Source organism: Blennius ocellaris (genome assembly GCF_963422515.1).
Source record: "Blennius ocellaris genome assembly, chromosome: 20".
In the NCBI taxonomy this organism is placed as follows: domain Eukaryota; kingdom Metazoa; phylum Chordata; class Actinopteri; order Blenniiformes; family Blenniidae; genus Blennius; species Blennius ocellaris.
In genome coordinates this window covers 11514786-11636681 of record NC_137669.1, presented here as the reverse complement: position 1 = coordinate 11636681, position 121896 = coordinate 11514786, and the positions used below count along the sequence as shown (strand labels likewise).

General features: G+C 41.0%; 2 protein-coding genes across 3 annotated transcripts; both read left to right on the top strand.

Moving 5' to 3' along the window:
- Positions 1–236: 236 nt before the first annotated feature.
- Positions 237–10682, top strand: hepacam2 (HEPACAM family member 2; the record flags this gene model as incomplete). Its single annotated transcript, XM_080516105.1, has 9 exons — positions 237–294; positions 4862–5221; positions 5331–5618; positions 7282–7575; positions 8512–8631; positions 9073–9094; positions 9187–9221; positions 9700–9773; positions 9880–10682. The coding sequence occupies 9 exons, from the start codon at positions 237–239 to the stop codon at positions 9988–9990; spliced, it is 1362 nt and encodes a 453-aa protein (XP_080372231.1). The 3' UTR covers positions 9991–10682.
- Positions 10683–13087: 2405 nt separating this feature from the next.
- vps50 (VPS50 subunit of EARP/GARPII complex) lies at positions 13088–100774 on the top strand. Of its 2 annotated transcripts, XM_080515475.1 has the most exons (29): positions 13088–13225; positions 13681–13749; positions 20057–20179; positions 21032–21103; positions 28776–28829; positions 34018–34088; positions 34788–34905; positions 35626–35661; positions 36077–36159; positions 42268–42310; positions 43382–43480; positions 46048–46188; positions 51997–52129; positions 60579–60670; positions 60809–60903; positions 62839–62937; positions 64153–64243; positions 65894–66079; positions 67475–67593; positions 69175–69281; positions 70492–70613; positions 74030–74107; positions 74544–74624; positions 90365–90513; positions 92157–92253; positions 93494–93652; positions 96803–96924; positions 100384–100573; positions 100649–100774. In XM_080515475.1, the coding sequence occupies exons 1-29, from the start codon at positions 13193–13195 to the stop codon at positions 100766–100768; spliced, it is 2982 nt and encodes a 993-aa protein (XP_080371601.1). In that variant the 5' UTR covers positions 13088–13192; the 3' UTR covers positions 100769–100774. The 2 variants fall into 2 exon arrangements, with proteins under 2 accessions (XP_080371601.1, XP_080371602.1); XM_080515476.1 differs by lacking the exon at positions 74030–74107.
- Positions 100775–121896: the final 21122 nt, after the last annotated feature.

The window sequence follows — 121896 nt, the reverse complement described above, 5'->3', positions numbered from 1 at the left end:
CCGGTGTCACAAGGGAGGAGTCTGTAACTGCGTGCAGCAAAGCAAGCGCCTCTCATTTCCCTGGCAAATGTTGTCGCCACAACCAGTCACATTTCTCTCCTCCTCCTCCTCACTGTCCTCCTCCTCCTTCTTCACCACCACCTCTTTCTCTTCCAGTCCTCTCCTCCGTCTTACAGCCTTGCACTCACCGTTTGCCTGTCAGAAGTCCCACAGATCCCCCAAGAGGGTAAGATGCCATGGAGGCCACAGGAAGAACAGCGCTGTACGTCTGCTCTGTTCTCTTCACCCTGACAGGTGAGTGACGCTGCGCTGGAGTTGACAGTGTTGTTTTGATGCAGCGAGGCGGCTGTCTTCGCTTGGCTGTGAGGTAAAACTGAGGGGTGAGTCAAGGAAGTTTGATGGCGGTGGGCAGCGCAAGAATGTTTATGTAAATCTCTCATCTCTAATGGATTTGATTTTGAGAAAAACTTCACAAAAATTGGAATGGCAGAGAAATCGGTTATTGCTGGCACAAAAAAGTCTTTCCAAGGCTTTTTATAGAATAAAATCCTCTCACTTGAAACTATAATTGTTCCAGACGCACTTTGTCTCCTCTCCCGTCTCTTTTCGGTCGAGTCTTGTGCTTCTTCTGCAGACTCTCCGTGCTTGTTTTGCATGTTCTTTCCATAGTCACCACTGCGTGACTTTACAAAATTAGCTCTTCTCCTGTTTGCTGGAAGTAAAGGCACACAGACGGGGTCAGTGGAAAGGAGAAGTGACCTCAACCACATCTCTGTGACTCAGAGATAACACGTACGTGCGCTCAAGCCGGAAGATAAATCCAACAGAAAAGTGTCTTAAAAGTCGACTATCCCCTGCTTTGATGTTTCTATCATTACCCCTCCTTGAGGAGCTCAATTGGTCTTATCTGACAATGAAAAAGGACATGTTGGCATTGGGACACGCACCCGCTGACTTTATTTAGTATCCAAACAGCTTGGATACGTGTGAGGGTGATAAGAAGCAGGTGCTTGTGGGTCTCCACATGTAGCTGTTTGAATCTAGGTGTGTGGGCACAGCTACTGAATGAAAGATGGCCCATTGTCATAGTAATCTCCTCTCTATCACCACAACAATATCCATAGTGTTTGGGGACAACAGTGAAGGAGCGGGCTTCTCCCTCTGCCTCTTCCACCGGCTCTCAGCTGGTGTAAACACAGGCACACGCCTGCTACTGACACACACACACACACACACACACACACACACACACACACACACACACACACACACACACACACACACACACACACACACACACACACACACACACACACACACACACACACACACTCACACACACACACACACACACACACACGCTCACAGACAAAGAGCCCGGCCGGAGGGCCAGTTCGCCTGGAACTTGCTGTAAGAACGTCCGCAATGGTTGTATTATTTAGGACATAACAGCAGACACACAGTGGATCTATTGTAATCAACAACATTGGCCACTGGGTCCACAGGGACCTGCCTGACAAGTACACATTTGACGAATGACATAGGCGGAGAAGGAAAACTCAAACTTTACTTTTCTCTGCTTGTTTTGTGTCAGGATCCTGCTTTCTCCCCACACATTTTCTATTAATTAAACAAAAAGAGAAGGAAAACAACCTAACAGTTTGTCATGACTATTATCCTGTCAATCTGTGCATCTGAAAACAGAAAGAGAGAAGTTTCAGAGACAGAAGTGAGAAGGAGATTACTATGAACAGAAAACTGTGAGGTTTTCGTAAGTTTGTTTCACAGTAGCGCTGCCTACTCACATGCTGCTGCTTAACTCAACCTGGCAGCCACACAGACACCAGCGTTTGGCCTCACTTTTTGACTTTAAAATGTCAAACGAGCAGGGGTCACATCTCAGTAGAAAGATGCCTTTCAGACCGGAAGAAATTCAATGAATTAAAAATTACTAACCAACAGATGGTGATATTTTAATTCGGTGTCAAATCCAGTCAAAGCATTTCATTCAAATCTGTAGCCGACACGGCAAAACATCGATAACTTATTATATCTTTTGTTTTTGGTTCCTGTAACCAGCGAACAAACTTCCCTGGCAACCAGGCAGAGAATAAACATACTGCAAGGTGCAACAGATCAACAGTTGTAGTTACCTCAGAGAGCGCGGACGTTTGTTCAGGGACGAGTGTGGATCAGAGAGAAGCCTCATTCTTGTCTGACAACAACTCTGTAGGGAGCTGGGTCAATATTAACTTACTACACTTTCAGGACCTAGACAGTTTGAAGACTAGGATGCAGATTATTTGATTAGACTATCAAAACACAGGTGACTTCATTTGTCAAATGAAGTTGCTTGTTGGCCCGACACTATTGGCTCGTTGGATTGGGGATATTTTTTCCTGTATTAACGTCAGTGTTGAAAATAACTTGTCGTAAAGTAATGTGTAACATTACTACCTCCATTACTTTTGACAATGTTGCACCAGTGTCTGATTTAAAAAAAAAAACCCAACTAATTAAATGAATAACACAGTTCTAACTGAAGTTTCACTGGGCTTATCGCGCCCCCAGTTAGATTACTGTCATAAGACACGTCTGCATGTTGATAGTTAATTATTCATTCCTTCAAGAACAGGTGTTATGTTCAGTACTGCATACCTGAATTACCCCCCTCCTCACTTGAGGGCCTGTCTTTGAAAATTTCAGACACTAACAATGACTGACTCATGCAGACCAAATCAATGTTTGTGTGCCACCATCTGACTTCCTTTTAACCATGTAAACTCCAACTGAGCCTTATGAATGAGTCAGTTCTTCCACTGCCCCACACAGTGCTGACAGCTGATGTGTCACAACAATTTAGCCACGAGCACCTTATTAAGACATCTTCAATATGAAAGACAACTAACAGCAAAGCACAAGAAACTTTTCAAGGTAGTCATTTTTAAGTAGTAAATTAAATAAATTGTAACAGTATTCCTTTTTTTTATGTGTCCACTAATTAACAGTGATTAATATGCAATACAGCCTTAATACAACAGGTGGTGTCTATTGCTGTCTCAGTTGCTGTTTGTTATTTTGGTCATATCCAGAATTATTTAAAGATAAAGTGGCACTCGATGATTTTCTGCTTTTGCAATTTCCTTTTCAATGTGTGGTCCAGAATCCCAGTAAATCATAAGCTGTATCACTGGAAATCTCTATACGTCCTCTTTAAAACACAACAGGGATATGTAGAGTAACAAGGAGTAAAGAGAGACGGCTGTGCTGTGAATAATGTGGCCACCAACCAAGGACTCAGTTCAATAGGCTGTGCCTCAAGATGACAAGACTTCATTGTAAGGATGCAAAATGAGAACAGCAACATTTCATTGTTGTCAAAAACCATTAATGATTGTTTTGAGAAAACCCACACTTTTTTTGTTCGTCCTCTTCGTCATTTCTTTTCTCCGCAGTATTTTCTCCTATTCAGTGCAGAATGATAAAAATCAACATGGGGGCTTGCCCTATTTTTATGATTCACTCAGCGTGGACTAAGATACCAAGCCACCATAAAAAAAGAACGTTTTTGTGTTTCGCTCAAGACATCTCCCCTCCGTAGGCTACATTTCTGAATGGGCCAGATTTGCTCCAGAATATTGATGTTCTAGCTTTGCGTTACATTCATATTGTCAATCAGGTGCTAAGCTGATTGGTACTTTATAAATAGATATTGCAGATATTTGGCCTCTCTTCTACATCGCAGCAATCAATTAGTTTCATGAAACATCTAATGTATGTGAAATACTGTTGATCTATGTTCTTATTTATGCAAGGAGTAATCATTTGAATTGATGCTTTGCCACACAAATGTAGCAACTGTAATGAATAGTGGAACATTTAGCAGCTCAGAATTATTCACCAATGAAGTTGGCAGAGATTGAAAACAGTGAAATGAGACAGCTCCAAATGTCTACCAAATCCACTCCATCAGAGATGTTTATACAATTTATAATACTGCCGCCAAAAAGTCATTCAAGTTTAAAAATCTGATATTATCCTCTCAGGATCATGTAGTCTTTTTATTTGTCCGAGGAGGTAAGCGACGTTGGTCTGGAATTAACATTTTCCTTTCATGTATCCATTTTGTCAAAACATATGAAACGCACACGGATTTCAAGGTATAACATGATAATACCGGTCAGACTGTGGGGAAACTAACCAAAAGTGCAGCAGGTTATCCAGAAATTACAAATGCAGCTTCTGTCAGGACAAGATCAAAGATTAAAAACTAAACAGACAGGACAAAGATAGAACACAGATACTTATTCGTACAGAGGGAATGGAGACTTGACAGTCAAGGTGAGCCAGACAGTAACAGGAAAGAAGTCTGCCACGTACGAAACCAACAGACTGAGAAAAGACCTGAATCAGAATAAAATAAAGACTGTGGTAACATTTACAGTTCTGAATTACAATATTTATCTCTATAATAATGTAACGTTGACTCTTTAGTGTAATGATGAGGAGGAATCTGATGAGGCCTTCAAGTGCAGAATCTTTCTTTGGCTAATTTGATTTTCTCTCATGCTCCAAAAAAAAAAGAAGCATTTTGAGGTTCACTAGTCACTCTATATTGCCTGTAGGTGTAAAAATGAGAGTTAGCCCTGTGATGGGCTGCTGAGCTATTCAGGAATTGGCTGCAGCCCACAGTGATTCTGACTTGGAATACGCACTATAGGAGATGGATGAAGGGATTGTAAAATGGTACGAATGCATGCTGAAACAAGCTTGTTCTGTATGAAATCTGATATTTCAGAGACTTCACAGTAACTATACATTAACTCCTTTTTTTCCCCCCACCCAACTCTTTCCACTTCAGAGATCAGCTCTGAATACATACACATGCCCTCGCTGGTTCATCATGGCATTGAAGGGAATCCACTGTTCCTGTTTGTGGAGACTCTCTTTCCGCTGGAAGACGCTGAGATCCAGGGCACCTGGTCTCACATGAAGCTCAGCGGCACCAGGACCACGCTGGTGACGTTTACCAAAGAAACTGCAATCACTGACATGATATACCGCAACCGCGTCCTCTTCAGAGAACCCAACATCTCTCTGCTGATCCAGAATTTAAGCCAAGGCGATGAAGGGACTTATCATCTGAGCCTCAACATAGAGTTTCACAACAAAACCGGACAGGTCATCAAGGAGGAGAGAAGTGTTAATGTTACAGTGGACGGTGAGTTCTCATGTTTTAATATTTATTTGTTGAAGAGTTTAATGATATTTACTAGACATGGCTCCACATTGACAGTTTTGTCTTGTTTTTTTTTGTTTTTTTTTCTCAGTCCCTGTGTCGACTCCAGTCATAGCAAAGCGCCCAACACATGCGGTTGTTGAGGATAAGGCGAATGTAACGTGGACTTGTTCTGTTGGGAAAGGAACACGGGTTGTGTTCCGGTGGCTCAGGGATAATGTCTCGCTGGTTCCCAGTGAGAGATACCACTTCTCCCGAGACAACTCCACACTGCTGATCAGCCCCGTGAAAAAGGGGGACAAGGGAAGCTATCGATGTGTGGCCAGCAACCCCGTGAGCCGGGGCGGGGACAGCAGAACTCTGGATCTCAATGTCTACTGTGAGGAAACAAATCTGTCCATTTCATGACCGTCGCTCCCCAACGTAGATCACCAGTATAGATCAACATAGTTCAACACATTTGGCATCAGACCAGCAGTGTCGAACTTTTGAGGAAATGTTATTGGTCCATGCTGATTTCTGGTTTAAGTCTTTTCCTAAATATTTTTCCTCCATTAATTCCACCCGTTAAATGTGAAAACATGGTTTTATTAGTGATGTATATGAACGTCTGATAGTTCTCTGCTTTTTCAGTGGACTTTGATGCACCAAAATAATTCTGTGATTTCTGTGTACAGCAGTTTCATTTGACATTTCTATACCTAAAGTCGGATTTTCCATCATGACAAAGTCTATGGCCGGAAATTCTTGTAGTCTGTTAAATATCTTTTTTTTCTCTAACTTGTAAAGAATATCATAATAGCAACGCTCATACTCTAATTTTTCCCATCACACACATGCACTCGGTATATTCACAACTATGTAAATTCATTGAGATCAGCCTTACAGACGGCCGAAGGCACGTGGCTCTTATGCGATGTTATTTGCATAAGAGCTGACTTATCTCATAGTGCTTGTCTGTTCGGTCACGAAGGGCGTAGATGCTCTGATAAACCTCACTGGGCTTTTGTTCGGTGAAACTGAACTCGCTAACCAGCTCATGTAAAATCATAGCGAGGATCTTCTCGAGGATAAGAAATCTGCAGTTAAATATTTCATTCACATTTTCCAGGGTCATGGGGTTTCTGTGTGGAGTTTGCATGTTGTTCCCGTGCAGGTGCTTCGAATACTCCTTCTAATACAAACCAAAGACATGGTTGTTGGCTTAATTGGTTTTCTCAAATTGAGCCGAGTTGTGAATGTGTATTTGTGTCTGCCCTGGCGACCTGCCCGGGGTGTACCCTGCCTCTCGACCATTGTGATGTGGGATTGTCTGAGCCTGAGTTGTCATAGAAACTGGATCGATGGATGGATCTCAGTACGCACACAAAGTAAAATTGCAACGTTTTGTTCCTGCAGCCAGGAAAGAATCAGTCATGTCATTAGCATTTCTTTTCTCTGAAGGCTTTTGTTTCAAGAAAGCCTTCGGTTTATGCCAAATTACGATGTGACATTATGGGTAAAATTGTAGCTCCATAGAAAAAAGAAAAAAAAAAAGATGTATCTTACATGAAGTTACGCAAGAACCTTTCTGTCATTCACTTGTTATTTGGAAGCGCTTGCTTGGATTACTGTAACTGTGTTGGAAAAGACATTTTAAAATGTTTCTTTCTCTTTAATGACGAGTCGCTTGGTGTCTCTGTTGCATGTTGTGTGCCAGCACACATTCGGCGATGCTCTCGTCCACCCGCACAAGTCCCACACACTGACAGCACTGATATGGCCTCGTCGTACACTGGTCTGATTTGGCTGATCTCCGATGGTGCTGACTTTTTAAAATGTGGTGCTCACTGCAACCTCAAATAATACTCATGATGAGAAAACTGGCACCCGGCAAGAACATTGAAACTCCACAGAGGCCCGATAGTTGTTAAGTTTGACACTTTACTACCTGTGGCACTTTTTTGTACGTTTTTCTTGTTTCCTGCCTCTGTCCACTGCCGATTACAATGAGACTTGGGTAGCAGTATCCCCAGAATGAACTGAAATGTTTCCCCACACAGATGGCCCCTACAATCTGGAGGTGAGCTCCGTCCAGGGCCTGCGGACGGGGGAGGTGTTCACCATCAACCCCGGAGAGCGGGTCTTCTTCAAATGCCAGGCCGACTCCAACCCCCCCAACAGCTACGTCTGGATCTCCAAGAACACGACCCAGGTCGTCACCAAGGGCCCGTGGCTGGAAGTGCGCTCCTACAAGCTGGCCCAGGCGGAACAGTACCTGTGCCGCGCGTTCAACAATGTGACGCAGAAGCAAGACGAGGCGCAGTTCACTCTGGTGGTGGCCAGCTTAGGAACAGGTGGGCAGAGGGTGGAACGTGGCCGAAGGGAGCAGAGCGTGGGTAGGGTTTTGGTAGTCTTTTGAGATAAACACTGTGTAAACAGGTCGCCGTGCCAAAAGCAATAGAGTTTGGTGGGCTTTGAGAAATACATGTTGCCAAAAGGACAAACACTGGCTGGCTTTGAGAACAGTCAGGCAGATATGCTACTGTGGCTGGAGCAAAACAGATGAGAGGTAAAAAAAAATTTAAAAAGAGAGAAAAAAAGAATGCAGGTTATAGTTAAAAGATAAAATATGCACGGTTTTATCTTTGTTGCCAGGATCCAACGTCTGCTGCCTGTATTAAAGTTCACTGGCTGGGAAAGTCAACAGTGGATAACAGCTGTTGTGTTTGTTGACTAAGTTTTATAGCATGTGGAGTTCGCCTGTGTGCTGATCTTCAAAATAGATATGTTGCCTTGGAGATACTGAGAATGGCACATTGTAATTTCGACTGACGCTGAACATGATTTAAAATGCTGTTTGTGGAGTCAACACAAGTCTTCTCATTCGTCATAATTTTATGGACGTCCAAATCTATCGAAAGGATCTTCACGCGACTACAATTTTAACCAACATTTTACAATCATGTTCCATACTTAAACTCAACACATGGCTCAGACTTTAGAGGATCTGGAATATACTCACCGGTGTCAATCAGACACTCGCGAAGATGGTTTTATAAGTAAAAACTGGACTTTTGATGAACGTGCAGGAGATAGTGATGAAAATATCCACAGGATCGAGCCTTTGAAGACCCTGCATCTGTACGAAATCTTCTCGTAAATAGTTGTTGACGTTAACTTGCGCACTGCCAATTTAGACACCCAATATATGCAAACCGTATACGGTCATATCTTGATTTATGCACCGCTCATATCAAGCCTTTTCTTCTCTTGTTTACTAACACGGAAAGAGAAGCACATCCAGGCGGGTGAATCTGTGTCTCATCTGGCGGTCATCACTGTCTGCTCTTTGTTTGTCATCGGCTGTATGCTGCTCTTCTTCCTCAGGAGAAACTGCCATCCTAAGAGAGGTCAGACAGCATCTTCCTTTTATTTCTGCTTTGTCATGTTGTTTTTCTGACACATATCAGTGGTGTCAAATCTTTTTCTTTGAGGCCCACCATCCTGAGGGATTTAATTTTTTTCCTTATTTTATATATATATATATATATATATAAAATCTCTGTATAATACTGCTCTGGGTGTTTCATATTTGAAAGCCAGTGGCCCTCCAGGACGAGGATGCAACACCCCTATTCTTAATCCTCCTTTCTTCAGTGCCTCAAATAATGTTAAATGGGAAACCCGGCATTCAAACACCATGGTTTTTAGGTTGATAAAAATATTTTGCTCCAACAAGCCCCTGAATGGTGGAAATAATCTTAAATATAACTAACTTGGAAAAAAATGCCATTCCTGTCTTCATCTGTACATTTGTCAACAATTAATTTTGCCTTTTCTTTTTCCAACAGTGCTCATGTGCATTTACAACAGGTAAGAGACTTAAATATGAAATGAAAACATGTACAAAGCTTCAATCCGCCTTGAAGCTTTGAGTAACTTCTTTCTTTGGCCCTTATTGACAGACCATTTACGGAGCAGAAAAGACCACATCGTTCAGGTAAAATATCATTTTTATGTGCTTATGAACAAGAATATCAAAATCATTGTGAAATATCTCAAAAACTAAATTCTAACACCAACTAAATGAATTAGTAAGTACAGATATTAACTTGGCATGAGTAAATCAACCCATTTGCCATATTTAGGATGGGATGTCCACTTTATATCACACAAACAAATTATAGAATATATTAAAGCATAATCTTCTCAGATGAAGAGAATTTGATGGTAAATTCCCCACTAAAACTCTGTAGGCTGTCCTCACACTTCTGGAATAGGACGATGCAACAATAATATTTGGTTTCTAAAGTAAACAAACTTAAAATTGTTGGAACTTCAAGTAAAAAAAGTAAAAAAATGATTAAAGAAGTTATCATGTTTGCAGTAGCTCTAACCTTCATTGTTCCGTAACATACTCCATACGGTAAAGCTTGATAGGTAGGCGGATAGATAAACACAACATTATGTGCCAACAGGTCACGAGGACGCAACAGAAGACTTTGGAATCTACGAGTTTGTCTCCATACCTGGGAAATCTGAATCTGCACAGGTAGTTCACATTTTGCACACTGATGCATGTATATGTTCATTTATAAAAAAGAAAAAAAGAAAAAAAAGAAAAAAGAAAATCTTAATCTTTGTTTCTTTCCAATCAGGCATCGTGCCGGTCTCTGGCCCGCCTCGAGTCAATTCAGGATATCCACACCACCATTTACGATGTGATCCGACACGTTCCTGAAACCCCAAGTCAAAGTCTGCTGAAGTAACCAGAAGCGTCCGTTTCACCATGGAGCCTCATGTTTAGCTTTATTCTCTTGGATCTGTGTTGCCTGAGTGTGAAGCACTGATTTTGGTGGCCCAGCGTCTTTTTTCTTTTTGCACAACAAGGGATGAAGGAGATTTGTGTGAACACACAGCCCGATCATGCACTGCTGTCATGAAGCTTAAGACAGATCTTCAATGTCTTCTGCTGACATTACTGTGAGATGACAATGTATGTATGTGAGTTTTGATTTCTGATGTGAAAGTTTGAATGAAGATGGAACTATCTTGCTTTTATATATATATATTAAAAAAAAAACTTTTGGTTTAAAAGAAACGAGTCTGTTAAACCATGCAAGTTATGTTGAAGACCAACAAGATGCTCAAAATACTTTGTTTATTATTTAAATGTGTATTATTTTCAATGCTGATTTATCATTAATAATGACTTTCTATTGTAATATTTCCTTCTAAAAATACGTTTTGTGAGAAGTGTTGCAATGAATGTTTTTTTCTTGTATGACATTTATTCAGGTCAATTGTAAATACTGTACACATGGATCATTTTGCTAAATCTTCATATGTTATAGTCTATCGCTTTGTTTTGGTTCTGTCTATTTATTCTTCCTGCTTTCCTTTTTCACCCCCATTTCCCCAAATGTAGCATTTCCCCCCCTGCTCAACAGAAGTCCTTGTGAATTGCTCAACCATGAAAAATCATGAAGAAACAGTAAATATTTGTACAGTTTGCATTCACATGTTTGTTTTGTACTTTATTAAAGATATAACTGTTTACTACTTCCCTCTTTTAAAAATATGCTTTTGTTGCCGACAACCAAACCGAGACAATAATGCCCTTCACTCTTTAGTTCTTTTTTTCCCTCAGTTTTATTACTCTTTCTGTTTGCCTGTCTTCATTGGAAGGTGATAAGAAGCAATGACTGGAAATGAACACTTGTTCATTCACACACCCTCACAAACAACAAGAGAAAGAAAGAAAAGCAAAAGCCAGCAAAGCTGTCAGTTGTTCTGTTGCTTCACAGTCAGTCTTTGTCTGATGTCTTGGCTGCGATCGCTCTTCTGAACTAGTCGAATTCATCATTGCAGAAACTGTTGCAGTGTGCCTATTTCTCCGAGGCCCGTTGTCTTGGTAGGCTGTGTACCTGGCGCGATGAAGACACAGGCAGCGACAGACGGATGGTTCAGCATGTGGCAGCGTGCCCTCCACCGGCTCCTGCTGACATCTTGTCACAGGCGAATAAGAGCATTCAAGCGTCTGTTTTCTCTAAGTGTATATACAGCACATACATCTATCTATCTGTCCGTGAGCACCTTTACATTTTCCATGTTTTCATAGGTGGGTTGTTATTAGACAATATAAGGTCAGTGTCGAGGTTGCTTTGGGATGAATCTCTTTTGTTTCCCTTAACCTTCCGATGTCGTATTTCCAAAGAGGGTTATTGGTTTCTGGGATGATGCAACTCACTACCAACATCCTGCTGCCTCCTGATTATGTTCGCCCCATGCTGAGTGCTTTGGTCAATTTCACAACAAATGAAACAAACACCTAAATTAATTTAAATAAAACACAAAATTATTAATACTTGTTGGATTTCTCCCCCTAATAAAACGCTTTCAAAAGCCTATTAAGAATATTTCCCATTACAGAGAAACCAACGTATCATAAATTTTATATTATTGGCACATTATGATAACTGTACAAATAATTGTTTATGTCATTCTATGACTGTTTAATTGATAAATCATATGTGAAAAGTCAAGATGATCCTCTCCTCTCATCGTGCTTTGCAAAGTGTGGCTGATCATAATGCTGCCCTGCATAACAACAAGTAGTTTATTAAATCCAGGTCTAAATATAGCTTCTGAACTGACCAACTGTGTGTGCCTTGTCTTTGTGGTGGCATCTCCGGGTAGGGGCTGCCATCTGTTCCGCCTCAGTGTATGCTTTAAGGGAGGATCCACACTGTGGATGAGTGCCTAACAAACAACAGTGGAGTAAATTCACCTGAGGAGAGCGACCTCACCTTTCATTTGACTGGGAAATAGCCTGAGGCATCATTAACCAGGAACTAGAGCTCACAGTACCTGCTGTCTGCTGCATGCTGTCTGCTTTTAATCAAGAGCTGCTTGACGTAACGCCTAAAGGGGGCAATTACAGAGCAAGATGAATTAGTCTGGCTGCATCTTTTTTGTAATTATTTGGAACAGTTCGCAGTGCAGCGTTAGGTCTAATTGCTTGTTTGGCAGAGATTGAACTACATGGCACTGCGTCACATCACGGCATGGCTACTCTTGCTTATTGAAGTGAATGTAGTTTACTAAACAGTTGGATTCAGAAGTAGGACCACAATTGAATGAAAGATGAGGACAACAGCAAACATACACAGTGCAAACTTTGTGTGAAGAATCAAACTCTATAAACCTTGGGGCGCTTTATGTACAGACATTTTCTGCCTCTTGTTCTTTTACTGTATTCCATCTGTAAGCTATTCAACACTTCTGTTCTTGTGTATAGCAGATAATAAAGTGTGTATAGATTCAGAGCTGCATTTTATCTTTTGTTAAAATTAAATATGCAATCATTTAACAATTTCATATATGTCCTTATAAATATGCATTTGCTCATACTGGTGTTACTTTGGTATATTCAAATCAAATAATGTTTTTAAGAATGCATATTTGTATGTATGTATGTATGTATGTATGTATGTATGTATGTATGTATGTATGTATCTATCTGTCTATCTATCTGTCTATCCATCTATCAACGTTCTATATTCCCCTTTTGTCTCTATTAATTTACTACCACCCAGTGGTGTGTGGAAGTTATGCACCTATCACATGAACAGTTTACACTGCTTTTGTGGCATTGTTTTTCCAAAGTATGTGTTGTTGTCGTGTTTTTTTTAATTCTCTCACAACTGAACAACAAATCAGTGTCACTCATATATTTTCAGCTTGTGTGTAGTTTGTATGTATTAGTCACAGTTTTACCGTGTTACAGCGGGCACACGCAACCAAACCTACATTTCCCAGAATGCGTTACTGCGTCTCTTCCTGCCTTGCCCGTCACGTGACAGTCAACCATGGCTTCCTTCTCGTAGTGATGGAGCCGCATAGTTGACAGCAACACAAAGCTCAGTCTTCAGCCAGTCTGTTTGCCCGCGGACACGAGTCGGACTTACGATGCAGAAGATTAAGTCTCTGATGACCCGTCAGGTGAGCAAACCAGTCCGAGCTGCTTGTTGATCTGTCTGGCAGGCAGCTAGCATGACAGCTAACGGAGCTAAGGGGCTAACTTGACAGCTCATCGTGTGGCTCATTAAAAGGCTCATTCGGGCGAACTAACATCAGTTTAATCTTGAGCGCATGGATCACATGAACGACCTGCTTATCTCTTGGCCTTGTCCTTGCACTTATACCAAGTTCGCGTGTAAAGATGAGCACAACAACATGGCATCACAGTGGAGACTGACCGATTAAGGGAAGTCTGTAGTTTGCACATGTAGTGATATTTCACAACACATCTCCCACACTCATCTGCTCGTCGCTTCCGCTTTCTGTTGTGTGCAGTATGGGGGGCAATAACAGTATAACTGTGCGACATTGGGATCAGGCTATAAATAAAAAAACACACACTGACTTGATGTATGACTTGGATGTTATTTTGACAGGGCCTGAAAAGCCCCCAGGAGAGCATGGCAGACTTGAGTCCTGTGGAGAACCTGAGGATCCCCAGCAAGGTAAAACTACTGAATTAGGATTAGGCTGGTGTTGCTGTTAAGTAGGGGGGATTAATGCATCTTCACCATTTACTGTATCTCTCTGACATACACTCTGATGTGTTCTCACAGTCATTGTTTTGCTTGCTAAATATTTAGTCAATTGCTTTCCCTGTGCAATAGACATCAAATTGTTATGGTGGAAACATATATTGTAATTCCTGCACCTTTTGCAGGCTTCATGTGGGTCTGAGGTGTCAAAAAGTCCAGATATCTTAAATCTAGTCTTCATAATGTTTTGAACTTGTTTAAACTGGTTGAATCATACAATTAGAGCTACTTTGGCAAAACTGCATCTATACTAATAAGGTATAACTTACTTAATTTACTGGGCTGGTTTGTTCGTTACAAAGCGACTCAACAAAATCTCTCCAATTTTAAATGTACTATTGTGTATGAATTTACACCTTTGTTCAGCTTTTTGCTAATTTTGAAGTACACAAACCCTAGAGAGGTGGTGTTAATGGTACTGATGCAGCAGGCTGGATGAGTCAGACGTGAACCAAACTTTGTTAATGATGTTTGCCTCTGGGCGTCCTCCGCTATGCACAGCGTTATGTGGACATTAATGGTTTTGATTAAATGACACCTACTGTCATACTGTTTTTTTATGGTCTAATGCACAGAGATAGAAGGAAATCATTTCATTTACTTGAATGGATGGATACATCAATCTTCACAGAACTGTGTGAAGCGTGGTCTGCTTGAATTGTCTCCTAATGTTTCGGCATGACTGCCTTTGAAAATGTAATTAGTCATCCTTTGTCACAGGAAGCATTTGTCATTATTCACTTGTACAAATGGAATTTGTCAAGAGTGGGCAGAGCAAAACCGCAGATTGGCTCCATATAATGTATTGTCACTTACTTACACCTCAATGCGCTGCTGGTTCTTCGCTTTGCTGTGACTTTGCGTCGCAGTGATGACCTTCTACTAAAGTAGCGGAGTACCATTTGGAAGGTGACCAACTCCATTTATTTCCGGTGGGAGCTGATATCAGTCAGGTTGATTGAACTCGACATTTCATTTCTGCCTCTCTTAACACTCGGCGATTCCGTTTGACATTATGTTGTTTTGGTACGCACCTCAATCTGGCCTGAATATTATAAGTAGCACTGTGAATTTAAATATTCTTCAAGTTGATAAACACATACAAGACCACATGGAATTAAGTTTAAAAGATAGAATGGAAAACAACAAAATAAGAACGTCGACATGTCTCGTGTACTCACACTGAATATCAGTTACATCCCAGAATTTAAAATGATGCAACGTACTTCTTGAGTTCCACTAATCACATTAATAATGAATGTTCATCAACTATCAACTAAAGGCTAACAGTGGAAAGAGCTTATCTCATCATTGTTACTATGGCAACAATGATGCATTACATATGCATCATTGAACACCACACATATGTTTGGTGTTCATATACTGCTGTTCTGTAATAAGTTCTACAATCCTATGGATACATCATATACAATTTTGAGTACTGATGTCCTGCAGTATGATATGTAATCTGCAAGAAAGAACCCTAAATATAATTGAATACTTGAAAATTGACAGTTTGAAAACAAACAACTGCTCAATTTCTGTAGTTCCAGAGATGGTGAAGACTTAACCATCCCTTTTTGGAATAACTTGCATTTTCAAACAAACTTTTAATTAAAAAAGATTTTATTTTCTCTGTGATATTTGTGGTAATCACCTGGGATTTAGTGTCTTACTCGGCTCCAGTTTCGTTCTCTTGGCATGCTTTGCTGTGGTATCATGGATAATTGCTAACGATAGAGCTGAAAGAGAAATATATATATTTTTGTTGTTCCGTTCATCCATGAGAGTTATGAGAGCTCATAAACACAGGCTGTCTCTTTTGAAAAGCTCTTAACAGATTTGATTTCTTTGTCAAACCAAGGCCTCTGCTCATGGCGCATAATAATGTTCTGAATTATTCTTTTAATAGTTTGAGGATATTTTTTATCACGTCACTGCAGTGATTTTCAGACAGTGCACTGGTGACGGCTGAAAAACATGCAGCGACAGAGATCGGTCTCAGATAAGATAAGCTGTTATTTATTCTCCAGGTGTAATTAGATCTTGAATGAGAGCAGATGGGAGTGTCTGGTGACGAGTGTGTTTATTTTCAGGGGGGGGTGGGTTTCTTCCTCCTGCCTTCAGGATCAGTATCGAGAGAAGTGGTCAAACTGGATATGCTGTTATCTGACACTTTTTTTTTCTCGGTGTAAGGCCCTGAAAAGTTCCAAGAGGGACTTCGGTTCTTGTCACACCTGCCGTGTCGGGACGCAGCGTCGTCATCAGATGGATTAGAACAAAGTGACCACCACTGAGTTCGCCTGGATGTTTTGTGTGCATTACCGCATAAATCCACTCTGCTGCATGTACTGCAAACACCTGCCTATTGTGTGTGCAACGAAAACACAGGCCATCATTGTTTGATGATGTTACGCTTTGCCTCCATTTACTTTGGCGTTGGGGCCTCTCGGCTTACACGAGAATCAAACAGGTCCTCACGCGGGCCTGCTTCTGTAAACCCGCAGTCCTTCTGGTTGATTAAAGTTGAATAATCCTCTCGGCGTGTCATTACGGCCGCTGCAGACGGCATGATTAACATCGCCGCTCTGTGCAGGAGAGTGAGACCAAGGTGCTTGGCTGCCCTGTGTTATTATGATTCAGATACTTACTGATTGAAAGCATGGCTGCGTTTCCGACTATTGTAGCCGTGATTCACACATTCATCATCCTCCAGGAGCTGTCGGCAACATCTGGCTCACTAACGAAGTGGGCGATGCTCGTGGACTAATAATTGACAAATGATGCCGTCACGTCGCAACGCGACGCGATGAGGGTTTGATAGTGATTGACGAACGAGCGGCGGCGACATAAACAAAAACACTGTGGCGTGGATTTTGTCTGGCTTCAAACTGTCTGACAAAACATTTAACTAAACACTGTCATCACAATCTCTGAGTACTGTTTCACCATTTTTATAAAGAAAATACATAAATAGGGGGGAAAAAACTCTACTGATTTTAGGACTTTAGTGTTTGAGAAACCTGATGGTCATTGATTTTTACATTTCTCTTATAATCATCATTGTTAGTATCAAAATAACCGACACATTTATGCAACTTTGTTCCATCCATGTTTCACAAGCTTCATTCAACTTCTCGCCGTGGGCCGCTTGTTTGCAGTAACTATTTCCCACCAGCAGGAGTCACCCTTAATTTGCTCATGGCGTTTCAGACACGCTCACAGAAATACCTCAGTTTGCCGAAGCAGAGTACATCACCTTCATAACACTGTGGGATTCTCATAAATTACAGCTCTGACATAATTATCTGGACACCTCCAATGTGCAGTGTATAATTTCTGAGGGCAATTTAATCCCCTGTCACGGGTTCAAAACAGACATTGCGAGTGGGCTCACGTTGATGGGTCTCGGATCGTGGCTAAAGAACCCAATCAGGGCAGCTATTGTGCGACAATATGTTCAAAAGGCCTGGCTCTGCAGCCATACGATAAACCATTTGCATGGGATCACAGACACGGGAGTACTACTCGTGCGCTGGATTGAAAGATTGAATAGAACGCAACATTCTCGTGCGCTAAACCAGCAGCTGTCAACAGTGTTTCGGGCTTGATTGTGCTGCTAGGCATGATTGTATCCTCATGTCCCAAAAGACAACCGTGTTAAACCCCTTGTTTAACAGCAGGCGAGAGTATACACCCAATTAGACCTGCATTCATAGTCAGTGCTGATTACAACAAGGAGGTTTTGATTTGTTCATCTAATGAATGAATCCATAGTGGAAATGATTGGCTCTGCTCTTGTCTCCTCTCTTTCTCACAGGATTTTCCATGAACCGCCCATTGTTTATTCCCTCTTTGTTTCACCGAGACTGCCGTCCACGTCCCGCGCTTCAGTTTCCACACTCAGTCAGCACTCCAGACGGATATCCTCTTTGATTCTTTGATAAAGCTCGTTAAACGTCCCGCTCTTCGGGATGCAAATAGATTTCGGGATGCAAATAGATTTCTAATTTCTAATTTCCACAACGAGGTTTCATGAAACTGCAGAGCCGGAGAGGGTGACGGGTGGTTTGTTTTTGTCCCTCGTCCCTCAAAGTGAAATTTGATGAAAGCCTCACAGCGCCTTGTATTTTTATTTTTTTTTCTCCACACAGGGCACAGGGGAAGGGAGGGAGGGGGTTGTTTTGAGCCAGCATAGCGGTGGGGACGGCAGGGAATTATTTAACCCGCGGTGGCCCCGCAAAGAGTCATTCACTTTAAGATGTTTGGAGTTTTTCGCGCCATGGCGAGTGGGGAGTCTGTGGAGAAGCGGGGTGGAGAAACGCAGCCTCAGAGTGGAAATGAATTGTGCCGGCAGAGCTTCGCAGGACACACACCATTGGGGTGTTGTGATGCTCACTCTTCCGTCTTTCTCTTTTTGCTGTAACTTTCCCTACCAATGAGTCATCCAGCGCACCCCCTCCCCTCCTCTTCCTCTCTTCTTTTCCTTTTTTTTTTTCACTTTCTCTCTCATTTGAGCTGATTTCCCACCCACCTTTTTGATAGTGGAGCGTGATCTCCTACCTCCAGCCCTCCTTTTCAATCTCACGCGCCCTCCCACACATTTCCCCTGGGGTGGGGGTGCTGCTGCTGCTGCTGCTGCTCCTCCATCTCCTCCATCTCCTTCTCCTTACTCCTTTACCTGACTCCAACACGGCAATATGCACACTTGCCTGAAAACCTCTGGCTTGTGGGCGCAAGCGCTTGCAATAAGCACATTTTAATGCTTCATTTCAGCTTTCCCAATTGCCTTGTCCAGTCATTACATGTGGCATTAAGGAGATTGTGCGTATGCAATTGAATTAGATGGAGCTATATTTTACTGTGTCAACGTAGTAGTCACTCACAGCAGCATAGCCTTGTGTAAACGTCACTCAGCAATATATATATATGCTACTATAGTAGCAGATTTAGTTACTTGGATGGCACACTTCATTGCCTTGATGCTCGCCCCTCTCTGATGGTAGCCGGGAGAATATTTGTGGTTAGGCAGGTGTGTAACAAGGTTTCCTTAATCAGTGTCTGCTATCTGGTGACGGGTGTTTATTTCATGCAGCGTGAATGCATATGGAGCCTTCAAGACTCCATTTATCCCATCATTCCTCATCTCCCCCCTGGTTACTTCCTTCTTAAGCTCATGCCCTATTTTGAGTGCCGGTATGTTTTAATGTGCTGATGCCTCAATGTACACGCAGGCTGAAAGGTTGAGTCAGCATTAAAGCTTGAAATGTTTAGTGTTTTTACTCTGACCCAGGGTGACCTGTTGGAATATTTAGAAGTCAAAACATCTCTGTACCTACAAGATGTTTAAATAAAACAAACAAACAAACGATAGGGCAGTAGTCTCAAATTTCTTTAATACTTTCACTTACTTCTTTCACAACTTTTCCCCACATGATGCAAAAGTACACCCCCCCCCCCCCCCCCCCACCCCCTCCCCACACACACACTATTGTATTGACATGTGATTCGAGCTCAGCTCATTAAGGCAGACATGAGGGAGTGTGGGCTTAAAACCCTTCAACTAAAAGACTCACTGCAGCAATAAGCCTCGACGGATGCACAGCATGTTAATCAATGATGCTCTGATGTTGCACAGAGATTCTCAGAAGAGAAATACCCCCCCCCCCCCTCCCCCCTTTTTATTTTTGTTCATTCACATCATCATCTCTTTCCTCTCATGGCTGCCTGCCATCCCCCCCCTGACAGCTGCCCAACGAAACAAGCTGCAATCTTCTCCCAAACTCAGTGGCGAGCGTTTCCTTGCTCTTGTTTCCCCAGCCTACACCCACACCTCTCTTCCTTACCTTGTGCCTTGGTCCGCATTTTTTATTTTCCTGGCCTGCTCTCAATTTGTCCTTCATACTCTACTTTTGTCCTCCCCCCCCCCGCCACAACTGTTGTTTATCTATCCCCCATCTCTTTTCCTTTTATTGGGATTTCCTGCGGGACCTTTGCCAATTTTATTTCTCTATGATTCTCTCAATGATTATATTTTTAGATTTTTGCTTGTGTTTGGATGTGATGTGAATCTCTAGTTTGACCTCATTTCTCTCAATGGCCCACTGTGTCTGGGACTTTCCAGTACTTGCGTCAAAGGACACGTTTTAATCGTCTTTTTTTTTTTTTCTTTTTTTTCTTTCTTTCTGTCGCTGTCCGTCTTCGCTGGCCCCGTCAGGAGGAGTTGCGGGAGCTGAGGGAGCAGCCCATCGACCCCCAGGCGGAGCAGGAAATCATTGACGGCATTGAGGAGGTCTACTTCTCAAACGACTCCTTCGACATGGTGCAGCACGAACTGGAGGTCAGACACTGTGCCCGAGTTTCACCGCTTGTGCGACCGACTGAATTGAGCGCCACTCACTTGCAAAACGATAAGGGACTCACTCCCGACTTGCCACGCCCAGTCGCTCCTTTAAATGATAATCCCATCAAAACTCGCCACATCTCAGTAACTTTGATAACGGCAATATTGCATCGCTAATATGAATAAATATGGTTTATTGCCTTTTGAACCCTCCCTGACTTGTACAAATGAAGCTTTTTCTCACCTGACTTGATGCCTCCTGCGCTTCCGCTGAACCGTATTCATCCCATTGACGACTGGATTGATGGATTGCATCCGCTCAACAGAAGAAGGGTGTGAAATCTCATTAGATTTATCTTGGTATTGCTACACCATCTGAAATGAGACTCTCAGTCAAGGGGAAAGTAATTACCTATCATCCTCTGTGCCGTGGGTTTGTAATATCTTCTTTCCCACGTAAGAGTTTGTTTACTGTTTACTTAATAACATACTCTACTAATCTGACGTATGATCTGGGAAAGTGTATTTATTGAGGAAAGATTTCTTTGTTCTTAGGAGGGGGAAAGAGCATGTGCACAGTCAGGCCAGTCGTAGCTCTTTATATTAATAAAGTTCTAATTAATGGTGATATACTTTTGAAAAATTTGCTCAGAAGAGAATGATTTCTAGATTTGGCACACAGTCATAAATGACTTATATTCTCGAACGTCAGATTTGTTATGGAAGCAGCATGCAGCTACACACAAGTAAAATTGGTCTGCGACGTTGTGCTGAGATGCAGAAGTTCTGGATTTCATCAACTGTGTAGGAGGAGGCACTGTCATTAAATTTCTGTGCGTGTGATTACAGAAACTCCCACCTGAGCTGAATCTGCAGGAGCTGGAGGAGTACAGAGATAAGCTCAAAAGACAACAAGCAGCGGTAAGTATTTTCCCGTCCTGTCACTCATGAGACGCATGAATGCAGGCTTACTGTGTAAACACACTGCTGTCGTAGGATCCTGTCGTCAGGACTTAAAATTTGTTTCTGTCTTTATCATTCTAGACATTATTTTTGTAGTTTAAAAAAATTAATAAAAAATTGTCTTGTTTATTTATTAGCAGTCTTGTTTGTCATTCATGCTATTTTTTTTAATCCGGATTTGGTTTTGGTTATACTTGTTGCCATAGAAATACAATATTTCTATTATGTACCACCATGGAATAACGCATGGAATCATGATGAATATAGTTTGGCTTTATAATTTGAATTGGTAAGAAAACCTTTTTTAATATTAAATGAAAGATTCTTACAAAGTAATTTCAATTACTTGCGACTCAGTTCATCGTCCTCCAGTTGCAGGGACGTGATGGATGAAACGCAAAACACAAGTTGCTCCAAAAGGAGACGCCTCGCGTTGCAGCCGTCGCTGCTTGCAGAACCATCCCGGTGTAGATTCTGCTCTGTGCCTGGGCTCATTGTCTTTTTATTAAATAAATATTTTCCCCAACGTGTCGTTCTCTTGCAGACCGTCACGTTACCCTCCGGGATTTGGCAATATCTTTCTGCTTTTATGTTCCCCTTTACCTTTACAAGCCTTCCGTGGCCTGCTGCTGAGAAACATTCACAAAGCATGATGCTGCCTCCGCCATGCTTCATGATGGAGAAGAGGTGTACAGTGTTTTTTGTTCATCAAATATAGCGTCCAGTGTGATGGCGGAAAAAGCTCAAACGTTTGTCCCTGTAAACACCAAAGAATCTTCTTCCAACTGACCCAGGAGACGTTCACATGTTTTTGAACATATTCCAGCTATTAAGTCCTCGAGACTCTCCTCCTTCTTTCATGTCTCCGTAAAGACAACCAGCTGGCAGATTTAATCAACTAACAAAATTCTTCCATTTCTCAATGACAAATTTGACAAAACTCCATTAGTTGTTCAGTGAGTTGAAAGTCTTTTTATAGCCATCTCTGACATATACCTATGATTGATCTGTTCTGTGCGTTTCTATGAGTGGTGTTTTGTCTTTAATAGCAGGAGGAATGAATACCAATGAACCAGAGACGGAAAGTCCCAGACGAAGGTGTTTCAATCACTTCACACTGTAATACTAACACCGCTGGACATTTCTTGAATTATATGAGTCATTTTAAATGGGGTAAATATTTATGCTCGCATATATTTTACATTATAATCACTTGATGAATTGCCATTATTTTGGAGACACACAGTGACACGGTGGGCTGGATTGGATGAGAAGATGACTGGTGTTTGTTTCTGAATGTCTTTTTTTGTGGACATTCTTAAGAAAAAGAAATGTAATTATATTGACTACGATTTCGCGTGTGAAAAAGGAGGAAAGGTGATGTGATTACTTTATATTGGCCGATGAACCAAGTATCTGATGAAGACAACATGGTCTGGATGAAAGATTTCACATAAGCTGGAATTGATCTCGACCCCTTTGGTTGTTTGGTTTGACATCAGTCACAAATTCCTTTTTTCAAAAGTCAAAACAAGTGGGGTCTCCGAGAGAAATAAACAGGCCGGGGGGGTCTTTGGTTGGGAGATGTTTTGACTGTTTTGGTTTATTATGATTATAAAGACAAAATGTAACAATTGTTAACACAAGTTTAAAACAAATCTGAAAGTCTCGCCAAATCATACCGGTAATTCTCTCTCTCCTTTTTTTGGGGGGGGTTTATAGTCCTTGGAAACCTCTGCTGACTTCACTCACTGTTTTACTTGCTTATCCTAAACATTGAATGAAAAATGCTCTAAAGCTCTCCATACAGGTTCACATTGTAGACTTCCAGTTTAAAATGATACATGGAGGGGAAAAAGAAATCGCAGAAAAATTTCAAAGCTTTGAAATTCTGTATTTTTCTGCCAGTCTATTACACATTTTTCCTTTACTTCCCCCCCATAAGTCCTTATCTGGAAAGTTTTTTTGTTTTGTTTTTTGCAGTTGAAACGATGCTCCAGACTTTTTTTTGCCCTGTGGCATGGGAAGACCTGCGTGTTAGTACAGCCACAGAGTACACAGACCCACACTCACAACTTCTGTCCCCCCCCCCCCCTCCTTTTTGGCTGTCGGCCTACAGGCACCGTGTGGGAATAGCCAGAGTAATTGGTCCAGTGTGCTATCAGACAGAAAATGTGCAGCTTACTTTCTCAGCGAGCTTATCAATGCAAACCTGTAGCCCCGTCTCCATATGAGAATCTCCCAACTTGTTTGTAATATCGTCCGTCTGTTTTGTAGAATGTTGACTTTGAAAGTGCTTACACCAAACTCTTTCTATTTTATCTTCCGCTGCCTTGTCTCATCTAAGGTTATGAGTGACGATACCTGTTATTTTTTGAATATTGCTTTCCTTCATCTACAGTTATTTTAAATACAAATACAGTCGCGGTCATCTCTGTGTGGGTATATGGCGTTTTAAACACGCTGCCTTCTGCCCTGCACTCGTCCTGAACCTGCCCCAAAAACAGCCACTTTTCCGTTGATTAGATGAGGTTGGAATAAATGTGTTGTTTTGGTTTGTGCAAAGCAGCACTGCTGCAATCACAGGGAGGCTGTTTGATTGATTCCTGTTTTGGTTTGGTTCTCTGTGGTGTGTTAAAAGACTTGTTTGGCCCCAAAATCAATGTGATTTTTAACCATTGCAAATGAGATGCTGGATAAAGATGGAGATATGCTAATAGATCATGGCTTGAAGAGGCAGTGGCATTTCACGTTTCTTTTTTTATTTATTTGACTGCATACACACTCACACACCCTCACAGCCATGGCCTTTTTAAGAGTCAAGAAATGTGCCTCCAGTGTCCCAGTGTCGGGCCGCCCGTCCCTCTGGTCGATGGCGATATGGACTGTCACCTCACGTCTTCTCTTTAACATCATTTGTCGAGGTGTAAAGCGGCTCTCTGTAGGCGTATGTGCTGGCAGGGGCCTGAGTTCATGAGACGAATGTGAGAAACACACAGGGATGCTCCACGTGTACCGTACCATATGTTCTCGTACCCCTATTTACGTTCATCCCTCACCCCTGCTGTGTGCGGGCGTGTGTTTATCAGCGGGTGGGTTGACTTGCATCGCCATCCGAATCATCTGCAGTCGAATGGAACGGACCTGTGGTTTCAAGGAAGCGGCACCGCCGCCCGGTCGCTCTGCTGCCGCGTCCAAGCTTTAATTGGCATCTTTGACAGAAGAGTGGCTGAGGCTCTTCTCGCGGCTAATTGCCTTTTTCATGCTGGTAGACTTTAGCCCATGCGAAAGATGGTCCAGAGAGGCATGTTGTTTTTGCTGTAATTCTCAGTGTAACACTGAAATGTAAAAAAAAAAGCTTTAATTCATGTGAATCAAATGCATTTAGCATTTTTTTGAGGACTTTTTCCAAATCTGATAAACAAACAAACAAACAAAAACACCATTAACACACCTAGATTAAAAATATTAAAGCAACACAATAGCTCTGACTATATACAGGTTTGAACATTAAAAACCAACAACTTTATATATTTTAGACAGAGACAGCAACACCTCGTAGATCTCGGTCAGCTTAGGAACACGCTACTGCGATCGTGACAAAGACTTGTTAGACGTCCAGATGATGCCGACAGCCTCCGCAGAGAGGTTAAGACCCATAGGATATTTGTTGCTGTTCAGAGTGTTCAGTCAAAGCAGATTCATGGAACATTGAGTGGGATGAGGTGTGGGAGGAGGAGGAACAGGTAAACCCAGCCTGGAGAAGATTGTCAAGAACTTCAGGAGTGGAGTGAGGATGGAGCCAGGGCATCAAGAGCCAACACACACACACACACACACACACACACACACACACACACACACACACACACACACACACACACACACACACACACACACACACACACACACACACACACACACACACACACACACACACACACACACACACAGACACACAGACACACAGACACACACACACACACACACGTACGTGAAAAGTGTTAAATTTACAGCGTCGGAGCACTCCCGAGCCAGACTCGCAAGAGTCTCACCTGGGCTAAGGAGGAGAAGAACTGGATCGTCGTTAATGGCGATCAAAGTCATTTTTCTACTCACTGCCATGAGCAGAATAAATCTGAATAAATCAACCGGCCAATTAAAATCACATTATCTAAAGACTCCTATGTGAATAGATTATTTCCATCTAATTGAAGTCAGAATCTGATTGGAAGAGGTGGTGAAACCCTGTACGTGACCCGATAAGGTCCATACAAACAGCACATGGGATAAACGGCGGTGGCAAAACCCAATAGCCTGATGAAGGAGGCTGATTGGCCGACTCCTCACAGCGAAACCTGATAGAGAGAAGGTCTATTGTCGGGGGGGGGGGGATGAGACTTCAGAGTCATTATACAGATGAGCTGACTGCCGCTATCAAACCAACCCAGGCTTCCATATCACCTCAGCAGTGCCTCAGGTTGAGCGACTCTATGCTTTGCTGCATTTACGTAGAAATGCAGTTTGTTCTTTTAAACCCCCCCCCAAAAAAAGAACAAACCACCTGAAAGCCAGGTACTTTGGAGGAGTTTTACTTTTCTACATTTTTTTTTTGTTAGCATTTTATGAAATGCAGTAATATTCTAAGATTCTTGTTTTTTTTATGAGCTGCGACCAAAAAGACTTGAATTGTTATAGTCGATGATGCATAAAAGGCTGACCTTTATACATTTTTGGAGCTGGCTTGCGAATTACACTCCTCCATTTACCAAAAAGGGATATTCTTTTCAGGAATTTCCGCTCCCGCGTCGGCAGAGGCGATGTTGGTAATATGAATGAACACATTAAATTTTTAATGAAACTTGAAAGCTGGAGAAGAGTCTCCTTCCTGCAGCAGTAATGAATTCGGTCCCTCCGCTCTCTTCTTTATTTTTTTAATGTCAGTGATTCTTGTGCAATTTCTGCCTAAACATTGCCTGGCTTCAGGCTGAGCGAGACTGAAGTGATGCCCTGCTGTGCACGCAGAGCATCTCGTGTGTGTGTGTGTGCGTGCGAATACAAGCATAGCAGGATACAACGCACGCAAACAGAATGGCTCCAAAGCAGGGGTGTAGATGCAGTTATTACCGTGTGCTTAGAGGCAAGAAAGCACAACTTTTTAGAAATGTCTTTCACAAATGAAGACATTAGAGAAACTTGGCATTTGAAGGAAAACCTTCATTTTGTTCACCACAGCACGGTGCAGTGTTTCTTTAAATAAACCGTTCCACTTGAACACCAAGGCTTATCACTGCCTCCACCTCAAGCTGATTGTAGTTTATATCCTGCTGAGCTCGATGTGGACACAGTGTTGTTGTTTGTTCTTCAGTAAAAAATCGGTCAGATCAAGCGCATTATTACTGTTTAATAGATTTCACTATGACTTTTTTCTTCTTTTTGTTTTAATCCATTAGCTATATTGGCACTATTGTATTATTTTATCTTGGTTAATACTTATTATATTGATGCTTATCAATCTTTTTCTTGCTATACTTTGTTGTCAAACAACTATGATTATTCTGAGAACCGCAACATTTTGTGTAAAATTAATTAACTGAAATTAGGATTCAAACAAGCTTACCTCTATTTATTTGTATTTAACCTAAATTAAGTGTTACTTCGATGTAGCCTGGTTCCTCCCATCACCAGTGGAACCAATTTGTTTTTATATTCGGGTCAATTGGCCCGCCCACCTCTAAAACAGTATTTGCTCTCTCAGCAGTCCTCACATTGGTCAGTCTTGTAGTCAAGTCTACATCAGAGGTTTTCCTTTTCTTGACTTCCCTCTTATTCCACTTTTTTTTCCCCATTTCCCTCCTTCATATGCAAGAACAGGTTTTCATGCTATGTGTGGGTCTGTCATTGTTTATTATCCGTCACAAGTCTTGAGCGGTATTTATTCCATCTGTTCGATATGACATGCGCTCTTCTTGCTTCGTCGCCCCGTTCGCACACAGTCAGCCTCCATTTGTGTTGTGTGAAGACGTGCTTCGAATTCTTGGGTAGTCACAGATGTTTTTGGTTTATGTACTTCAAATCTTACTCGTTTGAAAAGCGCTGGATGGTAAAATGAGTGGTGATGCCAATAGGTGGCGTTATGGCATTATTTTGAGCCGGTTTGTAGAAGACTGGGGAAGTCGATGGGGGATCTCATATTGTGAATTCCGGCTTGTTTTTTTCTGTAATGCTCCTCTGTTTTTTCTCACACTTGGTCTGATGACTGATTTTTTTTCTTTTTTTTTTTTCCTATGTGACAATGCTGTTTCTCATACATTTCAACGTTGAAAGAAGAGACACACACACTCACCCCTGTGGAATGAACAGTTCCTCCTCTGTCTGTTCCTCCTGCCCGTTGTCTGCCATGCATACGTAACATATGTAGAAAATCCCCTCCCCTTGTTTCATCCACTGCATATGTACGCCGTCTTACTGCTTTGAATACACTCAATTTTTATGTATTGGTTTTTTTTTTATACAAATGCCATCAAACTCCACCCGGCGTGTGAAGGTATTGGTGTGTATTGTTATTAATTGTGCTGTGGTGACAAAAAGGTAGAACTCACTGTGAGTGGGAGAGAGATGGTTCATTTTATCTTCTCAATAAGGAACCTTGGTTATCATAATGACTTAATTCAGTCTGACTTAATGTTTTTATTTCATCTTGAGTTGTCATTCTCAAATGTTGTCTGTTTTGCTTCTATTTTTTTTTCTTTTTTTTTTTAAATTTACCTTAACCAGCTAAGGCTAGCGTTTTTAAGACGTCCAACCAATGGACCAAATTGGACAAGCTCATTGTCATAAACACACAAAGAATCTAATTTAACAACGTTGAAATGGGCTCTCTACTCAGTTTTAAAGGAATACAATGTTCCCTCATCTGTTACGTCTATCAAATTGACACTGTATGTTAATGGATAAAATCTTCCATATCGTCTCTGAGCTCAGTTTCCAAACACTGTACTGTATGTCGACACAATATTGTAGATTACTAATAATATGATCAGTACAGGTGCACCCAGTTGACTTTGTTCTCGGTGGCCTTGTTTGTATGTACGGTCCTTCGAAGTAGTTGAAACCACAGTTCATTCAATTTCCGCTGACTATCGGTGTTTTCTTTTCCCTCCGGTCTGCTAAAAGCAGCAGTGGACATCCCACACGGCAGAAGGGTCACACTGATCTCATGACCATTGCTACTGCTTTAGTGCTTTATGCCACCGGCAGGGCACAAGCTCTTTAAATAATTACAATTTCACCTTCGCTGTGAATCAAATCAGTAAAGGGGCACAGAATACAAAAGGAACAGAGAGAACAGGGACCTATCTTTTAGAAGTGAGAGTAACACTTTTGGGAAAGACACTGATTGAAATAAAGTCAAGAAAACAAGACACTCCATGAAAAGGCTTTAGCGATCTTGCGCCTCGGATGCAGACTTCACTTAATGCCGTTCTCCTCCCTTCCTCAATAAGCAGGATTCCTCTTGACTAAACTTTCTGTGATCCTGCATTTGGGAAGAAGACCAAAATATCTTTAATCTTTTTTTTGTTCCTGTTTAAAACCATTGCTAACTTCTGTCCATTTTTTCGTCCTCCAGGTCTCTAAAAAGGTTGCAGATCTCATTCTGGAGAAACAGCCTTCTTACGTCAAGGTAAGCCAATCCACTTATTATAAAGCTTTCTTAATAGTTGTGTTGCTAATATTTAATTCCAAGGACACATTTAAAAAAAAAAAAATGTTTAAATGTTTTATGACGCCTGATGACATCAGGCTGTTTTGATGCTATCAGGGTTTCAGTAGACCTGCTTCTGTGTGAACTGCATGACAACATGAGCTTCAAATTCTGCTCACCATGTCGATATGAAATTCATCTCCATCCGTGGGGGATAAAGAAGGGGGCAGTAAGCAGTAACGCAGTTTTTTTTTTTTTATTGGTGTTGTGAATTAGCTGCACGTCCTGTAAAGCCCAACCTTTGATTGCAGTATGATTTCGCAGTTACCTGGAGAGACTGGAGCAGATGCTGGTGTGCAGCGACTGAAGAAATCGTCAGCACACCCACCAGATGGCTCGCTCGCTCTCGTACTTTATAGGGCATACGCAGAAATGCCAAACCCCCGAGGGTTATCTAAGCGTATTGCAATCCTTTATTTTAAACTCATTGTAAATCAGCGTTATTGCTCCAGTGCGGATGTGCCAAGGTTTTTGTGACACAGTCTTCATGCTCCCTTGTTTTCACTTTTCACATGGGCGTTTTGACAGACCACACTGGATTTGTGAGACGGCGTCTCTCTTTAAAATACAAAAGATGGAATATGTTGTAAAACATTACGTTCGCCAAAACCCGACACATTTATCAATCTTCTATCTTAAAAGGGATTTCTGTAACAGAATAGCTCCCTGCTAATGAGCACCACTTTCATTCTTTATAATGTATCATTAATCATCTGGCACCATAAATATGACTTACTAAAAGCAATACAAGTTTTCCTATTTAAAAACTTAGACTAGTTTTATGTGTTCAGTGCTTTCCCCCGGCACAAGTTTTCATCAATGACTTATGATATATTCAGGTTAAATCTGTCAGAGCAAAGGTCCAAACAGTCCATCAACAGCTCCAAGTGATGTTTGGCTATTCAATCATAATTATTCGTGTGACTGTCGTCAAGTATAAAGAAACAGTCAGATGCAGAGAATTTTCACATATGGCCACTGGTCTGATGAAACGTGTCTCGATACTCTGCATGTGGGAGCTACAAGTTTACTTCAAATCAACACAACTTGGCTCAGGATCAAATATTTATGTGTTTGTGTATTCTGGATTTCATTGAAGAAGGTACTGTACTCTTGATTTATTTGAACTGCCAATTAAACTTGAGCTCTGAAGTTTGTTGGACCAGAATAGATTTGAATTTGAAGCTGTGATCTCGGATGGACCCAGCTGATCACTGGCACCTCAAACAACTTCAGTGTGCGATGAAACAGTGAAGTTGATGCCCTGTGTCGGGTGTGCACACCTTTCTCTCAATGTCAGCTGGGATTGGCTTCAGCCCAACTGACCTTGCGCTGGATAATGCAGGTATAGAGGATAGATGGATGAAATGGTCATGTGATTACTTCCATTGTCGAGGGTCAGTCTATGAAGAGTAAAATGGTCATTCTTCCTGCAAACCCCTTTGTGGTTCCTAGGTTGAGAAGACAGTGAGGCTTATTAGCAGACATTGTCGGGCATCTCGGAGAGGCACTTCAGTTTCTACATCCACTCTGCCAATGTCACAATGAGAGAGAAGACGGCAAGATATTCTCTCTGTTCAGTATGAAAGACATCCAAAGACGTTCAGGATATTCACCCGTTGGTGCTTTTATTTCGTAATCTGTACATATCGTTGATATAAATGTTAAAAACGTGGCCACACAAGGCATATCCTTTCCACCCTATGTTCATGAACATCTTTCTTTCGATAGATTTCTTGTCCTCGCTCACACCGAAGCCCCCCGCCACAATGTGTCATGTCACTTCCCCCTCCAGCGCACTTGCAGATCAGTAGACACATAAATTGTACAGACACGTATACCCATGCCTCAGTGCGTGCAATAGTGTGCTACTAAGCGTCCTTTGTCATTCGTGGTTGTACAGTGACTAACCTCTGTGCCCTCTAGCGAAACTTGGACTCTGCTTGCACTCCGTGTGCGATTGGGCTTCCTCGTGCAGGGAGGTGACACAAAGGCCACGGCCAGAATCACAGTCTGTTTGAATGTGCAGCCATATTTTTCAAATGTCTACATGTCAGGTTTTTTTTTCAAGTAGACAGATTGAACTTTATTTTAGTGAAGCAGTGAGGGGATGTCTAACAGCAGGCCTCTCGTCACCTCCTCATTTTTAGCGGAGACAGTTTAAAGTTGAGTGGCCACACTACATTGCCCTGAGACGATGATGAGGAGGACGTGCTAGAAGTCAGGCTGTAATGAATCTGCGCCACAAAGCCCTGACCAGATCATTCGGCACCGCTGAAAAAGAATGGACTTGGACTGGTATTCCATTATTTTCCTCTGCAAAATGCTTCTTCATCCTGGTTCCCGCCGATTCCTTTGTCTGTGATTCCCACTCTCCTCCTTTGAGAGAGATTGGTAATTTGTCAGAGATTGGTGGTCATAGCTGCCAATTACACCGGGGTCTTAAGGTGTTTTCGTTGGGGAGAGCAGAGATTGGCAAATAATGGATGTGGCAGGTTGGTTAATACCTGCAGAGATGCGCAGGTTTGGTCACATGCACTTTAGGTAATTGTGTGTGACTGTAATGACAAACACATTGCATGTCACCTTCAGCTGCAGCAGCCTGAACCTGTGTGTCCTGGAGGTCATTTCACTTTGCTTTTCATTGCAACACAGTGAAGAAGACTTTGTCCAAACAATGGCATTATTAGGATGTTCAGATGGAATGGTAACGGGGAGCCAGTGCATAGTCAATGTGGTTGGTAGGTCACTGCAAGGACCTCCTCTGAATATATGAATAAAGAAGTCTCCCTTGCGACGAACTTGCACACCTCCTTAACCTTCACTTCCCACACCAGAGCCGTATATGTGAACGACGTAGGAGTTGGGTACTGTAGTGGAATCACACGAGATGGCTGGCTTCTCTTGTCTGTCTGAAGTTCATACGAATCTACTAAATGCTTGCTTTTGTGTTTTTTGTGTGTTTTTTTTATCACATCAAAGTGTACAACCTCTCTTCATGATTTGAAACATGCCTCATTATTTGCAAGAGCCCACCGCTGTTCGTGTCTACATCGTTTCTTACGCAACCTAAGCGGATTGAGTCCTCGGTCTGTCAGGTTAAGTGTAGCTTATAGATGGTGTCGACGGCTCAGAGCTGCGGTGTAACAACAAATTGGGGCTCCGGGCTATATAGTGAACGCTCATCTTGTTGAGTACTTGTGTGTGTGTGTGTTTCTGTTTGAACAGGTATGAGCGTCCGTACTGTTCTTGTTCAGGTTAATGTGTTGACATAACAAGAGTGTGCGAGTGTTTCTGTATGTTTTACAAGAATCTCAAGATTTTCCCGACAACCGTGATGCAGTAGTTCACTGATGCATTTTTAACTCCATAAAAAAGCCAAAAACTGGGACTTGGGACTTTTGATTCCTGCACCTTTGGTGTCCTTGTGCCGTTCTCCCGTGAACACGTTGATGGATCTCGCTTCAGTGAATAGTTCTTCATTATAAAGTTTAAACCTAGTAAAGATTTGCAGTTGGCAACAGCCATCCATTAAAACCGCTATAAGCAGGGGAGGAAGGCAGAGTACGTAGTCCGAGTACATCTCAAGGCTAACGCGCATCGACTTACTGCAAATCAGCCACATCCACAACAGCGGCTACTTTAGAGTCACCAGTTAGTCTCATCAATACGTCTTTAGAATGTGGGAAACCCACACAAGCAGTTTCTGGAGTTTGTTGTAAGTTGTTGGCTCGTCAGCTCACTGGCTCTTGTCAAAATCTGCCGTTTGTTCTTTTCTGGTGCTGCTGCAGAGTGAGTCACTCCACCTTATTGTGGTACTAAGTTGTGTTACGAGGCTGACTGAAAGATTTCTCCGTTACATCATGATGAATTCGTTTAACTTGTTTTTTGACTGAAAGAATTCGTACCACCCTGGTTGATTATCGGGGTCAGTCATCTGGTTGCAGCAGGTTTTTGCAGTGTATAAAAATATAAACTGACGGAAAATATTACTTTCTGTACTTTCAAAAGAAAAAAATATTAATCAACTTGAAATAAATTAGACATTGATCAAATCAAAGCTTCTGTCAGACAATTAGTCCAATGGAATTTTATGACTTGTATACTGTTAACCAATGTATGGAGGTAATCTACATTGAATATTTTAGTAACCATTTCTTGATTATTATCGTGTCATGTGGCGGTCGTTTCAAAATTCAAAAGTCCCGTTGAAAGATGATGGACGTGAATAAACCTTTTGCGAGTGTTATTGGAACTTGAGGTCTTTGTCAGGACTAAAGATCTCAAGGTCATGATTGAGTAATTGGGATTATTGATCTCATACTCGCAGCTGAAAGTACAATTAAGATTTTTTTTATGTATTTCAATAAATTTCCATATGTAGTTGAAGTTGGTGTTGCGGATCAACTCCAGACCGAATGTTATTGTAATATTTAAAATCACAATCCAAGCGCTTTATAACTCAAGTGTGACATTTTCTATTCCCGCAAATAATGACGGACAAAAATGCAGTTTGTCCCCCGGAGTTGTGTTGCTGCAGCCGCTCTCAGCAGAGGTCATTGAACTGGCATAATGGCTAAAGTCTCAGAGCAGAGTGCTCATTGATCTCCTCGGTACCGAACGCTTGAATGAAAAAGAAAAAGTTTTCTTAGACATTTTGTCTTTCGAAAGCCTTTTTTTTCCCCCAAGCCGCGCTATTCTTTGGAAGTGATGAAACATGTCTTACCATAACAACATCATCCATAACTTGTATCTGCTCACAGCGGGGCGCCGCTCACGGAGGAGTGTCTGTGAGAATTGCTTTTCATGTCATTGCTGTGCTTAGTGGGAGAAGTGATTTGCTCGATAAATGGCATTATTAGAGGCGCAGCTCACTGACGGTAAAGCAAATGAACTAGCATCACAGCATCTGTGCGTCCTGCAAGTGCTGAGCGGTTTCATGGCGACGGGATATTTTAGGAGATTTGTCGCAGCATCTTAATTGTTTCAAATGGAAAAAAAAAATCTGCTTTAAAGAACCCCCCCCCCCACAAACACACATTATTTAATGTATTGTGCTTTCTGTTGCTCATTAAACATTTCTTCACTTTCTGGTTTTTGTTCACAGGAACTGGAGAGAGTGACTGCGTTACAGAGCAACCTGCAGCTGGCAGCGGTCATTTGCACTAATGCACGAAGGTAATGGTGTTGAGTTCCATACATATAGTCACTAAGTGTAATAGCTCATCAGGATACATGTTTTGATCAAGCTCTTTTTACAAATGATGAAACACTTATTTTATCTCATTGCATTCCTGAAACCTTTGCCAGACCCTGCAGTGCCATATTTACTTCAATAGACTTTAGACTTTCATTAGATAGACCTGATGCGTCGTGAGAGAGCCGCACAAAGACACTGTAAATAATTATTGTAAATTAAAAGCAATGCATTTAATATTTGATGTATTTCCACATTATTCAGATTATTCAGGCTCAGTTACTGCCTATAGTCCTGATTAAGCTGAGAGAAAAAGAAAAGGGTTCCTTGTTACAGTCCATTGTGTTTTGTGACATATTTTACTTTCAAAACATCCAAAATGAAGCAATTTACTTTGCTCAAAGCAGCCCACACACCATCGCCAATTCATAAACCTCGCAGCTTCGAAGCCTGTATTGTCTTGAAACACACCCACATGTATTTGGAAGCCTGGTGGAAAGTACAAAGTTGAAGGCACAAAAGGACAGAATTTATGTGGAAATCTGACTGTGAATATTTAACTGAACACCTCCTGTAACTATTTATCGATATGAATTGGTGTTGTAGAGATATCGGTCCGTTTTTTGTTCTGCTTCTCACTGTATTGTGCTGCGAACGCAATATCGACTTCTTTCACTTAGACAACTGAGTGTGGCAAAGGAGGGATTCACCGGAGCCAGTCTGGGTCTGTTGGCCAATCAAAGAAGACGACAGCTACTGACAGGCCTGCTCAAGTCTCTGCGGACCATCAAGACCCTGGTAACAAACTGCATGTGACAATATTCAGTGTTTGAATTACATTTAGCTGCTGTGCGAATGGCAAGTGCCCCCTTCAAAAATATCATGGACATTATTTCATTGGATTCTTAAACTGGTCTTCAATTCATTATTGTTCTTGTTTGATTGAGCTCCAAAATGAAATTATTTCAGGCAGATTGTTTGAGCTTTCAGTTTGTTGTGTGTTTTATTCAATTGGGAAAAAAAATTCAGGCCCTGATTAAAAAGCTCTTCTTTTCTTGCGGCTAAGTTGAATCTAGCTTTTCAAGGATTTTGAGACGCCTTTAAAACTACGTTTTGCATCATCATTGATTCATATATATTTCTGACCTGCATCATGATTATGTAAAGAAGGGACTTCTGCATGTGGGAATCTGTCATACTTATGACACGGTTACTCTTATGGTAGGAATTGCTGTTAGAAAATGGATAAAGAATTCAGTTGTCATTGCATTGTTGTTGTTTTTTTCTGTCAAAAGTGATTCTAAATTAAGATGAGGGCAATTCACACATACAATGTTTTAATAATTATCTAATTTGCTTTGATCATTTGTTCAAATCGTAATCGTTTCATGTTGCCATCACTGTCACAGCAGGGAAGTGTGGAACTTTTCTTTGCGCTCGTCGTCACTAAATGTTATGTATTCCTTGTTATCTCACGCTGCTTTGATAGCTTGCCTTTTTCATCCTCTCCCCTCGCAGCAAAGAACAGATGTAAGACTCAGCGAGATGCTTGAGGTACGAGGATAATGCTGCACACGCCAACAAACATACAGAGATGCTCATAATTGACTGCAAAGGTCAGACAACAGGAGGAATATGTACTGCACTGAAGGCAAAACCCACACAAACAGTCGATGCTCTGATGATTGCCTGTCTAAAGTGAAGGTCAGCTGTCGTGTTTAAAAAAAAAAAAAGAAAAGAAAAGGATTTCACCGCCACCAAGCAAAAGTGCTGCCTGTCTCGACATCTTTTAGCCGTAAAAGTCTTTTGAAGAAAATAGTTATATGAACCTGGATCATAAAACTGATGTAGCACTGTCAATATCATGCAAACTTTTACTGTGGTAATTTGAAATAGTTACAGGCTACCTTTAAAGCACATATGTTCTTTTCTTTTTAACATGAACCATTAAAATCCATCTCTCATTTAGGAGGAAGACTATCCCGGTGCCATCCAGCTCTGTCTGGAATGCCAGAAGGCCGCCAGCACCTTCAAACACTACAGCTGCATCAGGTACGAGCAGGTTGATGCAGCCACATCCATCTCCATCCAAGTGGTGATGGCATCGCTTTCATTTCCTGGGTTGAATGGAACATTTCTTGATTTATTGCCGCCTAATGTGATCTGACGTGAGAGCGCTGCTTTGCCAGAAAAAGAGTTCAAATTGTCCAGCCCATGAAAATATACGTAATTTTTCAGCGAAATGAAAATGTTATTGTTATTTTATTGATCCTTTGGATTCTTGTTGTTGTCATTGCCGGTAATTTAAAAACAAACCCCAACATTTTCCATTCTGCAGTTTGTTAGTGGGCTTTTAACCTGGAAAAGCAACAGTCTATATCCACAGTCTTCAATGAGAGCTGTCTTGCTGCTTTTTTTGACTGGATTGTTTGGTATCTGTCACCGTAAAGGATTTTCTGTTATTGTGAACCATTTTAGTACTAAAGATGCTTCTGATTCAAACAGGTTTAAATTGATATGATAGATATTGCTCAGACAGGGAAACGCAGCAGCAGACAGACTGATGTAGCCTAAAACAACAGGAAGACGTCTGAGTTTTATGTGAACCCTTTGGGTAGTGCTGGGATGTTTTTCATTACAGTCGTTAAAATTTTACTTTCTGCTCTCCTTACATTCAAAAGTATGACGGGAAAAAGAAACGATGTCGGCCCTGCTGCTGTGACATTGCCATTTGAGCGACAGATCTACTGCTGGTGATCACTGAGTCAATATTATGGGGATTATTGTGGTGCAGAAAAAAAAAAGCTTCACACTGCTCCCTCCCACACTGTTTATTTGTGTTGGTATGACTTTTGTTTTCTCAGACCCTCGTCACTGGGGTAGCGAGACAACGCAACGCTCATTATCTTTGCCGGAGTTCTGGCGTGTAGAACAGACTTCGCACGATTTGCCACCACTGTCAAAACCCACCATAACGGAACTGTCCTTGTAGAAATGTGTGAACATGAAAGAAAGTAATTATCTATTTTATACCTGTCGCTCTCTGGCATTATTTACACACATCTCTGATGTATAAATAATTTTGGTGACGGCAGCTGAATGGAAAGTCTTTAAGCCATCACAACCACGTTGTGTCAACTACAGCTTACTACTGTTTTATTTGTAATAGTTTGGTACATTTTGTTCACCGGTCAGAGATCTGTCATACTCTGCATTTTCACTTTCTACCCAACGTGACTGGAGCATGGTTCTCTGTAAGGCGCTTTCAGCAAGCCTGTTAGAATTGTGCCTAATCCTTTCATGCAGATTTAACTTAAATGATAAAAGAAGGTTTACTTTTCTCCATGTCCTTCCCTTGTCCACGTTCCTTATCTTTTTCAGAATGAACAATGTATTCTCACGTCGACCGTGACTGATTTTACTGACAACGAAACTAAAATTTTAATTCAAATGAGTCAAATAGTTTAAAATGGGAAAATGTTGAGCAAACGGTCAACAAGTCTTAAGTATTTAACAACCATATCAGACTCGCAGCAGGGCTGTGGAATATATTGCAATCTTCTAAAGTAGAGGCAAGACAAAAAGCACGGTTACTCAGATAAAAAAAAAAAAAAGATCTCAAAACCAAAAAACATGAACATCATATGTAGTGTTTTTGTTTATATCAAATCATGTTGTTATATCAAGATTATCCAATGTCCACCTGCTGTTGTAGAGTGTTTAGCATCGCGAGCAGCAGCAGCTGCTGTTTGCAGGTTAATATCGAGATACTTCAGTTGAATGGGCTTGAGCATTGAGCTCTGGTTGGGTGATTATGTCGTTTTTTTACCTGACACAACCGGCATGGTACCTTGTTTTCATATTTAAGATGAAAGTACAGATAAACGTTCCCGGTTTTGCAAGGGCATTGCTCTCCATGTTCCACCGTGAGATTTTTAAACTGCCGTCTAAAGTAGCGGGCTTCTGGCTGATGGGGCTGTAGCACCAACCAGTGGCAAGGGTTTGCGGTGTTTTGTACACGAGTAAAATAACTGACTAATATCGATTGTGGAACCAACTAGCAGCATCATCTTCATCTGTTTCATTCTATCTGCATCAGTTGGTCCAGATGATCAGACCTCAACATGTTAACTCATATTTCATCAAGTCTAAACTTGTCTATGTGAGTGTGTGTTGAGTGTTTAGTTTTTTTTCCTCTTCACAGCATTAGTTAATTCATGCTGAATCATATTGTTTCCTGTATTTAATGAGTTGTTACTTTTAAAATCTCATCTCATAGATAGAAACAATGACCTTGTCTGCCAATAAAGGTGTGACAGAGCTCCTTTTAAGCATATTGTTTTGGGGGGGGATTTGTGAATTGTAGTCATTTCATACTTGTCAGACAAATTGTCTGCGGGGTTTTTCAAGGTGAGCCTCTACTACATCTCCACTTAAGTCCATGACGGGTGTTGAAGTCTATTCAAAGGACTCGGCAGTTGATCTGCATGAAGGACTCCAGAGGGCTTCCTCCTGCATTCGTCTGTGTGTCACTCTTAAAACACTTTTCAAAGTGAGGTGTTGACCTTCACCATCTCACACTGAGTTGATTTCTGTGTCGCAATTGTTAGAAAACGTTAGAAAAAGATCTTTCTCTATTATTGTTGTTGCGTATACACATTGCAGAAACAATGGCCACTCCAAAGGATTGTAAAAGGTCCTGCTTTCTGAACTGGTCTTTAAGTTGAGATGGCATAAAACTAACAATATAATTCTAGTGTAATAATTTCTATACATTTTTCTGCAGACCAAAGGTGGAAGGAAAGCCCCCTTATAAAGCAAACTGCTCAAGTGAATTAGACGTCTAAGGTTTTTTTTGAGCATTAGACAGTCAGTCATTTATGATAAAGATATCTCTAATAAGTAATAATAAGTAATAACCCCAATAATGTCCCACAAATCATTCATGGCAAGACTATAGAAAAGTGCAAAGACATTCAGTTTGTTTATGGTCAACTTTTTCTCCTCCGTCACTGGGTATTTTCCTTCTTGCCTTTTGGCTCCATCCTCACCTCCTCTGCTCCCTTCCTTGAGTAATTGTGGCTGCACTTGTTCCTTCTTGCTGTGTTTCAATACTTGGTTAGTTTCCCTTGACCCCGTATTGCCTCTCATACTTCCTTGTAGTGGTGGCTATTACAACTACTGCAAAATGAGAACATCCGGAAACTATGGAGGGACTTACCTGGAGGCCCCACGGACACCTATTGGCAGCGATAATTGAAAAAGCGCTAGAGAGAGAGAAAAAACAAGCTTCCCTGATTACCGCGTAACTCTATTTCAATCCCCGCATTCCCTACAGGGAGCAGATTGTTAATTAGGTTTTTCTCCTCATCTGTTATTTATGCATTCTGTCTGATGGTGGAAGGATGCCAGCATGTGGGGTGGAGAAGCATCTGTACACACCAGAGTTTGCTCCGTAACTGGACGTTGTAGAAACTCATAGAGTGGGTGGACACGGCAGGTGACCTTTGTCATTGGCCTCTTGTGCTATACTTCAAAAGCTTGATGGTACTTTGTCCTTGTAATGTCAGTCGGGAAGCCATGGGTTGAATATGTGCTGCAGGTTTTCTTGCAGTCCTTCTGGGGTTTGCTAATACACTGTTTAAATTACCCAGTTCAATCTTTTTGGGGATAGGATGTGGACTACTGTGCCAAGTAATGTAAAAGAACTGACTGGCAGCCAAACGGCTGTAGAGCCAATGAGGATGGCAGGTAGTGTGTGTTTATTTGTTCGATTTTTCTTGCCAAAGGAGTAGTTCGACATCTTGAAGAAATACAGATTTTGCTGAAGGTGAAATGTGGCTTTTGGTGCAACTCGTATCTCGTTGCCGAGGTTGAACGCAAAAAGGGAATTATTTCAAGTCTTCAGTCACAGTCGCATCATAGAACACCAATGATGAGTTCCCACTTTGTCAAATCAATGTCGCTTTATGGACAAAGTGATTTAGAAATGACTTTGTGCAGGTGCACCTATTGTAAATCTAATTTACTGGTTATTACCTCCTGATAATGACATTTGGAAAATATTTTAAAGATAATATTACGAGTTTTTCATTAAACCTTTGATGAACAACATGGCAAATATAGGCGCTTCAGTATAATGTTGGCAAATTGCAAATGGTACTTTGTGAGCAAAATCAAACTTTTCTTCCACGTTACTGTGGGATTGTGGCCATCTCTTGTTCAATGCTGAGTCTCAGTATTTCATGTCTGCTCAAGGGGACACGTTAGGACGAGCAGGAAGGACAGACTTCGTCTGCAGGTCTGGAGCATAGTCATGAAAAGGAAATGCATTTAATTTAGTCTGTGTCATAGCTCCAGAACCCTACTTACTGATCAGAAGTAAGAGTGATGAGTTCAGTTTTGTCATCCAAATCTTTCTGAATCTGCACTTTAAAGAGTTTGTTGTGAGCCAGGCTGAGTCCTGGTTCTGCCCAACTTTCCTTGTTTGTTCCCCTCTGTTGGCCGTCCGCCATGCTGTCGTGACCAAGTCCACTTTGCTCCGAAACACAGGTCTTGTGGGATGGTTTTTTTTTCTTCCTCTCCTGCACTCTTTCCAGTACTTTTCATTTTGTTGTTTATCTCCCATTACGCTCGAATGTTTTATTGTGAACAATGCCTCAGCTCGCCTTGGCCTCGGCTCCTCCTGTGGGCTTCCTCTGTAGGTCTGCCAGAAGTATAAAGCTCGGTTTAACTCTCTCCTGACCCGAGCCAGGCTTTGTGGACCCTCGCAAATGTTTCTCCACTTGCCAGGAGCTGTCATTGATCAGCTCGCTGACCTGCTGTTGAACCAGCCTTCCAACTTTGCTGCTTATTTTCTCGCTGTGGTCTCCAGTCGGTTTTCCCTGAGCGATGGTGACAAGGACCTGACTTCTGATTTTGTAGCTGAGAATTCCTTCTGTTGTCCATGCTATGGCACATATCACCTCCTTGGACTCAGATATAGTAGTGGTGACTGCAAATTGACTGCATCCTGTTGCTAAACGTGCTTGTCATGCTTGGATGTTAAACTCAAACACACACTGGTTCAGATTATTCCTGTCACTTGTTTACGCCGACACAGTCAGGGTTACAGTGTGTCAAGCCGTAATATGCGTGCTCCTTTTCTTACACGGTGCCCCGAGTCTGCAGTCTCCTCAAAGTTTCTCTTCATCTTCCCATCCTCACTCTCTATCCCCAACATGCTTAATTAGCAATTTGCTAAGGACACTCTCTCCCTTGAGCGACTGCAGGCTCACAAGGCACAACATAAGAGCAGGCTGACCTGAAAAAGACCCTGAGCAAAGCAGGGACACAAGCGGGGGAAACTGTGGAACTGAGGATGTTTATGAATGGGTGCAGCGCATGATTAGTGGAGTGGGAATTGAGGGAGTCGGGTGTCTGGGGATCAGCAAAGTACTTGTAATTTCCTTTGCTGCTTCTCGGCTTTGGAGTTCAAAGTATTTCCCAAGAGGAGCGAAATCTCGGTGTGCTGAGGAGATGTGTAGGCTGTTTGTGTCTTTGACAGCACTTCGCCCAGACGCGCACGCTCGCACTCAGGCATGCCGTGAATGGACACTTCAAAAACAAAAAAGTAGAACCTTCCTGCCTATTGTTTCAGTTTCATTGGGGTTTGTTTGTTTAGAATGCAAAAGAAGGGTGCATTTTTAGAAATTGTTTCTCAGTAGGTAAATAATACAGAGGGATTATGCTCTGCCTCTGAGTGTGCTGAGCAATCCTGAAGTCAATCAATTCTTTTAAAATGACATCGTTCATTATATTTGTAGTGTTTTGGAACAATTTTACGAGCAGATTTTTCCACTTGCAATATAACCCCCATACCCTTTGTGTTTGCGTTCACGTTCACTGACCAGCCAGGGATACGATGCCCTGCCAGAGGTTGAATTACCAATAGATTAAAATGATTTGACATAAATCTGGCTTTTTAAGTCAAGCTTTTGCGTTCATTGTCTTGCACTATAGGTGTGGTTGCCTCTAATACTGTACTTCCAACTACAAACACATCACTCGATGTTACGAAACACTACATTCTGCTCACCTGGACCAAAGAAACCGAAATCAAAGCTATTGTGAGTTGACTCGACATTTACTGTCAAAAATCTCCTTTTTCTTCTTCCACAGTGAGTTGAATTCCAAACTACAAGACACGCTGGAGCAAATAGAGGTATGCGTTTCCCTTTTCCATCTTTATTTCATTACTGGGGAGTAATATCAGTGAAGAGACTTTTAGTGGAGTATTAGTTTTTTTTCTTTTTTTCTACGCTTGTACTTTTGGAGGAGCCTTCGTCCCAATGAAGCAATTTATACTTCATTTTGACATTTTGATAGTTTGGCTCTCTCATTCTGGGCCTGCCAAATATTGACACTTTCAGAAAGTCATTAATGTGTGTGTGCTGGCGCAGTAAATTATATCTGTTTCATCTCTTGCTGTGTCGTGATGCTTGCATGTGATAAATGGTATGCAAAGCAATTTTCTCCACACCGCTGCCGCTCCGCTTGAGTAGATCAATTACTCACAGTTGTGTCCGTACACAGGAAAGCAGCGTGCATGTGTGCACACATTTATGGACGCTCGCTGAGGTGCTTGTTTGTTTACCAGTCGGCGTGAATGAGTGAATGAGTAATGCAAAATCTGCTAAAATCGTGAAGGTAAACGCGGGCACAAAGCAAAGTCCCACATCTCAGAAATCAGCCTGGGTTAATGGGTTTTCGTACATGCAGTTCATAGTCAGGTGCTTAGCACACAACACTGCTTGGAGGAAGAAAAAAAAAAATATCTGTCTGGATTTGCATATTGTCTACCACCACACATCCACTGCACACCTTGAGGTTGGCTGATTGTGTCAGGGTTGTTACAGATCCCTGTCCTTGCTGGCTTCCTGCTAACTCTTGTTACTTCTCTTTTCATCTCTTTGTCAAAGACTTACACACACACACACACACACACACACACACACACACACACACACACACACACACACACACACACACACACACACACACACACACACACACACACACGCACACGCACACGCACACGCACACACACCCCCACCCACCCACCCACCCACCCACCCACCCAATTACCTGCCCTTGGCCTTGTGTGATAGCTTTACATCTCCACATCTATAACTAAATCCCTGGTCTTAATGTTGATAATCCCTTGCTTTTTTTTTTCACTTTCCCTCACTTTGCCCCTTCTTTCCCTTTGTCGTCTTTCTATTCCTGGCTTCAGGAGCAACTCGACGTCGCCCTGTCGAAGACTTGCAAGCACTTTGATGTTGTGCACTACACCAAGGTCCAGCTGGCCTACTCGCTCCTGGGCAAAACGCAGGTCAGTTCTTTAGCCAGCGTGACTCAAAGTGACAGGAGGTGACGCCCCGCTTCTTCTTTTTCCACACATGTCCTATTGTTGGTCTCTCTGTTGTCTTGTGGGAGTTTTGAAGAGTGTCTCTATGTTTTTAATAGTATTCTCTTCACTTTTCACCACCTCATTCATTCTGCAACTTATGAGTATCGATTTAGTTAACAGGTTTCACAACCTTTGCTGGCTTTTTGAATAATTAATAAATAAATCACTCACAGTCAGACTGAAAGCATGAAAATCTTTTTTTTTTTCCACTTCAGCTCCTTTTTTTCATTAAAAACGTTATGATACCACAGTGGCAGGTTTTGACCCCAGTTGGCTCAGCATTTTTTTGCTTGGACTAAAAAGTACTTGTGAATCTTTCAAACCCGCAGAGCTACTCTTGCTTTCAGGTTGCTTTCTTTATTGTCAGTTAGCTGTCATCCACAAAAATCCCCTGGTGAAAGGAACTATTAATATTAGTGCTGTCAAACCAGTAAGATTTTTAATCGGATCAATCACAGGGTTGCCGGGAGTTAATTTTGATGAATCACGTTTAAATGTTGTTCAATTTTAATCTATATTTCATCACATTTCATTTTGCAGTAAACAGAGTTATGAAAGAAGGGAATATGTACTTGTGCTTTCCACAAGTTAGAATATTTTGAGATTTCTTAGTGTTAACCTGTTAATTCGACACGGAACACAAAAGTGTGCATTTTCCACTCTCACGGTCAAAAACAGATATCCCGCATCACTGTAATTAGCCATTGAAGCCCTTGTTGGAGCTAATAATTGTGCTCTCTTCCACGACATTAAGAGGTTTGATCCTTGAGGAGGTGATGGAGCCATCAAGACAGGTTGTGGATGAGTCATGTTTTTACGGCGACTGTGATAATGAGCACTGTCAGGCACAAGAACAGACTGAGGAGTTGTTGTTGTTGTACGTTCTAATGCTGGCCTCCAGCGCTTATTATTGTTGGTAATATTTGTGTTTATGCCCTCATTCTTTATCTGAGTTTTGCATATGCTTTTGCTGTAGCACACACACACACACAATCTCACAGTACTCCTAATATACTGTAACGTACCAGGTTCGTTTATGTGTCTGTTTTTTTTTTTTTTTTCTTCCTTAAGAACATGGCCTCTCGGCTGTCACAGCCGTTATCTGGCTCTAATGCATTTCTCTTATTTCTCCCAACATAAATAGCCTGACATCCAGCCTGCTGTTCGCCACTAATAAGGCAAAGCAGTTGCTGCACAACGACTGATATCATTATTTCTGTATATAGTGTTTATCACACAGAGGAAGTGAAAGTCTCCCAGATGGAAGGATGGAGGGAGAAGGAATGTTTAAAGGATTCCTGTGGCAGGAGAGAGAGAGGCAGATTAAACAGGGGCAACGCTATGTGGTCGCGAGCTTGTGGTGCGACAATCTAATTGCAGCACGAGTAACCCAGGGCTGTGCTCAGAAGTGCTCCTGCTTCTCCTGCATCTCCGGTGTTCTCATTTCTCAAGGGTTCCAACGCAAGACAGCGAGTGAGAGGATCAACATGGAGAACGGGGCTAAATTTAACCCAGCGTTGAAAGAGAATAGAGAATGACAGACTCAAATTGGAAAGTCACGAGCAGATCTTTTTTCCTCACTGACGAATCTTGAGTACGGGGAGACATTTGGGCTGATAACTACATGCGGGCAGTTTTTTTTCCACAGTATCCCAAACGATACCAACCACTCCAGAGAGAATTTCATCTTTTGCATCGCAGGTTTTTTTTGAATGTGCTTGGAAAGGGGAAGCCGAGTAAAACGAGGACAGCTCCAAGACGTTAAACGCTGGCATCTGCCGCTGATCTTAATGGAAATAATGACTCTGGTTTTCAGTGTGAATTACAATATTTTCATCTACTGATAAAATGAAATCAGTGATTAGTTATGACAAATAAAGTGGCAACTGACTTAATTGATAATATCCTCAGAGCAATAAGCCTAGTAAAAAGAAAAGTGGTTGTAATAAATTCACAGAAAACGTAACGTCTATTTAATTCCCTGTTTTTGCATTTAGAGACAGTAAGTATGAACGCAAGCTGAACCAACTGATTAAAGTTCAAGACAATTTGTTGAAAATTGGAAATCTTACCAAACTTTTCCGATTGCATTTATGTTTTATTATTTACAAGAGGTTGGAATAAATGTTCACTGAATGCATTCAGCTGGAAATAAAGGTATTTTTAGGCATTGTTCAACATCCTGATAGTAATTGAGTAGATTTTTTTTCTTCACAGGCATCTTTCTGTGAATATTTGTGATTTTGACAAAAAAGCTTGAGGTATTACACGTTAGATTCTTATTGCTGAAAGTGAACCAAACTGGAGGATGTTGAAACCATATATGTTACAAATACTATGTAAATGTGTCATCTTTTGCATATTTCTGTTGCATTACTTGTCTGCAAACTATTTTCAGTTTTTGCCCGTTCGCAGGTCCTTCCTGGCAGGTTGGCAGTGACGTCTTGACGTTGCAGTTTTTCTTAAAGTGTTTCTGCTGTTTCCTGCAGACTGCGATGGACCAGCTACACATGCACTTCACCCAGGCTATCCACAACACCGTATTTCAAGTGGTGCTGGGATATGTGGAGCTGTGTGCTGGCAACGCCGATACCAAGTTTCAGAAGATGCAGTATAAAGATTTGTGTACGGTAAGGAGAAGGTTTACGTGCGTATGTGTTTGTTTAACACTGTTAGGAGGTTATGCCGCTGCCACAAGAGAGTTTAATTGGTTACATGCGGATGTGAAGACATAATAAGCCTTAATTTATTTTCAATAACTTTAATAAATTCAACAACAGTAAGACTTAACTACAGGCATTTTCATTCAACCCCAATTATTATATAGCCAAGTAAAAAAAAAAAAAAAGAAATGGAGTGAAATGAAAAGGGAAGAAGTAAGCATAGAGAACGTGATTGAGAGGAATGTAAATTGTTATTACTTCACTAAGAGGTATAGTGTACTGTAGCCTGTCACGATGAGTTAATTAATCTTGCTCACAGTATCGAGCCGGTGCTGTGCAGCAATTTCATACCGGGTCTCAGCTCTGTCTGTCTTTTCCTTACTCGGCAAATAGAAGTAAATCTTATTTACATGGCTAACAAACCACGACTTAACCCATTCATCATACACTTGCTGGAATTGGGCTCTCCTCCTCCAGCGGATACGTTGCGGTTTGACCGACAGCTCAGAGGGGCACTTAGACGTATATGGGAAGGCAAGGTCACGCAAGCTGCATTGGCATTTCAATTTTGTGCTCCTTCCTGAACACTTAGCTTTATGTGTTGTATTGTTGCAGCCTTTGCATTTTTTGTTTCGAATGATGATGTCCTGCTGGGTTGATGTATATGCTATGTTCTTTACTTCTTCCTTACCTTTCTGCTGTTTTCTCCGATAATTGTTTTTTTTTTCTCGCACACCTATCTGTTAACTTTGCTCCAATCAGAGTCATGGATCAGAATTATGGCGTGCATGACACCGCTCACAAGTTATGCATCTCAATTTTACTTGTCTTTTGATTGATTCCCTGTCAGCACGGCGTCTCGTCTGGGTGACCCCTCTACCACACGTATTGTACACATACTGTACACTCACTAAACTTAAGACCAGGGGGTATTTTACTGTTTCAGTCGCAGCTGTGTGAACATGATTGATACAGCAGTGCAGAACTGAAACACAAGCACACTCTCAAATGAAACCACATGCAGTTGCACTGCATCAGTGACAGCATCTTTCGCTTGGCTGCAGTGACTTTCATGGAAAAACCGAGGGCTTTGTTTTACGTCGAAAGAACTGGTATAGAATACATAGTTTTGTGCATGGCGGTGTCCACAGTTTTGCTTTTTCCGTGGGATATGGAGTCTGTGCAAAGTGATGCATGTTTTTAAAGGAGCTGTGTACAATATATTTCCTTATTTATTCATCGATTCAAGTTTGACCTAAATGTGCAAGCACTTAGATGCATCTATAACTTTGTAATTTCCTGTATACAACCTAATAAACGGTCCTTTAGTGCTTTGTGCAGGATGGGTATACACTACACTACAGTACCACAGTATTGACAGTAACTACTAAAGGGAAGGACTAAGAACAGCTGCTCTGATACAAAAAAACTGTTACTGCGTAACGACTCGTATGTCTGCACTGAACGGTATCATCTGCTCTCTGATTCGGAGTCATCCTGTTCCTTATGTTGGAGGATCAGTGCAAAATTATGTTGCTATTTACCACATCTGTAATTTTAATAAACTTCAATAAACTGCCGTACTCTCGCAAACAGCTGGAGGCAATAATGTTTAAAATTGAGCTTCTTATCATTTTTAACACTTGTGTGCAACGCTCCACCGACGTGTCTGATGTGTAGATTATTTTGACATTATGAGTTCGCAGCAGTTTGAAGGCAAATTTGTTTCTCGGACAACTGATGGATAATAAAAAGATGTTATGTGAAAGGTAGGGTTTTGAATCTTGTCCCTAGTTTGACTCCTATTTCACTCCTTTTTTCTAAAGGTACATTCCTTTTCAAGTAAAAAAAACCCCAAAACAAAACAAAATCTAATCAACCATATGGAATAAATGTGTAGCTTATCCACGACTCAGACAAAAGGAATATGTCCTTTCTGAGCATTTGAAATGTCAATGGAACTGCGGTCCAGGATTTTCAGCATTGAGGCACTCGCCGACTTGTTTGCTCTGACAGTATAAAGGATATACCTGTGAGATGCCACGGCTCAAGTCAGCATAGTCACAGAAATGTGCAGTTCTTTCTGCTTCTAAAGCAAATAGTTAATTTACTGAGCGAGACATTGAAGTCTCCTGCAGTCGAGCGATCGCTTGTGCGAAAGCTAAATCCCGGTGTTTGTGGGGAAGAGCAAGCTTCTGAAGTTTTTTCCCCTGATAAATAAAGGTTAAGAAAATGCTACAGGCGCGTGGCACCCTCTGAACTTTCGGCTGACTTATGCGCCTTAAAAATTCAGGGGGAATGGGAGCACTCAGAAAGGTCAGTTCTGATTGTGAAGGGGTCTTATTAATTTTACATCAACATCTCATCATTATTGGATAGCCTCACTCCTCATCAATTCCCTGGCCTGTTGGACTTTCCTCTGGTTTTAAATGGGAAAGTTCGCTCCCTAAAATCTTAGCAGTCTCTTATAGGAGGAAAGGATTATTGCTTAAGCATATTAATATTATTATTATTAATAATTCATTTAATGTGTTGTCTGAATTGTACAGACCTGGGTTTTATAAGCATGGAAGAATAAGCCATGTTTTGCTGACGTCTTCCAGAAGGCGGGGACAAACTTCATTTGGACGTTTTCCCAAAAATTGAGGAAAACTTACAAGACTTGGTTAGATGTTCTTTTTAAAAAAAAATTATTGGACACCATTCATGTAAAGACACATTTCACACTGAAGCATTTCAGTGCTTTCTTCTCTAACTACAGATTCAGATGCTTCTCGATCTGCTCACTTCTTCCCCAAACTTAAATGGACACACTTTATTGTGAGCTGCACTCATTGAGTGATTCTGCTTCCACATCATGCCAGATTACTCCATGAGTTTGGTTTAAATTGTGTTAAACTTTCACACCAAGTTGGGAATGTTGGTTAAAATGAAGAAAGAGAGAGGAAAATCCTTTTGGGTTTTTTTCCTGCTTGTGCAGCAAGTCTACAAATTGCTGACAATGTTCATTGTTTGCAGGTTAATGAGTTTATGTCTTCCTCTATGAAAAAGCGGTGGTGTAATTGTCTCTAAATCATGGAAAGCCGCATTCTCACGCATGCATTTTGTAATCTGCATGGCATTTCTTTTGTCCGCACTTTTCTCCAACACCCACACGTGACTGAATCGACGGGCTCAGCACTTTGTCTTTTCGAAACCTTCGTGACACGGCTTGGCATGTGATGTGCGCGTAATGATCGGTTACCGTTTACAGACAATGAAACGGCTTGTGGAAAACGCACTCCAAAAGTGTGCCTCTTCTCAGTCCTTGTCGTCGTCGTCGTCGTCGTTAAAGAGGTGTTCGGCAACAAAGGTGAAGGTTGGTTCGAACAGCAGCGTTTTCAAGTCCCACCATCCCCTCTGCCCCAGTTGCCTGGCAACTTGGGTTGTACTCCGGTTCCATTTGCTGGTGCCAAACAAGTGACGTGGAAGTTTCATGAGAACTGGTTTATAAGCTTCCTGATCTGACTGCTGCTGCCAGAGTTTCATTGAAATTCCAATTAGGTTTTTGTCTGCAGCTCTTCTTCATCTTCTTTGTCATCTCCCTTGTCTTTTTCTTCTTCTTTTCGATCAAGCACTTCACATCCATGAAAGGCCGCTTTACAAAGTCAAAGTCATCACAGGAGTATCGCCTCTTTTCTTCCACATTCCAAGAACATGCATGCAAGTCATGCAAGACAACAGCAGATTAAAGCCTAGATCAGATTAATACAGAAAAATAATGGCGAAATGAGGAAAGCTAATGAAGACTGAAACAAAACAAAAAAACTATTGCGAATGAAAATGTTTTTCAGGTGCTTTTAAGTTTTTAATGAAGTTTTTATTATTATAATAAGAAACCAGATATTATTCATAACATACAAAGAGAGAAACTACATCTGAAGACTTTCAAAAGTTCTGATATGCTGCTGCACTGACTTTTAAATAGTTCATAATGTTGAATGGTGAAAATGTTTTTCTTGAATATTTTCTGGTGTATTGTAAACCTGTTTAAAAATACATTGTCTTGACAAAACATTTAAATAGTCAAACATGCCATCTGTGGCATATATCAATATGTTTGATTAAGTTGTTTTTTCCTTTGCCCGTGCCCATTAGCTTAGAGAGAATTACCCTATTTAATGCACAGAATAAGCAGTAATTCGTTAATTACAAACGTTTGTTAGCCTCATTCTATAGTCATGGTTATTCCTAGACACTTGTCTGCATCAGATGAAAATGACTAATGGTGTGCAACTTAACTGTTGCTGTTTTATATGCAGTCTATGCTGTTCACAATAGTTTTTCTCTTTGCAGTTATTAATGTGTTAGCAATTCAGTCTGTAATTACAATGTTTTTGTGAAAAGTAGCAGGGGTCTACAAACACGTACTCGTTATCATTTTCAAACAAAGTAAAGTCTGGCGGTTGTTGACAACACAATTCGTTGCGGTTGTAATTAATTTGCTGAATATGTTTAGAGAACTCTGACTGGTTGTATACTGTGTGACTGGCTGCTTCTCTGACAGCTGAACTTTACTCTTCTGGGTACATTGAAGGACCGAAGGTGGTTGTAATATTAAAGCTGATCAGTTTGTGTGGTAAAAAATTATCACTTCATCTTAAAAAAATAAAAGTAACATAAATCAGCATTATAAATGTGCTGCACATTGTTACATAAGCCAAGCTATTGACAAAATATTTATATTCTCATATGATCATTAAGCAGTAATTGACACTGTGATGTGAACTGTAACTGTCAGAGAATGAGCACACACAATAAAGTTGCAATTTTATGAAAGCAATAACTCACTTGAGGCCCGAAGCGCACAATCATTTTATGAAAGCTGATGTGTCATCGCGCAGAGCGATCATCTACCTCTACAGATATATCATGGGTGTACATCACTGTCCTTGTTACCCGGGTTTAGAACCCACACGTGTGGGATGATTCATTTATGAACTTCCCATAACTGCTTTCACCTAAATATTCAATCAGCATGTTGGAGCTCTGCCAATAGGATTGATTCTTCAAGAAATGATGAAAAAAATGTTTGGCGGGTTTAGAAGGGAATTAAAGATGAGATGAAAATGATATTGAAAATCAACAGGAGTTTGTCGGTTTCCAGTCCATTGTTGTTGTGTATATATGGCCGTAAACACTAGGTTTGATATCCATTGTGCTCTTTGGTAGTTTAACATAAAGATTTTAATAGAGACTGCTAAAACGTGCACTGTGTTGTGTACTAACAGAAGGATGAAAGGACCTCATAAATACAGTAATAGAAGTGGATTTTGTTTTATAATGAATACATAGAAACTTGAGCCAATCATCCTTCTTCTTTGAATTTGGCATACCCTTAACTCTAAAATGAATCTGCTCAAAGATGATCAGAGAAACAGACGAACCGAGTTTCAAGTTGACTGTAATTTGTAATTTTCATCTCGTTAAAATGTGTACATCTGTGTGATTTTCCCCTCCGTATCAGTATCACAGCAACATGCCCATTTTAATTGGTCTTCATATTAATTAACACTTTAACGAGATCAAAGTGTTTCGTCTGATGAAAATAAATGTTTTCCCACTGTCCTTGAAGGGTTTTATCTGTATTCTTTAATTAGATATAATGATGCAGAAGCCAATTATTAATCTGCAGTGCAGTTTTTAACTTTGAAATAATAAAAAAAAAAAAAAAAAAAAAAGCAAGTTCTGCATAACGAACTCCAATAATTTTTTTTATTGTGTTTCTTTTGGCAGCATATCACTTTGGACAGCTACATTCCCTGCCTGACAGACCTGTGCAAAGCATTGTGGGAGGTGATGCTGAGCTACCACCGCACCATGCAGTGGCACGAAGAGCAGGACAAGCTGGAGGCAGCGTCCACTCCAGGTAGGAGTTCTCCTTCTTCTAATCCAAGTATATATGCATTCATAACCACAAAAATAACTTGCATTTAATTCTAATAACTCATAACGTTCAGGTTCCATTGAGGGAATAAGCTTCCTGCACAACAATCACTACTACAATTTCACACGAGCTATAAATGAACCCTTTTTTTATTTATTTTGTATTTTATTTTGAGTCTATGTCACGATTGCTCATAAAACGGTAAATCGTTTCAAGCATTTGCGGGAGTGCCAGTCTTTATCTACACTTTGATTTTTTTTAAAGATTGGGTTTACCGAGAGGGCCAATATGGTCTTAGAAAAGAGAGTAAAGTATAAATGTTGTGCACTTGCCTCAGTGTGTTATGACCAATGTTTTGCAACATTTACTCATTTCCCTCTCGGTGTCGGGGTCTTTTGAGACGGCAAGCAGCAAAATAATCACCTTTGAGTACACACTCGAAGTTCTTCCCCGAGCGACAGTACTCAGAGATGATGTCACAGCTCTGTGAGGATGCGCTAATGCTTTGTTTCAATGTTAACATCATCAAATTTAAACAAGATAAATGGTCTGTCCTAAGTGTGGGAATACAAATTATATGTAAACATGATCTATTTATGTAATGGGATTAATCCGACCCATTTCAAGGATAAATATACGCAGGGGTGACGAACCATGAATGATGCATTTTTGTCTTTATGGAAATGTGACTTGTTTGACTTTGAGTTTGCACTATCTTCATGCTAATACAAGCAGGAATTTCCAGTCCTAACTATAGCAGTTAGTCGAGCTGCTTTTCAGGCCTTTCCACTTCCCATTGTCATCCTTTTGGAATAAATTAGTTCTTCATCATTTTACGATAGTTACTTGCAGTACTCTGACTTTCTTTGGGAAAATGTGTCTACCTATGCTTAAGTTACAGCCCATTAATAGCAGCACATCTGTCCAAAGTCAGCCAGATGTGAACACATGAGCCACGGGAAGCTTTGTTGTTGGGGCAACAGATACTTTGCGGTTTAGCCGTAAGCTCCACTTAAAGCCGAATTTCTTCAGAGTATAATAAAAAAAAAAGTACTCTGGATTTGGGTTTGTAGCGCTTCTCTCCTACACACTGTTTATATGATTTGTTTTGGCAAAGATCTCGACAGATATTCAATGCAAACGGAGATCTGTCACATTAGCTTGTGCCTCGGCGCTCCAAGTTGAATGATGGCTAATTTCCATTTCCCACACTGCACACAATTCATTAGGTGATTGGATGAGAGCACAAAGGGTGTCCTGAACGGCTGCTGACGTGCTAACTTGTCACGATCCTTCATTAGAGGCCACCGTCCTCAGAGGGGAAAGGACACACACCGTCTTCCCTTCCACGAGGCACATCTATCATCTCCCTGTTTGATTGGCTGTCACCTCTGTCCCCCGTGCAAAGGTGTCCTCGACCCCGACTTTGTCCTATTCTTCACCTTTCATATGTGTGTGTGTGTGTGTGTGTATGTGAACAATGGGACGAGCGTCTATCAGATTAGAAATTCACCTTTGCCTCATCTGTTGAACATTGTGACGGTGACCTCCCTCTCAAAGCCGAAACCATCAGTCATTCAGCTTCTGTGAAGACTTCCCGCTCGCATTTTGTGACACACACACACACACACACACACACATGTACACACACACGTACACACACACACACGCTTTTATAGTGTGTCTGAGTAAATCACCAGTTTGCGTATTTTGCCGCACATTCGTTTAGAACATGAAGCTGATCTATGCTGAGTGTTGGGATATATTTAGACTATGGGCTCTTTTATGGGTGAAAATTGACTGTCACACTGCATTACTATTCAGAAACATGCCTTAATAACTGAAGTGGATATCCAAGCGGTATCTTATATCCTGGTTTACGAACTTCCGCATGTAATTTAATAAATTTTTATGCATGATTAATTAAGTACTTTCAATTATTGCAAGTGCTTGAATTATTCTCATTAAAAGTGGATTTCAACTGACCCGTAACCAGAAGCTGTACATTAATGCAAACATGCACCTCCAGCTGTTTTGGATTTATATGCTCAGAATGCACCAAATCATACCTGAATAAATTAGTTCTAAGTCTATAGACTGTTGTGGCACAGTGGCAAGTGGTTAGCGCTGTAAAACGGCTCAGGTTTAAATCCAGGATGGATTTTGCATCTTCTCAAAGTGCCTGTGTAGTTCCCCCCCCCCCCCCCCCCCCCCCCCCCATCTCCCGATGCAGAATATAACAGGTCTAGAAGATGGAGAAATGGGCACAGTATAAAGTGTCCTGAATTATAATCCTTTGAAATTAAGCTGGATTTAATAGTCAGGTGGTGCAGGATATTACTGTGTGGGGTTAATTGTGTTTATTTCTCTTTCCTTATTTTTCTGCTGGTTATTTTGCTCTCCTTTTTTGTCAGAAACTATTAGACAATATTTAAATCTGATTTATATTGTCACATGTCACACAAAGCATGCTCTTCATCCGTGTACAATTTCCCATCTTGATGTTTGGGTTGACTCTTCCATGTATGATGAAAAGTAAGAGCCGGCCCATGCTTTGACATTCCTCTTCAACCTTTTCAGGATTATGCCGACGCATAGACTGAAATGAGTCATCGCTGGAAACCTGTAGGGAGCTAAAGCCCCTGTGGGGTGGAGGGTGGAGGGCTGAGCTGTGAGCCGCAAAAAACTTTACAGAAAAAGTCAAATACAAAATGCAAACTGTGAATACCCAAAGGATGGCGTTCCTGTCACTCATCTTGCTTTACTCACTAAATATTAATAAACCTTTAGAAGTGGTTGTGTACTTACTCACTCACTCATCTTAATAGGTACGGTCCGTCTCAGTGTCTCCTTCACGTGTCGTCGACTTCTACTTCTTGCATGTCGATGGTGACGATGGCCAGGGGCATGTCTCTTTGCCCGGTCAAGCTTCCTATGAGCCGGCGTCATTCACAGATTAACTGTTCACGTTGGGATACAAATCTCTGAGGTCTTCTCTATCGGGTGAATAATACTTTATTATTATCTTGAGATGAGAATCTCCTCTCACATGATGTAAGACACTATTGCTTTCGGCCACATTAATGGACCAAACACTATGAAAGTTCACAGGATTTGAGTGAGTTGATTAAGGGAAGCTTATAACTTCATAACACTTCATATAATTCCCTGTGTCTTGTCGTGTCTTGTCTTGTCATGTCCTGGTCAGTTACTGCATTAGATACAGTGTGAAACAGCAGTGTGAGCAGTTTGATACCATCATTGGATCATCCTTGTATTCTCCAATGGTCACCTTTTCCCTCAAGGTTTAAAATGTGTTTTTAAAATGTCTCTAGTACCAAATTGTTGGCTAGAAAACACAGACAACTTGTGCCCGGGACAATATTAATGGCTTACAATTATTAAGTGTCTCATGTCTTCTTGTTGGCCATCGTAATGAAACTTACCCTGTTTCTTTTAGGGAATGTCATTCTCTTCATTCAGTTTTTCCATCGCGTATTTTTTGCAAAAAACTGCGGCAACATGACCATGGAGCAAACGAAGGTCTCACAGTAAAAAAAACATTATGATCAGCTGGTTTTACAGTGTGTGCGCTGTGCACAGGTTGTGAGAGATCCTCCCGCCACAACTATAATGCCATAGTTTTGGCACAGTGCCATACCGACATTGACAGCAGCCCCATCTGTGCACACAGTGGTCAACTTGGTGTTCCACTGTCAAACCTGCATCCTGAAAAAGTCCCCCTGTGATGGGTATGATGCTGTCGGTCCACAGTTCAATCAGACTGTGAAGCTCTGACCTCGACCTCCCCCCCCCCCCCCTTCGTGTGAACAATATGGCCCCACTGTATTTATTATCACCCCTTCATCAGCTGGATATCTTCAGTGTAGGGAGGCCAGGGATGTGCATGTTTACTGGAGCTTTATGAAAGCCCAGCAAGAAGAAAATATAACAATCTTGCCTCTGTTTCTCACTGAGCTTGTTTCAATGCAGCTGGATATTTCTCCTAGGCTCGCTTCTTTATTAGAAGTGGCTTGTGCTCCTTGCTCTTCTTATGTTTCTCAAACACAGGATGAACAATAATACATGAGCCTGTATAAAACACCGATGCTTTGTTAGACACCCGTGGATTTGAGCGGCTTTTCTTGCACTGCAATGCAGCGCGCTTCTCATTAACTCCAAGCCATGGCACATCTTGAAGCCAGTTTTCAAAATCTACTCATGTGCACCTTTTCTGTCTAGACTTCACAAGCATGTCAAGTGTAAACATGCAGTAGTCCATAGTTTTTGTGATTCAGTGGAATATTCTGCCTTCAGTTTATGGTAGTACCAAACAGGATGTGTTGAACATTATTATTTGCTGCTTTAGTTTCTGATTTATAAACATGAGTCAAGGTTTTGACGGTGCTAGCTGGCATCCAGAAGGGGGACATGATCAACAGTGTGGGACGTGGTCTTTTGAAGTAGTTGGAGGCCAGATATGCCGCTTAGTTCTGGACAATTTGCAGAGTTGTAACTGTGGATGCAGGCTGAGCCACGTGTGGGAGATGTCAATGTACGACGTGCCGATGACCATTAGGAGGTGTGAAACATGTTCACACAAGACATGGTCTGATCTCCCCGACGCTGCACACTACAATATGGCGAGAGCAGACAAGCAAGGGCATGTTAACCTTGAAGTTTAGTTGAATGCCAAGCAGGGCTCCCAGGTTCTGTTCAGTACGTCTGGGAATAATTCAGGTTGACCCTCATTGGAGGATGATTTGGCTGTATAATGGACGGGATCAGTAAAGGCACATTCTGTGATTAAAGTAAGTCTGTGCTTCATGCAGAGATACCAGCAAACCATTGAGATTAATACTCGGGTTCTTGACTTATCTGGTGGAAATGAAAGTCTTGTGTCATTAGGGTAGTTAAACTTTAACTATAATAAAATTGCTATAAACTATATTACTATATAAAATTAATAACTAAACTATTAAACTATTATACTGTTTCCATTTACATGATCTAAAGCAAATCATGGTGTTAGTCTTTTCTTGTATTGTGTTAGTGCAGAATAGTGGAATTAGATAATTGAACTTTTTTGCTATAAGACTATAACGTTTGAGTTATTACAAGGGTAATAAATGTTGAATATAAGTTCTGACCCCCCCCCCCACCGAGACCCATGTTTTCAAGTGAACCAGAGTTCACTTGTTTGATCCAGATCAGAGTTCAGGGAAGCTCTCACACACACCCAAGCCAAGTACTCTGGTCCTGAACAAACCTTAACTTTGTCTTCCCCAAGCTCCACATACTCGACTACCATCCAGGTACCCACCAGTTTAAACCCTGGTGTGGGAAGTTGCTGAGTCACGATGTTCCCCACGGCTCACGTCCTTTTTTTTCCCCTTCTTCTATGAATAGCACAGTTCATCAAAACGGCTCTGTCGCCGTGAATAATTTAAGTTTTCACCGGTGATACTGAATTTTAAAAGCATTCCAAACACGTTCCCAGGAGGCAGGAATCAGAGATGAATCAGACCCCATGTTTCATATAAACTCAAAGACCCATAAAAAGCACGAGGTTACAGCAACATCCATATCGGAGTCTGAAGATTTCAATCAGCTGGTGAGAAGGGATTCTAATCGGCCATGGTCGTAAAGTGCAGAAGGATCCTTGTTGGCCCAAATCATATTTGACATTCTGCTATGAAAGTCCGATCCCCATGTCTGCCAAACAATCTTGCTGGTCTGGTGCCCAAGTCAACTATTTCCCATTGTTAGCAACAGGACCTCTCCCAGAGGATGTGACACATTTAATCGACCCCAGACTATCTGTTTACAAATCTGCGATGCAAGAAGGCAAAAGAAATCTTGAGCTATGATACGGTGAATGGTGAATGATGCTGGTACATGGTCGGGTTGGATACTCTAACAAAATGATCACATATCTGAAATCAAGCGGTTTTATATTTTGCATTTGACCAGCTTTGATGGTATACTGGGCCATATCTTGAAATGTTTTCTCACTAGTCTGGATAACATTCAACTACAGATGTAAAACTATTATAAAATATAATATAAAAACAAGATGTAATTAATTTGCAATAGTTATGAACCAACATTATTCCTTCTGGAACTTGAACAACATATCGCATGTTTATAGCAACACACAATGACTTTGTGTAAAATATTAGCTCATTTTGAATATGAAGGCTGAAAAAATTCACACACTTTCCAATCACATTATTGTAATTCCTCTGTCTTTGTTTTCCATATTCTTCCTTTGTTCTCAATACATAATTAACATTTTCTCATCCATTGCTGTAATAACAATTATAGCCTTTAATGGATCAGTTTTTTTATTGCAATGTTTAAGTATGAGAACACACTCATTTGTACAAACCGTTAAATACTGTTTTCATGGTTTCACATTGTTTCATGTCTTTACTGTGCTTGTTGTGAAAACAAGTGAAATTGTGAAGGAGCCTATCCTGTTTATCAGCAGTTAAATTAATTTTATTCGGCAGTCTTCTGCATTTATTTAAAAAAAACCATCAGGGACACTTTGAAGTAAGGCTAAGTCATATGTTTAGGTGTTGAAGGTTTTAAGCCTTTCAGCCTCGTTTGTGCCTTGGCATGAGGAAAATATACTCAGAATTTGTTCCCATCTCACTTGTTTTACCAGTTTTGTGTTGAACTCCTGTCAAGGTTCACATAATGCATCAAACTGAGGATGAATTCTAATTACGCATCGCAAATGGCTATAAGTTGAGTTGCTCTTTTTCCTTTTTTTAATTTACATGTTTGCACATAGAAAAAAAAGCTACAAAGAAACATGATTGCATGAGATTACATGAACATTTTTTTTCCTTTCACGAACTTCTGTATTTAAATGGTCATTTAGCATAATTACTGGAGTACTAAAGATGATGTTCAGACTGTTTACTTGGATTTGATTTAATCACTGTAAACCACAAAACCTTGGAGGTTTTTGGTACTAAATATTGGAATAGGGAAAGGTGCTTCACGATGAGGAAGGGAATTAATCAGCTTGATAAGCAATTAAAAAAAAAAATCCAAATGACAGTTTTGAAAATATGTACTTAAATGAGTAGTTGTCCAATAAAAGGGCCCAGAGCATTGTGTTTGGATTACATGTCATTGATACGATACAGAGTGCAGCTGTTAACACCACTTCATCATCAGCGTACCTCTTCACATAATGTGTCTGAGTGGGAAAGGGCAAAAGGTCCTAGGATTTATTTGTTATCAATAACCCTGAAAGCGCTGACAAAGTATGTGTGTGTCACGGTGACGTCATCACACATCCTAAATCATCGCCAACATTTAAATGATGATGAGCTATTGAATTGTCTAATTCCACAATGTAGTTCCACAGAGTTCAGTCTTTTCACACCATTTAAGCAATCATTTTCCAACATGCATAATGCATTTTGAAACGGCTCCGACTGTGCTTTATAGAGGCTGTAAGGTCAGATGGTATTGCAATAATTGCAGGGTCCTGTGTTGAGAATAACAGGATGACTTTAGTCAACTTTGAAGTTTTGAGCAGAGTTTCCATACTCGATGGGAAAGTAAAGACGTGTAAGGTTAGTCAAACCCTTGATTCAACTGAACCCGTCGGAATTTCATCATGCATATTTTCAGACTGCTAGACTGATGAGTGATATCCTTTTATAAGCTCACACACTTTAAGATGGCCTGTATGTGTTTTCTAATGTCAATGAGGGTGTCAAACCCTGCAACACAAGGAAGCGTTCTTTTGTGAACACACCTTTTATCTTCATTAAAAAAAACCCCGTTCAGACATGACAGCCGACATCGGCTTTATTCCAGCAATTTTCAGGTAAACGACAGCGTGTCTGAAACTTTGGGGATGCTGCCGACATCGTCTGCATCACATTGAGAAGAACAAATACTGAAGGAGAAGATTGTGAGCAGATGACGGGGGAAGAACCACGTCTGACAGTGATCGAGACTCTAACACCTTATTTAACTGTCCTCAAACATCAGGCCGACCTCTCCTGTCGGAATACATGACCTCTGCTCTTGTCAGATGTTGACAGTCAACCACAGCAGCCACGCAGTCTGCAGTCGAGAGTGAAGCACTTTCAACCATCCTGAAGTGGCTCAGATCTGTTGATCAGAGACACATTCTTGTTCATTTCACAATACACCTGAGGAATGTTTTTATTCTGTTCCATCAACAATAACAGGAGTCTTTGCTTGGGTTCAGATGGAGCCCCATCTTGCCTCATTGCGCAAACATTCATTTTCAAAAAATATAATGAATTTCTTTGAATCTGAAAGCAGGTCAGACAATTGGTAAATAAAAATTGCATAACAAAAGGTTGTTTTATTGTTGTTTTTATTAGATTTTGAGTTCATTTGTTTCTCTTTTTTTTGTTTGTTTGTTTTGAAGACGGTGCTGCTGCAGCCGGGCCTGACGAGGTGTTGGTCGACCGCAGTTATGTAAAGAAGAAGCTGGAGCACGGGCTGACTCGAATCTGGCAGGTTCGTAGAGAAGAGACTTGCTTCTGTTACATTTCTAACCTTTATGCCCTCAATTCTTTGAACTTTTACTCCTGTCTGGGTGGCCCAATCATAAGCTGCCCTCCCAGAAATCACAGTTTCTTCCATTTCTCTCCTCAGGACGTGCAGTTAAAAGTGAAGGCTTACATCCTGGGAACAGACATGTCCAACTTCAAGTACGACGATTTCATTGTGGTGCTGGACGTCATCAGCAGGTACACCTCAGGGTCGGAGCAGGCGGCTCATTCTTACATATACAAGAAGTGAACAAATGTGACTCATTCTCTCGCTTTCAGTCCTTTTCCATCTGGCACTTGTTTTTGCTTTTAATAATTGGTCAGTGTTCATTTCCATAGTATGGCCAGTATGCATTTACTTTCTTTCTTATCATGTCAAATCAGGCAAACCCACAGGAAAACAGAATATTCAATACTCACAATAACAGAAACCTGCTATTAGTCTCCATGTCTTTAAGGGAATTGAAACTGCAATGCCATTTTGTTTTTCTTACTGATTGCATGAATTCTTTATTATGAAATCACAGTTCTCTATTCTAATTTAACCCAAGCAAACCTTTACTTTACGTTACAAGTGTAGCCTGTGTGTTACTGCATCGAACAAAGACCGTCTCAAATTGAATTACGGTATTTTGCTTGTAAGTTCCTTTCACCTGGTTCTCCAGACGGAGACGTGTCTTGTTGTTGAGCTCATGAAACTATTGTCTTCTTATGCCTGTCTGTGCAAACTTGACATAAAATCATGTTTGATTACAGCGAAGCAGCAGTTTACCGACCCAGCCGCAGCAAGTTAAACAGCTTGAAATTGTGTCCAAATGCGAGAATACATCATTTGAATTGCATACTTAAGATGCAGAGTGGCATGGCCTCTCCCGTTCTCTCCTAACGGTACATTGTTTAGTTTCCTGATTGGCAAGCTAACTTTAGTGGAGGAAGAATGTTTACTTTATGTGTCTCAGCTCTCAGATTCACACTTCTTCCACAGGATTTCAATCTTTGGAAGATTAATGTCAGTCTCTTGATTAAGCAAATTACAAAATTCATTCAGATAATTATCCCAATAGTAACTTGCAGTAGCGACATCTGTTTTTGCACGTGTGACTGTAAGAATCAATTCGGTTCAACTCAGTTGAACATAAATCGTGCAAATACAACATAGCCATTTCATATCACAGAAGATAAACTCAACAATCCCACCGGACGACGAGGGGGTGGGATTGAAGGAAATCTCAGCAAAATCCAGACGGAGGTAGTTTGTTTCTGGTCTATCTACTCGGGGTTAGGGGATAGTAAGAAAGAAAAGAATAAGACGGAGACAGAAAGAGAAATGGACGTTTTCAGACTTAAAAGTAGAGACGGTCATCCTTCCTAATTAAAACTTGGTTCTTGCCTTACGGCAGTCGGTGTTGGATTATATGGGTCGCTTATCAAGACATTGCAATATTCATTGTAAACTTAGAGAGTTTTCACAACACGTGCTCTTCTCTAAGCCGACTGGGATTTGAACCTAACTACAACCAAAGTTTCAGTTATTTTCATGCACAGTTGCCAACGAATAATTAAAACAATAACAGTAAATTTGCAAAAGACTTGTGCAGCTTCAATAAACTGCTCAAACCTATAAAAAATAAAAGTCAAAATTAAAGTTAACAGAAACTACTGCCAGGGAGGAAAGCGATTTCTTCAGCCAGAGAGAAGTAGGTCTTATATTGAGCTTGGAAGTGAAGACCAACTGCCTCTTGTTTGCTGATGTTTCATCCGCTTCAGCCAATCGGGGACCTGCAACAGCACTGATACTCACATCAGGACCAAACCCAAACTGCCACCCTGCTCCTACCCCGAGGCTATCACGAGCACTAAGAGTGGCTTCAGGAGTTCAATAGGCACTTCACTGACTCCTCCTCACTATGGATAACTGCTCAAGTGACACTGAACCTTTTTTGTCACTGCTGTCCGTGATGATTTGTTTTTGCTTTTAAGGCGTCAGGAGCTCTAAAACACAGTTTGTTTGGGGTTCGAGTCTCTTTCCTAAGAGGTTTAATTTTACAGCAGGTTTAGTCTTACATCTCCTTCATGTTTCCCCACCGTGTTTATATTTGTGATCACACATTCCGCTGAATCGTCTCTTGTCAGGTTAATGCAAGTGGGTGAGGAATTCTGCGGCAGCAAATCTGAAGTCCTGCAGGAGTCCATCAAACGGCAAAGCGTCAACTACTTTAAAAACTATCACAGGTCAGTTGCTTCTCTTGGATCATGCGATACTTTTTTCATACCTGATTCTTGTTCATAAAGTTTTGAGCATGATGCACAGTTGATGAGGCTGATTTTCGCTTGAGAGAACCTTTACACACAATCACGACTGGCTGTCTCCATCACTCTGTTCACAGCGTAACTGTCTCTTGGAGTCGATGTGTAATTACACGGCAACACTCACTGAGCTGGAAATGCATTTACATAACCCCCTGCCAAACTCATAAATATGTATGGTTTTTTTTCTGCACAGACAGTGCCAGATCATCAGGAATGATTTGCATTGATCACTGCTAATGTTGGCTGTCAAGAGTCATTGATAGGATGTTTAAATAGTAGAGGTCAGTGAGCTTTCATAAATGGCAATGATGGAAGACAATGAGACATAAAGCGGTGCAGCTTAGGACCGGTTAGGAGTGGTTAGATGACAGTCGTCCAGAAGTGAAACGAGAGGAAGAGGAGTTGGGCACCAGAAGCATTATAGCGACTCTCAGGCACACACAGTAGTACCTCTCATCTGAGAGGCATTTAACGTGCTTTCAGTTTGATTTATTCCCCAAGAAAATAGCAATCTGTGAACTTAGTGTCGGTCAGAGGTACACTCACTCATCAACCAGGGGGTAACGTTGGCCTGCAGAGCGCAGAATGACCTTGTCGGGGCCAAAATTACATGGATGTCAAAGAGCTTCACCTCTTTTTCTACCTCATTTTCTGCGATTAATTAAAATGCTTTCACAAATTAAATGTGTTTAATTATCACCGCGTTCAGTTTGGGAAACGCCACCGGAGGAAATGAAGCTCACCTCCGCAGGCCGATATTTGACCTTGTGTACTCTATCTCGATGAGTTTTACTGGTGTCGGTTCTTGTTCAGTGAGCTTTCGCTTCTCATTATTCAAACACCAGACAGGAAACAAGGGATTCTCCAGTTTTTTGAAGCTGACATTTCACACAGAAAGACCTTATATTGACACAGCAGGTGCTCTGACCTGTGATCACAGTTCGCTGTGTGTGTGCGTGTGCGTCACACCTTCCTCCTCCTCATTGCATGTCAGTGACCTTTACAGGCTCTATCTTTGTCTGTGTTTTTTTTTTCCCGTATTCTACTTTTGGCATACAGAAGAGCCCAAATATGTGACTTTTAATGCAGAAACATTTTGTCTTTTCTAAATTTTTGTGCTTTTCACAATCCCCTCAGGGCGCGATTGGAAGAGCTCAGGATGTTTCTGGAAAATGAAACTTGGGAACTGTGTCCAGTCAAGTCTAACTTCAACATCGCCCAGCTCCATGTGAGTAAGAAACGCACCACTGAGGCGAGAAGGTGAAGCGACGACGCTGTCGTTTGATCTGCCACTGTCACTTGGTGTGCATCCCACCCATGTGGAATTTGCATAAGGATATGAAACACAAGGCTCGATGACTTGTGGGCGTGTGTTTGAGCATCTGTGCATGCAAGTGTGTAAAGTTCACCGCATATTATATAACACAGAGATAAAAGACTCCTCTCCCTCGTGGGATTCGTGCTGAAGGATTTTATTCCCCATACTCATGAGAACCAGTCCAAAAAAAATTAAACCTCGATTAATGGAGCTTCATGTCGAGCGTATAGTTAAAGTATCTCGCACACTTGTGTTTTGTAAGCAATTCAAAGCAAAGATTTTTCTTGCGCACACAACAAGCTGCGCAGCACACCTTAAACAGAAGCAGAAGTGATGCATAACGAGACGCGTCAAAAAGACAAATGGAGTTAATTCATTTTCATCACTTTCTCATCATCTCTGTTTTGCTTGGGCACACGCTGCAGTAAACAAACATGCCAAAAAATCGTTATAATAAATCAGCTGGCATGGGAATTGTCTTTACGTCTACCTCATTTTGCTGCATTTATTACACAGCCAGTGTATTGTAGGACTTTCACAGCAAAATGTCGAAGAGAAGCTTGCCAACGTGACAGTGTGTCACAAACCTCATCAGGAGACGGTGTTTTTTGACCATTAGAAAGGCTGCTGGCCAGGAGCAGTAAGTTAGTCATCACACATTAGTGTTTCAGTTACTCCCAAGTGAAACAGTCTGAAACCTTTCCTCACATTGAATGTGGTACTCATTGTATTTTTTGTTTTTTTTTATCAAATTGAAAGTTTGCCCCAAACCAATCATAGACAGCTTGCTGGGGGGTAAAAAACTATTCTCAGAAGCAAATTACCTTGCAAGCGTCTCTTTATATTCAAAGCTTAGGAATGCATTTCATTTCATTTTATTTTATACCTACATATGATTGATTTTTTTTCTTTATTTGTCTATCATCTTTCAGACAGTAAAATAACTCCCAGTGCTTAACAGGTCATTGGCAAAAATGCAAAATTAAGTACATCTGAATACACTTGGACATAATATTATGACCACTGTTTACACAACAAACTATGATGGACTGTCTATGAGAACCAGCATTATTTTGAAGCCAGTACAGCTGTAGTATTTCTTCGAGATTTTGTTCCCCACATGCATCCGTGAGCCTTTCCTGTGTTGCTGGTGTAAACAACTCACAAGACCTGTAGTATTGTTTTGTTTTTTTTCTTCAGATGCTCTGACCCCACTCTGCTCAAACTCGTCTACACTGGCCAATTTTGCCTTGCTTTTAACACATCAACTTTTATCTCAAAATGTTACATTTCTGCTTATTATACCCCCCAATAATAGATGCCATGATGATAAGAAGTGAATCAGTTTTAACCTTTTCACCCGTCAGTGGTCCTGATGTTATGATCGATCTGTAAATATGCATACATACGGATCTACACAGACAAAACACACACATACATTATGAACATCATTGACGCGTTTGTGCTTGATAGCAGTGACTAATCTTCTACGTCCCTCTTACATGTGTTCCATGTGTTGACGTCTGTCCCGTGCTTGTCTCTGTGTCTTCTCTGATCCAGGAGTTCAAGTTTATGGGCCAGTGTCGATCTCCGTCCCTCTCCCCGAGCAGACAGACTCTGTCCTCGAGCAGCCCGGCCCAGGAGGATCTGTCACTCTTCCAGCAGTTCGTACAAGAGGGAAACCCTTTTGAGATGCACGCGGAGAACAAAGACGAAGAGACGGAGGATGTGCTGGCATCTAATGGAGTAAGTGTCAATAGATCAGAGTTGGCACACAGAATAGTTGAAAGCTGCTCTGTGAAAATCCTTTGGGTGATCAAAGATTTAAAGGAAAGATAAGGTAAAGTATAAACATATAGTTTTTACAGTTACTAATAGAAAAGTGTTCAGACTGTGTACTGTCCTTGTCTTCCTATCCATATTATTTACTCTGGACCAGTTTACGTGGCCTTGTATGGTACTCCCACTTATGTAAGATTGACTAATAAACAAGTCTATCTGTCGAGATGGAATGCCAAACAGGTTCATAAACAGCCAAGCTGATTTGGGACATAATCACTTTGGGTCATTAAGTGCTTTATTGCTGCACTCAAGCTGTCACCACCAGGGCCATAACAAACTTTCAGAAAGCTGTGAGGCCAACAGTGCAAACCCTGCTGTAATTATTAAAGCTCTTTGACACACTGTCTGACTTGTAATATAAGCTGTTAAAAAGGGAATGACTCACTGGGTAACTCCAGCACAGGGTTCAGGCTGATCTGTAGTGCTGCATAGAATTCATCTATTTTGTCATTCTCCGTGTGTTGATATGTCATGCATCAGCATGTAGTTTAAAAAAAAAGTCCAACTAATAATAAGCACATTGCAATATTTTTGGAGTGAGTTTGGCTTGTAGTTTTCCTGTGGCCACCACTTGGGTTTGATGCATAAGTAAATGAAGAATAAAACCCTCGCTCATCCTTTTGTATGTGTGACTGCATCTTCTCGTGGCCTACAATGCGTCGATATGATCAGGATTTATTGGGATGGCTCAACCACACATAGACAGAGGGACATGATGATATTGACAATATTGCTTTAAAGTCCAAAATCAAGAGACTTAAATCACAAAAAAAAAGGTTCATCATCGAAACCAATTTTCCACTGTCTAACATGTTGGGCTTATAAAAGCCCGAGGTTGGCTGCTCCTTAAGCTTGTAATCCTTCCTATATGATGCTTGTGTACCCTGAACATGTCTTTAACAACACAGAAAATATTGTCTTGTTTCAGAGGGATTTATCTGAACTCTCCTTTGAGAGGTGAACAGTCTCTGCAGCTTTTCCACCTCGATGCGAGTATATATTGATTATTGCACCAGTCTCAAACTCCAAGATGGCAGTGTTTGTTTTCAAATGACTTGTGGATGGTTTGCACTATGTTTATTGCAGTTTTCATCTCGAGTCAGTTTAACTATCATGGTATTGAGTAGATATTGCATTGAAGTATGCTACATGATTGACAGCAGTGATACTGTGGCAACGTCACATTTTATTTCAACACCGTCCCTGTTTTTCTCACTTCTCTTGTGTTTTATCTCTCCTTCGTACCGGCGCTTTTTTCGTTGACTTCTGTCTGACCTTTTCACTCCCCCATTTCTCCAGTATGAGTCAGACGAGCTGGAGAAGAGTGTGTATCAGGATTACGACAGCGACAGTGATGTTCCTGAAGAGCTCAAGCAGGACTACGTTGATGAGCAGACCGGTGATGTTCCTCTGAAGAGGTCAGTTCCAAGTGACGTCGGCACAGATTTTCACGTCTCTCTTAAGACACACTGCTCACGGGATGCCAAGCACAGTTAAGCTTGTTCCGATGTCAATCATTCCTGCCTCACTCAAAGAAACATCAATCCCGACATCTTCTTAAAAGCTTTTTCCAACTTAGAGTTGCAGGGGGGGGGGGGGTTGGACCCAGCCTAGTATAGGAGCTGGGTAGCTGAGTGTAGGCAGAGTAGGCAATAACACACACTCGTATTCATGCTTACAGGACTCCAATCAATCTCAAAGAGGAAACCCACACATGCACAGGTAGAACGTGCATTAAAACCCTGCGAAAGCCGGACTTGTACCGCTGGTGTTTCGTTCTGAGTCCAGAGTGCTAACCAATTCACACCCTCGCAGCCCTCATGCAAACATGACTTCAGAGCAAACCAAGGAGATCACATTTATGATAATCATGGGTACCAAATATAGTAATCTCTCCTTGAATCTCTTATTTTTAAGGGCATTCGAAAAGGATGTGAAGTCATGCGCTACACCAGTTTTCATGCCTCTAGCAATGGTAATTTTAGCTCACCCCTGCCTCACCCTGCTAAGTAGGCAGAAAGCTTTTATAAGACATTTTGTCTACCCATGAAAAATTCTCTTTCTTTTCCACTCCCACCTACGTGATTGGTGAGTATTGAGAGATTAGTCGCTGTTTAAGGGTGAAGGCAATCATGCGCTCACCCGCATGTTGTATTAAAGGATTCATTTTGCTTTGAAAGAAAACCGTGAATGCGGGTTGAGGGCCCTTTTGCATTTTGCTTATTTTATAACCGGCAACCATTGAATTATAACAGATTTACAATTTATGCAAACCGTACCTATCTTGTGTGGTTTCATAAATAACTGCATATATTTAGATGCTTGCTTCGTAGCACCATGAGGCGTTTAAGCTTATCTCCCTTTGATCTGTGCGTTCATGTGAGCTGAGCTCAAAATTTTAAATGACTTTGTACTGGAATCATAACATACAGTATTATTACTCGTGCAGCAGCTCCTAATTACCTGTTATGAGGATCCTACGTTGGCTTTAATAATTTATTAATCCCATCGTGCTGCTGGTCACTGTCTCATTACTTCACTGCTTTGACGACAGCATTTTCAGTTTCACCCCCTCATTTTCCTTCCATCGTCTCCAGATGAACAAAGAGTTAGCCTGGAGTCACCAAAATGCTGATTTCCGATCATTTATGCGGGGAATCACCGATGGTTAATTATTCAATAGCCCACATGGTGACCTCCGAGAATTAGCGAGTCCATACAAAGTTTGGTGCCCATGAAATGAAAATGTATTTGTAATATAGCACAATGATCTTTGTATCAGGGGTCTGGCGATCCAGGGTCACCAGATCAGAAGCGTCACCAGTGGGGTCTTCCTGCATTGTGTAATGGGTGCTAATTGATCTATTATCAGACGGAGACCCATGCGAAAGGTTCCGAACCCGTCCCGTCATCGCTGGGTATTACTCAGGTTAATTACGGAGTCTCTTCTCTCATGTTTCTATCTCTCTCATTCCCCACCACCACCCTGCCTCCGTCAGCGTGTCCCGGGAGACTATAAGAAGCACGAAAAAGTCTGACTATAACCTTAATAAGATGAATGCACCGATTCTCACCAACACGACGCTCAACGTCATCCGGCTTGTTGGTAAGGCGCACACACACACACACACACACACACACACACACACACACACACACACACACACACACACACACACACACACACACACACACACACACACACACACACACACACACACACACACACACACACACACACGACCTACTGTGGCCACGTCAGAACCGCAGTGTGTCTCCTCTATGACCTGCTGAAATTTCCTTTTATGCATCAATTAAACCTGCAAATGACTGCCATCGCCTCGCTCAAAATCTGTGACTGAGACACACTAATAATGGTTAGCCTTCGCCCTGAACTCTGACCTTCTGTTTCCCAAAGAGGCGCTTACATGTCTTTGTGACGTGGTTCTGAGACCTTTTCTCGGCAAAGCGTGTTCTCGGCTGATATGACCCTCATAATGGGACTTTCAGTGTGAATCACAATTATAGGGGCCAGTTGGCTTTTCCCTGTTCTGGCCTTGGTGTCCTGGTACAGTTTGGGATTTCTTTACACAATCTCTGGTTCAGTGGGGAAAGAAAATGTCTGTTTTCACTTGATACTACACAGCAAAGCTTTCCTCCCCACACAGGGTAAAGTGAAGGATTTTTTTTTTTTTTTTCACAAGATAGGTACAATTGATTTATAGTATATTGTGGAGAAACTGGACAAAGCCGAAGTTTTATTCCACACAATCACTTGTAATTCAGTCTCTGTAGCACTTTGATGGAGTTAGATTGGTCTCTGAGTCCTTGGTGCAGAATTCAAGTGTAAAGGCGTGAAAAATGAGAGTGTGTGAGAAATAGTGCTGTCTCAGTGGCAAAGCTGGTAAGATTGGGTTTAGTTTTTTTTTATTTTCTCTCTTTCACTCATCAGTTCTGAGTCAATGGTAACCCTGTTACACCCCTGTACCTCTGTAGTTATTGCTTTTACTACCTTTCGGCCAAATTAAATCCTGGCAATTTGTATGTAAATGCAACACAGTCCTGCTTAAGTTCTTCCCTGAAGGATGTGGTGCCGTTGGAATTAATTTACTGTAGTTTATCTCATTTAATCTGTGCAAATTTACTTAATCGAAGACTCTCTTCAATGGCTGTAAACTAATGCCGGGTTTAAAAATGCCCCTTTTGGAGAAAATCAATATGGCGGATAGTACTTGCTTCTCTTGTTATAATCAGAACCGCACAAATTACACAATATATCCAAATGTTTTATTTGTGTTTATGTCCTTTCTGCACAGGGAAGTACATGCAGATGATGAACATTTTGAAGCCGATTGCCTTCGATGTCATTCACTGCGTTTCTCAGCTCTTTGACTACTACCTGTATGCCGTGTACACCTTCTTTGGACGCAATGACATGGTACAGTATTTTAGTTTTTTCTCAATCACCACACCTTCTCTGGGGTTAGCTTTGAAGACACACTTCAAACTCTCTGATTGAATATCTAAAGCAAATGTGCTTACTTTTGGCAGTTGCATGCAAAAAATTTATCAACCGATATACATTTTTAACTTACATTTTTCAATGATAGTGTTGAAAATGAGAAATCGTGGAGAGCTAAAGCACTCTTTTCTATGGTTTTATTAATTGAACTTGTGTAAATGGAAGGGGGCTGCTATGACTCACCAGTGGGTTTTACAGCAGGCATGTGATCCAAATATTACTGTCCACTTGCTGAAAATTATATTTTTTTATTTAGAAAAGTGGTCTTCTAGCAGTAGGTCCTGATTGAACACTTTGACTCAACTCAGTCTGGCTGCTTTAATCACAGAAAAGTTTTTGTCAAATCTATTATGGGAATTGTTGGCCAGTACTGAGATGAACCAAATGATAAAATCCTACAACTGTGTCCTTTTGCAAACGTATTGATCAGGGACTTTATTGTTTTTAATCTCCAAATTGAACATGTTAACATTTCTTATCGTTTAATCGCTGAACATATATTCAGTTATTTTATTAAGCCCCTGCTTGACAGTTGTTCTGGAAGCAAATATGATTAAAATCTGAGATTATCTTGACAGTCGAAACTCATTGAGGCAGCATTTCGTGGTACAGAGCTTTAAAGCACCAATGATGAAAAGCAGCCTCCTCAGTTTCTGGCATTTTCCATCAGTCTCTGTTTCCTAATATGAATATAAATATGAAATTGGATAAGATGGCAGGCTCCACTGTTTTCTAATATAAATAAAAATATAAAACTGGATAAGACAGCAGGCTCCACTGTTCACATCACATCATATCAGTGAGCGACTGTCCTTTATGGTGCTGCTGAGAATAAAGCTCGTCATTACCTCAATATATTAAATAAATACATGTGTTTTGGGGGTTGCTATGACAATGTTTTGTTGTTGTGATGATATAATTTTAATCTCATTCAGAGGAATACAACTCTTTGCTATAAATTGCATATTATTAGTTCTGTGGAGAGAGGCTCTTGGAATATTGCCGGGAGTTAATGTTATTTATTTTTTTAATGGTTATTTCATGCCGTAGACTAGAATGAGATGTGAAATATCCACTGCTCCCTTATTTTCTCTTTGTCGGTCTCCTCTGAATGATGAGCTCAGCCCCGTTCCTACAGTCAGTCTAAAGGCTATGGTGTCATTTGCACCGTGCCTCACAGAGAGAAGAAAACGTCATTTCTGCCAGAATCACCCTTTGGGGAGTGGTAATGATGGCAACAAAGTGACTTGTGTCCCGCAGGGGTGCAAGAGATAAAGAGGACGATCGCTCTGTGGGGGCTTCTCCAAGTCACATTATTGGCATGTTTGTGTGTGTCGAGGAGGGATGACGGAAGGTGACACTGGTTGGGAGTTGATAACTTGTCAGCGTGCTGCTTTTCCCTTTCTTATGGGTCTCACCATTGAGGTCCCTGTGTAGTATGTAAATGTGCACATTTTTCTCACTTTATTTCAGTATCCGTTTCATTTTAAGCTCTCTCCTCCATCCAGCACACCGGATGTCACTTATGTCAGTCAAGCATGCGTTTCCCTCTGTTAATTTAATGTAGTTTGCTACATCTTTAATTGAATTTGTTCTGCTCTTTTCACTTGGCATCGCTTATTCGTCATCCCTCCTGCTTTTAGCTCTCCTCTTTCCCCAGCCACGTTGCATCTGTAACTTTCACTTCAGCTTTTTATCCGCAGTACTTTGAGTCCTGGAAAGCATCATGCCATGAGCCCGCCTATTGTATTAATAGTCTCATGCAAAGAGACTGAAAGTAAAATGCAAATATCCCCATGAATCTTTAAAACGCTTCTGGAAATTGCTATGCACATATGCTGGTTGTTTTGACCTAGGATCTGATCTCTTTACACTGCTGGAATCAGGATGGAGCTCCTTGACTTCTTTTCTTGAAAAATAATGGCTGGCATTAATATTCAAAAGGGTAAATATGCCCATTATCTATGTGTATTAGTCCAGTAGTTCACAGATTCTCTGCAGCCATGACTAACCAGGCTTTCAAACTACGGGGACCCGCAGAGGAAGATTTACCAGCACAACATTTTGGAGTGATCAATGGTAATAAATTATGGAAACCTGCACCACATAGGAATAACTTGGATGTTTCTATTCAACAAAGAGACAGATGAGACATATGTTCTGGGGAGAGAGAAAAAATTAAAGAGAAAGGATGGCGGGATGATGAAGATGGAAGAATATGTACTCCAGTTTGAAATATGAGAGGAGAGAATCTGCTGACTGAAACAATGAGGCAGGAAAAGGGGGGCTAAGACAGCTGGATGGGAAGAGCACATCAGGAGAGTACCTGACACCAGAATAGATGGCTTCTCTGAAAAATTAACAATGGCACAAGAAAAAGTTATTTTTCTTCCTCAACTTCTGACTCCCACGTCCAGCTCCTCATGCTGCATGCTATTTATCTTTTTTGGACATGTGCAGTTTATATGTGGATCAGAGTTCTCCTGGAAGAGCATCGATAATAAGTTTCTAGTGATCAGGCCGGAAAATGTCTGGCTTTTACATTAAATGGTGCATTTTATCAGACCACAGTCGACGCCTGAGTGATCAACCATCCAGTCTTCTCTTACATTCATTTGAACTTCGGTGGGGTGACACGGGGGGGGGGGGGGGGGGGGGACTGCTGACTGTGGACTGGTAGTGTCCACAATGGACAGTCCATCACAGGATAAACACTCATAATCGCACCTACAGGCAACTTGCAACTCCCACACAGATAAGCTCCCAAGCCAGAAATCAAATAAAGAATATTCTCACTGTGAGGCGAGAGGACGAACCACTGCAGCACCTGCTGTACGGCCCTTTGAAAGACGGCACTATGATCAATATGAACTTCATGGGAGTTGTCTGTAAAACTTTTAACTACACAGGATGTTTTTGCACCAAAGAAATGCCCGTCTGTTGGGCTAGAATTCTCAGAATGCATTCCCTCATGTGACCTATACAGAATATCATTAGTAAATGTGATGTGTGAGCTCTTGAGCAAGATGGATACTGCTTTCCCTTACCTGGGCTGATCAGCAGTTTCTCGTTTGTGAGAGTTTTTCTGCTCTTCAGTCAAAGCCTATTTAAATGCGAGTCAGGAATAGTGTAGAGTGTGCAAGAGTAATGACCCACTCATTACTGCCATTAATCCAATGCTGTTTGTTTGCTTGATTATTTGGTTCTTTTTTTTGTTGGAGGGGAGTTCTGCCATACTCCTCCAGAGCTTTACTTCTTGATTTTGAGATATTTGCTTCTTGTTTTTTTTTTTGTTTTTTTTCCCCTTTCTGCTGTCCATTCATCTTCCATAGCCTGTCCCAAGCCCATCTTTGCCAACTCATGGTGGCAGAGAGATGGGTACAGCCAGGGTTGTGGGCCCTGCTTGCCTGGTAAGAGTACAAACTGAAGTGTTGAGATTCGTAGATTATTCTGTACTGGTTTGTGAGTACAGAATACTAGTCAACATGCATGATGTTTTGATTTTAAAGTGCCTCATCTTTGACTGACATCCAGCTCATCTCAAAGTGATTTTCGAGGCGTTTAGGTTTTGAGCTTGCTGTGTTGTTACCCTCTCCACTCCTCTGTTCTCCCGGCTCCGTTCTGTCATCTACTGTAGACGCTATAATTGTGTCATTTTGATGTCTGCTCTTCCCCGTTACTGGCCCTCGCCTTAGAATTAAAGTCGTCTAGAAGCAGAAAGTAAAGATTCCCTTGTCTCTGACTACGTGAGAGGAGAGCAGATGTGTGCGTTCACACACAAGTGAAGTGTGTGTTCTTAAAAGTGGGAGTGTGGACGCTAAACTCTCTATGCATGTGTGTCTCCAGTATGAGTCATCAGGTCTGGGCCTTATCAGCAGCAGACTGCGAACCACACTGAACCGAATCCAGGAGAGCCTCATTGATATGGTAAGACTGTGACTCTCACTGTCCTCCTTCTTCTTCCCCGCCTTCTTCCTCCTCTTGCTGTCACTTCCTACTGCTTTCTCTCTTGCTTGTTACCCCATCGCCCGTCTCATTTTCTGACACAAACATGCTCTCTGCTCTCCATACTCCCCTGTCCTTTTGCACCTCTTTCCTCTTTATGTCTCTCCCTTCAGATTTTTGTACATCCACTCTCTCCATTCCGAACGTACTGCATGTGTGGCTCGACGCCGGTGTGCCCTCAAAATGCATTACAGGCCATCATTATCTGCCCAGTGGTCACCTAAACGCACACACATGTACACCTCTCTCCGTTTTAAATGGACAGAGCAGGGTGAATGGGGGTGACTCCATTATGGCTCTCAAGCGCTGCTCCCTTCTACATTACATGATGACAATTAGTGTGATGGAGTCTACACTTTCCTCTTTTTGTCAGACAGTATATCTATCTACAGCTTTTTTTTTTTCTGATATGGTGAAACACGTGTCTTTCTACAGCTCAGCCCTGAATTTGTTTCCATAACTTAGAGCCTTCTTGGATAGTTTGTCAAATAAACCACACATGGATTTTAATCTGGGTTCAGTCTGCAGTGGCATGAAGTCCTCACTTGCCTTGAGTGTTCTGGGAGTGCGTCTGATATTTTTCTTTTTTTTAAATTCTTTTATTCACTGAATTGTTTCCTTTGAGTCCAATTGTGGTAGAAGTGTGAGCGAATGGCTCGCTGAGCTCATATATTAGTCCTTTGGATTCAAATTAAAACTCAAACAATAATCTTCAGAGTTGCTGTATTGGACGACAAAGGAGCCGGCATCAGTTCCATTTGTTATTCATATGTCGTAAGTGTGACTCATGATACTGCACCAACTCTGAAAATGAAAATAGGGGATTGCATTCTTCCTCAAAAACATATTTCTTTTCCCATTTTGAGCTTTTACTTAATTTCATTCATTCATTCATTCTTCATTTCTGTACTTTTTTTGATAGAGATTGACACAGTGAGGTTAAAAGACTTAAAAGATAAAACAACTGTGATTGTGACTACCAGTGTACAGCACATATCATTTAACAATATAAAGCAACAAGTGGCGAGTAGACCTAATATACCTGTGACTTTTACTGCCTGCAATACTTTATTGGGTTGATGTTGTCAGTCAGTCTCGCCTCCATAGCACGAATGTGAAGAAAATAAAAGATGGCAAAGGGAGTGAATTGTTTTCCATCTCGCATCACTTTTGCGTGCAGTTTTTCACAGTAGACGGCACACAGCGTCCACAGCACCGTTTCAACAAAAGCATTTATTTGACCGTGAAACATAAAGGTATTGTGCTGTGATATCAGTGTCATCTACTTGTTTGGAACGCTTCAAGCTGAGCAATTCTGTGCTGTTATAAGAAGCCATAAAAAAAAAAAAAAAACCCATAAAGGCAGATGGAGGAAAACAACAATGGCGTTTATTTTCTTCCGTCAGGGGGCACTATAGCAGCTATTTGCACATTAATGATTTTCAGAGGAAGTTTTGAGCTGTCGTTATCTCAGACAGTTTACACACAGAGAAATACCCAAAACAGAAGAGGGGGATACATATATCCATGTTTGAGTTGAAAACAGCATAACCTGTGCAACTTTGTGTCTGACTAAATGCTGCTTCATATTGCCTCAAGCTTTGCAACCACAAACATCATCTCTCTGTAATATATGACCAGGTCTGTTCTTTCTCATATGCAAAACTATTTTAGCTCATCTCAATAAATCATCTCATTTTGGGAAAAATGCCCTGTTTTCCAAACTTCTACACCAGTGCATATTTCTTTTTTTTCAGCTTTGTCTTGCATTTCTTTTGCTCTTCTGCGTTTCACATTATGACCCGCATGCATAAATCTAGCCAACGCACGGGCCAGAGTTGATGTAAATTGTCATCTATTTATTACAATTTATTCCACGTTTCTCTTAGATGTATAAATCCATTTTTATTTTTGAACTACTTAACTTCAGTGTCTGGTAAAGAAAATGTGCTGGCATTTACTAAGAGTACAGGAACGTCTCCAACTGCATACAAATCCACACTCTCACACACTCCAGAGATTGTGAGAGGATAGACCTCATTTGTAAACAGATTATAAAGTTAATTGCACACTGCATGTCAATTGAACTGCCGAACCCTCGTGGTTTTATTCCTCCGCTTTGACGTTGCGACTATTTGATTCCAATGTGCTGGTAATGACTCCCGAGTCCCACGTGAACGCCGGCGAGCTTCTGTCTCATCTGGTCTCGGGTACAGAGCCGCTTCACGTTAAACTGGGAGCTCCGCCGGGGAAAGGAAAAAGATCATCCCCGAGTTTATGTTTTCTGTCTCTGTCTGAGATATTCTTGATTACCTTTCGGAAACGTTGTCTGTTGCCTGAGTTTGACGGTTTTTATTTTGATCGCGCTCACTGTGGATTTTAAATAATTAATTTAGCCTGGTTGGAAAGTTGCAATTTCCAGCAGAAACTTCAGAGAGGCTTCATTGTGATCTCACGCAACTGTTTTTGCATAGTATTTAGTCATATTTGAAGTTCAATTGAATGTGGGGTTTGAACGTGAGAGGAAGGAGGAGGAATTTGTACAACTATTCAGATTTGGCCATAAACTTCTCTTCTTTGAAAAAAGAAAAGTCTGTGATAGTGCTTGGGACGAGTCGAATGGTTTTGCCATATCAAGATGTTGCCCTGAATTCGGTTTACAGCCATATTGATGCTGCCAGGAAAGTTCGGCTGTGACCGCTGTGGAGCGCCCCTGCTTCAAGCAACTTTGTGATGAGAGCTGACAAAGGCCAATAGTCACAGCGACATGAGAGGAAAATCACCTTCGCTTCACTGGCCTTTCCCTCTCAAACTACCAAGATTTGTATCTTTCTATCAGTCTGTTCGTTCCTCAGACTTGGACAGACTTTCTCTTGATTTTTTATTTTTTTTCCTTTCATTCCTCCTCCTTTGGTCCAATCTGTTTGTCCTATCACTTCCTTCTCTTTCAGCAAGCCGTATGAATGATGACACGCCTCTCAGCTCCAGACACAAACAACCGCCATTATTGTATTATTGACATTTCTGATTATACATTGGCTATCCTATATGTCTGTATTTCACTGGCAGCCGAGGCATGAAGAGGAGGTCTTGCGGCTCGATATTAAGCTTGCTTTTTCTTACTTCAAATACACTACTCACAGTTGTTTGTCGAGTTGATTTGACACACAAAGCATGTTTGTTTTGTGTGTCCCTGTGCCTGATCATGGGCCCTTAACTTTGGTGTGTATTCAGGACCACCTGTTCAACAAACAATTATTGAAGAAGCATGTCCACGACAGCTTGTGATCCTCTTATTATAATGATTGATAATCAAAATCTGACCACATGAAATGGACAACGGCGCAGGTGACTGAAAAGAATATTTGGATCCCGAGAAAGCACGATAGAAAAAGTTTAAATGCAGAGGAATATTGAGGCTCACTTAATGGCTCTACTGGTAATGAGGTGGGGGGGGGGGCATAATCTTCTTTTGTGTAGGACCAGTTGGCCAGTGGCTGCCCTGTGTGAAGTAGAAATTAGGATTTTTCAGGCTGCACACAGCAGTCAGGAGGCGGGTAATTTCTGGTTTGGCAACAGTCCTTTGGCAATTATGATCCCTGCAGAAACCGGGCAAAAAACAGACCCTGCGAGTCAACAAAACGCATACCGAGACTTTCGTAAAACCCCACGAACAAACGAGCACATTTCCAATTTGAGGTCCGGCTGCACGTCAACTGACAGTGAACGCTGTCTGTTCACTTTTCACGCTTTCCTCCCGTCGGTCTCCCGGTACCAGAGTGATAATCCACAAGCATGTGTTGTGGTTTGTGGTTCATTACACAGCCTCTGCACACTGGCATGTTGCCTCTCGCTCGGGGAATGAACACATTCACATTTTTTGTCGCATACACTGAATGCACACTGAACCCCATGATTCAATTAAAGTGTCTCACGAATGCACGTCACTGTCGACACCGGTCTCTCCACTGTGGCCTGTGTTTCGCTCGGCTCCATGGTCCCGTCCAGAGGGATCTGCCATTTGACAGGGGTTATAGATCATAATTAATCGCTGTGGTGTGACTGCCTGCTCTGTACATTTCGTCAATTGGCCCAGCTTCAGGTCATGCTTCTCCGCTGTAACGAGGAGACACTTTATCCCTTTCGATACAGGAGCTCAGCTTTTTTGCCTGCAGCAGGTCTTCAGTTTTTTTTTTTTTGCTGGTGACTCATCACATCTCCCTCTGTGACGGACATGGTGATTAACACAATAACACACTTTACTTTTCAACCCGGTATTCATTCTTTTTAGCTTGTACGCCTTGGTCATCTCTGTTTATTAATAGCTGCAGTAGAACTTTCTCCAAATGCGAGAAACCATCACGGAAACATTTCAACTGCGGGATCGAATTTTGTCATCCTGTTATATTTTTAAACCTCAAAAACCTCTTCAATCAGGCAGGAACTTTTGCTATATATTCAGGAGCTTTGAAAGGCTGGGTCTGCAGTGTTGGATATACCTGATTAGCCGACTACATGCTGAATGTATTTCACCAACTCTCCTGCTTTGTGCCAACTGTTTTCAGTCGTTTACAGTCTGAGAAGTTTTTGGGGGGGGAATTTGGATCGACTTGAGGCTGGAGCTCATCTCCTTTTTAGCGTTGCGTCAAAGACCCTGTTGATTTAAAAACATTGTTGTTGAGTGACTTTGGTCTTCATCTTGCTGCCCTGCTGGAATAAAGATGCATTTGGTGTGGTGGAAACAAAGGCGACAGAGGGACAGTGACCTTTTCAATGTCTTCAAGAGCCAAAGGTTCCAGGTACTCTTGGTTGAAATGCAACTCATGTTTAGGTTGATTTATCATCCCCAAACAGCTAAGGGGAAAAGAAATAGCCAAGAATGGGCTCGGAGAGGCCTGGAGGTGTCAGGACGAAATAGATGAAAGTCCTAATTCCATTTGACATTCATCTAATGAGAACCAAATTTCTAGTATCAGAGTGACAAAGAGACGCTGGGATCCACTTGACAGTAATTGCCTGGCAGCCATTAAATCCACTTGGCCGTAAATCTCTGTGGGATCGGTTGGAGAGGAGTCAATCGACATAGATTAAGATACTTTAGCTGAGTGATCACTTTTCAACTTATACTTTCAAGCTGCCTTCATGTTAAGTGTGGTGACAGAATTACAAAAATATGTTGGTTTACTCTACCTCTCAATTTAGCATTCTTGATGTTCATGTCTGTTTTGCTGGTAAGAAGATAAATAAATGAAATGTAATGAATACTAAATGCAATATCAAGTTTGGCATTAAACAGACATAAAACATAATTTGAAAGGCAAATACCAAAAGAAAATTAAATAAACAAAACTTGTTTCAAGTAATAAACAGATCAAATATGCAACAGAACTATAGAAATTAAAAACATGCATGCTTTTGATTTATCTCTGTCTATTGATTGCTTGTTTAACTCCGTGTTGCAGCTCAGTTGTCTCCAATTTCCAATTTCTCTGCTCCAAGGATTTCCTCGCTCTTATTGTCAGCTGTAAGAGAAGTGAGCTTTGCCCCCCCCCCCCCCCCCCCCCCCCACCCCCTCCCCCAAGTTGTGTCCTGCTGCTTGAAGATAGCCCTTCCAGTTACCTCAATACCAGCTCAGACAGCGAACCAAAATTGTGCTGCACAAAAAGAAAAACTCCTGGGAAAATTCACGAATAAAAATCGAGGCTCCAAATCAGTTGAGTCGTGGCTCATCGGCGCCTGAGAAGAACTAAGGATTTTTTGAAGTCAGTTGTGTGGCTACTTAAGTGAAGTGAGTAAGCCAGGTACTTGTCTCTGCGGTGCCCGGTTTCAGTGGGACTGTTTTGGCACTGCGAGAACGAAGCTCCCGGTCGGCTCTTTGTTGTATGCAAGGATGAAAAGAGCAGGAATCTGCCCCTTGAAACTCAAGTCCTCTGTCATAGGAAAAGTATTTGTCTTAATCGATGCGAAGCTTTGATGTTACTCCTCCCTGAGGCGTCATGGAAAGAGAATGACGTGTACCATGTGAATAGCATATGAAAATAGTAGAATTGCGTTGAACAAACACACAGAACAAGTTGAAGAAATTCACACATTTATCTGTTTTGTCTGTGTTCATTAGGAAAAGCTTGAGCTGGGTAAATAGCTCAGGCTTTGAAGTGTTTGAGGAGAAACAGCAGGGATGGATAAACATGAAGTGACTGCTGCGTCTCTGCAGTTCACTCTCATTCAAAGCTTTACTCTTATCTGTTTTAGAATTTCCTCCCTGGATGCTCACTTTTAGAAGTTTTCTCCTCATTCGTTACTCCAGAGCTTAATTTCTAATCACTATACAAGGCAGATAAGCTCCTGGACTTTGATGTACTTGATGTCGTTATACTTAATATTACAGTTGGTCCACACGGGACAAACCATTTGGCATCGACGCCTCCCAGACAGGAGCTTGTTTTCGTTCTTTTTTTTATTTTTTCCCCCCTCCTCGCTGAATATTGAAGTTTTCAAAGACAATCAAGTGGACGTTCAAGCAGCTGGTCTCTCTCATCTACTAGATGTTGAAAACCTCACAGAATCAAGGAAAAGAGACACTTCCTGAAGGCTTTCGGGCGTCGATGCTCGCCAGGATTCGTAATTAAATTATGGTTGCGTTTCAAGTGACTGCGGTCACAGAGAAATGTCCATTGAAGCCAAGCATTCTGAATGTATTTGATATATGATCTAATAAAATCATTTTAGTATCATTGACAGTTTCTACAAGTGAAACAACTGAAGTGCGAGAAATGACTAAACCATTGTTTGTCACAGTTTAGCCCCTGGTTTAAAATTTTTAATAATATTGTTGTGGTTTTATTCCTGCTGTCACTTGAGCAATATGAAATAGTTGAAAGAGTACATAAAAACTTACACTCATTCTCACAAAATGCATATGAAATGAGTAATTTAAAATCACAGAATTATATAATTTAGCCATGCAAACATTTGAATGACTTTAGTTTGCTTTGCCTATTACTTCTGTTCAATCTTATCGAGGAACAGGGTAATTGCAATTAAAAAGTAAAACAACCTGACAAAGTTTGAAAATCTATGTTAAGAGTAGAGTTTTAGTCTTTTTTTTAACTTATCGTTTCGCAAAAAAAATCTTAAAACGGTTCATTGACTTGAGAGTCGGCCCCTGACAGATAATTAAGACGGTGAACTCACAAAGAAAGAAATCGTCTCCCTCCAGTTCTGCTTTTTGGCCCCTTTGTGTTACTAAAGATACACATATATTACAATTTTTTTTTATCGTACCAAGTACAGCATTTTCTGTAGGTAACCTTTAAACGCCTAACTGCAGCTATAAAATAATTAATCTGGCTATTAATACTGACGGGGAAGAAAGGAATGGCTTGACTAGATTAATGCATGAAAATCTCACTGCTGCTACAACGTGCTGGAAAACTTGGAAAAAAAAGCCCCACGGATGCCACTGGGTTACCATTAGCTGCTGTGGCTAACAAAGCAAGGGATGATTGCCCTGTTTTTGTTTTTTGTTGTTGTTTTTTTGTTTGAAATAACAGCAAACAGATTTTGACTCCCCGGCAGCCGCCCATTCATTCACACTGCAGTGGCTGGAACAACAAAAGGAAAGAAAACCGTCGAACTACATAATGGAGATATTTATTTTGTTTGGGCTTGACGGCCAGACCACACAGTGTGACCGCGTGTCGGGTCCACCTCAGTTGTTCTTATTAGTCTACACGTGCAGTTCAAGTTCAATTTGTAAAACAGAGAGCCGGTATGGAAATCTTTAGAGGTGTGAGATTTCTGGAGAACATTTGCAGTTTCCCGAATTAGTCTCACGAGTTGGATTTGAGGTCTGTGCTCCAGACTTGAACCCGTTGACGTCCCGTTGTGAGGCGAGAGCGATAAACCGCTGCTCCACCGTGCGGCTCAGGCTCAGAAACATTCAAAGAGAAACAACGTTGACTGAGGCACGGCGTGTGGCTGAGGATCGTGGCTGGGGAGGTCTGTTAAGCCGTTCATGGTCTGTGGACTTTTTAATCTGCTGTGTTGTTGGTTTGTCGCGTGTCCAAACCAAACAAGTGAAACAAGCGCTGGTTTCTACGAACGTTTCCCACGACAATTGTGCAGATGAAATCATTCATAGAATTGGATAAATTGAGAAATGTATTGCTTCTCTTTCATTAATTGAAAGATAATTTAAATAGAGCATCAGCTGCATTTTTAAAAGTTATTCATGGTTTCATGATGCTTTTTTTATTTTTTATTTTGTATCTGAGGCCTCTGTAGACATCAGTGGACAGCTCACTGTGGCTCTGTGCCAGTGAACAAACTGTTCCCAACCTTTTCTTTCTTTTTTGTTTTTTTTTCCTCGTTGCCTTCAAAAATAAGGATTTTACACTCGACCTCACATGGCCGGTGTGCCTGCTGGTTCATGGAGCGACCAGATATCTGGAAGCCACACAAACCAAAACACAAGTCGTATTCAATCGACTGAAATACCTGACATGTGTTCCCCAACACCCCGTCCTGTTAATCTGCTAATGGGCTGAATAATCTTGTTATACAACATTCCTGCTCGTTTCAGTCCATTGTTTCACCTCACTTTTCTCAAATGTATTTTTGGAACTAACCATATGCTGATAATCAAACACTGAACCATTGCGCTTATATCATTTAACACATAAAGGATTCTGTGATGTACTTTAAAAGAGGTTGAATAAGTAAACGAGTTGAAAAATATTATGCATCTATTCCAATTTCAGTTTATTTTAAGGTACGGTACATTGTTTTGAATTTTCATGACTTGTTAAAAACTAAATCTGAAATATCAAGATATTTAAATAAAAATACGAAAATGTCACTGTTTGATACAAATTCGGCAAAATAAATGAACTTTCCTTTTTTGATATTTACTTTTTTGACTCAGTTTCCCTTCTTTTTTCAGTAATTTCATTATCTGATAAAACATATTTTTGTTGTTTTTTGTACAAACATAATCTCTAGCATGTATTTCTGAATCCCCACACTGAATCACAGCAAGCTGACGCCTGATATTTGTCATGCTCTATAGCGCCACATTATTACATAATGGTGCAATATGTAATAATGTAATACATTTTCAACCGATTATGTCGTAACACCGCATTTTGTAATACAATTCCTAGATGCGTTTTGTAATAATTTGTTTCATAGTACAACAGTTATTACAAAATGTTACATATTGCACCATTATTACACATTGCAGCGCTACATGCTCACATAGCAACCACAGTGCTTCTACCTCACTATCTACATGGCAGCGCTTCTCTTTGCAATAAACTGTGCAAAGTTGACCATGTTGAATAAAGGCACCTGACGTTACAGCGTTATCGTCACACTGGACTGTATTTACACAGCACCTTTAATTTAAAAAATAAAACTTTTTGTTTTTTAAAATTTCTCTGCAGTGATTCATCTCATTTTTTTTTTTTTTTTGCTGTGGCTCAATTCAGCTCTTAATGATGTATCTTTGTGTTCAGATCTCTGCAGAAATCACTCGGCACCATCGCCTCGGGTCAAACACTCAGCTGGATGATCATTTACATTTGCAAACTGAAGTGATCAACGTGTTCACAGTGAGAGATGGAAATTAGGTTTTTATTTTCTTTCTTTTTTTCTGAACACCTGCCACACTGATGTCAGTTATATGGAAAGGAAACTGCCTCCAGCAATTACAAAAAAAAACACACCAAAAAACCCCAAAAACAAATATTTTTTGGGAAATGTTGAGTGAGTGTATTCTGCCTTTGGCTCCGACTCGGTTCTGCAAAATGCATTGAGGGGACGTTTCCCTGCAGAGGATGTTTTTCTTATGAACTCAGTGCAACATCTCCCAACCAAATAAATCTGATTTATATCAATTTCATATTGTATAAAGTCAAAAACTAAATTCTCAGCATGTTTTGTTTTTTGTTGGATTTCTTTTGGTTTAATTTCTCAGGCTCGACATTTCGTGTTGATCTTCAAAAGAGTCAATTGTTTTTGGATTGCAACAATAAATAAGTACAACTTAACTACTACTTTATTTAAAAAGTACTACAAAAATATACTTTTTACTAATTTGTTTTCCAGACTACACGCCATCCTAAGATTAAAAATGTTTTGATTAAAGTTCTAGTGGAGACTGAACATTCTGAGACAAAAGCAGTGAATGGCAGGAAGCTGTGATGAGACACTTGTTGATTTTCTGTCTTTCTTTCTTTCTTTTTTTTTTTTGGTGGAGCTCAATTGAAAATATTCGTTTGGCAGTGAGTCCCCCTGGTGGTGCGTCACCCTTCAGTGTGCTTTGGTGGCCTTGTTGTGTCTGGAGGAGCGTCATCCTGTGTTAAAAAACCCCAAAAAGAAGCTATAAGTGTCAGGTGCAGGCTGCCATAACTTTCCGTGTTGATCCTTATAAAAGGGAGCAATTGAGCCGACTCTTACTCTTCTCAGCGGGATTTTAACAGAAAGGAAATAGTTTTCAGTGAGTGTCGTCCTGCTGGTTTCGAACTTGGGAGCAGCCAAACACTGTCGCTTGTCAGTTACTTGAGAAGTTAGCCGATAACCTGATACTCGTTGCCACTAATCGGTTCGCTGTCGTGTGTATGATCCACGCTTCACGTGGAAAAACACACCTTCGCTCTTCCTCACGGGCACAACAGAAAAAAATGTGTAAACTCTGCTCAGATGTCTTCAGCAGCTGCAGGATATAAATCAGATGAAGTATAATCTCCTCACCGTGAGTCATGCTACACAGACTGGTTCACCCCGTTCCCTACTTTCTTCCTCAGCTCTTTGAATGACGTTTGAGAAATGCTCCTCAGACTCCTTGATTCATCCAATATGACATTCTTCTGCTCGTCTTTGGCCGAGCAGCCGTCACATGGCGCGAGTTTGCTTTTATCTTGCGAACGCCGTCTGTCATTTTGATCGAGCGCCGTCGTTGAAGTGAAAGCATAATTGTCCGAGCCGTTTTATCTGTGCGGATGTCAAATAGCGGCTCCAAGTTAGCGTACGGTTGATTACCACGTGTCCATAATGATGAGTGATGTCTTTATATGGAAAGTATAATCGTCTAAAGATGATCTTTCCACCAGCTGCGGCTTAAGTGAGTAGCATCGCAGTTTATTGAGTTATTTAGATAACTGGAAGGCCAAGCAGGTGGACGTGCTACTAAATTGTTCTATTCAGGATTGAACAAAACTGACTTTCAACAAGACAAATGGGAAGAGAATCGTCTTATTTGTTAAGAATTAATTTACAGGAGCTTGGGGGAGCGGAGCAGCTGCACATTGTACATATTTATTTGCATCCAGTCTCTCACTATGCAGTGTTTTTTCTCAGTATCAGACATAATTTGCATGTTTATTCCCAAAAATCACAAATACGAAGGGCAATAATAATATTTATGTTGACGTTACCGTGTAGGATCAGATTATGCAAACTGTTGTAAGCTTGTAATGAGGGGAGATCAAGTATCTAATATGCTTAAAAACACAAAGTAAGTCCTGCGGGCTGACACTGTATAACATTTAATTTGAGTTTAATTCTAAGATGGAGATAAAACCCCATTGAGGTTTTCAAGCCTGCCTTGCATCTTAAAACTATATTTATTCTCCTCTTCTCGCTCCCCAAAAAGGAAAAATAGACAGAAATTCTCAAATGTCATCATGTTATTTAGTTCCTTCTCTTCGCTCTCACTTATTCTTCTTCTCCTTTTTTTTATTTCTTTTTTTTACACATTTTATTTTCATCCCAGGAGATGCTTTCACCTGAAGCATCCCTGCAGAGTTGTAGCATTTGGAAGAGAAACACAACTTTTTTTTCTTTCCTCAAAAGTCTTTCAGCCTCCTGCAGTTATGGTGAAAGAGTGCAGTCAATGAAAGGTCGAGCTTCATGTGGAGAGATTAAAAATACACTAAACCAGACTTTGCTGTGACGCCGGGGTAAGGTTGAATTGATTTGATTAATTCAAATGACAATTTACCTCCTCTGTTATTGCTTGGATAATGCATGTTAAATATTTTATTTTCATATATATATATATATATATATATATATTTCTTAACGGCTGTGATATCAAAGTGAAACTGAAAATCTTTTGTTTTGTTCCTCTACGACTACCATTCACATCCAAAAATCAAACGCAAACCTCACTCGTTTGTTTTTCGTCAAATACCCACTGCTTCACATGTGTGTGCATGTTACTGTGAGCCTTGGTGCATATGGCTCACAGCCCGGCTGCACAAAAAGTTCTCTTATTGTGATCCAAATTGTAAATCACTGTATTAAGACACAAGTACTAATGGCCTTTCTGGATGAAATCCATCATTACTGCATATTTTTATTGTTGGCTATGGTGTGTGTTTTTTTTCCCTTGAAGACAATATTTTTTTTTAGTTTTAACTCGATACAGCGACCAACAGGAATGATTTTGTCTGTACGATGTTGTTGTTGTTTTTTTTTCGTATTTTTATCAAAACAGGAGAAAACTAATGACCACCAAATTGTTAACATGTTATCACTAGGATCACATGGTTTCTTCAAACCTCAGGACATAATAGATTTTCGGCGGCGGCACTCTGGTGTAGTGTTTCACACTCTTCACTCAAAGTGACAATCTTCCTGATTTGAGTCTTGGGGTTTTCTGTTTTCTTCACACTACTCCAAAACCATACATTTGAGATTAGTCAGTGTCCATTAATATTCATTTGTACTATAAGTTCATTTTTTGAAATGAGTAGAGGATCACCAATGTTAGTGACTATTCATATATTTTATCTTGCTCCGTTTTGTTTTTTTTAACTCCATAGATTCGCATTTAAATGTGAATGTTGGTTTACAAGTTTATCAAAATGTCCTAATTCTTGAAAGCACTACCAGATAAGTAGGACTAAGCTCATCACTTACTTTAAAAAAAAAATTATATATGATGATCTTTACTGAGGATGTCATTTGAATCGAAGTTGAATTTCATTCAAGTTTCCGGCCGGTCGATAGAAACGGTTCATATTCGGCGGAGCTGCTTTTAGGAGAGATACTTCTGGACTGCATCGGGACGCCGTTCGAGTAAAAGTGATATAGTTCAGACGTTAATCTTCCGAATGGATTTCAGACTGGTAGTGCTATCTGGAGGTGTGATTCAATGCAGAGCGATAAGTTAGAAGCTGTGGAAAGGCTGTGGTTATCGCATAGGAGGAGACGGCGTCTTTGTCACGGGTCAGAGTCATAAATTGTCCACCGGGCTGAATACTTTTCATGTTTGCTGCAGTGTGTATGCTGGGCTAACGTTGTTTAAGGAAATGTCTGTCAGAAGCGGGGAGTATGTCCTCTGTTTGAAGCTGCCTCATAGTCAGCACTGATAATTCGTCTTTTCTCACTGAATGGACGTTCGAGACAGTTTTCCGCAGCATGTCGGCCTTTCATCACACTAAGTTTGAGGCTTTATGAATTCTTAGTGGCGGCTTTTCACATGAATGCTAAGTCACCCGGCCATTTTATTTCGTTTGCTTTGATTTGCACCATGATTCTTATTTAGAAAATTGCTCATCCCCACTTTGGCGACTGGAGTCTCAATTATAAAAGCTTTCCACTGCTCACCTGGAGTAATGGTGCTCGTACACAATGTCGGAGCGAGATTGCACTGGACTGCAGTGTGGAAGTGGACGATATGGTACAGCATTAATAGCTCCCATTTGTTCATTAGCTGTGCGATTGCTATTGATCTGCCCGAGGCAGTTTTCATGGAAGCTTTGTAGCATGTAGACTGCGAAGCCAATCTGATGCATTATGCCACCCAAGGCACGTTTCATAGGAATAATATAATCTGCCCTCCTGTGAAGAAGCTCAGTTGCTTCTTATGCAGATCCACATTATTGTGATTGATGGGGCACGAGTTGAAATCTCTCGCTTTCCATTTCAGTTGTTTTTCAAAAGGTGTGTGGGAATAAATCAGGAGGAAAATGAACACTGCTGCAAAAGTAGTGGTGTGGTCAGCAGAATTTCACAGTGTGTAAGCTTCACATGTACATCTTCATTGTGGGCATGTCAAGTTGACTGTTGAAAAACCGGAGACGGCAACTTGCACATCAGCACTACTGAACAAGGAGTTTAGGGTTTTTTTTATGGTTAATTTAGACCAAACATAAATACTTGCATTTGTCTGTGTGTTTTTATTCAAGGCGTATTCTAAACTAAATCTTTAAAGCCAATGTAATTTAATCACAACGTGTCCCTCTGTTGTAGCTTTTGTATCCAAACAGGGAGTTTTTTCTGGACGTGACAATGATCTGTATACGAGTGACAGTTTGGACTCACATGGCCTTTGGAGAAAAATGTTGAATCCATCTATTAAGTGCTGCGAGCCACATTAGGATATACTTTGCTGAAGTGTTCGATTTTTTTTTTTCTCAAAGCAATAACATTAGGTGAGCTACCATCAGATGAGCTTCTATAAATCTCAATGCGGAAACTCATTCTCCCTCAAATACGACAGAGAGCCGAGTTTGAAGTCATGCGAATAAACAACATCGTTGACATTTGTGATCAAAAAGAAAAGGTTATGTGCAGCATTGTCAAATTTCACAGTGAAGTTATCGAACCTCAATGCTTTAAAGAAATAAATCTGACCTTTAGGTTTTTTTTTTAACCATTAAATCAGACAATGAATGACATTACTGTTTGAAACTTGGCTTTGTAGATGATTGTACAAATCTGGGTTTATTTTAATGACGATTCCTCTATATAGAATGAAGTCCTGCCACTTTGAGTCTGACTGTTCGGCCCCTTTAAATGACTATTTTGATGGTGCCTCCTCCCCAAAGAAGAACATAAGAAGACACCTGACAAAGTTACCTGCCAGTAAACATGAAGAAGCTTCTTGTGACTCCAGCTGACTTTGCTTTTCTGGACAGAGTTTCTCAGTTTGAAATGATGTAAAATTAAAAGACAATGCATTTCTCAAGCTTCAACTCTTTCAACTTCAACTCTTCTCTCATTAACGGACTCATTAAAAAGGTTCCGTCATGCCAAGAGAAATATTGGCATGGCTGTGACCACCGTTGTTGTGTGAATTTGAATGAGTGCATGTGATTGAAAGTGGAAATTCCACTGAGACTACTAAAGTGGTGAAAATGTGCAATATGAGTTCATTTACAGAATAGATTCATCTCTCTTTTTTCTCGGCCATTTCTGAGTTAACCTTTTATCAGCCAAATGGTAACTGGTATATATGTCTTTATGTTAGAGAAGGCTGTTATTTTCAAATTATCCCCAGTATAAGCATCAGTGGTCGACTTCTATGTTTTTAGCAAAACATCTCCTTTTCTCAGTTAGTGCACCTTGATGATCCACACCTTGGAATATGAAGCACTGTGCTTGAACATGAATACTGTACATAGAAAACTACTTGTTGATATGCAGCTAATCAATCAGCAACACCTTTTATGAAGTGCCTTACGAAGGGTTACACACACACTGGGTGTTTCGCTGAATACCTGCCTTCGTACACGTTTAATGTGTTCTCTCAGATGAGGGGAAACGCGAGTTCAATTAGAAATGGTAATGGGCAAAATCAAACTATGCATAATGAATGCAGATTTCTGACTCGGCATGCTGACTCCTGCATTAATCTGTGCTCCTTTCAGGAAGCTGTCGGGGAGAGTGCAGGAGTCCACGGACCCACCGAGGACAGAAAGGAGAAGGTGCCCAGCCCCCACCTCAGCCAGCTGGTGGTCCTGACTAACAGTGGGACCCTGTATGGGCTGGCACAGAGGGTGGTGGCCACCGAGTCCCTGTAAGTCGTATCAATCAATTTAACGCTGTGGAGTTTTGTCTGTTCCAGTCCGTCCCTCAATACAACATGCACTCTTGCAGAGCTCGGTCAAGCTGTCGGCTGAGCTGACCACTTTTTGTTCACTTCACAACTGCTTGATAATGATGGCCGGCCCTGGAAAAAATGCTGAATAGGTTTCCGACAAAAACTTCCATGTATCAGTAGCAGGCGGCGAGCTCAGGAGACTAATGAAAGGGAAAGAGCCGAAGAGTAGAGGTGATGATATTTCTTCAGTAAAGAAAAGGAAGGATTCTCCCGAGAGAACGAGATTCATTTCGGGCCGAGCTGCATGAAAGATTTTTTTTTTTTTCCTTCTTCTCTCTTTTCCGTCTTTAAAATTATAATAAAAGGAAGCTCAGCGAAGTGTGCCGCGTGGCCACCTCTGACACCTTCAGCTTTCCTTCAAACACCCCCATTTGAAGTTGTTTAAGATTAAAGTGGACAAATCTATGAAGTGTGAAGCTCATTGGTAAGATCTCGATGAGGCGGCCATCGCGCTGCTGCTCATCCGTCCAGCTGTCGTCCGATTTGCACGAGCGTAATCAGATCACTGCAAACTGCAGGGTTTGCTGTTTCTGCTGCCTTGCTGCTGATGCAAACACGAGCCGTTCCAGATCATCTTAATGTGATTAACGTGGATGGGAAAAAATTAATTAATTAAAAAAACAAAGAGCTGTGAGTTCCTGCACAGGCTTTGTGGCTGGTGTGGACAAACAGTCACACACTCACATTAAGAGTCACCAGTTCACCTCAAACTCATGTTTGTGGGCTATTAAAGGACCGCACACACACAAAGGTCTCCAGCTGTTGTGTCTGGACTTTAAGCCAGGTGCCATGCGCTCGCTCAGTTTTCAGTTAGTTTAACACTTGAGAGCCTTCAGAGCCATCGATCTGCCCGTCTTTATTTAGTCGGTGCTGGATACTCCGTGGAACATGGGTATTAGTTTTGTCTGCATTGATTTTTTTTTTTTCTTTCTTCTTTATTTATTTTCTTCTGTATTTCTCACTTCACTACTTCGCTGGGTCCCAATATTTTGAGGAAAATTGAAATCCATTAATTTTACAAGCTGCTGCTTCTATGACACAAAATAACATTGTGCCTTTGAAGGAGGGACTTTATAAAGGTTTGGAAGTCGGTGTTGGTTTAAGAATAGAGATAACTGAACATAATTAAATGTGTGACAACAGTCAAGTCTGTTTGACTTCATTTAGAGCCACAATGAATTAATTTGCAGGATATCATTGTGTGGCCGTCAATGGAGGTTTTACCATTTTACCAGGTTTTACCAAAACTCAGTCTTTGTAGAACTATAAAGACTGAGCTTTGCCTGTTTTGTAATGATATTTACAGTCCAGTTGTGCTTTGGAAGAAAAAAAGCATCAACCACTATAATAATAATAATAGTCATCCAGTGTGATTGACACGTCCAAGCAAACCTCAATCAATAACAATACAAGACTTTGTGAAGAAGCCTGTCACTGTCAAGTAATACAAAAACATGTCATAATCACTTTTGTTATACCAGTCCATTTTTCAAAACATTTGATAGCACCTCTGCACTGAATTATATACTCATTTTATATACTTTTTTTTTTTCCTTAAGTGTTTTTCTGGCTGAACAGTTTGAGTCCCTTCAGTCGCACTTGGATATGATGATGCCTGCAGCAAAGAAGCCGTTCCTGCAGCAGTTTTACTCTCAGGTATTGTACGCTTTCTGCTCCAAAGGGACAATTCCCCTGAAACGTTGTGATAACTGATTATCATGGGAACATTGTCTGCGGAGGTTACAAGGAAACTTCTCTGTTCAGTGGTACTTAAATGTCTGTTAGAATTTGATTTGATAGCAGTTGTCACTTCAGATTCAATAGAGAGCAATATTATAGAGATGAAACCGGTAATAATCGTATGAGACACATTTCACAGTCTGATGGATGCTTAAATCAGTTAACCAGCTGTAAGATATCATATGTATAAGCTGACTATTTGGCAAGCATCTTCATGCGCATGTTTAAATTCAAAATACAGATGACATAAAGAAAATAGTTGGTTTCATAGTAATTATAGCTCTGGTCACAAATGCAGATTTGTCAGTTAAGAAATTAACAATACCAGTCCATATCAGTTTTTCCATTTTGTAAAATCACAAAACACTTATTCGTGAAGCCTTTAGGAGCTGAAATGGTTAAAAAGAACCTTTGAATAAACTTTTCATGTGTCCATCTAGAAACGTATTATTGTCTACTAGTAGCTTCAAATATTTGTGTTTTGGCTTTTTTTTTTTTTTTTTTTTACTTCAATACAAATTTCTTGTGAATGTGTAGCAGTTTCTTTCTTCTGTTGCAGATTTCAGCTCTGTCCAATGGTTTTCTTTTAGTTTTTCCATTTTGTCCTCCTCCTCCTTGTCGTCCTCCTTTTGTGTCACTGTTTGTGTGCTTCAGGCTTTTACTATTGTCAAAGACCTGAGACTGTCTCCTCAGACCGAGTCTGTGTCACATATGCATTGAGTTTTCATTCTGATGTGTTTCCTATACATTTGCAATCACTGCGGTTTTGCATCGTAATGACTTTTCTTCCTGTTCTCCATCTACAAAATGGTGAGACAGTCATCGTCTTGCAGACGGCTCCTTTATTTTTTTATTTCTTTGTTTTGTCAACTTGACATTTGAAATGTTCAGGTACAGCGGCAGAACTGTTTTCCCCTAAACAGCCGATGAATGTCATGTCCTTGTAATTTCACTCTCAGACATGTTAGTGCAATTTAGTGTTATATAATGCGCCGCATCGTTTTTGTGTACATGTGCGATATATTTATATACAAGGAAAGCATCAACTGGCGGCTTCATTGCTTTTTACTGTACACAACATGTTAAAGAACATGTCATGTCATGAATACGGCACATCTGTAATGCACATCTGTACGTCCTTTCTCTTCGTCTGCAGACTGTGTCCACAGCCAGTGAACTGCGGAAACCAATATACTGGATCGTGGCCGCCAAGGCCATCGACTACGAACAAATGCTCCTGATGATGGCCGGCGTTAAATGGGACATTCGGGAGATAATGTCACAGCACAATATATACGTGGACGTCCTTTTGAAGGTAATGTACTCGTAGAAAGTGTTGGCTTTCAACCATTATTGATCAAAGAACGAGTTGAAAATTGGTGAAAATATTAAACTGCCAACCAGATTCAAACATGACTTTCTGCTTATGGAACAAAACAAAACAAAAAACATTTTTTACCTTTAATTTTACCAGGAAAATGTATTTATTTATTTATTTATTTTACGTGCGCAAGGTAAATATTGAGTAGAATCTTGACGCTGATTTTAGTTCTGACTATTTAGTCTTTAACACTTAAAGGCCTTTTTTCCTGTTTCAGGAAGTGCAGTCTCACAAACTGAAAATACATCATAAACATTTTGTTTACCATTTACTATTATCACAAGGGATATTAATTGATATTATATTATCTTATCCTCCACCCTTTGGTCCCTAAAGTAGTAATATCTGGTCATCCCATCTAATTGAAGCTTGGAGCTGCTGCTTTGTAGAACCTGGAAAACTCTCAAAGTAAATTTGTCGCAGTGCTGCTCGTTTACCATTAATTTCTTTTGCATTCAACTTTTGTTGAAAGGCAGCAGACATTGCTCACATTACAGAGCCATCGCCTTATTGAGGTAGTTCCATCATTTATGCCATTAAAAGATCAATATAAAGAACGAGTCCAAAGCTGCTGGGCTCTTTAAATAAAAGCTTTTTCATCTCGTCCTTCCAGTGCCTGACTCCATGAAGGTTTGTTGCTTTTCCCTAAACAAACACTTAACTCAATGCTTTTTTCAATGCTATACTCGCAGCATGTAAAAATGAGCAGGTATAGATTTTTGCTTTTCCGATCGTGGTGTTTTTATTGCGCTCAGGAAATACAATCGAAGTTCTCCTTCGAACATCTGCCGATTGGATTGCGCAAAGCTGTGAAGTTCACTGTGGCCCCTCTTTAGTTTTGAATCATTCTGAGACCTTTAGCATCAATTATTTGGGATAGGGTGAATAATTCATCTCATGGGTGAGCTGCTAAGTGCCACATGCAGATTTCCCCCGAAGTTTCAGCTTTGTTAAAGACGTATGAGCTCGCCGCTCGCAGAAGTATTTTTGGAAGTAAAAGTTTTCCACTAAATGTGTGTGTGTGTGTGTGTGCGTGTGTGTCTTTATGCGTACTAGCTGTTTCGTCCATTGTAAATTTTGCAAACGCGGGAACGGGGAAAGGAAGCACTGCACTGGCTTCCTCGCTTCTGACATTCGGGGGCCAAACAGTGGTGCGAAGTCGTGACGGGAGCGGCACGGAGCCAAGACAAATCCCCATACATGCATCAGCATGTCTGAGAAAGCTGCTGGCTGAAGCGCAGATGTTGTGGAAACGGAGAAATAAATACGAGCTTCTCCGTCACAGTTTAGTTATTTGTGTACGGGAGAAGAACTCGAACTCTCATTTATGAAACTCCATAATGGCTCATAGAGTTTTGCCTGGCTCACACTAATTTAGATTTTGAGCCAAAGCGCTGGAGAGGAAAGCCTCGTGCTTGAAACACCTCAGTGTGTCAAAGCGGTGCAGCTGATGGACTGACATGGCGCATATCGTAGCTGCTTTCCCCATCAGGTGCTAATAGCCTCCCCTGTCAGCTTGTCAGACACTCCTAATGCATATGGTTTGTATTATGTGTTCGCTGATTGAAACGAGAGTATTATGTTTTCCTGTACTGTCGGATATTTTATTCATGACTCCAGGTTGATCACGGGAATTCAACAATGGCGCTGATTTGCATATAAAGTGGCGGGGAAATGCAGAAGCCCCACAATGCCCGCATTGACAAAACGCTATGGTCAGAAACCGACAAATTATTAGACCCTTTCTGTACAAATAAGATTTCACTTCTGTATGTAAAATTAACAGCACGGCTGGCCCGAAAGTTGCAATTCATAATTTAAGTTGAAATTGCAAACCCCCACGAGAAAACTACTCTGAGATGTGATGAGTACTCCATCTGTACTGCATTTCCTGCAAACAGCGACATGATGACATATCATTGCTTCCATAACGGAGCAGTTCAGAGCTTTGTAACTGGAACTCCGGTCCGCGGTAAATTTTTACAGCTACAAAGAAACAGCGATCAAAACTTGGCCTCCTGTTCAAACACTGTTCTACATCTTAGTACTACATATCTCTACATGTTTTATTTCTAGAGGATTGAACTATGCTACATCAAGTATGATTCATTCATTCATTCATTGTTTGGTCTAACTTATTGACCCAAGACGTTAGAAGATCCTTTAATCCTCCGGTCAGATGCAAAGTGGGGCCTCAATGGGACCACGTACATCAACCATCCATGACTTCCCACGGCTATTTGCTGGTCTGTTGGTTCCATATTTTTCCATCTACCCATCCCCGACTCACTCACAATTCTTCCACTTGCCAATCATTCCCATTTCTGACACATCAGTTTCAAGGACAAAATGTCCACTTGCTGCCTAATGTGTCCCAGTGCCATGATACAGAGATTGTTGGTGTATCATCCGTCAGTGGTCTTAATATTATGGCTGCCTCTCGTATGCAGTTGTTGGTAAAAGGCTGAGTGGATTTGAAGAGTGTTAACAGGCTGTTTGCACTTTAATTCACGGGGCGTGTGCAAAACCAACCGCACTTCTCCTGCGGATTCTGGTCATATTTCTTTCTTTCTTTTATTTCACAAACTGCACTTTGCTCTCCATTATTTCAATATTTTAAGCAGTTCGGACCACAAAATCATTGCGCTGGCCTTGAAACAGTGTTGTTGAAGTTGTACAACCAACACATGCTGTAAGCGGCTCATCGTGGCCTCACTTGATTCATTTTAATATATAGACATTATATTGAATGACCGAAGCTTTTTATTGAAGGAGACCTTGGATGGTTTCTCTTTCATGCAGTTTATAGCAGAAGATGGACTACTACCTTTGAAGCCAAGTGTGAGTCAGACAAACTCCATTCATCTCCAACTCTTTTTATTCAGCTGAAGTGTTCCAGTGAGATGTATCAATGGTGCATTGGCAGTTTTTTCTCCCTCGGATTTTCCCTTTTAAAGCTAAATATGAGCAATTATTCCAATTCTGTAAAATAACTGACTGAATAATCAAGCTCAATTAATAAGGTAGCTATATCTGCAATATTTTTCAAACTCTTAACCTCTGCTTTTCCCTCGACTTCCACAGGAGTTTGAGCAGTTTAACCAGCGGCTGGGCGATGTATCCAGACATGTCCGAATCCCCCTGCCCGTGTCCAACGTCCTGTGGGAGCACTGCATCCGCTTGGCCAACCGGACCCTCGTGGAGGGGTAAGACACAATCCAACACAACGGAGCATCATGCTTTATATTATACCATATAATCTACTTGTCTTACAGGAAAAAATTGAGATTGCAACAGACGCACTAAACCATATGCATCACATTTTTTGTCAGTACTTTGAAAATATCTCCTTAAAGTCATGGATAAAAGCTGTAAAAGAAACCTTCACTTGCATTTGATGGATGAGTGACGGTGGTGTGACAGTGTGAATCGAGGTGAAGCTTTGATTGACAGGTTTTTCCACAAGCAGGAAAAAGCGTAGCTCAACTCTTTTTGCTCGTTTCAAATCAATACTGATGATATTTTCCCATTTTGAAGCCTTGGGAGAGTGAGCCAGCCACATACCAAATATAGACGTTCTGATCCTATTGTTGGTCGTTGGACCTTCCATCTCTTCCTGTCCATGTGTCCAGTGTACTTGAGCAAAGCCTCACTGCTCTAACAATGTGATGTCATATCCTCAAACAAGCCTCATCTTAGAAATCAGGAAAACTTTCAGTCGGTAAAAGTTGGTATTTATGATTTAGTAATAATTTGCATGTTAAATGTTTCCCAGAAACGAATCGGCAAAGCATAAATATATGTGAAAATAAAAAAAACACAGATTGCTTAATCCGCATTTCAGAGCGATGAATTATTCAGTGTGGTGGTGTAAGTAAAGCCGTAGAACAGTGCTTCACTGTTCAGGACTGAGGGGTTTGGAAATTAAAGTCCCCAAGTCTTGTCTGGTTTTGTCAGTCTTCCTCACTCAGACAGATCTTCTTCCTCTCAGGTTGCAGTCTGAAAAAGTGCCGCCAAGCTCGTGTGGAGTCCAGAAACCACACGGAGTTACTGCATCATATTAGCCTTTCTCGCTTCCTTCCTTCGTCTGTTTCCCTCTCCGTGTTCTTCCCGCGGTTTTACCATCTGCTTATCAACACTTCTTTTTTGCTCCCCATGTTGTCGAGCGAATAGAAGAAATAAGCTGTGATGGAGACGAGTTCAGTTCCTTTGTTGGTTTGACTTTTCAGGAAGTAACTCTCAACTCTTCCCACCTCCTTCTGAATAACCCGACACAGGCCACTCACACAGACCGCAAAAATGATCTCGACACATCCCGTGTAATGCGTTTCATGGCTTCCCTCCTTGTGAGGCAGAGATTTGGAGCGTGATCGGTGACAGAATATAGAAGAGCACCTGCAGCCCTGCCGTCTCCTCGCTCCAGGGCTGTGTGGAGAATGGTTTTGAGATGAAGCCGTGATGAATCCAATCGGATAGACGTTGCCGAGTATTTGTTTTGTTTTGTTTTGTTTTTTTTAGTCCCACGCGAAGCAGGGAGTGAACTGCTGGCAGTCGTCACGAGGTTCCACGAGGCTGGTGACGTGGCCAGAGTCATCCTGGGAAACTCATTTAAAACAGGCTGCCCGGAAAAAAGGTTCCGAATCGATGTTTGTCAAGTAGTTTATGAGTAAGAGTGTTTGGTATTAAGCAGACAGCTTGCCCTGATCCGTCGGGGAGAGAGAAACATGTTTACCTCCTCACACTTTGACCGAGCTCTTTTCCTCTCGGTTACGTAAGGGAACTTTTGAACCCCTTCCAGTGAGCAAATGGCCCATTACCACTGTGATGCTCAGCAAATTTAAGCTGCTGTTGCAGACTTCCACTGCCTGCTCGTCCCCACACACACACACACACACACACACACACACACACACACACACACACACACACACACACACACACACACACACACACACACACACACACACACACACACACACACACACACACACACACACACACACACACACACACTGCCATCCCCGCTGGCACATTGAGACGGACTGGTCGTATTTGTTTGTTTGTACTCCAGCTCCCTCCGTCCGTTCTTCAATTTCTCTGTCCAATGCTCGTCTCCCTTCAGAGGCTCGTAGAAAAAAGCAGGGAGCTCAAACGCTCGGCGCCAAAGTCTGGCAGGGCCGACGGGAGGAGACAGAGCGAGGTGATGAAAGAGGGAGAGAGAAGGTGAGGCAGAAAATGGAAACAGAAGAGAGGAAAGTTGAGGTGCGAGACGGGGGGAGTTTACAGAGAGCAGAGCTGCCTGTGTGGCGTGTTAATGTACTGGAGATGCCACAGACGCCGATCTGCCAGTGGACGACGATCCCTGCTGCCAAACACATGAAACACAAGTAGACACACAGACACACACACACACACACACACCAAAATGAATGCGTACTTTGCACACATTCACCGACACGAGGCAGACAGCTGTGTGGAACAGCTCCACTTGTGCTATATTGTGTTGTTCCCTTTTAGAAAAATCTCTGGACGCCTCCAGTTCCTTCACACTTTCCCGCAGGTTTGCTTTGCTTAAATCAAATTTTCAGTCTCGACGTCTGAACCAGAGTTTCCGAGCCGTGGACCTCGGGGATGAACAACCGTGTGTCGCAGCCTCAGCGCACCTGAATGAGATTAATGGCTCACCCCTTTGAGTAGTGGAAGGCTGGAGGCGTGTTCACACCCGTCAGATGAGAAGTTTTTCTTCTTTTATTGAAGTGTTTGCTTATTTAAACGAGTCTCCGTACAACATCGAGACAATCGCTGCCTCAGAAGATGCCGGGCTTCAGAAGCATCCGATTATCGAAGCAGATTGAAGCTGACAGTAGAGGAAGATCTGCTGTTTGGTTCTTTGCTCTAGAAAGTTGACCACAACAGCAAGCTAATAAGCATTGTTGAGCCGAGAATGGAAACGATATTGTGCAATAATATACAACAGTTCAAAATGCAAACTTCTTTTTCGAATCAAATTTGATCTAGACGATCTAGAACATTCCCTAAAACGTGTATGACACGTGTTGAATTGCATTAAAACCATTTCTTTATTAATGCTTTCAATAAAGAGAGCACGTTCACAGTTTTGACACCATTTTTTTTTTTAAATTCATAAAGTGTCAGTTGGCAAAATAGCAGCCATCACAGTTTGAAATGAGTCTCTGTAAAAGAAAAAAGAAAAAAACTATTCCGACCCACTTCTTTTTCCAAACTTGGGTTCATACGAGGGAAACGTATCATCACTGAGTCCACAGCCATGATATATCATTTAATCTTTTTCACTTCTCTGCAGGGCTTTTCTAAGAAGTTTTTATGCTTCTATTTATAACATTTTGACTGTAGATATAACAAGGCGTTCCCATATGAGAAGCTGAGATGCACAGTAGGGAAGATGCAGAGGAAAGAATCACATTCGTGAGCTGGTAATCTGGTAACTTTCTGAAATTCACTGAACACCATCATTTACTTTAGCAGCGCAGTTCATTTGGGAAACTTTTAAATATAGAGATTACTGGACTTTGGCACGTTGCGACGTGTCCTCTTGGTTACGTTGAGTAAATATTGGAAAATCAGTGGAGCGAAATCACATTTCTTTATCACTTATTATCTGAATCTTCCGTTCTCCTCTGTAGCTACGCGAACGTGAAGAAATGCAGCAACGAGGGCCGCGCCCTGATGCAGCTGGACTTCCAGCAGTTCCTGATGAAGCTGGAGAAGCTGACCGACCTGCGGCCCATCCCCGACAAGGAGTTCGTGGAAACCTACATCAAGGCCTACTACCTGACGGAGAACGACATGGAGCAGTTCATCAAGAATCACAGGGTGAGGCGGAGAGGCCGGTTGGCTGGATCGGAGGGGTGTCGCCAGTATTCTGACCCTTTTTGTGTTTCCGTGCAGGAGTACTCCATGAAGCAGCTGGCCAACCTGGTCAACGTCTGCCTGGGTTCACACATCAACAAGAAGGCCCGGCAGAAACTTCTATCAGCTATTGACGACATCGACAGGCCCAAGAGATAAACGGAGATGGGGAAGGGGGGGGGGGGGGGGGGGGTCGGACTGCCAAGCCAGCCCACAGATGAACGCACTCCGTCAGAGGAAGTTCGCGCAGCCGCTATCGAGGCGGAGCTCAGCTCGAATGTCATCATCTTCACTCCAGAGCATTGGGATCGGGCTCAACAAGCCGCAGCGTACCATAATATCTATCCCGACGTTCTGTCCGTTGCTTGTTGAATTCAGCTCATAGATGCGGATTTAAAACCTCAACTTTTCAAGCATGCGACTCTGCACATGCGACACATTGGCTCATGTTTTCCTGCCGCAAACGTGTTGCTTAGAATATCTTTTTTTCTGTAAACTGTAACCACAACATAGTTCTGATATAAAAGCTGTCACACCGGCTTGGTTAAAGTGCTACAAATATCAGACGTACCCGTGTTGATCTCTATATTATTCCGTCTATTTTCTCCAAACGCGCTCCATTTTCAGTCGCACCTTTTTCAGAATGTTAAAAAAAAAAAAAACAAACAAACTGGTGAACATTTGAGAATTTCTGAATTTGATTGATACTGTTGATCTGAATATTTCCGGACTTGTCCTCCGTTGTCTTGAATGTGAAAACTGGGTTATTATTTAGCCTCGATTCCGCCCGGAGCCGTGCAGCATTTGACTTCACTGCACCTGGATTTCTCCTTTTTGCTCCCGTGTTTAGTTTGATTGTCCATGAATATTATAAATCTAATATAATGATGATTGTGAAAGTGATATAAATTGCTTTAGTTAGCACTAAAGTAGCTGGACTATATCTGCACCAGCTGCATTTATTTGCTCCACCATCTGTCATGTCTGACCAATATGTATTGCTCCTGGAGTGTCGTGAAAAAAAACTGAACTAGTCTGTGAACTTTCAACAGACCATTAAGTTGAGCTCTCTTTTTTTCTTTTGGTCAATTGTGTGAGTGTTGTAGTAATCTGGTCCCACACCTCCCATCACATTCTTTAGTTTAACCTGATCCGACTTGTGGAAGAGGTTCTGCCAGATTAACACACTTGTAACAGCAAACAAAAAAAAAGAAAGAAAGAAAATGAAGTTTTGATATGATTTGTGTGCAACTATTCCAAGAAGAAAACTGTAAATGTGAATGTTTTGAACAATGTCTGTATTTATTTCTCGCTTCGTGTCCTCCATTTGAGTTTTTATATGATAATTGCTGGAACGTCTGTTATCACCTGAAGAAATTACAAATATTTAAAGCTTTATGTTAGGGGTAAGTGCACCATAGTGGAAAATCAGTGGTCCGTGTTGGACGTGTAACTTTAAACCAGAATGATTCTAACACAATAAACACACTAACAATTATCACTGCTGTGTCGTCATCTCTACGCTCTCAAATCCGGTAGAATTCATGCATCATTGCCGTCCCCTCAGATCTCCGTCGCCGTGGCTTTTTATCAGAATATATGAGCGTTGCCTTTGAGCGGCGCCGCTGTCCCTCCTAATGATGTTTAACTGAGCCGGGAGCGGGACGCTGTCAGACTAATTAATGTGGTTTCCTGCGTGGTTTCAGGCCCTCGCTCTCTCAAGGCTGCCGATGAGAACTGAACACGGATCTACCGTCGTTTCATTTTGTGCCATTGTTTCACGTTTTTTGTTTTTTCCTGGTTGCTCAACCTTGATGGGTTTGATTTGGAGGACTGCGCCAGTCCTGTTGGACTGAAGTGAAAAGGACGTTTATGCATACGTGATTTAATAGTCAAGTAATCACAGTTTGTGTGTGTAAATGGACGGCTTCGGTCGTGTTTTCACACTGGACATGTTGGCTTGGTCACCACAGCAAATATCATATAGTCCTCTCAGCTTTATGGTCAATTCGGAGTGGACAAGGTGTTTCGTCTGACCACGGTATTAAATTATATGGAACTAATATAGTACTAATATGTAATACATGTAAAATATGACCCCCCAAAAAAAGGCAGATCTGAATGAAATGCGTGGATTACTAATGTCCACCACACCTGTGGCTGCTCCGGGTGTGTGTGGAAGGACGTCTGGTTTAAAATAACCTAAAGACAAGTGAAAAGACCAAAGTCCACCATGTCTTTGCGTGAATTATACACTCTGCACGTACAATGCTGCTTTCTCCTCCAGACTTTCCTCAAACACTCTTGATTCGTGACCCCCCCCCTCTCGTTCCCACTGCCCTTGTGAGATACATTACGGCGCCCAGCTGGACGGTTCGCCTCCTGTGACGCCGTGGCCCAGTTCTGCTCTCGGATAAAAGACGACGCTGCTGTGCGTCTGCCCTTCTGCCAAATTCCACAAATTAAGCCTGCAGAAACTCCACTATCACTGACCTACACGGCCTTTTGTCCTTCACTGTCTCCTCACAGACTTCATTCATGCAGTTTTGTTTTTTTTAATTTTTCCTGCGAACAATTCCTGGCAGGATCCGTCACTATTGGTCACATCGCGTGGCGATTGATTAGACACGATGTGACAGCCGAGGGGAAAACCACGTAAAGTAAATGTGAGTCCTGATTGTGCGCAAAAAGGAAAGTTCTAGCTGTAATGGGAGACGGTCGAATGAAGCGCAGACTGTATTCAAATCAGAGTTACGCTAAAGAAAGTCTCGGGCTCAGATAACGTTTTATCAGCAGACTCCATCTTAGAGAGAGGTGACGTCAGGCATGGAGGAGTCTTTGATAATCAAAGCTCCTTGAGCTGATTAGAAATCTCCTGAACTCGTTCCAGTGAAGCTTTATTTATAGCTAACCATGTTGATTGAGCTATTTTTAAAGTCGCTGGAGCGAACGCAGAATAGACGAATGAGACTGATTTTACACGAAGGCTGAAACCCTTCAAATCATTTCCGAGAAATATCACAGAAATATATCATGACATCTAATGTCTTTTGCCTGTGTGAGCTCAGAGGTCTCCGGAGTTTTATCTGCCCTGTGAAAATGTTCACAGGCAATTATTTGTTAATGAGTCGTTCCTGTTCTTGAAGCTTCGCTGATGAGGCTCATGCAAACACAACCTTCAGGATCGTCTCCTGTGCAGAGCATTTGAGGATTTTATGTAATGTAGATGGAGGCATCTGCAAAGCATTTGTAATCTAATATTCTTTCAAAAAATATTAGATATCGTCCCTCTGCCCGTCTTTACATCTTTAAAGAAGTCTCTAAAATGAACTGTGACAGTGATAGTTAGAATCAGTATTGCTTATTTTTCGGCTGTAATTTGCAAAGTGGCGTTCTAAACTTTAATGGAGCAAACATGTTGAAATGTAATGAACTGGAGTACGTCATACAAATGCAGGGCGATCATGCAAACTGCAGGCAGAAACTCCCACGATCAAAAAGCTGATGAGGTTCTTGTTAAAAGATTATTAAAACTAAAACTAAAACTCAATATAAAACTCCTTCTATTAATTGCAATTTTTCCACTTCACAACTGCAGTAAAATACAATAATGGGACATTTTGGAAAATACATGTGTGTGTAAATTGCTTGTTCTAAACCCAGTCATATTATTCACTGAATAATTGCTGCATGGTGGTGAAGCGTTGAGCGATCTTGCGCATCTTTGCAGTTATGGGCTTTCTCACACCTGCATTTGACGTTAATTGATGATTCTCAAATTACCCACAGCAATGGATGTGAGAATGTGATTGTATATCTTACAATGTCACACCTGAGTGCTGCACTTTTGTGTTTGTTTGTTTTTTTTGTTTCCCTTTTCTTTTAACACTTTGTTATCCCGTTGTCTCAACGTTTGATGGATCGGAGAGTTTTCATGAAATGTGTAACTTTTTAAATATCTGATATGTCGCCACTAAACTGTCGTGAGCACAAACGTTGGGCTTATGAGAGTCAGAAATTTGATGATTGCATGCTGCGCACCGCCCCAACCTGTTTGGAAGTGAGGCCTGCGAAAACAAATCTTCATTGACCCGTCGTGTCTCGGGGGCTAAATGATTTGTCGTCCCTTGTCTCCGGGGCTGTCACTGATCTGACAGGCAGAGGGCGAAGACAGTTAGTCCATCTCGGGTGATATTAGGCTCGAAAACAATCGGGGAGGGAGGGGATCGGGCAAACTAAAAATCTTGGTACTTTTCCATCTCTGCGTCTCACTCTGTAAGAGCAGAAAATCGAAACCTGTACCCGGGGAACTGTGCACAGTTTAGACAAGCCCATTTGCTCTGGCGTAATGACAGCCGAGTGTTCACGGAGCTTTTCATTAAAGCAGCCATATTGATTTCGCCCGATCGCCAAACAAACCTGCGAGTGGAAGTCCGCTGCCCCAGAAACCACTGAGGTGTCCATTACCGACACTTACATTCATGTCAGGAGTTGATGTTTTTGGGATACTTGTTTTTCTGCTGGGATAATTTCCCCACAGATGCCAAAAATTACTCACTCATCTGTATTTTAAGTCGAACACTTTTGTCTCTTACCGTGCAGAAAAAAAAGTCATTTTATGCATTATACAATCTTGTTGTGCTCGGTTTTAAAAACAAGCAATAACTGAAGCTGTGAAATGAACAATAACTAAAAAATTTTAATAAAATACTCCATGCAGGCTACTAATATAGTCCATTGTTTGATCGGGCATAAATGCTTTGCATTGTGCAGTAAAAGGACCATTTGAACTTCCTTCACCTCTCTGTAATAAACCTTCACTTTGCAGTCTTTTAATGACTATAATGGCTATACTTTCTTATTACAAACCTCAACAGCCACATAGACGCTGCAATAACTCCAGAGACTTGCTCCACCAGCCGCTGATAATTTGTTGCTTGACCGGTCGAGCTGAGCAAGGAACAAATGTGTGCGGTCATAAACATGAGCGGAGCTGGCAAAGCTGCCAAGAAACAAGCAAAAACAAGAAAGACTGAAATAAGTGAAGGTGGGAAAAGTCCTGAGAGTTAAGGAATCACTTTACTCATGTACTTAAATACTACTTTTAGTCTTTGTTCCATTCTGACCTTGATCGATTTGATTTACTTGTATAAAATATGTGCCTTCAAACACGTATATCAGGCAAAGAATAAAGTATATAAATGCAAGAATAAACTTAAATTTAGATTAAAAGATTTGATATTATTGTAGGAATAGCAACTTGTGATTTTATGTAAAAGGAGGATAAACTAGTTCCTCCGAAATGCTTAATTTTGTGTTTTAAATGTCATAAAAAGCCTTTTAGTATGTGTTTTTACTTAAAAATACCATCACACGGAATTATAAAATCTCCTCTCCTGTGTCTGAGGACTGGGTGATGATTTCCCTCCGCTGGACAGAAGGGTGGCTGAGCGCGGTGGGTTTTGGGAAAACTCATTTCTAAGTGGCGCCGGTTTATTTCTCCACAGCTGAGATGTCACTCTGATGAAAAAGATGTTTGGGGTCAGTTTGCCTGCAGGAGGAATTACTTTCTGCGCGTATCTTTGATTCATAATCTCAGACTCAGGCAAATGGCCCCCGAATGGGATCCGTGCGGTGCCAGCTAATGACATTTCCATTCAGAGGGCGCTGAAGATTAACATATCTTAATGGGCACTGCAGTGGCGGCGGGCGTTAAACACCGAAAAAAGGAGGACTTTACCTTGCGCGGGATTTATCGCTGGAAATAAGTGAGTCAATCAACACTACGTATAGCTGCGCATCACATTAGTGTTTTTAATTATGTTCACATGCATAATCAGAAGCTATTTAACGTCACATCAGTGGACACTTTTCTCATTTTGCATAACTTCACATAAAAATCACATCCCAAAGACAGTTACATGTTGGAATTATGCCACTTTGATTTGAAAGAATTGTCATTTTGACGTTTTTACTTGTTTTGGACAAACTATCTTAATTTTTTTTCTTTCTTTTGGTCTCTTTTGTTCATAATTGTTGCAGACCTCTGCGTCATCTACAAATATTACAATGTCTTCATACATTGTAGTATATATAATTATTTGGGCTATTTCAGTCTGGCCGACCAACAGACGGCCGATCGAACGCTGACTCACTGCGAATGCAGCTAAAAACTACATTGTCACGCTGACTCTCTTCATGTGGTACCAGGGTCAACATTGCAGGATGCAAACTGCTGCAGGGACGACGGGTCACATTTATGCGGACAAACGTAGAAGTTTACAAATATTATTTATTTTTTGAGAAAGCCGATGGGCTGGTTTTCAGTTACAGTTTCCATCAGTGCCAAAAAACCAGGGTCAACAAAAGTTTATGAATTTTACTCATTAAATTCAGTCAGATAATGTCAAAAGATAAATAAACAAGATATTTAAATGAAATAAATTGGCTTAGCGCACCACTCAAAGGTGCTCGTAAGCAAACCAACATGGAAGCAACGTCTTTTTCTAACTGACCGTCCCGTAAACAGAATGTATAACATGCAACCTGCCTGTTTGTGTGTGACGTTAATCACCTGCAAAATCAATCAATCAATCAATCAATCAATCAATCAATCAATCAATCAATCAATCAATCAATCCATTCTGTTGATATATTATATAATTTGTAAATTTTAATTCATCATGGAAGGAATCGACCAAATTAAAACTGTGCGAATTAAATTACCGGCTCGTTGGTTTATGAGGGATACAGTTTTATGCGATCAACTTTTCACAAGTGTTATTTTTTTCCATATATTTCAAAACCAGAATAATTTATTCCAAAGGTATATTATTTCTCTTTTGTTTAGGTCTGATTAAATTTGGTCGTCCAGGGTTGTCGTTGTCGTTAGTAGAAACAGGCACAAGGGCTCTTCTCATCACTGCCAGCTCCTCCAAAATCCACCTCCTGTTATCGCACTCATATAATATCAAAATTAGAATAAAATCAAAAACCGGCTGGTATTGTTTTCAAGGACTTTAAAAAAAAAAATGTCCTTCACCCTTCTTGGTACAACATCGAAAAACTCTTCAAAGGACACTTTCGCTTGCAGAGTCCACAAAACACTTACTGAACTCCCCATCAGAACACACCCACACACACACGCACCAAGAGTCTGATCATCATCCGATTTCATGGTTTACCGGATTATCTAAGTCATCATGTAAACAGCAATAAAGTGTACGCTTCATCTGATCCCAGCCGCCATCTGAATATGATCAACACAAGATTTCTTCTGGATTACTCAACGTCTTTGTGTGTCTGACGAATTTTGTTCTTTTTATATCTGTGCAAAAAAAAAGGTTTTGAAAATGTGTTTTAGTCTTGCGTCACTACATACGCGTGAAGTTTGTGTTTCGAGATCATTGTGATCATGAAACAAAGCATATAAAGGATGATTTAAATCCAATGAACAAGTCAAGTCTGAGTTATTAGAATTACGTGACGACTCCCAGCTATTAGACTGATTGTGATGGAAATGGAATCAAGTCTTCACATGAATCTTGTGATTTTTTTGGAGTGTTTTGAAGTTTCATCTGTCTGCTCTGATCCTGGACGTCTTAAGTTTGCTGAAAAGTTCTTGATCCCGCAGCTCAGATATGAAGCTTTAGATGTCCGAGCCTGAAAGCCTCAATTTCTCAGAGCAGCTGTCGTCCGTGGAAATTTCTGGGGATGGGACAGGAAGTCCCAAAAAAAAAATCTAATAAATAGTTCTACATAGGTTTTCAGACTCCCTCCTCGAAATTACTTGAAGGTCAGAGGTCAGAGTATGACGATGCTGTGCTTGTGTATCGGTTTTAATTGTTTTCCATACGTTTCACCATGTGTCCTCGCTTCTCATTTCCCTTTATGCGCTTGTTTACTGGAAGTCTTATTCCAGAAGTCACAACAACTCCAGAAACCCAGAGGCCACTTTGTGAAACACAGAATATTTATCGGATCCGAATATTCTTTCACACGATGCTGATGACAAATGATTCATTGCCACGGTGCCCGATAAGTGAGGCGTGAGCGAGGCGCACAGACATACAGTGGGGGAGACTGTGAATCACGCTAATGCGCCGAATATTTATGCCCGTAAACAAGCAAAAATAATTACGAAAGATATTTCATATAATTTCATGGGTCTTGGCCTCTTTCAGAAACGATTACTTCTGTGTCATAACAAATACTAGCCTCATTATGTCATCTGCTACAGTAGCTCGCAAATCTAATTGTGCTTGTGGTTAATTCATAGCCTCATAGCACACTAATATTTGTTAACACAGACTGTGATTTGAGATCAAATCATCATCAGTGTATGCGATTACACATCAGGTGTTGACTCCAGGTTTTAAGCCGTCCTCACAGGTGGATTGCATCAATTCTGTAATAATCCATATATGACATTGTGCGGCTATACCACACCGTCACTAAAGATCACTGATGTTACACCGTAATGTGTTTTCTTCCCGTTCCAAGATAACGGCGTGGGATGAATGCACGGCAACAAACACGTCATCCTCCAGGGTATTGAAGAAGAGGATCAAACATGATGAAACAAAAAAATATAGAAGAAGCAGATGAAATCTTTATGCCAGACGTTCATCCCTCTTTACACAACGGTAAAGAGGCGTGTGAAGCTGACAGGAGAGACCACAAACTGTGACCCGGCGATGATCACGGCATCCTCATTTTTACTGAATGGCAAAATAATGAAAGCAATATATCAAACCAAGAAAAACCGCCCTGCTCACAATCTCTGTCTCCTGTGGAGAATGTTTTTTCATGACCACCATTACCATATAGACCAATATTTCATGTGCCAATTTGTCAGCGTCGTCCCCAGTTATACAATCTGTGTACTGTAGCCACCGCTTCAACGACAAGGCTATCATAAGGCCCCGCATGTTCCTCGTGGCTTTTCCCTGTTTCTCATTACGAGGAGGAGCTCTGTGGCATAGATCAGGGGGGCTTTAAAGGAGTCGGAGAGAAGGAAATGCTAAATGAAGGCTTAACAGGACCTGAGCCAACCTCAAACTGTGACAGCTTTTCTTTAGATCGCAATTACACACGGTCACCACTCTGCACTCGCTCCAACTGTGTACCGAAACAGGTTCAGCAAGAGGCAAGACTGCAGCTCGTGTTGTGCTTTTTTTTTTTTTTTTTTTTTGTAATAAATGTGGAGGACATAATGTAGAAAGTGCTGCCAAGTTCAGGTCTATTTTTATTTCTGAGTTCTTCACTTCACTCGAGGCCATTTTCAGCTTCTTTACTATTTTAAAGCTATATAAATAAACACTCACAGCAAAATCAGGAAATGATTACTTTTACCATTTCCCCACTATTATAAACTCAATTTTACTCATCTTGAATTAATTAGCTTTACATTATTGACTATTGCACTGGATATAATTACAACACTTGCTTTATTTGCTTTACAAAGTCTTTTTTTTATGAAAATGATTCCATCTTTACCTGAGTGAGTTTTCTACAAGAGTTTCAAAGGTGAAGAAAAGAACTCGAGACCTGAGCAACAAAGATTAAAAAAAAACAACAACTTTTAAAACAAAAAACAAAAAACTAAAAGAAAAACCCAAACAAACCTGGAATTATCCTGTGAGACAGGAAGAGGATAAGAAAAGGTTAGAAAACAAGCACTGAACGCACCCTTTTATCAGTCTGGGTGCAGTCTGTTGACATTGCTTTTGGCAAAAACCAACACCTTCCCACAGCTGGACAGATTTGTTGTTTCGTGACCAACTGGGCTCCTATTATCCTCTCCACTCACACTTCCTCTTCCCCTCCAGCACTTTCCAGGAGATGACCATCATCCCACTTGATTGATTCTTTTCTTGAGGTTTTCATGATTTTTTTTATTATTTTTTTTATTTTTTTATTTTCATCTTGATGTTCATAATATGAATTAAGATGCGTTTCCAGGGAAACGTTCCTTCACCGTCATTTGACTGACACATTGTTTTTTACAAGATTTCCCCCCCGGATACATCAACGGTGGCAGAAGCTGTGGAGACGGTGCCGCTTCAGAAATTTGATCCTTTCATTCCGACTTGTTCCTCTGCCAGTGTTATTCACATATTCAAATGATCTGCAGGATTAACTCGAGGTTTGCATTGTGATCTCACTGCGACATTATGCGTCCGTCTCGAGCATGTGCTTGAATCCGCCTCAATTATTAAATTGTCTTATAAGCACTGGAGAGAAAGAAAAACAAGCATGTTATCTTTCCTCCTCCTCCTCATTCTGTTAATCTCTCCCACTTCTTTCAGTCATCCTTCATCACAATTATAATCTCTTATTCTTAATCTCTACAAAGGCAAAAGTGCCACATTAAATGTAGCTAAAGTGGCTAAATACATATATAATGTCAAGTGACAATATGAACACATCAAGGAAAGCAAATGTAAAGTACATCTTGGTTATTTTTTTTTTTAATGAAACATTATTTTAATGCATTTTTTCCTGTTTTGCAATGCCATATGAGACTATATAATGCTCAAGTTTTCTAGGGAAAGCTGTCCAGCTACATCCAGTAAAATGGAATGTATTTAATTGTTTCTATTGAATGGAGATTTGTTAAATTTTGTAACATTTGCTTTAAAATGCAATACGAAAACCACTATCACTCAGGTGTGATGGAAGAATTATAGCTATTTATCCATAGTCTGATTTTGATGTTGACTCGGTGGTCAGTGAAAGTGAAACTTGTTACTGATTATATATTGACACGGAGGTGACGTTCTCAGAGTTATTCCAGTAGACCAATGGTTCTCAATTATTTTCTGTCACGCCCCCCCTAGAGGACAGAATTTTTTTCAGCCCCCCCCCCCCCCCCCCGAATTGTACTACCATTGAGAACTTGATAATATGTATTTATTTATCTGTATAAACCACTGTATGAGTTGCTGGCACCAGCATTCTGCAAACAATCGCCTGATTATCAAAATAAATCTGCTATGGTGTGAGGGTTTTTTGCACCTTGCGATGTGGTGGACAACTTTGTAAGAGGCTAACAGGCTTTTTTGTTTACTGATGCCGCGCTGACAAAATGACCGGCTTGTTGGCGATACTCATGGAGTTTACGATGAAAAAACTCCAGTGGCTTACTGACATAACGGGTGTATGGTCTCCAGGTGCCGTCTTAATTTATTTGGTTTCATGCTCCGCTGCCAGAGTTTTTAGGCATAAAACACAAACGGGTGTTTCCTCGTTTCCGACGTGTTCACGGTAAACCTAAGGGCTATGTAGGCATCGTCATATCTCCTGCTCTTACTAGGTTTATGTTTACTCTCACCTGTTTTCTTTTCCTCTGATGCCTCATCCTTTTTTCTTTTTACTCCTGTCAGAAACTTCTCCACCTCTCCTCCTCCTCCTCCTCCGCCAGCTCTGTACACAGGTGTTCATGTGTAGTACTTCTTCTACTCTACTGGGTTGAACAGGCAGCCTGTTGATTAGTTTGAGCACTGCTGCCACCTAGTGGCTGGAGGCCCTTTTTTATTGTTCAAGCATGAATAAAGACACTAATACTGAAAGTCGCGCCCGCCTCGCGCCCCCCCTGACACCCCACCACGCCCCCCCAGGGGGGCGCGCCCCACCATTTGAGAAGCACTGCAGTAGACCTACAAAAATGGATATTTCCCCCTCTCCCCTTAAAAAAAATGTTTTTTTGCATGGACCCGCATATACACCTGGCTCAGAGCTACTATGAGCATGCCAAACCTGTAGGGGGCAGTGTAACACGAAGCATGAAGCCATGATAGCCAATCAGAATCCTGGAGGAAAAAAAAAATGACGGGACGTAAATATCCGCCAACCCGCCTTTAGATGCAACTGGAGACGTGGGAGTATATCCAGATGATGTAGTGGATTTTTTTGGTTTTTTTAAGGATTCTGATTGGCTATTATGGCTTCATGCGTCTTGTGACACTGCCCCCTACAGGTTTGTTATGCTCATAGTAGCTCTGAACCAGGTGTATAAGCAGGTCTGTGTCAATGAAGATTTTTTTTTTTGTAAATGTAGAGGGGGAAATATCAATTTTTATTTAAAACCTGGTTACGTGTAAACGTGGCCTGAGTTCAATGCATTCTTCTCTCTGCCCTTGTGTCCTCCTCTGTGCTCCCTCTCCCCCCTGATGACTCTTGATTGTTGTCTGGTGTGTCTCATCAGCCCTGCCTCTCAGTGTATTTAAGCCGTCAGCCTGTCCCTCTGTCTGCAGAGTTCTGCGTCGCTCTGTGGCTGTTTGTGTGTCTCGATTCATTTCTGTGTAAAGCCCCGCCTGAAGACTGCACTTTTGACTTCTCAGTTTAATTACATTTCCATTGTTTTAGACAAGAAAATGTTTCTTCACCTTCAATTGGTCACTGGTCAGAGATTTGGCCTTCTTTCTTCACACTGTAACAACAACCGTCCAACAAAGTCTTTTTGACAGGCTTTTTAGAATCTCATCAAATGGGCTACAAACACAAGACTACAGGCCTGATCTACTAAAATGGACACAAATATGACATTGTACTCTGGGAGTTTATGTTGGCCCTTATTAATATCGAATATCTGGCATGTGCACCGGATCACAAGTGTACAATGTGCACTGTGATATTTTCTGTCGTATCTCAAACCCTTTTCTTGGCCAAATCTTAATTTCTTTTTTGACTAAATTCTGTTTAATTCACTGTAATGTTCCAATCTGTTTGATACGTTTCTCCACCAACGCCTTCAACTCCGTGGTATCGCACGTCATTTTAAACTCAAAAACAAACAAACTTGGAAATGATACAATTTGTTTGCATCACCAGCAAAACACAAGCAAACTGAATCCTCATCTTTGACCCTCATGAGGATGAAATTGAGTGTGCTGTTTTGCAGTATTTTAGTAATTTGGTGTGCAAATTGCAATAACTCCCTAATATCTTAGTTGAGATTCTCATCCTTTTATTTGTTTTTGTTTTCTTGTTTTGTATACAATCCATTCTGAGTCTGATAAATTAGATTAGTAGTTTATTCATAGAGACGCATGTTGTCGTGATGCAATTAAAGCCAGATATTATTTTAGGAGGGCAGATAAATCTGAGAAAGACAACATTTTATAAATCTCATTAAGGGGATTTCTGCTCCCAATCGCTTGTTTTTGTCGCAATATTAGATCATTTGAGGCTTTATTGAAATGGAACCATGTGGCAAGTTTATGGAGAATAAAACACAATGTGCTTTATGTCAGATGTGAAACATCATGAGGACAAGCCAGTGAGTTGTAAAAGCTTGTTATATTCAGTACCAACTCTTCATGTTTGAGCTATTTGATGCAGTTGTCGAAATAGAAATATGGGTTGTATGTAGATGCTGGATTATATTTGCTGCACGACTTTCATCCACTGTCTTGTATTATACGTCTCAGGGAAGCATTGGAGGGCGGGAATGAAAACAAAAGGGGCAAATAGCTATTTGATTCAAGTGTCTGTCTCCGTCGCCTCCTCTGAACACAAGTGTCTGCACTAACGCTTCAGGATGCGGCGGTCTTCTTTTTTCATCGTTGAGCCTTCGTCCGTGGGGCCTGTTAATGTTAATCTTCCACTTCGGCAGTCATCTTGAGACTTTAGAAGAGAGCCATCTCGGCGCTATCTGAGCCTGATAGGTGATACAGGTATGTGTGTCAGCCACAGGCGGGATGGAATGGCGGTAAACAATACCTTATCTCATGTCGAAAGTGGTTCTCTGCCCGCCCCCCTGGCCTGGTGAGGAATATTTCCCCGAGGCGGGAACACGCGCATCCTTTTTGTGTGACTTACAGCCTCGGAACTTCAAATGCCTGGAAGTGTGGGGCATGTTTTTCTTTTGTTTGTTTTATTTGTCCTCAGAGCACTGAAAGCACTCTGCTTGTTTTCCTGTTTCATTGCTCAAGCTAAACTGGATCTTTTGAGGGAGTCATTTTATTGCTTCTTTGAAATGACTATAATGCCCCCAAAACTGCGGGCTAACCTTCAAGACTTTCCCTTGACAGAAACGAATTACATTTAAAGAAAGTGAGACAAGAAGTTACTATTCATACCCGTTACAACTTATTAATTAATAATTCACACTGCCAGTCAACATAATCCACTATAAAGGAGTGTAAATATGTTTGGTTTATTTTTTTCCATACAAATGTGTTTTTTTATTGATTGTTCATATTGTTAAATATATAAAAAAAAATATATAATTTTTTTTTACAGTCGTTAAACACAAAAACAAATACAAACAGAAACAAATGTATAACGGTATTGAGAACAGAAGCGATTGAGAGGGTGGCAGCACAGTACTGGAGACTTTAAGATAAGAATATTATTGTTTATAAACCATAAATCACAAACACGGCAGGTTGCTGTGAGATACGTGTCCCATTTTCCCCACAGAGGATTGCATTTATTATTTTGGAGTCTTAAACTTAAATTCATGCTTTCCCATACACTGGATGTTTGTGATTAAAGTCTCGTCTCGTGTTAAAACGTCATGTTGCTGTTATTTCACTGCATAGTTCAGTCTGTGTTTCCACCGTGAACACAGATTCTTTGCTCTACTCTCATTTAATCAGCTATCTTGTTAGCAAATGTCTGACTTGCAGCCAAATTGACATGAATTGATCTGAAGGTAACTAACAGCCGAAGCTGTCTCTCAAAGGTCAAACGTGAATGTGCATGCACAGTGCCCATATATATATATATATATATAAACTCTTCACTTTTAGATGGGCTTTACTGATGTGTTTATTTCACATGGTCATATTGTGCAGCACCGACTGGAAACCTGTTTAGGGTGTACGTATCTGCTGGGCTGTCATCCTTGAGCGTTGGATTAGATCAGTGTGATCCAGATCAAAATAAAACGTTAATGGAAGGATACTGAGACGTTGCTCATGATGAAAAAAACTGAAAAGCTCTTGGTTTTTATTTGTTCCAGTGCTGTACTTCCCTTTCATTAGGGTTCGGGTTACATTTCTTGTGATTGTGGAGAAAAAGAAAAGAAAAAAATAATACAGTTTGAATGGAATATTTTTTTATTATTCCAAATATTATTTTTTTTAAACAACTGAATGATTTAAGTTCGACATCTCATATGAGATGAGCTACAGTCCCAAACCAACACGACCTCTTCCATAGTATGTTTATGGCATCAAGTAAGACTTTTTTTTTTTTTTTTTATATTAACAGCTATTGATAACTATTATATTTTTAACTGGATCTCAGCACTATGCTTAAATTCACAACTTTGTGCTAGACAGTGATGTAGTGTTGAGAGGTGGCGTTTCCCAGCATGCCTTGGGAAACATTCATCAATATAAGTTAAATGTAAAATGTTCTGCAAATTACAGCCTTTTCTGCTATTTGCTATTACAGGCATTTTTACACCTTGAGTGTGAGAGTTGATAGTGACGTTCTCAGTGTACGATTCACTGGATCTTTTTTTTTTATTTTTTTATTGTAGGGTATGATTTCTGGGGCTGTTTGGTTTACGAGGAACAGGATCAGCTACTAAACGGAGTTATTACCCCTCCAGCCCACCGCTGTATGAATGATGTGTGAGGTTAGTGTCACATGACTTTTACTCATGTTAAGAGTTCTAAGACATTTTTAAACTGCTGCAGTGATATTTGCTTCATTAAATGCATATATTTAAATTCTAGTAGCTCTCTTCTCTTGTAAACTGTTTTCACACTCATTTTAAGAAAACAATCCCAAAGGCAAAATGACAGCTGGTAAAATCAGTATTTTCCCCAACATGTAGACTGGTCACACTGACTGCAGACCAGCAGAACTGACCTCATAGAAATCATACGACCATTCTATCAAAATGAAAGCACTTTTCTGTTTCTTCATCTTAATTCGTCTCTTATTTTAGTAGAAGCACATTTAGCTCCTAAAAAAAATTGAATATGACCAGTTTATTTAATGTTGCATCCAGAATACGTGGCAGTCGAACCCCTTTTAACAAGTTGGGAGAATTTGAGCAATGATTACTTACTGGTAAAAAAGAAAAAGTGGATTTAAACACTTAAAAAGCTTTGGCTGTTTGACGGTATCCCTCATAGACACGGTTCCTCCACTCATTTATCCCTTTGCTTGGGAGTTTTCATGATATAACACACCAGAAGTCATCAAAAATCCTTCTGAGCTCAACTTCACAGACAGGAAGGAGACCATCAAGACCTGCTTAATATCCTTTTGCTCATAGGGGGTCTATAGCTTACGTTATGGATACTGTGATGTTGTTACAGATTGTTTCATGTCCAAAGGAATGCTGCTATTACGGATACGTCAAAGCCGTGTTGCATTTTTCCAAACACCTCTGAAAGCTGCGGCTGCTGAAACCTCACTACAAATTTGCACTGCAGGGATAGTAAAACAGAAATAAGTCAGTGCCGCTCCTGCTGTGCTGAGACCCCTCATAAAACGCTTCGAGAGCCGTGGAAAATCCAAAAGCACAGCTTGCCCATGGAAGGGGGACGTTTGGACGCCAACCCGGCATTTAACAAGGCTCTGTGGTCCCCTAACTTTGAGCACTTTGGGGCTTTCTTGGCTGGTTTCTGTGGCAGAGAATTACACCGCTGGCACATGACCGTCTCTCTGAGTAGCACATGTTGAAATTTGTGACTTAAAAGTAATAGCTGCTTGTATTTTATTTGAGTGGGATCAGGCCGACTGACAGAGCGGCGCGGTGAACCTTTTATTTTCCTGCACAGTTTCAGTCTCGGTAAATGATGCACTCTGGCGTATAATGTGGCTTCAGTCAGGCACATTGTGATAGAATTTGGATGTCAACATGGTCTAAGAGGAAAATTAACTTTTTTTTGGGGGGGGGGGCACTTGGTAAGAGGTACTTGAAAAAGCCTTTTCACAGGCTCGTCCTCACTCGTGTATTAAAAAAAAAAAAAAGATCATGGAAAACGGCGTTCCTGGTTTGTGTGAAAGTACACGGTGTGTTTATGCTGAGAAGGCATCCACATTGTTGAGTAGAAACCTCTTCTGTTTGAAGAGCCTTTGGGGAAAGAAAGAAATATGCATCAGAATATGTGAGACATGTGATGCAGCAGTAACAATCCATGACTTAGGTACTGTGACATCTTCTTACAGTACATTTAGTGAAGGTCCACACAAACATTCTGCCTCAATACACCAGGGGGTTTTCAAGCAAGGGAGGAGCTCACGCCAACTCTCATGCTTTGGAATAAAAAGTTTACCTTCAGCTTGTTTCTATTGACCAAGATCCAAATGTATAATATGGACAATATGTAAATATAACAAAATTGAATTGAATTAAATAGAATTCTTTTCAATGAATTATGCAAAGGAAATACAATCTCACAGTTTCTTTCTTTTTTGTTCCTCTCAATCCAAATTCTGTGGCTCTCCACCGGGAGAAGCCCTCCACACTGCTTCACAACACTGCTTTGCTTTTGTTTGCATCATGACTTTGACTCTGGGTTGCTTTCATTTGCGAACGCTGAAACATCTGACAGCAAACTCGCCTACGCGGGACCCAAGACGCAGAAATAAATTAGATGTTTAATGGAAAACCTCTGAAGCACCCCAGCATGTACTCTATCGGGTGCTTTGAAAATTAATAATTTGCTTCACAAATCTCATTAGTGTATAATGAGGAAACAAGTGCGAGCAGAAAGACATAAGTGAGATGTTATCTTTGAAGATTCATCGTTGGCCCCGGGCAGACTGACAGACTCCTCATTGCCATTTGGACAAACAATATAAAAACAAAGGTCTTGGTCTTTATGTTACCCGAACTGATATCGACTCCACTTATGCAGGGTTTTATGTCCCTGCGACTGGACGGGTGGTTTCCTTTTGTGTGACTCAGCTGCTCAGTGAGGCTGCGATGAGCAAAGTGTGCAGCAGCCTGAAGCACTGGCAGATGAATCCCCGCTTTCTCTCTGGTAGGTTAGAAAAATATACTGACTTCCTCTCTGTTATTTCTGCAACTGTACAAATTACAGATAGCACAATGCCTTGAGGACCCCCGGTCCTCCGCTTCACTTCAAAATAAGACTCTCGCATGAATCTGTGAGTAAATATTGGTATGCGTGTGGATGAGGGAGCTGCTGCAAGGCATATCGTGAAGAGTTTAAACCAAAGTCATTATCACGCAGAGTATTGTCTTTCCATAATACATCAAAGCATTTCAGAGCTCATTTAGGATTATAATTTGTAAGTGTTGCATTGTAATCTGGAACCAGTTATTTCATTAGATAATCTTGACTCGTCTCTCCATAGACCCCCCCAGGATGCTCATTTCCTGAGGTGGAGAGGCGGAATGTAAAATTCCAATATGAAGCCTGATTGTTCTGAGCTTTGTGAATAAATTGCCGGGGATTTTACAATGTGAAATGGTGCTGGAAGCGAATTGTGTGGAAACCAGAGGGCAGAAGATGGTTTTGGAAATTAGTCCGATCCATCTGGGGATCGTCCGCCAAACGTGAGCTAATGAGAGTAAAAACATTCATGCGTTGCAGGATGATTATGAATGATGCTCCTTCAGCTCGGCACAACACTTTGCACAATGTTCAATTTTATGACGGCTGAACGCGGCTATTAAATCCCACCACCACTTAAACGTCCTATCTCTCATGGGCAGATCGAGATGGTTGAGATTAGTCCATGAGTGAGAGATTTTGATTAGATTTTTCTTTGAGGCGGCGGTACTGAACACAATGGGGGGTCCCTTTCTCGGCCATTATCCTCCAATATGCTGAAACATACTGACGGATGCAGACAATTCCATGAAACACAAAAGTCTTCCACATGCACTGATTTTGCAGTCAGCTTATCTCCTCGAAACAGCCGCCAACAGAAATGTTTAGATATTTCTGATGCGTCGCCTTCAGGCATACGATAACAGAAATGATCCAGAGCCTCCACAGAATCCACACTGACGCCCCTGCAGCAAGTTGTCTTCACGCAGCACAAGTATATAAACGGGTAAATAGTTGGCATCAGGGAAGTACCTGCACATGGTTCTTGAAGACTAATTGTGTTTTTTGATTTTGTCTTTGTCCAATTCATATTTCCAATCTCACTGTGCATTAACATGTGTTTTTGGAGGTGATCCAGATCCGGATTCTGGATCCGGATTTCACCATATAGGCTTTGAAACATTTCGTCCAAACAAGAACCTTTGGCCAATGTGCGAAATCTTCCAATGTTTTATTGTTATGGACTCAAGGCCAATTCACAGGCATCAACAGCAGCACAATTTAATAATATTGGACAGTGAGCACATTTTTCCTAATTAGGATTTTATCCAGATGCTGCTGGAACACTGCAGACATATTTGATATTGTTAGCACATTTCATGCATAACTTAAGCCTTGATTTATCTTCAACTTTATACAAACTAATGAACTTACTGGTGTATTGTATATATTGTTTAGAGTTTAATGGTTTTAATAACATACTGCCAGTTACTTATGAGCCCTTGTTTTTGTAGCAGTCACACTGCACTGCTGTTTTGCACGGTAACGTTGTTTCCCACTGCAGTAATAAGATCAATTATCGAAAAAGAGGATTGGTCCCGAGGGACTGGTAAAGTATGATTATTGTTATTATTTTGTACATTTATAGAACCAGTGTATGTAAGAAATATGAATGAAGGTTTATTTCAGATTTGATCTGATCTTTACAAAACAAAATTTACAGGGCGAATTCTAAAAATTTTTAAAATTAACAACAGAAAAACCAACTTGAACTGCATTTATGAGAACAGTCAATTAGGAGACTGTTGATATTCCAGCAAAGGTTCACAGATTCGACTGTGACCTCTGTTTGTCATTGTCCTCCAAATACAGTTGCATTCATTTGATCCCCTCTGAGACTAACTATCGTTACCCTGCTGGTCAAACACAAAAATCTGAGTTTCCATTTCCACATTCTCTTGTTTCCCAGTGTCTGAGGCATGTTTGCTCATGAATCGTGACCGTGAAAGCCGTGGTGAACTGTAGCCCAGTACGAAAAATGCTGCTGTAACATCCAGAAGAATACAACTGCTATTTGAGTGATAATGAATGAATCTCCGGTAAAGTGAAAATAAAAAGTGGTTGAGCGCTCAGCCTGAGTGAGACGCTCACATGGTGGAACTGGGCTGGGAAAAGAAGCGACCATCTTGGCCGGCAGTGATCTGGGCAGTTATGTTGACACAGTGTTTTCCAGTCATCCTGAAAGACGAAGACATTTCAGGTCTTTGTTCCAGAGCGGAGAGATGAAGGTCTCGGCATGGAGCGCTGTCATTCCTCATTTCAGCCCCGCTGAGCAAAACCACTCGCGTGATTCACTGCGCTGCCAGTCGCAGAGCACACATGACATGCGAATGGGTTTGGTCCAGTGTGCTGTGAGATTGTCCCTGTCAAGGGAACGTGGTGGACAGCATGAAGGTGCCAAATGTCGAAGCTTCCGAGGCCAACATGCTCCCAAGACAGAAACTGCAATTTATCGGCCCCGTCTCCACTTTTTATTCTTCCACTGAATCAACCAAAATTAAAAAAACAAAACAAAACACCGCAGCAGGTGGTTTCCTGACGATGAAGGAAATCTTCAAACCTCATTGTGGTGTGATCATTGCAAAACTCCAGAGATGAGAATAAACAAAGAATGTTTTTTTTTCTTCTTTGCTGTACTGAAGTAGATTTTTTTTTGTTCTTTTGTTCTTCTCCTACTCTTTGCATTTTCAAAGCTGACTCATTACTGTGACTAACTCACAGGATCCACTGTGTTGTAATGAAGCTGAACACACATCACTGTCTTCATTACATTTATTAGTTACCAATGAGTAATTATTTAGTAATTTTAATTAAAATCAGTAATGAAACTATATGTTTAATCGATAATAAATATGAGCTTTACCATTTTTCATTACTCCAAATTCACAGGGTGACACAACAGTTGCATAAACACCAGTGACACTCCCCTCCACTCTCATTATTACAATTAAAAACACTACTTTCTGATTATACTCCAGTAAATTTGTTGAATCAGCATTTATTTTGCCATCTCTATAAAGCTCCTTCTTCCGTCTTTGAATTGAAAGCAGTTTGCGTGGAATTTCCAGTCTTGCAATGGGCTGTTTTCTGATGAATTAGCTCGGTTGCAGAGTACAGGACAGTATTTTTCAGATGAATAACAATCCGTACGCATCTATGATCATATTTTTCTCCAAGAAGTTGTGAGTTTGCAGGAGGATGGTGCCTTGTTTTTGTCTTGGCTGTACCATC

What these genes read in the sequence shown, in the direction of transcription:
- vps50 (XM_080515475.1), top strand. Translation starts at nt 13,193, where the DNA reads ATGCAGAAGATTAAGTCTCTGATGACCCGTCAG. An exon ending in CGCTCCTGGGCAAAACGCAG is followed by an intron (nt 43,481 to 46,047) that starts GTCAGTTCTTTA and finishes TGTTTCCTGCAG; the next exon opens with ACTGCGATGGACCAGCTACA. An exon ending in TCAACATCGCCCAGCTCCAT is followed by an intron (nt 64,244 to 65,893) that starts GTGAGTAAGAAA and finishes TCTCTGATCCAG; the next exon opens with GAGTTCAAGTTTATGGGCCA.